Genomic DNA, 119492 nt, shown 5'->3' with positions numbered 1-119492 from the left:
TTCTGTTTCCTTCATCTTTCTTCTACAATGTCTGTGTTACCAATAATAACACCTCATATAGCTATTTCCTATAGGCTTACAGTGACATTTCAGTTTAATGGTTGATGACTTTTCTGGGGGCCCTGTCCACTTTCTATCCTTGCTAGAAAGTGCTTGCTCTGACCCAGTATCTTTAATTGAGGTGTCATTAAGTAAAGGTTCTTGAAAAGGTCAACATAACTCTGAAATAGATTCATGAACACAAAAGAGATATGGTTCTTTGTCCTGACTCACTGCAGTGCCATTTTATTCAGCACAGAGTTTTCCTTGGTGGTATTTCCGAAGCATCATCAGAAGGTGAGTTTGGAAGGGCTGGGCTCTCAGGGATCTCTCCGTGCACCATGAAAATACAAGTTTCCCCTGAGGCAGTTTCAGGACACAACTGACCACCCCGATTTGTGTCCTCGCAGAGCATCTCTCTCTCCTTTAACTTTCTAGTTGGATGAGGGAAAAGAAAGCACCCAAAACTTTTTTTAGCCATTGTGGATATACCCTTAAGGGCTGGCACAGAAACCCTTCCCCTGAAAGATGTTACGTCTTCTACGGATGGCAATGGGGGAGGGTGAGAACAAGGCCAAGCCGTGGGATGCCCCAGTTCCAACCTCACAGTCTGTGTGTCTGGCACTGTGCAGCTTCTACAATTTTTTCTTCTTATCTTCCTTCTTTAAAATGCAAGCTAGGTCACATGTAGCTTGTTCAATGCTGCTGCACAGAAATTTTAAAAACCCATATCATGTTACTTAGGTTAGAAAAAAAGCACAGTTTAGATTGAATGCATTCTTGTGTAGCTGGTTTGTCGCTGTGCAGCTCTAGTGCAATGAAGCATAGAGGGGTCTAGCATTTACCCTGGTACACTATGATTTGACCAAAACAAAAGTCCAGTACATACTCCCTCAAATGATCAGAAAGAAAATAATTTTGAGTCAGTTAGAAGCAGTTCAGGCACTACAGTGGACTTGGCAGCATGATGGAGCACTGGCTGTGGCCCTAATGGACTAAGTAGCTCTGATCTCAGCTGCAAAATTCAGTAGCAGTACTGGATTTACATTTTTTCAGGCATTTTGTTTTTATGAATAATAAGTAGGTTCATTTATATAAATTACTCGAAGGAGTTTGTGAAGGTCAGTGGAATCTAATCGCAGGTTCTCTTAAATATTTAGTTTATCATCTCTTTGTATTTTAAGTTTCAGAAGCTAAAACTTTAATGATGTTATGCAACTGTAAACAGATGAGTTCACCTGATATTGAGGAAGGGAAGGATATTAAATAACATACCTCTTATCCAGGAAAGGCCAAAAACTTGCTAGCTTCTTTTACAGAAGACGTTGCCATATTGTTGAGCATTTATCTACCTTGTTTCATGTTTCAAACAGATTCATAGAATCAAAGAATAATTTAGGTCAAAAGGGATCTCTGGAGTTCGTCAGATTCCCCAAGCCCAGTGTAGAGCCAGCATCAGTGAGATCCTTATGTTGCCCCAGGAACAGCTATGAAATACAGCCTACATAAGGAAAGGTAGTGCAACCATTTAATGTAAGTTTCTGGACACCATGTGCAAGGGATTCTGACCTAGAGCCTGGAATTTTTTGTTTGTTTGTATTAGCTTTGTCAATAATGCATTGTTATGTTGCCAGGTGGCGTGGAATTAGATATATGAAAATATTTTTATACACATTTCAGATGAGTAAAGAGGGCTTCTATTTGTACAATAAACCCACTGTAGTTCTCATCTCTAGCACATTTTCTGTGTTTGCAGGAATATCTCAGCAGTCCTAATACACACTATCCGGGTTCACCCTGCCATCTGGTCACAAGTTGTTCCTTGGGTGGAGAACCAGTCTATGTCATTCCCTGGTTCTGGAGTTACATCAGAACACGGCCGTGCCAATCTCGCCCCGCACGTGCCTTTCTAGAGGCCACAGCACTTCTTGGGCTTTGAAGTACGCCCAGGTTTTCTGGGAGGGAGAAAACCTTCAAATCCAGGGCCTGAGGGCAAGGGCTGCCTGATGTTGGACCTCTCTTACCCTGGTGCTGCAGGAAAACCTGCCAGTCCCGCACTAGCCTGTACAGGTGACTCGGGATCTTTAATGAGTTCTGAAGCTTTACTTCCTAATGGGATTTTCTGTTGTTTGTTCTTCAGAGCTCAATTTGATGAGGCACTGATCAGGGCAAGGACTGAGAAGTAGGTGAAAGCATATTGTATACATATCCTCAGGCTCTTGGGTGATACTCACTAATACCTCATTAAGCAGGGTGGTTAATTACACTCTCAGTACTGCATCTGTAAACAGTTTGCTACTCATCTGCTTAGCCCACATTTAAATTCAGTATTAAAAAGCAGTGACACAATACTATCGCTAACCTGTGCACCATATCTCAGCAATATATGGGGTTCAGTGGGAAAAGGCAATTAAGATTAGTATAAAAGTGGAAAACAAGTAACGCATGACTTGACTCTGGGGAGAGCTGTTAGCAGCACAGGCCAGTATCTTGTCTCAGTCACTCCAGATCATCTTCAACGTAGTGTCTTTAAACAAAATCGTTTCAAATGAATGAGCTTTGGTTTACAACAGCAGAGAAGACACGAGAGTCAGCTTCTTTCTGCTGCTGAAATGTGCCCTTTCCTTCCCTGTCCTTGTTCTTCTTCCTCTCTCACTGCTGCAAAAGAGGGGATACTATTTTGGACTGTGACCAAGAGCATTGCCAGAATGTTTCGTGCTAGTCTCAATGAACATCATACAAAAAGATGTGCAAGCACATAAACATCCCAATTCAAGTCCACTTCCATATTAGATATTTATTCCCCTTGTTCCATTATACACATTCCTAATTTAAAGGAAGACATGACTGATGCCTAGAGACCAAAGTAACCATTATGTCCTTTGGAGTTTTTGTGTTATAAATTATCTTGGCCATAAAGTACATTAAAGAAACGTACCTGGCTATTGAGAGTCACCATGCTCTGTGCACTGAAATGCCAGTTCTAACCCAGGGGAAGGAATCATTAATTGGGTAATGAAATTGAAAGTGTGATAATAGATTTATTACTTAAATTGTTGATTATGCCAATTGACCTTTTAGTTAGATCTTTAAGCCTTCATAAAGTCCTCTTGCTCCTTGACAGGAAAAAAACCAACAACCCTGTGCTAGCAATTATATTCATTTGACAACTGTGTTTGCGAAGCAGAAAACACAGCAAACGGAGCAAACTGAGTTCAATGAACTCTTACCTATGAGGTCTCCAGCATAACATCAACTCAGGCAGCGTGAGCTGAATACTCTGCACTGTGCACCTGCAGTAGGAAAACCAGTGTCATTACAGCCTAGCACTTACATGTAAATTGTTGCAATTACAGGCTATTCAGTTGATGTTTTGAATTAACTTGGTCAATGACCCACGAGTGTGTCTGAAGGCAGTGTTCCCCTGAAAGATAAACGCACAGAAAATGAGAGATGGCATGCATTGTCACTCACTTGCCCACTGTGAACTTTTGTCATTAAGCAGCTACAAAGGGGACAAAGGACATAGGTGTCTGCTAGGCAAACCTTTCCCGCAGCAAAATTAACAAATACAAGCAGAGGGGTGACTTAAGTAATGTAACATTGGTAACCATAGCTCATGGCTCTTCTTACAGTTTCCATTTCAGAGCACCATCAATGACTTCATAATCATCTGACATTAATTGTATCTACCTGTCAAAACGGATTAGCAGTTGAAGTTAAGGAAACTAAGGCTTTGTAACTTATTAGCTATGAAGATGCTGAGTGTAGCAATACAGCAAGAGAAGAAGGAAAACTTCCCTGATTTGGTGGATGATCTTCCCAATATACATTAGAAAGTCTTCATTAATTATTTCTGATTGGGTTCATTGCAATAATTGAATCGCATCTGCAATGCAGGGCAAAATTTGTCAGCAGTCTGGCCACTGAGGGTAAAGGGATATAGATTTCCTTCCTTATTATTTCTGCAGTGCCATGTGGCTGTTCGCAGAGCTTCATGGCCAGCTGAGAAGGTGAGAGGTGACAACAGACTGAGGGCAGAGGGGGAGAAAAGAAGCATCTGCAAAGAAGGAGGGGAAAAAACTTTTCTGGAAGGAAATAAAACATTATCTGCAGTAGCGCAGCTTGGGTACGCATAGTTGAGAGGTGACTTTGTCGCAGCTACTCAGCAGGAAAGCAATTGCACTGAAAGTTTGCTGGACACAGAAGCAATTTGCTTTAGGCACCTGCTTAGGGGCAGTACCACGGTGCGACAGCAGTGAGCGGCTCTGGCCTTCCTTTACTGATATGCACAGGTTGCTCAGTGAGCACAGGTGAATAAAGACAAATGGCTTGTCTCCCCCTTCCTTGTACGACCACTTGGTAGACTATTTGTGCTCCCATGTTATGTGGCAAAGTGAGCGGCTGCCCGGCTTCTCCGTTTGGGTAAAGGATGCCCGCACCTGTGTCCTGGGAGTGATGTTGGGCAGCAGCAGTGCTGTGGTGGTTGCCGAAAGAGCCCCCGCAGCAGGAGCGCCCGAGGGAGATGCTGTGCCTCACTGCCTCGTGGCAGGATTGCACTTAAATCTGGAAGTAACTCTGTTCCTAAATGGGTGGACAGGGGCTCCTTGTTGTAAGGTGCAACCAGCGGGAAGCTACAGAAGGTGTACTAGCCGCTTAGTTTGTGCTGTCTGTAAAAACAGCTTTTAAATCTGCCCTCCACACTATCTTTCTTACAACCTGAGGAAGCCCTACAGCTCTTTGGCCGGAGACTGAGAACTTGTAGGCAGCTCGGAACGGGGCTGGCAGCAGCACACGGCGTCAGGAGCAGCAGCGTGGGGCTGCCGGGGACACGGGGCAAGCAGGGGCCCGATCCTCGTGGCGAGGGCCACAGCCCCGTGAGGGAAAACGAGCAAGAGCAGCTCCAGGGGCCGTCACCAGGTCAGCCAAAAGCCCAGGTGACCGCACAGGTCCGTAGTGGCAGGCAGGTTCAAGGTCCAGGCAGCGAGTGAAGCCGGGGCAGGGCCAGCGAGGGGCAGGGGCTGGGTGACGGAGCTGCCAAGGCAGGGAGCGCGGGGTGCGTGGGCAGAGGCCGCGGATGAGGCTGCTCACTGCTCGTTCCGACAGCTTAGCTGTTTTCACCCAAGTGTGATGGAAGGTTGCGCAGCATCACCGTGTGAGAGCAGACCTCAAACGCAGGCAACTAAACCCGTGGATGGGTGGGGTGGAAGAGGCTGCAGCAGAGGACGACAGAGAGACGGCTACGGAGGCTGTTGGTGCACTCAGGGCCCTGACAAGCTTCTTACGAATGCTATCAAAATCGCATAGGAAAGCTAAGTCCTTTCATTAGATCTCCCAAGACCTCAGCTATTAAGTATCGGCTCAGAGCAGTGGAAATACATGTGTGCTACCACAGCCTCCTCCTCCTTTACCTTGCACTTTCCAGCCCTTGCACCTCCCAACGTTCCATCTTCTTCAGTACATGCATCTTGTAAACACATTTAATACACACAGCTAATCTTTGTATGTTGGGGGAAAAAAAAAGTAAAATATGGAAGCCTTGGAAGGAATATATTTATTTGTAACTCTGGACAGTCTTACCAAGTAAGAAAGGTCTTTTAATTTTAAAGTAGACTTACCCCACGGAAATCAGCAAAGATTTTGCATGAACAAAGGGAACAGAATCTTGGCTCGTGATTTGATACAAAGTTATACAATTTCCTCAACTTTGGTTGCACAATACAGTATAGAACATCACAATTATTTTTCAGGATCTTAAGGTGAAAGGTAGTCACTAATTAGGTCTTATGTTCATATTGCTGATATTTCAGTGGATTATACTCAGGTCATGTTTCCTCACCAAAACACTATGACACTGTGCCACAGGAGCACAGTGCCGTAGTAAAACCTTGCCTCATGCTTTAAAGCGTTGCACAATTCAGCTATAGCCCCAGTATGACAGAATCCATGATGTAAACATCTTATATAATTTTAGGGGAAAAGGATTAATTCCATTTTAACCTGTTTTGCAGTTACAGCTGTTCTTCAAAGTATATTGCTCCATCCACTCGGGGAGTGGCACACTGCCCCGCCACCATGTGTGAGGACTCCTGGTGATCAGCAGTCCCATCCTTGTCACTCTTCTGTGATTGTCCCCTGCTCTGGCAATGGATAAAAGCAGTAGGGGAAAGTAACTGTTCCTCTGCCAGCTTGGATGCCTCCACAATGAATTTTGATGGCTCGGCATAGACACTGCATCTCTCTGTCCTCTTTGAGTTGTTTATTTCACAAATGGAGACTATGAAGCAGTGATCAAATTTAAAGGCTTTTCTGAGCTCAGGCTGAGGTACTGCCTCCTCACCGGCAGCATCAAAGGGCTTGGCTGATAATGTAGATCTTAATGTAGATGTCTTTAGAGGGTCAGGGAGCAGCCTTGCAAATTTCCAAGACACAGATCGCCACAAAAATGGCTGCTAAATTTTCTTGTATTTTAATGAGTCTCTGTTTTGCGTGGTTTGAGTGTGTCTAACTGCTCTATACCAAAAAATAATGCAATCCAGAGTACATCAGGCTAACTTTCAAGCAGGAATTGCTGCCCCACCACTCTTTCGGTGTGGACCAGCAATCGTCATGAAGATTACTGGCTTCTGCATAGGTGCTGCAACATGCAAGAGAAGTGCTGAGACAAACCTAAACGGCATAGTGTTCTTTTTAACAAATTGTATGGCTCTGTAGTAAACCCAAATAAATGTATTGCCTCATCAAGGGGGATTCGTTGCCTGTCCTTTGGAAGGACAGTAGGGTAACATCTAAATGCAACTCTGTGTCTCTGAAGACAGACAAGCATCTGGCAGCTTGTAGCACCTTGTGAATCCTTACTCCGCTGGGAAAGGAAAATACAGTCTGCCACCATCTCTGAAAGACTGTCAGCCATGGGGCAGGAGGTCTGACCCACGGGTCTCCCTTTGTCCTTTCACAGCAGGTCTAAAAAGGGTGGTAGCTACACTGGTGTTTGCAGCAGAGAGACCCAGGGTGCATGAACACACGGTGCAAGTGAGACCACAGCATCAGTATCTGACTGGAAAGTCATTGGGACTAAGGGGATCAATAGCAGAGATGAGCCATTCCAAGGTCAGAGCAGCCCCTGGGCTTTTTGTGATGGGAAGCTAATGAGCTGGAAGCAGAGCTGAGATGGATCTGGTTGGCTTCTCTAATAAAAATATCTCAGTATTGTTTTCCCTGGATTTTGGCATTCTTTCCCCAAAACAAAAACAAACAGAGGGTTTTGCTGGAACATGATTTTTTTTTTTAAAAAAAAGCACTTAGTGTAAGCCTCATTTGAGGGAGTGATCATACCACAGTAGAAAATAAACAGTACAAATAACATCTGTGTGACGTGAGTTCTGCTATGAGAGCTAATGCCAAATGACACTGGAAGCTCCCAGACATTAATTCTCTGAGCTGAAAAGGAATAGCCTATTGCAATATTCCTCTGAGCCAGCAAATATCCATATTCATTTAAATAACTATCTGTTCTAATCTAGCATAAATAATCCATGATTTCTAGGATAATGTAAAGGAGTTGTTACCAACCTGCACCTCCCAAAGAACAGAGAGCAGTGCGGAACAGGTAAGAGAAAACTCAGTTCCCCAGGGCAGAAGGGCAGGAACCTCGTTCAGAGCTACAGACTGCAGCAGTGCAGAGCGCTCCTCTCAAATCCTACCTTCGCAACAACACGACTAACTTTTCTACTGGCTGAGGAGGTTTGGTGCAGACACGTTAGTGCGGACCAGGCTTGGCTTCTCTTTCTTTCTCCAGTTTTTCCCAACAGCAGTTCCGGAAGGTCAGTTGAGATTTGCATAGTGTCCTCCTGGAGTCCCAGTGGGTGGGATGATGGAAATACACAGCCATCAGCGTGTGTGCATAGGCTGGAGAAAGTTTCCAGGTAGAGGTAGTATGTTTTATTGGATCAGCTGGTATTGCTGGAAATATTAGGCAGACTTTCAGATATGCAAGCCCTTATTCAGGTCTGAAATAGAAGCAGCAATTTTCAGGGCTCGATACAAGCTGAGAACAAATGCTCAGATGTTAATTGGGTATGTATCAATTAGGCCTTTGTTTAAAGAAAAGGTATTTGGTAGCTGTGGAGAAGAAAGGATGGTAAAGAGAGAGGAAAGTGAGAGACAGAAAGTTAAAGTTAAATGAAGCTGCTTGTCACCTAGGGGGAAGAAGAGACAGGTAGTTTATAGCCTGGGGAACAAGAGCCGATCGTGGTGAGTAGGAGGAGAATCTAATCATAAAAGTCGCATCTACTGAGAATGTGCTCCTCCATATCAAGTGGCTTTATGAATTTCAATTCTCAACCTCATCTTTAGAAGGGTTTTTGGAGGTTGTTCGGAAAAAGAGTACTAAGATGACAAAGGTGTTTTGGGAGCAGTGTTCTCCTATTGGCAGCTAGGGGGTTATTTTTTATTATAGCTTGACCACATCAGACAATTTTGGTCTATACTGATTGCTTAATTTTACTTACACAGTTACCATGAGGCCACTGGATTAATTTTATTGTATTTCTGGGAATGTAGGTGTGAGATTTAGAGAAATTCAGGGAGGGAGAGTTGGGGGTGGGCCCCATTTTAGACAGGTAAGGTCTATTTGGGTGGAGAGGGAAGGGTAATAAGATGAGTTATCTGCAACACTTTGAGGGGACCATCCTCTGGTTTTCCAGGATCTTCTGCTGGAGAAGCTTGTAGGAAGCTGTGTCCTTCCTGCCTCATGCAGAATCCTTTTGAAGAAAGAGATAGTGAGGCCAGTAACCAAAGAGTTTCCATCTCTATCACTGGGAGGGCCAAATACTTGAGAATGGTGTATTTTAGGTTAGCAGCACCACATAATATATATTCTACCAAATAGATATTGAAAATAGAGGTTCTGTTCAATCAAATCAGTAAGAAATCAAATGTTTAGTCAATATTGTGAGTACCCTTCAGTAAGAGTTCACCGGTTGATTCTGCTCAGCCCACACAAACCTGAGGTGCTTTTTTATTGTAAAAAGAAACCTCCACATGAAGCCAGTGTTATTTTTAAGTGGCTATGTATTAAAGGTAACCTGAATTTTTCTGTGAAATAAAAAAAAAAAAACCAACTGGTGAGACAACTTTGGGAAACCTTACTGTAGAATGAAATACTGTTTATCTCCAATGCATTTTTGCCTGCACATACATGTATGGAATTAAAATCAGAATGTTTTGTAAAGAAACGTGGAAGGGTTTTATACTATCAGACTGTGCACAGTCTGGGAGTAGCAAGAAGCTAGATACTTCTAGATTACTAATATGTCCCTCAAGTCATAATTATAAATCAATATGGATGTGTACAAAAGATCGGTGTCTCCATAAAGGGCCTGAAATTCAGTATTTTTAGTATGCTGTGTCTTCTGAAAGTGCCTGCATATTTTATATTCCCTGTGTGCTAAAAATTGTCTCTGTATTTTATGTATCGTTGTTTGTGGAGCTCTATGTGCAAACATAAGTAACAGCTAGTACTGGAAATGATATACAGGCTGTATAACATACCTGAAGAAAACAAATCTGGAAGCTTAAAAATGCCCTTAACTATAAATTTCAAGGACACCATAAGAATTTTTAACCTTTTGCTAATGCTGTTAAGAGTATACCATAGCTGTGTGGGATGCATTCTTGTAGCTGGCAGGAAGGAAAATAGCTCCAGACTCTGGTTAATGTGCACGTTTCCATGGTTGTGGCACCTATTTTTGTGAAAAACCTTTGTTTGTTGGAGCCAGCAGGATGTGCAGTCAGTGGGGTGTAATTCCTATTGCTGCTGTGTGTTGTCCGCTGGCAATCGTCTGCCGGCAAGTGGTCCGCCAGGTAAGCGTGGCACGCTGGAGCACGTTCCAGCTCCCAGGCAAGAAGCACAGCTGGAGGGTGACCTGGCTGCACTCCCCTGATGTCTGACTGCAACAGCTTGGAGCTGCCAGCAGGTAAGGGGGGCTCCCACACCCTTCCCAGATTAGGGGTCTCGCATCTGCCCGTTCACTCAGGAGGAGCGCTGGGAGGTGCTCTTGTCAAGCCACAGCCTAAAAACCAATTTGTGAAGCACTGCTGGTGTCCTCTGAAGAGCCTCAAGCACCAGGTAGCATCATGTGGAAATCTCAGTGGGGACTCCCCAGCATGGAAGGCACCGGATTGCTGACACAGGAATCTGTCTTTTGGCTCAGGGCATGTGTCCTCTTGCCCATGGCCTCAACACAACAATGTTTTTGATTAATGTGGAAGGATATAGATTAATAGGAGAAAAGGTTTTCTTCAGTTCTAGGTTGTCTGCTTTAGTATGATACCAAATAATATCAAAACTAAGCTTGAAATCAAGGGCTTTGAGATAAACAACACAGTATAGTTTGATTCCTTTTCAAAATACATTCTAACAAATCAACTTTTTTTGCTGGGAAACTACTGCCTCCATGCAGTTTTCATTTTTGTACTGCAGGACTACTTTTCTGGCAACCAGAAGGCTTGCTAACCATGCACGTGCACAGAAAGCCAAAGGTCCGTGGTTTTTACACCCGACTCACAGGCTGGTGTTACCCTGGGCCTATCTTTCCCATGCAGTGGGCATTCCTCTAGTAAAGAGGTTTTTTGCTTGTGTTTAGGTTGCTTTGAGCTACAGTGGCAACCAGGAGAAGTCAGCAATAGCAATACTTGTATCAGAATAAGGTAGATATTTCTCTCAGCGCATGGTTATTTTGAGGAAAAACCCCAGCTATTCCACAATGTAAATTGCTTACCTTTTCTCTGTATAACACTATAGCTATTTATGTACCATGCTGTTGGTACAATTGCATTCGATGGGAATGCATTTCAAAGCTCCTCCTTAACCAAACAAGACAGAAAGATGGTCAGAATTTGAAACAGCTTTGTATACAATGGCACATAGCAGACCGTGAATTGGTCTCAGCACTTGTTCTGACAGACTGACTGAAAATACAACTAGCAGTGCAAAAATCTGTCACAATTTAATGAGATGCCATATGCTAAACATGCAAAACAACTTTTTCCTGAGATCAGGTTTCAAATTTCTTATTTTTGTTGCACAGATTATCACTGTAAGTAATTCTATGTGGTAGCTTCTTTCAGCACTTAAAGAGCACCTGCATTGGTTCATACAAAAGATTAACATGCAAAACACTGAATAATTCAGAATGCTTTGAGTGGGTAGAAAGATAAGTACACTGAAAATAACTTGTTTTTTCTGGATGAAGTTTGCCTTTTCGTAAAAAACTAATAAGCTTGAACTTTTTATTATGAAATACAAAACTTCAGACAAAACATTTCAGCTAGAAATCATAATTTTTAGATTAGGAATGTACACACAGGGTCCATATGCCAGATCCGCTCTACTGACAAGGTTGCCTACCTAAAGTGCATTTCCCATGGTCATTATCATCAACTCTATCCCTGATGAAATGACAGGGCCCAGCATGAATACCAGCAGCCACCCTGTGCTGTGACCCAAGTCATTTAGCTGCCAAACATGGCCCACAAGTAGAACAGAGACATAAAGCATTCAAGCAACAACTCTAAATGTCAGGAGTTTCAAATCCACATTTTTCAGCTTAAGATTTTTGCATTTCAATCAAAATAGGATTTTTTGGCACGCAGGTGATTGTTTTTTATTTAAAACTGGAACATCAGATTTAATACAAATAGCTTTAACAAAAAAAATGTATTGAAATGAAACAAATTAATTAATTAGTTTTTGTTAGAAATTTTGAAACAGCCCTCATGAAAACTTCCCTTAGTTTTATTACAGAGCAGAAATTAAAATATGTTGTTGATCTATAAACCCAAGATGATCAGCTGTACATAAAGTACATTAAAAAAGCAGTAGATATTGTATTAACCATTATTATTATTAACCAGTTCTTCTGAACTAATATATCTCTTGCAGTTCCAGTCCCTGATCTTGCTGTGGATAACCTAACATTTCTGCCTGATAGGAGTTCTGCTGATTCCCTTGGGATCCAAAGCATGGATTCTTGTTCTTGTAAAGTGACATCAGATTCATTGTCTCTCAAGTTAAGGCTGTCATTTATGTCCATTATTTTGCTGAGATATATGCTACACTATAAAGGTTGCAATTTTATTTCATTACAAGAGGAAAAAAAGAAAAATAACTTATAGCTTAAACTGAGAGAACTGGTGTTAACCTTTCTGTGTTGCAGGACGCCATCCAAATGTGCAAAATGCAACTGATAGAGAAATTTCCCGGAGAAGTACATCCTAAACAAGTGTCACGTTTCTAATTTTCTTTGGGCTGATCAGATAATCAGTACGTCTTTGAGGTCGCACCTATGGGAGAGTAAAAGCAGTTACAGAACTAAAAGAAATCCTAGAAAAGCAGTCCCACAAAGGTCCTCAGGAGTTTACCTGCCAAACCCTCACCCCAAAGCATCATACCAAAATTAAATCTATCATCAGCAACCCACTCAAAATCTAAATGCAGAGGAAAGGATGAACAGCAGAACAAAAAAAACTTCACATCCAACACACTGAGGGGAGTTCTGGGAATTCATTAACTGGTCTTATGCTACCTGAGAACTTCTTGTGGACTCTGCAGTCTGTATTCTTTTAAGCAAAACACGATGTTGGGCATTTCTCCTCTGGTTCTCTTAAAGAAACTACCTGTTAAGCTGTAAGAAAAACTTAACATCTGACACTGTTTTCCAAATACATTAGAAATTACTACAATAAGCATGCCAGTATTCCATGTATCTGAAAGACCACTCTCAACATGTCAGTGTTTACTCAAAGCAGGCTTTTTTTTAAAGTTCACATGACTGGCATGATTCCACTTCCACCGACTGCAGCCTGTTTTCAAACTGACCCCAGTGGGATCAGTGCAGGACAAATGCACAGCAGTTGTGAAAACTCTATCCTCATTTGAAATCAGTGCAGTGGATTTCCAGTCCTAATTACTTATGCACTTTTACAAAATATCATTGCAGAGGAAAAGACAAAGAAAAATTCATTCTCAAATGCATCCAAGAAACATACACTTTGGATATTTACATATGGTGGTGAGACCTCACATACATAATTACAAAGTAGCTCTAAGGAATGAAAATTTCTTCTGAAGTTATAAACATGCATCTTCACAGAGCTTCCTAAATGAAACACTACAGTTGAATGGTTTGCTGCAGCCAGTCCCTGTGTTAGTTTATCTACCTCCAGGTAGATGCTATCTGCTGGCTACTCTTCCTTGCAAATTCCCCGCCACAGGGTCTCAAGCCCTTGGAAATTAATGGAAATGTCACTGTTCTTCCCAGTGGAATTTTTTATCAAGCCAAAGCTGGTTCCTACTATGGACCAATCTTGTGGTTTGTTTCTGGAACATTAGTCATGTACAGTCTGTATTGCCTTGGTATTCTTCCAGTATTAAACATCTTAAATAATGCATTTGGTACATATACATTATTGAGTAAGCCATAGAAGAAAATGTTAGATAACAAATGTGGACAACATGTCTCTGGTATTTAATGAGTCCCAGCACCTCAAGGAAAACCATGGCATAAATATAACTATCCTAGAAACATTTCACAATACAGCTGCCTTCTGTTTTACACACAACTCTCTTCCTGTGCCTCCCCCCCCTTTTTTTTGTTGTTGCTAGAACATACCTCTGTTTTCTAAATTTACCCTTCTTTACTGTTTATTTCTGCAGAGAGGAGAAGTAACAGGATTGCCTGTCTCTGCTTAAGAGACTTTTCCAAGATCTCTCTGCTGCACTTAATTCCTTGCAGTTCAGCCCAAAGACCTTTACTGGTGCTCAACAGAGACATCACTCATTCATTTCTAGAGCACATCAGAAGTTTCCTCTGGTCTGTGTTAGCCTAGAGAGTAATATAGATGAGATTTGCTCCATTTATGGCAGAACAGTTATTAGGTATTTCCTGATTGATCAATCACAGGTCTGTTACGGCAGGCTTTCTCACTAGGACAGGAGTTTTGAGAAGCTCTCTACTACTGCTCCTCCCCCCCCCCAAAATAACAAATTTGCAAGTAGAATGGAAAAATAACCATCTGAAAAAAGCTGAAGGCAAATGTTATGTTTGTGGAAAGCAAGTATTCCCAGATACTGTGGACCATCCTTTGAATATAAAGTATACTGAACTAGTTAGCATACTGAATAACCAGAAAACTTCAGAGGGGGTCCAAAAGCACCTGATTGAACACTGTCTCTGAAACTTCCTGAAGTATGTCCTTATTTGAATGCCATGTTTAGCAAAATACTGGAGTGGGAATATTTCCCAGAATGTGTTGCACAAAAATACTGTATTACACCCAGATTTACTAAAGGAAAAAAGATATTAATCAGAAAGTTCATCAAGTAATGTTGTTTGAGAGAGGCAGTTTTTATGGCCATTACTTGGCAATAGTACAGAAGATTTGGGGTTGCATGTGATTTTGAATAGGAGGGAGTCAGAGGACTTGCATGAGCTGGATTCTTCCGTGACAGCACTGGGGAAAATGTAACCCAAGCATGCCTCTTTAGCTTTAAAAACCTCATCTGCGAGCATGAGCCATCCAGCCCCTGTCTTGTCATGCCATTTCTCCGCCCCATCAAAGGAGGAACTGAGCAGCAAGTTTGGTCCTGGGGTGGGGACTGTGCCCATGATGGCTCGCCTCTGCCCAGCTGCATCCTTCATAGTCATTTGCTTTAGAGCAAATGTCCTGGGTTACTTGTATTTTACTCTCACTGTGCTCTGATATCAATTAATGAATAATTTCATGAATTTCAATCAACTCATGCTGTGTACTGGCCCATTTTCTGTGGAGCTTTCTCTGAAGTAGCACAGCCTCACTAATGTTGCAGTTCCCTGGATATAACTTCACTGAAATGGAGGCTGCTGGCTGCTGGTCAGTGACCTAAAACTCATTTTCTGATTCTGTGGAAGATCTCATACAACACATTACAAATACAAAATGCAGAGGAGTAGGACCACAACAACCATTTCATATTTAGACCCTGATAGCCTACAGCTGCTAGAGCCTCTGCTTGGTTTGATTTCAGAGTTGTTTCTTCTTCAGATTAATTCAGTGCTCTACTAGTCCTGCCAGTCCTAGTCTGAAAAAAAAACGGTTTCATCATTCATTACATCCTACACATCGAAGGGAAAAAAGCTCTAGTGGTTCACTGCACAGCCCAGCATTACAGGAGTGAGTTTCTAAGTCCCCTCTATCAGTAAGGATGCAATATCGTCAGCATTTCTTTTACATAGTTTGAAATCTCTTTGTACTGTCAGCGTAGCATCCAGTTAACCATAGATATTTGACAGTCACATGTTTCAAAGCCTGCCTGTTGACTTATCTGCCCTGGATGCCTTTTTATAGGGATTACTATAAAGAGAACATTATACTGGGAAAAGCCTTGCATAGGTTGTTGGTTTGGTTGGGGAAAGAGGTGCCCAAACCTTTCCATCTCTCCCAGCTCTTCAGCCAGAGAAAAAGAGAGCTAGCAATACATGGATGAATCAGCAGGCAAAATGAGTGTGTATCAGCTGATTTCAGGGTTGAATCCTTCAGTGATGTTTTGAATACCAATCTTCAGTCAATGAAAGAAGGACTTTGCTATTACAAGCATGTTGTAGTCATTTCTGCAACCCATATGACATGAGTGATATGAATGATGAACACACATCTGGCATTATGAAACAGGGCTCTGATCTTTAAATGGATTTGACAGATGGCGGCTCCTCAGACACTGGTGCTGTGGAAATGTGTGATAAACTGAAGGCTTTGCCTGCTATTAGCCAGCCAAAAAAAATCCAAGTCTAACTGCATTAGAACAAATTGCTGAAATTAATGTGGTAGGAGTACTTCCAAATGTGTCTGTGTGCATCACACATTTGGCTAACTGTTAGAACAAAAAATCAGGGAAGCACAGCTTTCTGTTTCTAAAGGTTACTTTCCCCCCTGCCCTCAGTTTTTAATTCTTATTGCAAATTCACTTCATTTACAGGAAAACACCCATCCCAAAGTTCTGGATACCCTCAAAATAATTCAGATACACTATTGCTTCAAATAGCAAACCAGTTCCATCAACTTGTCGTGCACTCAGCACATTTCCCTGTCCATCAATAGACACACAGCCTGGAAATTCCTTCTCATTTCTTTGTGACTTAATCCCACCCACATAACTTCACTTCTCCCCTTCTTCCACAGACGCTTGGGGAAATTACACTATAAACTGCACCTGCCTTTTCTATATCTGTATCATCAATATTTATTACTCTTTTAATCAAGATATGCTGACCAATGAATATCATAACATGACATACTCTATAGCACATTTCATCAGTAGGGGTAAAATTATTTTCTGTCATTGGTTTATATTTCTATTTTATTGACCTTTTAATTTGATTTTGATAGCTTAATTTTTCTTTTCAAACAATCCTCAGTCAGAGCAGTTATATACAGTGCAATAAACGGAGCTACAATTCATCATTCATTTCCTTCCCAGTATAAAACCGCAACCACAACTAAATAATATTTCCAGTTTATAGAGTGTCATTTGGAGTAGTTAAGAAGAAAAATAGATCCTTCCCCATTAACGGAGCCATGACTCACTCTGGATTGGAGAGGAAGAGTGTGGCTGTGGTGGCAAGTACAAGCATACTGTAGCTGTGCTGAAGTCAGCTGAATTACACCAGAGAGGAATCTGGCCCACTATAAATGAGCACTTACTCCCTCTTATGAAATGGTCTTCTGATTTATCATAGAGACATTTATGGCATATTAAATGGACTAATTATGAGGCTTGTGTAGGAGACTGTCCAGTCCTGCAGGATGCTGAGTCCTTAGAGCTCCTTTTGTACCAGTGGGACTGGGAGGTGGCACTCAGGACCTGGTAGAACTGGCCCTATGGCCCTTGTTCAAGCCAAAATCTTCTGTGGGACTGCCCCAAAATCTGCTGGAGCCAAGGTAAGGACTGACTGCACTTGGGTTTTGGAAGAAGCTCTGTGCAATGGGTCAGGGCATGAGAAACAGCCCCTCAGATGGGACCTTGGTCCCTAACACCCCTTTGGCCTGCAGCTCAGCCCTTGTATTAGGAGCAAGAATGACTCTCCTCCCATCGCTGACAGTAACAAAATATGCAATTAAACAGAAGCCTGTAATTCTACTCTCCATTTGACCTTTTCTTGGCTAATGTAATCAGAATGAAGACCTTCCAGCACCCCTGACTGATGCTCCTGGCCTTCTCTACCAGTGGCTGGTAATTTTTTCCTCAGCTCAATAATTTAGTTCAATATTCATCATTTTTTAAATGTCTTGCACACCTTTTTTTTCCCCTTCTTCTTCGCTGTGGTATTACTTTTCCCTAAGATTATTTGCCAAATCTTTTGTTCATGCTGTGAATTGATCAGTGCAATTGCTGGGCAACATTTATCTTCTGTGAACATTTTGCATTACTTTCTGATTCTAAGAGTTTCAAGGGACAATAGCCGACCTCAGTGATTTTTCTGTTGTCACCTTTTACAATGAGACCCAACAGGTATTTCAGGCTTTGTATCTGGTTGGGTCCATGGGCGAGGACTTCTGAGGAAACAAAACCTGTGATACAAAGTCTCCCTTAATCTCTCAAATAATTTAAAATTGTAACTTTTTACATATGGACCAGGAGGGATCAAATTTGAAGCTGATACCCTCGGAGATGCAGGGAGACTACCTAATGCCTCTGACCTGTGCTGAAACTTTCCATCCAGTTTTCTCCTGGGAGTGGGAAGAATGGGCTGTGCAGCAGGTACAACCACCTCTGTCTAGTCACAATGCTAACTTGAAAAATCTTCATTTACTGCGATTGCCCTGCTTTTCATCTTGTCCCCACATCCATGAGCTTCTTTTAATTTTAAAACTCTCTGTTTAAACTTTGCCCATATGGACCTATTTTCTAGCCTTGTTGCTGTGATTAATCCTGATGCCATAAGGTGACAAGGAAGACAATCACAGAAATCTTAACTTCTTTCACCTTGCAGAGGTAGAGAGACAAGGCTTCAGGTCTTCAGTCTCTGTGACCCTTTCCATCAGCAGATGGGCTCCTCGTTCCTTCCCCACCTGGCTCCTGAGGGAGGACTTAGGTTCCTCACTCCTTCTTGACCTCCATAGAAGTACTGCAAGGACATTTGCTCATTTTTCTTGATTATCCAGGGACAGAGAGGCAATTTGCTGGAGTTCACCCCTTTATGACCTCCTTCACTATGGAAAAAATTCTCTGGATAACTTCTATTCCTCCTGGGTTTTTAGCCCCTATTTCTCATTAGAAAGTCCAGAAGAATAAAGATTAAAAACCTTTGGGAATGTTTCCAGTATCCAGGCAGGGAAAGCCAAATGAGAAATGCAACTTCTTGTGCTTAGAAAATGCAGTGGCAGGAAGGCAGGTGGTTTCTGAAGAAATGGTTTGATTCAGCACTAATCAGCAAACAGTTAAATGGCTTGCCATATGATTTCTCCTACTTGACAAGAAATACAATGAAAGAGCACTACAATGTTTATTATGCAATATATGGGCAACAGTGGTGACTGAACTTTATCAGAATGCATCCAGTAACACTTTTTGTCAGAAAACCTCTACTATGTAGTTAACAGGGAAGGTTACAGATGTAAAAGAAAAACCTTTTTTTTGTCTGGGAAATGTTTCACTATGTTTGTATGTAATGCCATAACTTTAAATCACAGAATGCAAATCCACAATTTAAGGTAAACCTTCATCAATCTTTATCAGCTCCTGCTTATACAAGATGGGACCATCACAATATACTGAGAAGACCTGTTCAAACTGAGAAAGAGTTTGTCCTCACAAACCATTTTTAGATTGCTAAATATTCCTCCAACATATGGAAAACAGTTATAAATAATTTCCACCTCTAGATTATCTCCTGATATTTTTCAAAAATGTGTGCGTGTTTACTGATGCAGCTGGAAGCCACCATAACAGACTTGTACCAAATACTGTCCAGGGACAACTGGTTTAACAGAAACAGTTCAACTTTATGCTGTGTACCTGTGAGGGATTTCAATGTTTCCTTAGCCGCTGGGCTGCAAGGGACCTCCTAGGCCATCTAATCTAGCATTTGACATGGAGGGCTGCACCCGCATTTGTGTTTGTTTGAATCGAGACCATGAATCCAACGCTTGTGAATCCAGTCTCCTGATGGTACCCACTCACAACACTATCATTCTCACTGTGGAGCTGTCTGAGAGCACCCAAACTGGATACCTTTCAGATGACAACAAATGGCTTAACGGCACCCCAGTGCACAACCAGTGCATATCAACCATTAATGAGCACCCAGTCACTAGGAAGTGGCTACAGCTAACTAAAGTTACTGCCTCCCCTTGAAATGTGAATAGGGTGGATACGAGGTTCTCAGGACAAGCTCCTTTGCTTCTCAGAGCAGACCGTAATGTGCCTCATGCTTTGTGCATGTAAACATAACCAGTGCCTTATAATCCTGTTCATAAGTGTACTGACCACTGTCTGAACCTGTTGCTCAGGGTTATAGATTCACACTGAACCCTCAGCTGTTTTGTACATGCTTTTCAACTTTTCTTTAATAGTATTTTGTTTGACAAGTAGTTAATGTCAAAAATAATAACTACCAGCCACAAATACCTCAGTATCATTGCTATTATTTTTACTGTTATTGTTTTGATCATTGTTTTAATCATTGATTGAGTACTTCCTAAATTACATTGTGTGCCAAAAGAACTAGACACACTCTGCTATGATTTATATGCAATGTCATCCCAAGACAGATTTCTGCATTGTACATGTTGAAACAGCTTTTCAAAAATAAATGAGTTATCACTGTGTTGAGGAGGGAACTTGGTACCACATCACTGCCACATTCCCAAGAGAATATTGGCAAAAACCATCATGGACGTGCTAAATGTATTTTACAAATATATGGCATAAATTAAGATCCATGTTGCTGTTGTGCTAAAAGCTAAGAGAGCCCAGCACCACCCTTCAGAACAGAGGTAGCAGAGAACAGAACAAGTAGAGCAATAAACACTGAGCTCTACTTCTTTACATGTTAGCCGCATGGAAAGAGGCAAAGCTCTAGGGTGGACTGGGCATTAGCTGCGTGCTTTCCCTTCTGTCATTTACTGTTGAGATACCAAAGGTCTCTAAGATAAGTGTAAAGTTCCTGACTGAAGCAACTTCTGCAATGTGCAAGTGTAATTGGAAAATACAATCAAGAAATGATCCAGAGAAAATGCACATTTATTTACTGTATCATCTGCACTGGATTTTGTTTGCAAAGGAACCCCGAACCTCACCTACAACAGTGCCTCCACCTTATATCCACATTTCCTCCAGCCTGGCAACTAGGAAGAACAACAAAATCATTGCAGACCTCCACTTTGGCAAAGGCACCTATATAACAGCTGTCCAGAATTATTACATGCCCAGAGCAAAGCAAACCTCCACATTATAATGGTTTAATGTACAATATATACAGAGGTGAATTCTCAAAAGCCAAGCCAGAGTTACTCCGGCTGGCAAGGCTGAAAGGATTAATTAATCGTAGTAACTGGGCTTGTGGAGAGAGATGATGAGACTTTTTAATCCCAGGGATGATGAAAAGACAATTGGCTTTACCTATGGGAAGTCTGTCCCAGCCAGGGCTATCCACCATGATGGCCAGCAGAAAGGCCTAGCTGACATTTGGAGGAGGAAAGATATCAAAAGCAATGGAAAGGAAAGAGCAGACACTGACAAATGCCTGTCAGAGTTCAAGGAGTGTCTGGATGATGTTCTTAGTCATATGGTTTAGTTTTAGGTAGTCCTGCAAGGAGCGGGGAGTTGAACTCGGTGATCCTTATGGGTCCCTTCCAAATTGAGATATTCTATGATTCTATGAGGGGAAATCTGTGACTTTGTAACTTTAGCCTGGGAGGTGGGGAGGAAGATGTAGCAGAGTGCTGGGGGGAACATATGTGACAAAAGCTTTATTAGACATTTCTTCCAAATATCAGGAGTGGTTGTTTCTCCCTCACCCCCACCACCCCCCACAACCCCCCCAAATCGATCTAAATCCAAGGCTAATACCCAGGGCACTTATCCTTATAAAGCAAACATTCAGGAATGCCGAAGGGACATTTCACTTACCCAGTTACAGCTGTAATTGACTTATAAATGTCTACCTCCACCCAAAATCTATGTTTGGATGTAGTATGATACACACTGTGTGAAAAAAAGGTCAAGATAACAGCATTACAATTACCTTTGGTACAGAACTGTTCTGTAAATCTGCATCAGGGACAGTGAACTTTGAAGACATTGGGGGAAGAGAGGAAATTCCTGTAACAAGAATATACAAGATTACCGTTATTCGGTGTCCACCATGGCGTGAACCACAAGCCATTCCGGCATACAGCTAAATATGGTTTAATATTGTGAGCCAAACTCTAGCTAACTTGTTGGGCTAACATGGCAAGTTTTTTTGTGGTGGTGGGGAAGCTTGCAGGGGTGACTTCTGTGAGAAGACACCAGGAGCTGCCCCCATGTTGGACAAAGCCAGCTCCAGGATGGTCCTACTGTTGGCCAAAGCTGAGCCCATCAGCGACACTGGTGGCACCTCTGTGATAACATATTTAAGAAAGGGGAATAAATGCTGCACAGCAGGAGCTGGGAAAGAGGAGTGAGAATACATAAGAGAAACAACCCTGCAGACATCAAGGTCAGTGAAGAAGGAGGGGAGGAGGTGCTCCAGGCTCTGGAGCAGAGATTCCCCTGCAGCCCGTGGGGAAGACCCTGGTGAGGCAGGCTGTCCCCCTGCAGCCCAGGGAGGTCCACAGTGGAGCAGATCTCCACCTGCAGCCCGGGGAGGACCCCACACTGGAGCAGGTGGATATGCCCTGAAGAAAAAGATACCGCCTGTGGAGAGCCCACACTGGAGCAGGTTCCTGGCAGGAGCTGTGGCTCCCTGGAGAGGACCCCATGCAGGAGCAGGTTTTCTGGCAGGAACTGTGGCCCCATGGGGGACCCATACTGGAGCAGTCCGTTCCTGAAGGACTGTACCATGGAAAGGACCCATGCTTAAGCAGTACTGGAAGAACTGCAGCCTGTGGGAAGGACCCATGCTTGAGCAAGGGAAGACCGTGAGGAGGAACGAGTGGCAGAGATGATGTGTTATGGACTGACCACAGCCCCCATTCCCTGTCCCCTGCGCTGCTTGTGGGGGGAGGGTGGATGTTTTTAGTTCTGTTTTTCTTTGTCACTATCCTACTCTGTTATTAATTGGCAATAAATTAAATTAATCTTCCCCAAGTGGAGTCTGCTTTGCCTGTGACTGTAATTGGTGAGTGATCTCCCCATCCTTATCTTGACCCACAAGCTTTCCCATTTTATTTTCTTCCCGTCCTGTTGAGAAGGGGGACTGATAGAGCGACTTGGTGAGCACTTGGTGGCCAGCCAAGGTCAAGCCAGCACACTAACAAATATGAAAGGTGCCCATCTAGGATCCAGTAGAATCAACTTGTCCAGGTTTTCCTTTTATTTTTTATAACTGCTACATTTTTTGATAACACATGCTCTTGAAATCCTTTCACTGCACTTATTTCTTCACAATTTGTTAGAGAGAAAAGGATGTATGCCTGGATTATAGACTCTGCACAATAATTTTATGTCATTAAGTGTTTGATTAAACGTTTTGATAATAATGTGCTTATAAATGCAAGTGGTGGGTAACGATTTGGTGGAGATTTACATTTGCTTTTGAAGAGTCTTTGTGCTTAAGGACTAGAATTTGTAATGCCTGAGTCATTTATCAGTAAAATCATAGTTCACTAACTGCCTTTTTTTCTTTCTTTCTTTCTTTCTTTTTGTTGTTCCTTTCTGTTGGTGGTGGTGGATTTTTTTGTTTTTACAGACCAACTGCAAAATATTGCTTAAATTGACTATTGTATGGGAATCCAGTACTCCCACCTCTGGCCCCAGAAAATATTTGGAAGAACAAAGCATTTAAAAAAAACAAACCCAGGACTAAAACTAAATTCAACTGCAAAGAACTTTGATGTTTTTCTCAATACTTTTGAAGGAGCATACTCTAGAAAATCCAAGATGTTCTGAAGAGGTTCAGGCCAAGCACAAGTCCTTCACAAAGTATTGTGAAATCTTGTAATGTAATTGCTTGACACGTTGTCCAAAACGCCTATGTTGAGAAGCAGTTTGACAATATTTGATTCACCAGCTTAGACTCACTTGGGATTTGTTCTGTGTTCCACAGTTCCTCTGGAATGTATCCTTGATTTTCGCTACCATGCCTTTGCCTGTTTTCCAAATCACCATCTTTTTTCTTCTCAGCTGAAACTTTTCTAGAACAAAAAGGCCTGTCATTAGAACTTCATTATGACATGCGAATTCTTGGGTAGTAGGCTACAGAGAAAAAATCATATGTCTTACTTCTGAAAAAATAGGTGCAAAACATATCTGCACCTTCCAAGTAATTAACTAGTACAAATCTTTTCCCATAGAGTATTTCCTGTGAAATTCTCTTTAGAAAGTTTCCATCAGCTGCATTATCCGAAAGCAGGAAAACAAAGTGAGCAATCTTCAAAGAGTGAAGATCATAGGTTTTGTAGGAAATTAATTTTTATCTCTAATTCTGAATTACAGGATATTCAGTGGCCCAATAATGAAAGACCAGCTAGGTCACTTATGGCAGCTCATAATTTTTGTGATTTGAGCCCCCCCCAGTTGTAAAAACAAAGCATGTTATCTCACATCACCACAATTAGCTCCCAAGTGATTTGTCTGCACACTCCAAAGTTAATCTTTCATTTTGAAATTTTCTTTACAAGTAAGCGTAGCCAGAGTGAAGTTGACAGAAATCCCTCGGTTAAAGTTACACATCTCTGAATTTGCAGAACGGTGACCTGCGTAGCTGCACAGCGAGAAAAGACTGCCTTTTTACTCAAAACTCTTATGCTAGAAGAGATGCTACTATTCATTTGTTCCTACCATGGACTCCTCTCCAGGATAGTCCCAGGTCCATCTTTGCCTAGGTTTCTGGTGTGGCAAGCACAAACTGATGGCAGGACTATGACAACCCAGGGATTTGTAGGGAAAGGGGGAAATATTCCTGTTTAGCAATATTTGTGGAAACTGCTGCATTTATTTTTATATGTTTAGGGGGAATTACTTTGCAGGCACATAGATCTTCAGATGAGCATTACTGATTCACACGTAAATCTGACAAGTCAGCTATGACTATATGGGGTTATTTTAGGAGGTAAACAAGTTAGATACCACTAAGAAACATGTCATGGTTCTAGAAGACAAGAGCAATTGTTTAGGAATACCACCTCAACGTGTTATATGATACTGTACTGTCTATTTTATCTGATCCTTAGATCTCAACAAACTCAGTGTAGTAGCCAAATCAAAAGCAGCTACAAAAGCGTGTGGGAAGTACAGCAAGATAGCCAGCCAAGTTAAAAATAAATGTGGGAAGCAAAGCAATATATCTTTGGTCTCACCACTTCATTGCTACTACTACAACACAGCTTCCAAAATCTGGACAATCATCATTCTTTTTACTGCAGGTAGGTTCCCCCTCCCCCCCCCCCCCCAAGAAAAAAAACACCTAACCTAAAAATCTGTAAGTGATTGTAAGTAATTCCTGTGATTTCAGTGTCATTGTTTAGACATGCTAAAACTTTACAGAACTGTCAACACTGAGTTTCTAAGTCCAAGCTGAGCCACAGAGCCTGGACTCATCCCAGTGCTTAAGTTTTTGCTTAAGCGTTTGCTTAACTTTCAAAGTGTAAGCAACATTTATGAAGTCAGTATGACAACTCATGTTTAAAGTTAATGGGAAAATAGGAACTTTACTACTCAGATCTAAAACCACACATTCTGTCATGAAGATAGAATTGTATTTGCCCAGACCAGATTCAAAGACATATGGGAAAGTAATGTTTTGCCCTATTCTGGACCTGTTCAGGCTGTCTGAAAGAAAGCACTGTGCAGACCCACGTAAGCAAGGTAGGGCCCTGGGAATGACATGGACCTGGCCATACCAGTCTTCACTGCTGGGCAGATGCCTCCCTGTGTGTTCAATTGATTTTGCTTTATAGGGTTGACACTTGCAGAAGGCTTTTGGCAGAACCAAGTCAGAATCCAAGCAAAAAGGCTTTGTAGGACTTTATTCGTAGCAAAACCTATATGCAAGTTGTACCTGCTTTTGGCCTCCTATTCCCTGCTGATTTACTCCTGCCCTATTAATATAGCTGCAGTTGGTAAAATGATCAATTTAGCATCATAAACTAAGAAATCACATGGAATTTTACTGGTATGGCATGGCATAATTAGCATCATTTCCTCAGGACACAATAGTGTTTACCTATTTCCTTATTTTGTTTTGTATCAATAAGGTGCTCTATAAATGGAAATCTGTCAACAGACCTTCACAAAACTTCCCCACAAGAGGCCGTTAATGAAGCTAGGTGTTACTGAAGTGCGAGGCAACGCGGCGTAACGTTTCATAAACTCATTAAGAGATGGGGAGTTAAAAGCCCCACAAGCGTAGGCAGAATATGAATTTACAATGCTCCCTAGAAGCTTAGAAAAAAATAACTCCAAATAACCTCACTGACGTTGCTGTCACAGCCGCACCGGCGCCGATAAACAGGATCTTAACGCTGATAACCATTAGCCCATGATTTCTAAGATGTTCCAACTCAACGCAGCAATGCACCAACAGCTTTGTACTCAAGTCCATCAGATAATCACTCGATTAAGTGTCGGCACCCATCACCGGGGCAGCTTTATTTATTCATTTAATTTTTATCAGTCGAACGCTAACGAGCCTTAAAAGCGCCGGGGAGGCCGTCTAATTTGCCTGCCAATCTATCCCAATTAGCTTGCGGCGAGGCTCCTCTCCGAAGGTCCGGGACGCCCCCCCCCCCCCCGCCCCGCCGCCGCGGCAGCCCCGGCAGCGCTGCCGGGCTCGCAGTGACCTCCTGTGGCGGAGCGGGCAATCGGCCGGCACGCTGCAGGCAGCCAGCCTGGTGCAGGCAGGTTCTGCGGGGGCTACAGCCAATTTTTAAGGGTTTGCTTTGCCCGTCAGCTTCAGCAGGAGTCTATCTGCAGTTTGTAATGCCTGTGCTGGTTGAATCAGAGAGGTAGCCTTGGCAGGGTTTTGATTCTTTTCACCTAGTTTATTGTGGGAATGGAGTTCACAACCTGCTGCGAGCTGCGGCCCTCGCTTTTCGCCCCTAAGGTCAGTCCCCTTCCCCTGAGCACTGCCTCCCCCTCCTCTGCTGTGTGCACGGAAATGGTCAAGGTCACACAGAAGGCAGCACCCAAGCGTCCTGGGAGTGCTGGACCGTGGGGCGTGGGAACGGGCACATCCCTCTCACCATCCTGCAGCAGCCCAAAAGTGTTTAGTTAAAAGGAAAAATTATCCCACCTCATCCAGCTTACCTTATTTCATTTTGATACGTAGATCCTGGGGGGGGGGGAGGAAGAGAGAGAGGAAAAAAAAAAGGAATGTGTTTAAAATGCAGGAAAGTAAAATGTGACCTACTAGAGAGCTCCTCTTGGAGCATACACCCTGTTCCAGCTACCACAGGGGCATCTCTCCTCTCCTCTCTTACAAAACTGTGCAATATCCCTGTAGAACAGCTTACACAGAAATTGGAAATTAGGCACACAGCACTGAAGGTATGCTTCAACAAAGAACCTCAACATAGGAACTAAACGTCATTTAAGTTAACATGCTCCTGAAAAACACTACCCCCTTGTAGTTAATGTGAATGGCAAAACTAATGGGTCACCGATTACTCTGGAACCAATTTATAGAGGAAACAGCAAGATGAAAATAAGGAGCATCTTAACCAGATCATGGTTAAGAGCAGGATCTGTCTGCTCACACTTCTGCTTGGAGGTCTTTGCTCTACACTAGAGCTGACATAACTAGGAGATTTATATCTAACTTAAGACATTTTTTAATGTATAGACCAGTTATGAAGGTCCACTTACCTTTATTCTTTAGGCAGCAGCAGCGTACAACAACCACAATAATAATGATCAGAAGAATAATACCAACAAGTGAAAGCACGACTGCAAGTACAATGACCCATGTGCTTCTGCTCTCTTCACTGTAATAATTTTCTGTTAAATTAAATGGAGAAACATTGTACTATCAGAGCCTCAAAACATCCTTTTTAGAATATTTACCTTTTCCGTGAGAAGTTATTAACCGCTCGTTGATTATTTAGCGAGGATCCTGTGTTTTCCAAGTGACAGACTCTGTATTTATGGATGGTGCCCTAGAATTTAAAATGTTTCCAAATGCAAGTTCTGTACTGCAATTGTAACTTCTCCCACTGCCACTTCTCTTCTGAAAAACACAGGGTTGCAATCTTCCAACCTAGACTTTATTTCATAGATATGCTGGGCCTTCCGGTACCCTTTGGAGACATTTGGGGTTGGGAGAGGGGTTAAGATTCAATTTAGATGTCTATATTGCACATATTAAGCATCTCGCCTAGCTGCTCTTGTCAGCGGAGAGAACATAGGTATTTTGGGTTACAATTCATTTGGCCAAATGTGTATGTGCCCCTTTCGATAAGATGAACAACTCTGAAGAATGTCCGTTTCTCCCCACAGACCACAGCAATAGTCTTAGGTGACTGCTACAGAAGGAGATCAAGCCTGTAGATATGATTTTCTGATTAACTCCATCTTGGGATGTCTTTCACTGATTTCAGCAGGTCTTTGATTTTGGGACATACTTGGTGGGGCATCTGTTATCCACTTAAAGAGCAGCAAAGAGCAAAACCTGTAAAGAGTAGCACCATTTTGGCATATGCAGCTACTAACCCATCTTCTCCACCAGCATTCTCACAACATTAACTTACTCCTTTGTCTTTGCTGTAATCTACAGAGTTAAACGAGGTGATTTAAAGATAATTCAGTGCCTTGCTGAAGTCGGTTGCTATGACCAGTTTTCCTATAAAGCTCCCACCTGCACAGAATTTTAAAAATACCTCATATTTCTTACATAGCTGGATGCACAAGGAAGATGTCAGTTCTGATTTTCACATCATCCTGCCCTTTGGTTTTGACCAAATATTTCAGAAGCACCTCTGATTTGGCTACCCTTTGAAAAGCAGCCCCCAAATAATTTTGAGAGTTCTTTAGAAACAAGATTCCAATCCAAATTACAGGTGTGAGACACACCCAAACTTGACAAAACACATTCTGTCGCACTGGGTTTATGATTGTCATTTCCTCATTAGTGGTCCCAGTTAACACCTGCATGGCCACATTAGCTGACAGCCTCTGGAAAAGGTACCGCAGCAATGTAGGTGATTGGTAGCTGCACAGTGTCAGGGCTATTCCCCTGATGTGTGAACTATCTGCTGGTTTACCTATGGCAGGGAATAAAGTAAATCCTTTCTATCTACAAATTTGCCTGGGTATATGTTTGGGGTTTGGAGGTTTCCGACTGCAAAGATACAAGACCAGAGCCTCCTACAAGGCTTGAACCTCTTTTAGGAGTCTGCATTCTCCAAAGCTCAGGTCATTATGATTAAGCAATTTGTTCCAGTCTTCTCTAATCCTAACGCTCAATTGGCATGTTTTGAATTTCTTCTGACTGTTAGAGAAAACAAGCACTCAGTAACCTGCAAACTAGTAGTTAATTCTGTAGGCTGTAATCAGTTGTGATTACAATTGATAATGAACTTGTTCGTAATATTTTTTATCTAAAAGTACTGCAACAAATATTTATATTTTCTCATATTTTTTTCTATAAAGCATGCCACAGGGATTTCAAGATGCCTAAAATATGAAGACAGCTATTTAGCTACAGGGGAAAGCTTAACCTTAGTGTGAAGGCAGGAGCTAAACACACCTGCACTGGCCCGTACCTCCAGGCTGGCTGCCACACCAAGGTATTTCTCTCCCTGTCAGGTTCAGGTTACATGCCCAAACAGAATCATCTATGGAGTTGAAGCAAGAACAGGATACAACAGAAACACTCCCAGCACTTCAGCATTGTAGTTTCGCCCCACTTTTGAAGGATCCAGAAAGAAACTGGAGCTGGGACCAGCAGGTATGAATGCAGGAGCTGCCAGCTCAACATGCAAGTAGGGTTGCAGAGGGGCACTAAGGCATGAGGGCATTAAACCCCTTTTAGCCCCATTAGTAAATCCACACCAAGTTACATGAGGTGCTTAGTGTGGACAAAGCCACTTCCTCATTCTCTAGGGCCCCATCCTCTGCTGCTGTCCAGACCTCTGGCTCCTCCCAAAGCTGCCCAAAAATTTACTTGGGCTAAGTATCTGCAGAAAAGGGGATTTTCACTGGCACATGCTGGTGACCAAGGAGAAATGAGAGACCAGAAAAAGCTGCACATTGCTTCTTGGACACCTTGGAGCTTTCTGGCTAACTTAAAAAGCAAAGGAGGATCAGGCTCATGGCAGATTCCCTGTCTTCGTCTTCTGCAAGTCAAAGATGACATGAAGTCAACACTGAAGCCAAAGAGAGCTTGGGCCCAGCTGAGGGACTCTGCCATGGACCCCATTTCCCAATAACAGCTCTGTGAATGCATCGGCTGGGATAACTCCATAGGAGTTCCCAAATGTGGTGCTCAGCCAAACACCACTGTAAGTGAGATAACTCTGGAGGAGGAGTGACTGACAGAAAAATGCATCACCCTGTATGAAAAGGTCCAAGATTAAGACTGATCTAGAGGTGCAGGAGGGTAAGACATTCATTGACCAGGGGATGGCTGGCTGAAAAGGGCTCAGATTTTTAGTTGCAGTTCTTGTGAATGGACAGGTATTGCTTGTGAGGAACATGGAGGAATTTGATTCCACAAGCTTTTAAGTGAAAGCTAAAATTGATATTACAGTAGTTTTGGGAAGGACTCCTTAGATGTTTGAAGCTAGTCGTATTCTTTCCTGAGACCAGCTAGCTAAGGCTGCATCTGTATAAGAAAAGTCAGACAAGCTCTGAGATTTCAAGTGTGATATATACATTATATATCTTCCTCTGTCACAAATGCCACGTCTTTATTTCATTCTAATAATTTAAAGACTTCATATTCTCGTATCCTGACAAATTTTTCCAAAGAGAAATGAATGATGGTCCTGTACAATCACTAATTATACACTAACTGTGCTTCATGACATCTGTTTTTCTCCTCTTCTGATTTACAATGAGTAGCTATGGAAACTGAGGGTGGATACCTCTGTACTTTACAAATGAGTAGGCAGGGGAATTTATTAATTTCCTCAGGATAGTTCTATTTTGCTTAGTCAGTAATTAGGATCAATGTGACTACAAAAAAGTCATATTAAGAATGGTGAAATGACCTTTTTCAACTGCATTACAAAGCAAGTACCTCTGAAAAAGGCTTGCTAATAATGACTCATACTTAAAATAAAAGGCACAGTTACTCACACCTCCTCAGTTGTTAATATGTCGAAGCTTCTATATCAAACCCCTCATCAATCCACTATAAGAATGTCTTTGTATGTTCTGTGTTCACCCATTACAGAAGAATCATTTCACCAAGAGAAGCTGTCAGCATGATTATAGAAGTTCACAATGCTCAGCACATCATAAAAAGAAACATAGATTCAAGGCCCTACTCTGTACGGAAAACAGCTAGGGATGCATAGTCCCACAGCAAAAAAATCCATATAATCTACGAATTTCCTGTACCGCAGGATAAGGCTAATAAAAGGGATGTCACTGTAGGGTGGGCTGTGTCACCATAGGAGACAGTGTGCCTATACCCAGTGTGCTGGTTTTGGCTGGGCTAGACTTAATTTTCTTCACAGCAGCTAGTATGGGGCTGCGTTTTGGATTTGTGCTGAAAACAATGTTGATCATTCAGGGATGTTTTAGTTATTGCTGAGCAGTGCTTACACAGAGTCAAGGCCTTTTCTGCTTCTCACCCCACCCTACCAGCGAGGAGGCTGGGGGTGCCCAAAAAATTGGGAGGGGACCCAGCTGGGACAGCTGACCCCAACTCACCCAAGGGATATTCCAAACCATATGACATCATGCTCAGCATATACAGCTGGGGGAAGAAGAAGGAAGGGGGGGACGTTTGGAGTGATGGCGTTTGTCTTCCCAAATAACCGGTACACATGATAGAGCCCTGCTTTCCTGGGGATGGCTGAACACCTGCCTGCCAATGGGAAGTAGTGAATGAATTCCTTGTTTTGCTTTCCTTGCATGCATGGCTTTTGGTTTACCTATTAACCTGTCTTTATCCCAACCCACAAGTTTTGTCACTTTTTCTCTTCCAATTGTCTCCCCCATCCCATTGCCAGGGGAGTGAGCAAGGAGCTGGGTGGTGCTTAGTTGCCAGATGGGGTTAAACCACGATGCCCAGTAATCTCAGCTCCCTGCCATGCAACTAGTGCTTCAAGTTTAGTTTGCCTTGAGACTCCTCTACCTGACAGTTGAGATATTTAGCTAGTCCCAACAGAGAAATGCTCCTAAAGATGGTTTGGTATTGTCTCCCTCGTCTGAATTAAACACTGCTAACCCACAGGGAGACACTTCTTCTTACTTGCTCTTATTCTGTTATGGTTTGGAAAAGAAAAACATTTTTCATAGCATTCTGTTAGATTGTGAGGCAGATCTGTAGTGATAGTCCCACTTGCTTTGTTCCACACTGGCAGCACGGACCAGATAAAGTCACCCTTTCCTGATGAGCATCCTAGTACTGTAAATGTGTTAAATGACAGAATTTTATTTTCATAGCATGTCAGTGAGGCCAAAGACCAGCAGTATTACAGAAAATGCCGATAACCTTAGCAAAGATATTTAAGGTTATCAAAGGTCTTGCTAACCGTTTTTGGGAGATTTGCCCAACATCCATGCTTGGATTAAAGTGACCTTGAATTTCCTTAAATAAAAGGCAATAAAAAGCAACTAAATGCACTATCCAAAGAACTCCATATATGTTGCTGCGGGACATTTTTTACCTTCCTCTAAGATGTGAAAGGCACCATGCCAGGAAGAGGAAAGCAGGCCCAATGGTCTGTGATCTAAGTAGACTTTGGGATAAGGCCCGTGAATATGTAGCTTCTCTTGATGACCTAATTCTTCTTCTGTAATGGGTGAATATATCACGTACAAAGACTTTCTTATAGCAGATTGGTGATAGGTATACACTATAGAAGTTCCTACATATGAATGCTACCATCTGTAATTAGGTGCCAGCCTCAGTGCAGCCCTGGGAATGTTACCACCATACTACAACAGCTGCATCACATCCCGTCACTGCTCATGTGGAGAACTTTCTATTTGCACCTGAAGTGCTAGTACAGAATCTATTTGGGCTTGTGTGCAGAAACTGGGAGTAAAATCCACGGGGTTTTTTCCAAGTCAGTGGTAAAACTGGTATTGAATATTATGGAGAACAATTTCACCTGAGGGTGTGGCTTTGAGTAAATGAGGTCTAACAAATTATGTTAATACGGCAGGCATGGTCTAATCAAGGTTATATAAGATCTAAATTCAATAGATGTTCACTCGGTCAAGGAGGAAAGGCTGGTTTTCTTAGCAGTGAATCCATAGTAGGAGTTAGTGGCAGATGTACTGCTTTTTTTTGTCTTGCTCAATCCTAAATTTGACTTTGTGGTTCATTTGTGCTACCAGTCCTCTCACAGATGTGAATTTAACCCTACCTATGTATCAGGTTGTAACTACTGGGTCTTAATTTTATTACCTTTGCACGTCTCATAGTATTCCATTTGCAAGTAAAAGACTTTTCAAAATAAAAGCAAAACAAAACAAAAATCACAGTTCTGAGTATAGGCAGTACAGTACAGGTACTACAGAATAGGCAAAGTACAACAAATATTCACTTACCTAGAGTAGAGTTGACAAAAATAACAGTTACAGTTGCATTCTGAGGGTTAGGGAGTGCTCCTATGTCAGCTAAACAAGTCAAAATCTCAGTGTCCGTCGGAGTCAAAGTTAGGATGCTCAGGGCATTGTGGAGGCCATTAGATCCTTGACTGTGCTGGGTAACATACCTTGACTTATCAATGAAAGAGTCATTTGTCATCCAGGTAATGTCTGGAGCTGGAGCCCATCCTAAGGCTTCACAAACAATTTCAATTGTTTTGTTCTCTTTTACTGTTAAGGTGCTATTTTTGATGAATAAAGATCCATTAACTGTAGGAGGGAAAAGATGTTTTGTTCCTTCAGAATATTTGGCTGCATTGCTTTCCTGCTGATAGTTTCAAATCTTATCTGCTACCGAGAAATAGCTACGCCTTGAGATATGAAGTCAAAACCAATCATTATTAACACAGATATACCATATGCATGATATAAACATGCAGATATTGCAACTTCATGGACACATTGTCCATTATGTCTAAAGCACAAGTCTCAGCTTTCGGTAACTTTCCAATAAAAAGCAGGAAATTATACTTTTTAGCCATCCTGATATATTTCCAGCTGAAGGACAACATAATGAATTAACAGTGTTTCTCTCTAAGTTTTAAGTATGCTCAGGTTTTATCAGGAAAGGTTTACGGGTAGATGATGAGATGTTCTCCTTGCATGAAGCACCTCTTTGACAAATGGCTAGTGTCTGGTGGTTAGATCTTGCTTTACTGGCTGCATTCTGTCACTACTGATGCTTCAGAGAGGAGGAAGAGGTCTCATATAGAGGGGCTTGAAATGCAGGAACTTTTTATTCCTTGGAAATGGTAGATTGCAGCAGCAATCATATGAAGAGTATCACCTTGTGTTTCAAGGGATTTACTTCTACATGCCATTAAATCAAACTTAAATAAGTTGGATAAGGACTGATTTCTGAGTCAGAAAGCAGGAGGGAGATCTTTCCTAAAGACAGCAGAAGGTTTGTGTACAAAGATGTGCATAGGGGTAATCCATACTGTTTCTAGCCAAAATATAATTTTAGACTGAATGCTGGTGGGCCTGATATAGCCTTCGGGCACTTTAATGCAATCCAATAAAGAATAAGAGAAGGAAAGGAAAAAACAAGGGCAGTTATAACCTTTGTTAATGGCACTCTGAATGTGACTCTGAAACCTGCTTTGACAGTAAAATTAAGACAAGGAGGACAGGAGGCAAAGGATGGTAAATGAGAGCATGTAGTCCTTCACAGGGATAATTTGAGCAATTCATCAGAGTATTCCTTTAAGTGCAGTGTAATAAAATAGCTTTCTATTGGTGGCTATACGCACCTTGAACAGAAAGAAACGCAAAGCTATTCTCACTATGTTGCTGAATGCTGCATTCAATTTTTCCAGAGTCACTCAGCTGGGTGTTGTGGATGATCAGCTCTGAGGTAAATGAATTGCTACTGGTATAATTCTGAGAGGTGAAGCGGTCTGATGTTTCAACAGCTCCTTGAGAATTGATGACAGTGAGGACAGGGTTTCCATTGGACAGCCAGATGAGAATTACCCATCCTACCGACACAGTGCAATTAAACCGGGCTTCTGAACCAGCAAGGACTGTTGCATTCGCAGGGCCATTTATAATAGAGTAACAAAAGCCAAGACCTGGAAGGAAGAAAAAAAAACAGTCTATAAATACGTATACAACACCACCACCAAAGGCCTTTGACTTAATTTTTACTGCCAGCAATTTAAGGCAAAAAAGCCAGGCACCCTGGTTCAAATAGTATTATTCACTAGGAGCACTGAAATATTAAGCACTTAGTCACGTGTCAGGAAAGGCTGTTGATTCAGCTGAGCTGGCACTTCACCTCTGAGGGTCATCAGAGTACCTGAGACTTTTAGGAAAAGATTCTTATCTCATTTTCTATAATGTCTGTCAGTAAGTTGCTAAAGATATATATGGTGAACTGAAATTTCAACTGAGTAATGTTAATCCCACAGCAGTCAGCAGTGGTAAAATGCTACGTTGTTATAATGGATCCCCAAGCCAATCATTACAAACGTAAGTACATACTTATATAGTTTAAAAGTTCTTAACCAGGTCAGAGATGGAGATGTACAATCTAATCTTTCAGCTCCAGCTTAGATTAAATGGTTTTCTTTAAAGATGCATTTGCTTTTTTTGTCTCTCCTCCTCCCACTCCAAAATCACCTGTCTCTATTCAGTGCTTCACTAAAAAGCTGACTTATCATTTTGCTGAAAGAAAGAAGTTCCACTTTTAAATAGGAAAGTACATGAGTTCTCTAGATTTTAAATAAATAAAGGTGTATGTAACTGGTCCCTTTTCCATACCTCGGATTGCCACTGATTTTTTGCAGCCCCAGCATATATCCTTCTATGCTCCTTCTCCTATTCATCTGCCTCTTCCCTTATTTCTCATGCATGCGTCACAAACATACTTACCCTCCTTCTCAGGCTTTCTGTAAACCAAAGCTGCTGTTATTCACGAGTTTTTCCTCCTTAACAGGTACTATGAATTTTGGCTACTATTTTCCAGAACTGAAAGCTCCCTTCTAAGGAAGCCATTTCGTTTTCCTTTCCTCCTCAACAGATCCAGGGTCTCCCATTGCCCTCAGAGGAATGAAGGTGCAGCTGTTGCCCAGGCAGATGGTGGATCCCCTGCGTGTGGGAAGGCAGAAGCACTTGTTTCTACCACGCAGAAAGTGAAGGAAGAACGAAGGCAGACACCCTCTTTTTCAAAGCAGCAGCTGTGACTTCAGTCCCTGAAATAGCCAGGGGAAATGGTGCCGTTTTGAAGGTGGGCAAATCTTAAAGCATTGCTCAGAGAGAGAACATCATATACCCTAGTCCTCATGAGGGTCAAACTTCACACTGTAAGAACACCCCAGATTATTTGGTTGGTGTCTTAGGGACTTGAGAGAGCAGCTCACCCATGTCCTTCCCATACTGGGGAGCCCAAAATGGTAGGCTTTCATAAGCCAGTCACTTTACTAAGTCACCGCCACCCACAGCCCTGCTGGCTGCAGGTGGAGTGGAGGAGGAGGAGAGGACTGCCACGGCAGGCTCTGCTGCCGCCGAGGTTCATTCATCCCAGGGGCCTGCCCGTGCTCTGCATGCATCCCACTGGGCACAGCTCTTCCTCATCCCCCGCGGCTGCTATCGTCTCTTCACCTGCCTCTAAGCTCAGATCCGTTCCCTTTTGGCCTAGTGCTCACCTGCACTGCACTGTGACAGAGTTGCTCTTTGATGGGGGCGTTGAAAGGTTTCGGTGGCAAGGGACCTCAGGCTACCTTCTAGCCCAAACCTCTGCTCCCAGCAGAGCTAACTTCACAGTTCGGCCATTTGCACAGGGCCTTGTCAAGTCAAATTTTGAGTATCTCCAAGGATGGAGATTTCACAAGGTCCCTGCAGACCAAGCAGTCCTGCCAGTGAGATCTACCTCACCAGTGAGTTCTTCATCACTTACTGGGAAACATTCATGCTGAGGAAGCACCAAGACTGCCAGTGCTACCCCTAACAATTCAGGCTGTAGTCTGCATACTTACAGCAATTAGATACTACAGTCCCTAGCAGTCTAATTAAAACCCCGTGTCTGCAAATTTGGCCTGAGAATAAGTGTTCAATTATTTTCCAGGAGAAAGAAAGCCTGAAATGGCCATTACTCTCTTGCTAAGAGTATTCAGGACAATGAAGTGATTTTTAACGGCTTCATTCAACACAGGTTTAGTACATTTTAGGTAGTTTATTCATTAATGGGATAATTATAAATTCTTGAAAAATTCATTTTTCATTCAATCAACAGCTGGCATGAGTAAGGGAGAATATGCTGTATTGTTTCACACAAAAGAGATGTTTGATAGTTGTACAAATGGAACCAGAGCCCAATCTCAGTTACGCTGTTGTAACCAGAGCCTCGGTGAACGCACCTAGGGCATAGGGTCTGTAATCTCATCGCTCCAATGTCAATATCATTTTCTAATTCCCAGTTCACATTTAATCTTAAGCAGTGTATATCTAAGCAGGTTTGTGCCAAGAATTGTTCTTTAATATAAATAGCTCCTCTCTTTCCTCCCACCAGCCTCATGTATTTACAGACAAGAGCTTTTTCATTCTTTGTTTTGCAGGATTATACAAACCTAGCTCTCCCCGGTTCTTTGTATGATTGACTCTGAGTTCTCTCATGTTTACAAAAACCTTTACAAAAACTTTCCACCCTCCTGGGTTATGTTACCTCTGCCATGCACCTCATTCTCCAAAGTATATCTGTGTGTGAGCAATAAAACATTAAATGAAAAGCAAACTTCACTACCACTGATAGTTAATAAAGCCAGATAAGATACATTAAAACATATTTCTGTTCAACTTAGATGGCTCATTTTTTCCTGTGGCATTTATTCAAAGCTGTCTTCAGACTTGTAAAGGTGAACTGAAATGCTTTAAAATGTGAAACAACTTGAAGACAAACTCAGCAATCAAATCTATGTGCATACCTTAGTAAGTGGCTTTACAGTTAACCCAATAAAATGCCTAAAAGCCATTTCCTCTCTTTTCTATTTGTCACTTTCTGAATGTTAGGGATTGGCCACATGTCTGTGGATGGCATCATTTACAGAGCTATGGGTTTTCTAATGAACGTGGACTGATGAAGTACATTCCAGTGAGTCCATTTGTCATGTAATATGGCCCTCTTCCCTGATATTCAACATCCAGTTGTCATGATTTCTATTCATAACTTATATTGCCAGGGTTGAGACACTGTCCTAAGCTCAAACGTGTCTTTGAATTATCTGTTCTTTCTTGACTCGTATTGTAGCCAGGCTTTACAATACTACTCCCTGTACACCTATGATGTCTATAACATGTTCATGTGCTGAGATTTTGGATTTTTATGCTTTATTTGAAGTCTTTCTGACTGGTTGAAGTGGACATAAACAGCTACCATGATGATAGACACAGCCACGAACAAACTTCTTTAGAGTTAACACCAAAATACATTTAGTTGCTCATGAAACAGGAGCTGCAGTACTTACCCACACTGCTCCTCTTAATGCAAACTGATCTCTGTGCATTTTTAATTTATTTCCATGCCTGTGCAAATGCTTTACTTTTTTAAGGAGTCGTGGTTTGCCATGGCTCTGAATAAATGATGCGACTTTCAGTACACTCCTAGCTGTTAATTAATCATTTGCTATGAGATCATGTCTGAGTTCCATTATAGTCTTCAAATTTATACCTAAATGTGAATAATCAGTGATCGTCAGCTTTAAAAATACATGGCTAATATTGCTTTTGTTTTCTTCAGACACTCAGGACAGTATAAGCAGATAGGAATGAGTTATTCTTTCATTTATCTAAGATAATATAATCATTTTTTATCAGTCCATAGGTATGGTAGGATCTACTTCTTCCACCAATCATATCTGCTGGAGCAATAGATGGTCTTTCACTGACTTCCGTGAGCTATGGAACAGGTCCATAAGCCCTGTATGGGGATACTATGGGTGGCAGAAGGACTGAGGAGTGGGACGTAGCTCAACCTTGCCTCCATTTAGATCTCAGTAAAACCCCACTGAAAAAGGAGCTTCATGAGCCTTCTCCACCTGCTGCCAAAACATTTTTGGTGGTTTTAACTTTGCCTCTTTATCTTTTAGCTTTTTTTTTTTTTTAATCCTGCAATAGCACGTGGAGTCCTGAACCAACAGGGTGTTCCATTGTCCAACTCATGTACAAACACTGATAAAGTAGCTTGTGTAAGGTCAAAGAGGACATTCATGACAGAAATGGGATCTAAACCCAGTTACCAGCGCTTTAAGCCAGTGTTATAAATCCTTTTGCTGGACCTTGCTTCTCGCACTAAGGAGAAAACTTTAGTGCTAGTTTCACTTACATACTGCTTTAAAAATATCTTGCATATGGTTGCTTTTAGACAAATTAAGGCCTCAGGCTAGATTGTCATTGCACTTTACAGGAATTTTGTGTTCAGCTCTTAACAGCTGGTTTAACATCTGCTTCCCCACACACAACCAATAAAAAATCCCACCCAGGCAAATATTATCTTTGCAATAGGGAAATGTTAGGCTGTCTTCATGGTATTGCATTATCCAACTTTTGAAGAACAAAGCTGAGTTAGGACACCTTCTTTGAGGCACATCACTAAATGTTTATAAAGCAGTCACCAATGGTGAAAGTTTGCTTAAACTGCTAAGTATTTATGGTATTTCAGTTGTTCAGTCCTTCCCAACAGCATGCAGAGTATACGCCAACTCCTTCATAAGCTGTTTATTTCCTCCTCTGTCACACAAAGCCACTGTCACATCACTTCAGGTTTTGAAGAAAAAAAAAAAAAGCATCTTATTCCCTGGATGATGCCTGCACTGAGGGAACATCATCTGCCAAAGAACCACCCTTGCCCTTTGTCACCAGTGTTTTTTCTTCCACGCTTGAACTAACTCTAGAGGACCACTTTTACATGCTGAAGGATTCAGCGACAAGGGCATTGAGATGTGGCTACCTTCTTTTCCTTCCCTCATCTCCTCTGCTGACTCTGTCTTTCCTCTTTTATAAGTGACCTATTTGGATGCATTGCAGTGAAGGATGGGCGTGCTGTAATGATTCCTTTTTTTTTCAGCCTCGTTATTGTATTTCAGAATAATCTCCCCCTCTATACCCATATTGCCCTTCCATAAACACAGCCTTTCATGCTTCAGCTTTTACATCTAGTCTCTGTCTTCCTCCCTTCCTTCTCTGCTATTTCTGTTTGAATGTCAACTTTTTTTTCCTTTCAGTCTGTTTTAATTTCTTTTTCTTTTCACTCTTTCTTTAGTCTCTTGCTCACTCCACCTTGTCTTCTGCCTTCCCTGCCTCATCGCTGGCTCACCACTCCAGCAACAGCTCTGCAATAAATTGTTTTGGATTTGGTAAGATTTTTCTTCAGCACATCTCAAGTTTATTTCAAAAGCTAACAACCCTGCATCTGAGCTTTTTGAAAACCAAAATAGATTAGAGCTTGTCAAAGCCTGCAGAGAAGGACTAGCTTGTTTGCTTATGTTAACAAGACTTTTTAAATGCTTATAGGAAGTTTCTGTCAAGTAATACTGGTCTACTCGTACTCAGCAACACATATTTCCACCCACCTGCACACAAACCTCTCCACAGCCCCCAAGTGTGCCTTCTCATCTCTTCTCTCACTCACCGTTTGACAGCTGTCCCTTGCAGCCTCTCCTGGCTCTGCTGCTGGACTACGCCTCTCCTCCTGCGCTGTCTCCTGTCTCCAGTGATGAGGGTCCCCAGGCTGGGACCACCACAGCACCACCACCAATATGCTGGCAGCAGGCTGGGACTGCATGGAGGTCCTGTGGTCTGCAATGCTATCGCTGCCAGAGGGCATGCCGTGCTCACCCAGGGGGATGCTCAAACCAGCTGTGCCATGCAGCCATCTCGGCAGCCTAGCCACACTGCCCAGCCTTGCAACTCCCGACACCCCAAGACCAGCAATATTTCTTTCAAGAGCAACACTTGCCTTTCTGCAATACAATTTTCTCTATGCTTTGGGGTGCGCTCCTGCGGCTGCACCGCACAGTGTGGGCGATGCCTGCTACCCCAGTACAGCTTCCAGGTGGGGCAATAAAACACCCATTGAAGGCATGCTTGAACTAAAAGCACTAGTGAAGGGTAATAGCAATCCTCTAAAACACGTAGTACTCTGCTCTGGATGCTTAGGAAGACAGTGCAAGAAGCAGAACAAATAAAAATTGAGGCTTTCTTGTTATAACATCTGTGTCCATAAATAGGAGACCTAGGGATTTCCTGAGCCAATGATTGCATCTGCACCTATGGATCTACCCTCCACGATATTTGTTTCTAGCTTTTTTCAGCCTATTTATAATTTGGTATTCCCCATATCCAGTGACCATGAGCTTTACTATTCAATTACGTACTGTGAGGAAAAGTACGTTCTTTGGTTTGCCTTAAATCCTCTTTCTGATAGTTCTGCTGGTTGCCACTAGCTCTTTTTGTTATTAGAAATTGTGAATAACCATTTCACTATTCACCTCCATATAATTAATTGTTTTAATAAATGTTTGCTATTTCTTCATTTTCACAAGCAGTAAAATATCCCAATCTAATGAAGACCTCCTCATACCTTTGATCACTTCTGTCACACTTTACACCTTTCTCAGATATACGATGTCATTTTTGAAATGGAAAGGCTAACAAAACATCCATTATTTAAGATATAAGCTGTCTGCGGACTTATATAATGCCAGGTTTCATTTTATTTCCCTCGCTGAAGACACTAAGCAGTGAAACTTTCTCTCTTTTTCAGCAATTTACTCTTTTTCCAAGTTATCTACTCTCTTACTCCACTAGACATCTTCAGTTAAGTGATTCTTTGCATCAAAAGTTTTCTGCTCCTTTATTACTTACTCACTTGGCATCATGACATTTTCTGGCAAATCTTCCTAGTCTCTTTTTGGATTTGGCTGCCCTAAGTAATTCTGCACCACCTGCAAAGTCTGCCACCTCACAGTGCTTCCTGAATACCACATATCCCTGTGCAACTCCACCGGGAACACCACTCTGCTCAGAAAACTCAACATTTATTCCTGCATTGTGTTTCCTTTCACCTGTTATTAAGCCATGACAATACCTTCCCTCTCATCCTGCTGCAGCTCCCTCCTTTCAGAGCCTGTTAAAACCCCAGCTAGACTATAATGAAAAAAAAAACCAGCCTTGTCTCCATTAACCAACTAGTCACTTTATATTCACATTTTCTTTAAAGCTCTGCCACCAAGATATCTTTTATCTGAATTCACTTTGAAACTCAGGCATGTGAAATATAAATTGGAGGCAAACTAGCAAAATGATAATTTGCACATATTTCTGGGAGCAAAATCAGCTGCTGATATTGAGCTCTCTACAGATGTCCCCTCAAAAGCAGTCCCAAACAGACAGGAGGAGGATGAATGAGAGGAGAGGGAGAAATAAGTGGGACATCCCTGCTCACTGGAAGTGAGAGAGGGCAGCCTCCCCATCTCCCCCCAACCCCATCCATGCTCACTTCTGCATACTGAAGCCCACTCTAAGCCATCAGACCATTCAGGCTTGAAATGCAAACTTAACCACTTCAAACAGTTTAAATAATCCCCCTCCGCGACCAACTGTTCGATCTGATATCACCAGTAACTGTCATTTACACAGCTTTAAAATTAGTTCACACTTTAAAATTAGTTCATTTTGTCCACACTGGCTCATTTCACGGGTTATGAATGTGTCCTACCTGGTAGGGAGAGAGTTAAGATGAGAGGAATTAAAATGAGCTTCTGGAACCTCTCCATTGGAGCATTCTCCCCGGGTCCCTAAGGCAGAAAGCCACCAGCGGTCACTGCATACTTGAGCAGAAGCTGAAGGACAGAACTTATCGAGAAACTCGGTAGTGAGCTGCTGCTTTGCGTCTTGTGATAAAATGTGACTTTTTGTGACCTGTATTACCAACAAGGAGAGAAGATTAAATGAGAGAGGGTTTGGAAGGAAAGGAGTACCTTTTTTCAAAACAACTGTTTCAAAAGAAGTAGAGGAGCTTTCTTCGGCAGAGAAACCTCCCCCTACGGACCTTGCATCTCTTGCTCCCTTAGTCCCTCCTGGCTATTACAACACTACTGCTTCAGGATTGACTGTGTCAGGGGAGCTCCATCTGCATCATTAAAGTTAATTGTGAGCAGCTGGGAAAAATAATTCTCTAAGCTTCTTGCAATTGCATGTGTATTTTGGGAGCGCTGTCCATGCCGCCGGCAGCGTCCTGGCAGACTAATGAACCCTGTGCTCCATCACTTACTGTCATGCAGGGCAACTGTGCAGGGCGCCAGCTGCTTCCCTGGGGTTGGAGGGGCACAGACCTCCATTCGGAGGGTTTGTTCCCCCCACAACCCCCTTGGGAAACTGATGCCTCCTGCACCAGGCAGCCTTCGGGAGAGGAAGTGGGAATATATCCCAATGTGCCGCTACATCCAAAAAGTTTGGTTTCATGTTTTTCTGTGTGCTTTACTCCAAAACTAGGATTCCTATTCATACATTTCCAGTGAAAGCCTGGTACCATCATTTCTGTGGCAGTCCCGTCAGGCCCTTGCCACGCAGGGGCCACCCCAGCCAGGAGCAACAGCTCCTGCCACCCTGGGCTCTCCATTGCACCTGCCTTGGGGCAAGGATGAGAAACACCAAGTCTCTTCCCAGCTCCCCAGACTGAGCGTTCAGAAAGGCTGCTAGTGTAAAGTGGGTCCCCAGAATTATTTCTCTGAACTTAAGAGTGTCTCTTACACCTTGAAATAAAACACCACCAGCTCTCCACCATGGTCAGAGCTAAAATACAGAGCTTGGGTGGGAGCCATCACCTTCTGCATTTTCTGCTTTTCCAGTGTTTGTGATTCACTTGTGTGATATTATTCTCCTCCCCCTCAAAATATGTGGGAGAGAGCTTGACTGTGCTGCTTGGTTTACTAACTTATCAGCTGGGAAATTGAAGCTTGCCTTAATGAAAGGGACACGGGCCAGAGGATGTGGTTCTGTGGCCAGCCCAAATTTGTTGTCAGGAAAGTGGTTTTGTTTTCAGGGGTGTTCATTGTGGCAGCTCTGTGCAATGCATAAATATTAGTATCACCACAGAGACACCTTGAGTTTCCTGTAACAACCATACTTTTTTAACCACACTTTTGCTAAAACCAAAACCACTCCAAGGCACAAAACATAAAAGCCCTGGCCCAGCTGTTCATTTTGCAGTTTTGTGCGAAGACCCTGCATTAATTCCCAGCAAGGCTTTTGTGAAAACAGCAGTGGCGGGATGGCACAGGAGTGGGTGGCAGGGCCTCTCATGGAGTGCCCGTGTAGCAGGAATGTCCCATGTCCAGACCTTCCCTGATCGCCGCACCACTGCAACCAACAAAAAACATTTTTGCTGTCTTTCCAAACATGGTCACCTGCAGCATCAAGCTATACCAGAGCTCTGTTCACTGCTCGGCACATTAAGCAGGGGGTCTCACTGAGTTTACTGCACCAGTTGTGACCTAACCAGCTGAGTGGGCAGTTTGCTCCGCATTTTCCCATTTTGCACGTTTTCAGTTTACCTTGCAAACTTAAGGGACAGCCCTGTCAACTAATCATCATTTTAGCCAAACCTGTGGGCTGATTTCTTCACCTGCGTGTTGGGAGGAGGACTAGTTTGTAGGCTGGTTTGGGTTTGCCCAGTGCATTTTCAAAGGTTTTGCTCTTTTCTCACTTCCATGTTTCATATGTGGAGGAGTCCCCAGCGGGAAGCTGCGACAGGAGGGTCACCATGGATGGCTTGGAGGGATTTCTCTTTGCTCTGTCACTCAGCATGTACACAAACCCATCAGTATTTTTTAAGAGTTAGTATTATCTGTCATATGAAGTGAAATGGCCCAAGTAAAGCACCACGAAACAAATCCAAAAGTCGGTGCTGTGTCTTTTTTCAGGAAGCTATGATCCCACGCAGGATCTATAGGTCTGGAGAGCACCCTGCCAGCCTGGGCAGCAGCCTTCATACCTCCACTTACAAATCCGTCTGCGCCAACACAAGCTGAGCTGAGCAAAGTTTCATGGAGAAGAATAAACTTGCTAGAATCTTATGCCTAAATTCAGGCCAAAATCAGTAAACAACTTGGGGTGAAGTAAAGTGAGAAGGGAAATGAAGGGATCTATAAAGTTTTGTTTTGCTTTGTTTCAAATCGGACTTTCAAAGGGGAAAGGAAAGCAAATATTACCCGATCCCCAGATGAAACAGGATATTTGGGCTGACGATTAATTAAATACCTGGGGTTTGGCCTAAACTGCTTTTTACCTTCTCCGCAGGTGACCAGGGTGACTCGCATTGTCAGCGCTGCTGTGCATGGCTCTGAGCCTATTCCCTCCCATATCCACGCCGGAGGCAAGGGGATTATATCCATAATATCACCGTAAAGGAGTGGCAGCCGGATCCGGCCTGGCACAGAGCGAGCCTCGGATGCTTTGTGCACCCTGTGATGCGTGGCACACCCGCCCTGAAGACCGGGGAGCACAGCACAAGATGGGTGTTGCCGAACGCCCCTCCTCACCCCACTGCCACAGGCCCAGGGCTGGCTTCCCTGCTGTGGCAGGAGCAGGGGAGAAGGTTAAATTATCTTTCAGTGAATAATGGCTCCGGAGGGGTTACCTGGATTGCTTCCCCGGGCGCCGAGAGGGTGTCTCTGACCGCTTTCCCTTTGACGACGAGCCGCGCTCGCACCCTGCACCTGGGGAACGCAGGATGAGGCCAGCGGCGTTCCAAGCGAGGGGCCCCGGGCCAGCCCTCACCTCCTCGCCCGGGGGGAAACCTCCCTTAGGCGGCAGGGCGGCCGCCCGAGGCGCCGCGGGGAAGGAGCACCGACCTCTGCCGCCTCTCAGCTGCCGGGCCCCAGGGCAGGCGCCCTCCCTGACACTGTCCCTGCGATACGGTGAGGTAAGGATTGCCTCTCCCCTTCCCCCCCGCCCAAATACGTGTATCGCTGTGTTAATATTTAACCGGTCCTGCAGGAGGAAGTAAGGCACAGCCGATGGCGCGCACACACACACACACACACACAGGAGCAAACTTTAGGCCGTCCCAACCCGCCAAGCTGGATGGGCGCTGCCGCCTGACATCTCGGCGGAGGACGGCCACGCCGCCTTGCTGGGACGGTACACGGGGCACAGTGGGAAGCGTGGGGTTTATTTTCCCCGGTTTATAACTGCGCAGGTGAGTGTGCTGGTGCCCTGCATTGAGGCTGGAGCTCGTCCCGCCATTACAGAGCTGCTGGTGACATGGCAGAGAGCAGAAGCGCCCGCCTGTGGGCTCTGCACCTGCTGTGCCCTCACCAGCGGGTGCTGTCACCCACAGCCGGGAGTGTCGGGGTCCGTCGGCAGCCCCTGACAGGGTGAGGGGGTGAGCCAGAGCCAGGCTACATCCAGGAGGTTCAGTCAGGAACTGAAGGAGATGGGGCCGGGGCCAGGGCCAGGGCTGGAGACAAGGCCACAACATGGCGCCAAAGGGCCCACCCGGGGAACGGGGCCAGACGTAGGCATGGTGCAGGCTGCAGTGTTCACTGGGGCAGGGAGTGATGGCCCTGGGGGGCTGACGTGCTGCCCTGGGCCATGGGCAGGGTCGGAGAGCCCCGGGGGGACTGCCAAGGGAGGGTCAGGCCGGCTGGTGCCCTCGGGGCCCCAGCAAAATGGGCTCTTGCTGTGAAGTGCAAAGTTACAAGCAGCTGGTGAGAAAACTGAGTTGGGTTTCCATTTTTCAATGGAAAATACAGGCTCCAAGAGATTTTTTTTTTTTCCTTTTTTATTTTCATGTCCCTTTCAGTTTTTATTTTGGGGAATTTTTTGTGCTATGTCAAAAAAAACGTTCGTTAAAACATTTCATTTAATTCTGAAATATTTTGTGTTTGTTTGCTCAGTTAAATCACACCTTTTCCTGCTTCTTTGACAGTTGCGTGTGTTCACCAAAGCTGCCATGCTGCCTCATGAGAGATGCTCTTTCGATGGCTGCAGCCTTCGTTTTCCTCTTAGAGCTGAACAGCATCCTTTGCATCACACCATCATTGGTCAGTGACTTGAACTGATGTGACACATCAGGAGATTTTTATGATGAGTCCATCTCCTGGGAAGCTTAAATCATAAAGAAGGGACATACAACTTTCCTGAACTGTATTTCCTACTAAGCATGGTAACAGTTCTAGCAAGTAGAAATTAATGCCACACTGACTCAAAATGAAAAGGTTCAGTTCAGCAAAGGGAAGAGAAACAGTTGGTTTTGAGAATTTGGATCAATTTCCAAAATTAAATTTCAAAAACTGTGCTTTATTAGGAAAAATATCACCCTTACTTGTTAAAAAAAAAAAAAAAAAAAAAAAAGCTATGGAACCTGCAGGAAGTTTTTTGACTAGTTATAATTTTTTCTTTTTGCTTCCTTGCTTTTCCAAACACCTCTTTTTTTTTAAGTCTAAAATCTCACTCTTGTTCAACCAACAGCCCTAATTTTGTAACAGTATTCTTGAAATACCTACTATGTGTAGTTTGATTTCCATCCAAATAAAGCTAGGGGAAGAAAAGGGAAAACATCTAATGAGCAGATTCCATCTCTAGTTGCCTAAGTAGGAAAAGTGCAGAAAGTTAAAATGGATTGACTGGATTTCCACCTTGATTTAATAAAGATAACGCTTTGTAAAAGTGCTTTGGAAAGGATAATAGCTGGTTTTAAAACTCTTAAAAAAACTATCATTTGGCACTACTGAGAAGAGATTGGCTCTGTCATCTTTGTAATTGCTCTTCAGGTAGATTTAAGCTGGTATTAGATCACCCCTTAACCTCTTCTCTGCCTGACTAAAGCCTTGCTCCCTCAGCATCTCCTCACCAGTGCTGTGCTCTTAGACCCTTGTCCACTTCATGTCTTGCCACTAGACCCTCTTTAGCTTCTTTACATGCTACTTGAACTGAGGGGCACAAAACTGCACAGAGATTTCCAGATGTGTGTAGTAGAGGAGAATAATAGTTTCTCTGAATTTGCTGGCAACGCTTCTCTGAATGTGGCCTAGTACATGGTTTGCCATATTTATGGTGAGAGGGCATTGTTGGTTTGTGTTTACCCTGGTGTTCATTTCACCCAGCTCTCTTCATCAAATTTTCTATCCACTGTCACTTAGGTGGTACCACTGCAGGCTATACCTCAAGGCTGTTGCACCTGATGTGCAGAACTTTGTGCTTCTCCACGCTGGATTTCATGATGTTTCTGTTGGCCCAGTCCTCAAGCTTATCAAGGTCCATTTGGATGTCATGTTGCTGCACCTGTGCCACAGCTGTCATTATAACACTAGTAAATCACAGGCTGATCAGCTCTCTCTTTACCACACTGAGGTCTGTCATGGTCTGGAGATTAGCCATGTCCTTAAATGTGTACTCACATAAAGATGCATACACCACTCTGCTGGCCCCCATTGCAGGCATTTCTTTCCCATCTCCTCAATGTAGAGAGGACTGGTTGGGAGCTGGGTGCATTGTAGCCTAGAGCATCCACTGTGTTTATGTCCTGCTCTGGATCTGACCCCAGTAGCAGTCATCAGGAGAGCACCTGTCACCTCCTCCCACATACTTGCTGGCTTGGCCTCATCAGGCTGAAATCCTTCTGGGTGAATCTGGTGCACAGTGACTGGATTCAAATGTCCTTTGTTTTCCCTGAGGCTGCTTAGGCAACAAACACATGTATTAATATTTTATTAAGTATTTCTCACTGCCCTTGTTAGTTCCTTCCGTACTTTGACTTTCCTAATGAACTGTGATATCGTGATGAATACAACCATTGGCACTGGTTAGGATGTGCGTGGGATAAGACATTACACAGCATGGTAAAGTGTCCGAATCCGCAACTGCTGAGAACATCGTGCACATACAAGACTATCCATGCTCATGAGTGAAAGACCAGGTCCTAAGTTTGCCAGTCTGATGCAAATGGAAAATCATTTTGTGAATCATCAGCCTGCATACCAGGCAGATTCCTAACTCCCACTCCAGTTTCTCTAGACACTTCTTTCCAATTCTTCCTTTTTCTTCTGCCTGTGAGTAGGAGGATTTTTGCCTGGGTTTTTTTCCCCCAACCCTTCCAAACTCTTTTTTGTGCACCATACTATTTCTTCTGTATGGTGTGTGGACTGTGTAAACTGCTGGAGCAACCCTCAACATTTTTTGTTCCAGGGTGTGTTAGTCTGAAACATGTGTCTATACAGCTTGCTGTGCAAACCCACGCAAGAAGCTCTAAGTGAAATGGACTTTCTGAGAGTCACTTCGAGAAGCCTTCTGTCATTGTCATTGGGGCCATAAGTGTAATTTTTTTTCTCACAGGAAAACTGGACAAATTGTCATGATGGAAAATGAAGAGCATTTCAACACCTTCATTTGTAAATTACTTCTAATGAGCAAGAACACAGCAGGGGAAATCACCAGTCCCTACACTTCCATGCTGCATCTTAGCTTATTTAGCTGAGTCAAAGAAAATATAATCAGAGGATGTGAGCATTAAAATAACATGGAAGAGGCACTTACAAATACAACATTAAAGCTGATTTGAGGTTATTGCTAGAAACAGGAATAAAATTCTTCATTTTCCCATTGAAACTGGCTTGAAAAGGGTTTTGAACATTACAAAGGCTTTGAGAAATGGCTCCCTCTTAAAAAATAAATGTTATTTTCTCTAGTGAAGAACAGGAGAATTGAAACATCTAGAAAAGACTAAGGTAGGAGACAAGCTGCCCTAGTGACTGAATTAGCTGTGTCTATCTTGAGGCCTACAGGACACTTCTCTCTAGTAGCAAATCAGGCCAAAGAGATGCTAAGCCATAACTTCTCCAACTCTGCCTCCTTTTTTTTCCTCTTTCTGTGCTCTTACACCTTTCCTCTACTGTTTGCCAAAATATTTGGTGCTCTGAAAAGCATGTTTCTCATTCAAAACAGATTTTATTAGTGCTAGCCATAGAAGTCAAGTAAGATACACAGATCCCTCTCTCACAAGCTTTAGTTTTAAAATCTTTTCATTAACCTGTTAATATATTGAAGACTCATCACAGTTTTAAGCTTTGATTCACATTTCTCCTTAATCAGGACCCAAATGCACTAGAGGAAAAGCTCTAGAAATAACAAGATTGTGCCATTTCCTCTTTCTATTACCTATGTGACTGTTGAGATGCATTTTCCCCCATCTTATTTCCACTTTGTAGGGTATGAGAACTCCAGAGACCCATTTCTGCTTTCAACATCAAGCACAGTGAAGACTCAGTGCAAGCTGGGATCTTTGCTGTCTACTACATATATATTTAGGTGAAAAATTAGGATACCCCACATGTCCCTCTGTTGCACAAACTATAGTGTAATGTTTGTCTCCATATTTTAAAAGAAACCTCAGTTTGTAAAAAATTTTTTGCTGAGTGAACAAAAAAGAATTACTTGGCAGATACATTAATTATGTGAAAGATACGGATGGTATCCTGTGACATCCCCATTGAATAGCTGACAAAGTGGGGCTCTGGGGGCACTTCCAGAGGAGCTGCAATCCTTATGAATACAAGTGACCATACACAGCATTCAGGACCTCCTCCTCAGTTACTGCTAGCCAGCTAAGGCACAGGCATCTATCCTAAACTATTTATCAAGCATTTTTTCTGTAGTCATTAAAGATATAAAAGCACTACCAGATGATGCATCACCTATCCTTATACAAGGGTCTAAGGCAGACGAGATATGTCACCCTTTGGTTAGGCCTGCCTCATTATTTTGACTACAGAGTAGTCTGAAAGACTGGGTTGGACTGGACATGCTGGTTTAGGCTGCAAAAGTTAGCTGAGACCAGTCCCACCAACAGATATTTCATGGTGACCTGAGGAATCCTGTTTTATCTCCTTCCTAGGAATGTAGGTCATCTTTGCCTTGACCTAAAGATTCATGAAGTGATGCTATAGTGAATTGAGGCCTGGGTAAATCCTCAAAAACCTCATAACACCAATATAGCTCATCTGATTTTTTTTTGTTCAGATTTTTTTCTTCAGTGTCCTCTTGCTGGTTATTATAAAGCTGTAACCCAGTGAAGAATTGCTGTGGGCCCTTAACGAGGAAAGCTTTGGATATAATCTTCCAGACTTTCATACACAGGAGGCCACAGGATTAAACACTTTATTTGTGTGAATATCCTTGCAGCTTTTATTTGGCATTAACAAATCTGCACAACTAGAATGTAGTTCTCCAGTACTTTCCTGCTAGCACTCCTGAACTGCATTCCATGTTTCCCCTTTGGCAGGTGCATCCTTCCTCTCCAGCACTGAAATCAGTGATGAGTTGTAGCTGGTAAAATAAAAATGTCATAATTCAGGGAATGCAGATGAAGGCATTCATCATGGAGTCCAGGCAACAACAACAAGTAAGAAAGTTTATCACAGAATGAAAGGAGATGTAGCTTTGGTGCTGTTAGAAGTGTACTTCTAAGAAGGAAATTTTTAGTGCTCTCTCATATATCAGTTCCCTTGGCAACATTTTCTTTAGCTTTAGAAATGTTTTGTCACTGGTCCAAACAGTTGGCTTAATTGCTCTGGTTATCGTTCAGTTTATTCTAAGGAACTTTTCAATGTACAATAGTGTGCCAAGAAAATGCAAACATCATTCTCTACGCTCATTATAGTCACTATTACATTTTTCATTGTTGCTTAGGGTCATGATTTTAGACTCCCTCCTGAGCTTTATATGTACAGCCGGATTCTTCAAGGAGTTCAGACAAAGTGCAAATCTATCTAGAGTTCCTTTAAAACTGGTGCGCTCAACACCTATTTGTCAGTGCACGCTAAGTCCAGCTCTGGACATGTCAGATGAACAGTGCACAGGCCTTTTCAGTGATATGCACACACAAGCACTATGCCCAGGGCTCCAAATCCCACAGGACTTCCCTGACAATATCAGGAAAACTACCATGGGACTATGAAACTATACCCCTTTTCTTTCTTTCCTGATGATTTTGCAAGGCTGCCAGTTATGAGAAATGTTAATACCTCTGAAAATAGAATATTAATGAGTATTCCCTAAGTGACCTGCAGGCGTGATCCAAACTGACACTGCAATGATGAGAGTGCAGATTATCACCATAAAAGTAGGCATTATATTGGAAGAGCTGTGTCTTTTTTGCATTTTCATGAAATACATCCTTATGACTGACATGTTACTGCTCCCTTTGGGCATTCATTTAAGATCACCAAGTAGAAATGGCAGGATTTTTTTCTTAGAAATAAATGTCTCCTGTGCACTGTACCTGTGATGCCGAGTCTGTGACTGAAAGCTGCCCTTTTGCAGTAAGAGAACATAAGTCCCTGGCAGAGAAGGTTTCAGATACTCAATTTCTCTTTATGTGGTGGAGTAATGGAAGTGCTTGTGATCACCACTGTATTTTGGCTTTCTCTTATAGAGGAGCAGTCAACTTTACTTTGATATTCGGCTATTTCCTTTGCAACATTTGTATATAAAATAAGATTCCCTAAAAGCTTAGGGAACTGGTAGTGTTCCGAGTACTGAAAGAGATCAAGAATGTAGTAAAGACTGACCTGTTAATAGGGTAAAGTTTCTAGTCCCCTTTCCTCCCCTATCCCATGCAGCACCTTTTTCAGCAAAGTTGGAGAAGGCAGTACCTCTCAGTTACAGTGTCCTCCGGCAGCAAACCTCCTGCCACTTGAGTTATACCTGCAAGGCATGCAGGGTTTGGCCTCAGCATAAGGGGATGGGATCCCCAAAATGGACTGGGGAGGTGAGTGAGTACAGAGGTGCATTGCACACCCTTGCCCTCAGCAGCAAGCTCTCCCCGCCAGCAACAAGTGCTGCTATTCTGCTGCCTCCTCATCGCCAGCAGGAGCAAGCTGCGTTACTCACACTGCAGCTCACTCCCACTACTGCCTCACAGCTCAGCTCCCTCTTCTTTTTCGTTCCCTCATTGAACCTTTACTAGCAGAAGCACATGTAAAAGCTGCAGGTTCCTTCATGTACTGGAGTCAAACATTTACTTACAACTGCTGTTCCAGCAATAACAATTAAATTAAACATGAAGGGAAAAGAGCTGCCTGGAAGATCTACAAGCTGGAGGTGTAAATCACACCACATAACTAATTTATGACATTCTGTGCCTACAGCTGTATGCTGACGGTTTGTAAGTGTAAGGGCGTCTGTGATTTCTAAGAGCTTTTGGTGACAAAAGAATAGGAAACTGATTACACAGGCCTCTATCCCGGCACCCAAAGTCATAAATTGAATGAGGTCAGGTTAGGTCAGTAGCAGAACGCAAGGGATGTTGTGTACATGGTTCAGTTGCAGAGATTTTAAGAAGGTACTTGGATTTTTTTTCCCCACAAAAATAATGCATTTTTCAATATGTGAAACATAAGGCAACAACAAGGTTATTTCTCAACCATTGAAATTGTCCAATTACATTTTTCAGTGAAAATGTACTTGAGTGAACTTTTTAGGATAGCCTTAAAACCACTATATTACGGGGCTTTGAAAAAATCTCTATGTGCTCAGCCAGAACATGTGCAAATTCAAGTTTGTTTTTTCAGGCTGGATCTTCTATGTACTGCATATATCTAAGTCCTGTGACTCAGATGGTTTCCTCTATCCAGTGTGATAATATTTATAGATACTTCTGGAATTATATTGATGGAATGAACTAATGAATTTAAGTCCAGCTACAAACAAACAAGCAAAATACAGCAGAAAGTTAAGCAAGGAAAAACGGTAAAATATAAAGGTAGTAAGGGAGACCTTTTCTAGTTACAGTTTTTAGTTCATAACTGCTTGTATCTGGCAAACAATCTGACGGCCTTCAGTTATTTGACATTTCGCTTTTCAGTGATAGGGCAACAGCACTGTGCTTCCAGGTCCCAAGGAGCATGCCAGTCAGCCACAGTCAAATCGTGCTGGCTATGGTGACACAGGCAAAACCATTTCAGGTTGGATCTTGATCTTCCAAAAGGTATCAACTGTGGTTAAAAATTGTCTTTTATCAATTCCCTTGTTATGGTTTTAGCAATCTTGCACTTGACACTGTTGTCATTTGGAAAAAGAGATCTGAATTCAGATCACAGCCTGTTTATAAGGTTTTGTTGTAAGGTGCCTTTGACTTAAAGGTGTACCATGTGTAGACCGTTAATGGCAAGAGTGACTAATGTGTCAAGATCGCATGCTTAATACTTGGGAAAGCACTCCCATTCCTAATCCCTTTCTTTTATATGGGAATTAATATTTGCTTTAGGAAGAGGAACCAACCAGTCATTTTAGGATGCACATACTAAGGCATTTTAGAGAAGGGGAGAAAATTCAACTGGTTCAGATTCAGATTCAACAAGGCTAAGTCCCAGGTCCTGCATTTGAGTCACAACAACCCCATGCAATGCTACAAGTTTGGGGAAGAGTGGCTGGAAAGCTGCCTGGCAGAAAAGGACCTGGGGGTGTTGGTCAACAGCCTGCTGCATATGGGCCGGCAGTGTGCCCAGGTGGCCAAGAAGGCGAACGGCATCCTGGCTTTTATCAGAAATAGTGTGGCCAGGAGGACTAGGAAAGTGATTGTCCCTCTGTACTCAGCACTGGTGAGGCTGCATCTTGAATACTGTGTTCAGTTTCAGGCCCCTCGCTACAAGAAAGACACTGAGGTGCTGGAGTGTGTCCAAAGAAGAGTAACAAAGCTGGTGAAGGGTCTAGAGAACAAGTGTTATGAGGAGCGGCTGAGGGAACAGGGGTTGTTTAGCCTGGAGAAAAGGAGGCTGAGGGGAGACCTTATCGCTCTCTACAACTACCTGAAAGGAGGTTGTAGCAAGGTAGGTATCGGTCTCTTTTCCCAAGTAATGAGTGATAGGATGAGAAGAAATGGCCTCAAGTTGCACCAGGGGAGGTTTAGGTTGGATATTAGGAAAAATTTCTTCACCAAAAGTGTTGTCAAGCACTGAAACAGGTTGTCCAGGGAAGTGGCTGAGTCACCATCCCTGGACATATTTAAAAGATGTGCACACATGGCACTTAGGGACATGGTTTAGTGGTGGACTTGACAGTGTTAGGTTTGAGGTTGCACTCAATAATCTTAAAGATCTTTTCCAGCCTAAATGATTCTATGATTCTATTCATTTTAACTGGAAAAAGAGCAAGCCTCCTAACTTGCCTACATCCCATAATGTTAACACCTTCACAACCAAAAAGATAAGTGAGCACACAAAACTGTGGTAACAAAATACTTTACTAAAATATCATACATTGAATAGCTAGCTCAACATTCTCATGTTCTATGCAAATAATGCAAATATTGTCACGCATTTTATATTTACATTATATAGTAACCCGCAAAAATCCAAGAAGAGCAGCATTCCTGACAGATCCATTGCAGACAGTTAGCCCTTGTGTTCCATTCAGCTTTTACATAAGGCAAATGTTTCGTTACAAAAATCTATATTCTTGAAAGTGCCTAGAAGGGTTATACCTCCTCAGTAATACCGAACCAGATGAGATGTGTGACCAAATCCTTCATGGACATTTTTGAAAATCCTAACCTAAACTAAGAATGTATTAGTTGATGAGTTAGAGTTGTGAAAAATGCATTCATTTTTCTATACTCAAAAACTGACCTTGTGTTGGAAGAAGGAGTATGCTGAAACGCACAACTCTAACCAGCTCTAAGACACTATCAGCTCTGCTGATTTTTACACTCCTTCCTACTAAATGAGAAGCAATGGAGTAACTTTTCAGAGTAACTTTTCAAAGCTATTCATAAAAAACTGATATAATGATCATCTGACCTAGAAAGCATAAAAATGTAGGATAGTGCACTACTTTTACAGATAAACTGCCCCAAAATGACCTAAATTCTTTTATTAGCCTATACAAAATTTTAAAAATAAGTATATGTACACTGCAGTATTGTGTTTACAGTTGTAGTTATATTTCCAATCTTTTTGTGATGGTCTTTTGTACAAAAATACATGTAATTTGGCAAAAGGCCACTAATATCTTTTGATTGTGTTAAAAGTCATGATCTGAGGCCTAAGCTGCAAAAGCTAATTTCATTTAGCTGATACATATGAACTGATTAGCACAGTGTCTTTGTTTAAATAAATGAATTTGCCTTACATGCAATCATCTACTTCTCTTAAATCACCTTTTCCAGCAGGATAACTTTATATTTTAAGTAATTAATTATTCATTTACTATATTCTTATTCAAAGCAGCCTACTGAATGGAGAGAATTATGAAATCAATTTCTAATTCATGTGAGCACAAAGAAAATCATATGTTGAGGAAAATAATGTGCAGCAAGCTAAAGCATTCACTTGGGAAGCTAATTTGCAAAAAGGAGAGGAACAGTCTATCTGAATCCATAACATTTCAAGCTGTACTTATTTCCTCCTCATCAGAGATTTAGCAGTGATAAGCCAAATGCTTCAGATGATAGGCAGGCCATTAGACGCTTAACAACAGATATTCAGTGGGGACAAAATATTTCAAATACAGTAATAAAGAGAGGCATCTTGCATGAGCTACTTGAAGTTACAAGTAGACTCCCTGGAAACAGTATCCAGAATGGGATGGTTTCTTAAAACATGCCTGAAGAACTTATTCCCAATTCCATGGTAGCTGTGAATTTAGCCCCAAAAATATAGTAGTAGCATCTACAAATGTGATTAAGAAAGAATAGCACCACCTTCCCAGTCAGTAGGTGTATTCAAGTAATTAGGAACACTCTTGACCTAAAATAAAAGCCACAGTCAGGAAGTCTAGCAGAACTTGCCCCTCAAGGGTAACTTTTTTTATAATGATACAAAGCTACAAACTGCTCAGGTAAGACATATTTTAGTGCCACTCACAAGCAGCCACTGTTCAGGGAAGCAACCCAAAATACTGTTTCCTAATGGGAGACTTTACCGTTTGGCCACGAAGCCTGACAGAAGACCAGCAGCTGCACCATCCCAGGAGCCACGTGCCACAATACTTCTTGGATTTCAACACCTAGTGGAGGTGAACAAGTCAACACATCTGTACGTAAAAGAATAGCTATTCTGCTGAGACACAGGATCCTTGGTACTGCACAGCTGGACTGGTCCTGCCAGCTGAGATAAGGTTGGCATCAGGCACAGAGGTGGAAGTGAGACCCACAAGGGACTGCAGGATTATTTCTCTCAGAACAAGAAGAAGTGAGGATGAACATTGCACTGCATTATGCTGTCCCAGCTCAGAGACCCTCTACCCCACAAAAAAGGGAGCTAGAAGAGGCCAGGAGGCATTCCTTTATGCTCAACATCTTTCCATCAATTAAAGCAATAGCCAGCTTGCACCTTGGGTACAATAGCAATGAATGGCAAAAAGACATTTCTGCAGGTTACATGGAAAGAATAGCGATTAAAATGCTGTTGCTAGGCTTTATCAGTCTGACCTGTTGCACCTACCGAAAGCAGCGGCAAAAGCAGATGTGCTACAGCAGGGCTTTGAGTCCGAGGGCAGATACACCTGCATGGGAGGCAGAAAGATGCTGTTCAACCCAGAGCTGGGCTGCCCACCCCCTGGCACAGGGTATGCGCTAGGGAAAGGCAAACACATCCTTGGTTACCCACCCGACCACCTGGACAGCCGTATCCCTGCAAACACCACATATGCAGCTATTTTCTGAATGGGAAACTTATTCTACCAAGTAAACAAACATTTCTTTCATCATCAGTTGTTCAAAAATAAGTGCATGAGCTCAGGTTACTCTACATCAGAAGAAAATAAATAATATATTATTACCATTATTAAACACTTTTCAGGATAAGGCGTATTCCTGCTGAAAATATTTATCCTGCTCTTCAGACACAGGCAAGTAAAAAGAGACCGTTGGACAGTCCTCACAAACTTCAATAAAAAGAAAAGAAATCATAAAAAAACAAATAACCCCAAAGTAATAAAATATCTTTCCCTGTCTTTCCTCCATGGTTTTTACCACATTCAGTATACATCCCCATCCCCAAAGCCCTGCCCTGCTATCTCAGTGCAGTGTCTGGCCCTGGGTCCCCTCACTGGGCCTGATCCTGACCCCCACCTGTCATCACCAGGGCCCGGCCATCGCTGGCTTGACCTCAAACCTACCTCATCACCATGATACTGCCTTATGATCGGGACTCTTGGTTGGACATGGCCACTATCTGTCCGTCTGAACTGCTCCCTTGCATGAGTGTCTGGGGCTGAGCCCTCCCAGCCGTTGGATCCCCTCAGCTCCTGGCTTGTCTTCCCCTAGGGAGCAGCCCCACTTTTGCTGCTCTCTGAAAAATAGATTTCACACGTAGTATAGGCATTCAATACTTCTTGGCTGATAAAACTGGCCTTTTCTTTGTGTGAAAGTAAATGAAATAGGAGTATTGCATAAGGCATGGTTTTATGAACTCCTTTCTCCCCCCCCCCATAGCCCAAATGTATTTTTAACAGCATCTACTCTAAAGACTCAATTCCTTATCTCTGAAACCTACAAACATCCTAGTGATTTCATGAGTCTTTCCTTGGTAATGAAATAAGAAAGGAGGCTCCGAGCTTGAATGATTACTTGGGTATATTTTCCCACTAGGTCTTGTTTAAAAGAGAAAAATCCTCCTGCCTTCTCCCTTACACACCCAGTTCCTCATAGGGAAAAATGTCTAAATCAGATGTACTGTTTAGCTCACTGTAAGTGACTCTCGTTTAGCCTTGGCAAACCATTTACAGCAGCTTGCAAACAATCAAAGTGAGGCACAAATGTAAAAGATGTCTCTGGAGTCTATTTCAGAAGAAAGACCAGGACACTCTCCACTGAGCATGGATCTGGCTCTACCACATATCATTTTCAGCAGGAGACACATATAGGGAAACAGTCTCAGCAGCCTCACACACTCACCAGGTGACCTGCAGTACCAAAGGTTGTCCCAAGAGTGCTGCACGGGCAAATTCTTCCATCTCTGCAAAAAAATTTGTGTAGACTGATGGAGGGATCTGTGCCAGTACGCAGTTCTGCCCACACAGAGCTGGCTGCAAGGGCAGGGCTGCAGTTCCCTATGCCAGCAGGGGAACATCCTGACAGCTACCTGTTCTCAAATGCCTGCACAGATGGGTGCAAATTCAGTAATCTACCAAAGGGGACCAGGAAGATGGTGCAAATTTTCTTCTCTGAACAAAAGTACTTTCACTTTTAGGTTGGCACTGCAGAAATGTTCCCAGTCCTGTAACAGCAAGATCTGGAGGGCAGGTTTGCAGGCCTGCAACTTTCAGGTAAAAATAATAGTTGCAACATGTAGAGAAGGGATGCAAAGAGGTGGGAGTGAATGGGAGCAAAAGAGGTTTGCACGTTCTTGGGCAGAAATAGAGTTTAAAGTAACCATTAAAAATGTCTTTAACGTGATGGATCTACAGTTAATTGGGAGTTTTGCTGGAGTCAAGGGCAGCTCTGTAAATGCAGAGCATTTCATTTTTTTAATTCAAGCAGGGAAGGTGCTAGAGCCTTCCTCTGTGATTTTCTGTCACTAAGTGATTCCAGTAGCTCAGCTGCTCAGATGGTTCTACTTCATGGCACATCACAATTTTCTTAAAGCGAGAAACAGAGAACCTAATCTTTTCTGGAAAAAATGTCTGCTCTGAATGAAGCTCCTCCAGACGAATTTTTAATTTGGCAAGGCACAGTCCTATGAATACATCCTCCAGTTTAATGAACGAAACAGTCTCTGAAACATTATAGATCTGACTAGCAACATCGGTGGATAAAACATAGCCAGTCCCGGAACAAAACGGTGGGTAGGTCTTTTCTGGATACTCTTCTCTACTCACATACCACTTACTCCCTCTTGTCCGTATGGGGTATTCATGCAGTTTTAAAAAGCCTGTGAAGAACCTAGTGGTCCTTTTTTTCCTTAGAAGAAGCTCAGTGAGGTAAAAAACATTGACAAACACATCTGTGTCGGTCTTCATCACAAAGCTGGACTGGTAACAAAATCTGTGAATCCATTCCATTCCCATCATGGTCTTCAAAGTCAAATTGTAATACGTGTCAGTAAAATTCTTTTGAATAATGTCTTTAAACTGCCGGCTTTCAGCAGCAATATCAGCCTGCTGGCTGAGATTCACAGTGCTTCCCAGGAGGAAGTATGTCACCAGGCGCTTGCCAGCGACTGTTCTCTCCTTCCCCCAGGTTTGCCGGATGGCCATCCTTGCGTTGAGGTTGTGGTACGAGGATGTCACAAGCAGGACGAGGAAAGGAGGGTTCTTATGGCAGTCTGTATCTGGGAGCTGCAAGAAGTTTCCTCCGATTCTCCTAAAAGTCTCTGTGGGGAATATGTAACCCTGACTGTTTTCACAGAATATGCAGAATTCAGTCAAATTGTTGTAAAAAACCCAGAAGCTAGCACAGCTGAGTCCTATGAGGCAAACAAACAGCCTGAATTTTGTGAAATCCATCTGAAAGAAACAAGAAGGAACAGCACATTAAAAAAAAAAATCTCGTTCCTTTCAGTGCCTTATACCAAACTCCCAGCGTAGGGATTTAAAGGCAGGTCATCTCTAATTGAAAGCTACCTATTTCAGGGCACTCGCCCACACGCATTTCTTTTGGTATCATTCCCACAAGATGTTCTGCTGGCAATCAAATCCACACTCATGCTTGCTTGAATCTGCCCCCCAAGCCAGCATATCCTCAAAAATCCACACAAGCATGTCCACTGATACCAGGTTCCCCTGGCTGATGCCTCAGACCTCCTCCCCATTTTCAGCATCTTACAAACCATGACTTAGACCCACCAGGGCTCTCACAAGCCAGAATGGAGAAGAAGTAGGTATGTGCCCACATCAGATGAGAGAGAATAACAGCAAGAGGGTTTTTTTAAATACCATGTTTCTCCATTTGTTTGAAAAGTGCCTCTTTCCCAGAGCCAGCAAGTGCTGTCCAGCTGGCAGACGCAGCCAGGTTCCTCCCATCTTCATCTTCTTTGCGTCCTGTGGGGCTCTTGCAGCAACCCAGAAACTTCTCCCGATCTTTTTGCTGGAGGGGCCATGAGTCACATATTTGTCCTTGGGTTAGCTGCTCAGAAAAAAAAAAAAAAAAAACAAAAAAAAAACAGTGGGCCAGATTATTTGTATGTTTCACCTTTTTCAGACTTTAGGTGACTCACTAGGGTATGCTGAGGTGAGAAGGGTGTTGTCTGTACCCTCCTCTCCTTTCTAGGTGAAAGAAATCCAAACAATAACAACAATGTTCATTCATTCATCCTTGTAACAGATTATATGTGCTGCGTATCTGGTTACAAATCTAGTATAAATTTTGAGAGAGAAAAATTATCAAAGCAAACCCAAAAAGATCACAGTGCCAAAAAAAATTACACATCACCATAAATTAACCTGGTGGGAAGACTATAAATCTTCAGTTACTCATTCCATTAACCCACAGGCCCACCAACTACTCTTTTAGAGCACTAGGATGGGGGAAATTTTACCAGAGGGAAGGGCATTCCCTCTTTCTTAATGAAGAACTGGATCTGGCTTCCCATCTAAAAATACAGCAAACCAAGTTTACAATCCCCAGAGCTGTAGATTTCATGGAAATTTGATCTCTGCCTTCTGACCAGGAACGTTCTGCCTAGACTCCCCAAAACCATGTTAGTGCCCTCCTTTTGCTCAAATTCCCCTTTCCAAGCAATGTAAAGGTTCTGCATTGCAGGCTTAAGTTCATTTTAAAGTCCAGCCAGGTGTTCCTGGGACCAAATCCAGCTCATTTTACCCATAAGAATAGTCCCATTAACTTCAGTCGCTATTCTCAAAAGCACGAAACAAACAGAACTGGAGTCCTGGTTTACTGAAATTCCTCCCACAGTGTAATGCATTTTTGCAATGATTCACTAATTATTTTTGAAAATATTTCAAAAGTTCACCTTTCTTCTGCCATTTATATTTAAATTAACTTTGTCTTTAAATAGAGTGTTCCTCAGATCTGTTTTTTCTTGTATGTATAGCTCACAGTAGTCTTGCAATTAACTCAAAAATTGCTTTAATTAAATACCTATGTAAAATTGTGCGAGAATATACATATGCATACATATATATATACACACACACACGCAAAAGATTATACAAAAATCTGCTCTGCATCTGTTCTCATGTTCTTCAGTGGCCTAGGAGGAAGAACATGAATATCCTGAAAATAGTGTTTTCAGGAAAAGTTGATGTTCTGAGGTTGACAACAGAGCTGCAGAAGAGGGTTGCTCCTGTCACCAGCTCTCACAAGACTGTCTGAGGGTCTGACATTTCTCTGTCACAGGAATTCCAGAACATGTACAAACAGAAATCCTTCAAATACTGAAGTCACAAAGTAATTGAGAGCAATTTTGTATTAAAACCTTTTCAGAAATACTTAAGAACAAGAAACTATAACATAATATGCTCATTTTACCAGATTTCAGTAGAATCAGACTGATGTGACTTGACCCTATTTACTTCTTTCTTGTTTCTGGGTTTGTGTACTGGGAACAGATCTAGAAAAAAAATTTAAAATGTCCCTGTTTTGGATGGCTGGGAGAAAACCTCCCAATGTTCTGGCATGTGTTTACCATTCTGCCTATCCAGAGCCAGAATGTCTTCCTTTTTCACTCCGTGTATGAAGGAGCATACTTTATACAGATATATAAACACACACACAATTTATGTAAATTGTAAAACATATTTTATAAATTTTGCAAATCACACATATGTACATGTATCATTTCACAGCAGGTCCCTGCCTACCACCAGCGGGTAGGCAGTGGCCTTAATGAAAAACACACACTTGCCAGAGCAAAGTCTCACTTGGTTTTGACAGCATGAAGGCTGGAAAATAGTAGCTTTTGTCATCGGTTTGATCACCAAAAGCACATTCGGGCTTATCTGGAACTGGTAGGAACGGTGTTCTTTTTTTCTCAAATGAAACATTTGCAATTACCCACGAGGGGGGGGACACTTGCAAGGACCCAGATCACACCAGTAGCACCTTGGGCGTTCCCAGTTACGAGGGAGCCATCCAGATAACATGCCGCACCCTGCTCCAGGGACTTACACTGACCCCTTGTCCCGTCCCTCCCCTCACCTGCAAACAGCAGGATCAGATTCCTGGGTGAAGAGAATTCTCTACCTGCCCATATTGCCTGAGAGAACGGCTCTATATGAAGTACATATGGAAAACAATGGCTTCTGTTATATTTCAACAAGACAACATGGCTGTGACTGCATTTAGCAAAACCGTCACCATCCAACCTAAAGTATCTTCCTCTACAGCAGAGATATGAACATAGGTTAGGTGTGACAAAAAGCCTGTGGTTTCTAAATTATCTGTCACTGTACCTTTCCTCCTTTGCCTGCATCTGACAAACAATCTTGTGATTCAAGATTTCCAGTCTGCATGCAAGTATCTCCATGGAACAGTCCTGGAGATGTTAATACAGAGGGAACAGTAAGTCTACAGGAGGTGGTCCAGAAAGCAGTGGAGAATTACCAGCAACCAATTGCTTTTCTAGAGGTCATTTTGAACAGCATCCTGTATTTTTGCATCAAAACAAATCTTTCTGGTTTTATAGAAAATCCTTTTGCATGATGGCATACTTGATTTTTCTCCCTGATCTGAGTCATAAATTGCAGTTTGTAATTATCTCAAAGCTTTTTCTATCTCCTATTGTTCCAACTGCAAAATATTTTATGTAGGGCATTGCCAAAAAATTACCTGCTTCGTGTCCTAGAGAGTGGTTTGTTTAACCTGACTGGCACGGTGACTCATGGCTCTGCACAGATCCAAACGAGGTTCACACAAAAGCCTGGGACCCAAGCAACGTGGGCTACAGGAGCCTGCAGCCTGGCGCTCCTCTCACACATGCCTGAAATGAGCACATGAAGAAAAGAAGGTAGTCAAGGTCTGTGATCCAAATCAGTTGAACTGCAGCCCTCTACTTTGCAACTATCTGTTTCCACCAGTGGCATGACCTTCCTCCTGTGTTCTGCCATGGTAAGCAGATTGGCTCTAGTGTCTCTGTTCACACCACTGACCCTTGTGTAACTCCTTCATATCGCACTGTGGTAGGGCCATGGTAACTCCTGTGACAAGGCCCACTTATTACATCAAAATTCATCCGACACCTCCTTTAGGTCTGTTAATAATTATCTAAACAGCAACAAGAGATCAAGACTATAAAGCCACATAGATCAGGAAAAGCAATCTGGCCTGAGGCGGAGAGAGGTAAGTAGGTCTAGAGTCCCCCTGAGAAACAGATTCAAAATATCAATTTAAAGAAATAAAGTTTTCTTAATTTTTCTGGGGCAAAGCTACAGTCATGCCACTGAGTTCAGTGGATGATTGGCATTGGCTTTGCATTGAGGTCACACACATCAGCCAGGGAAGGACGTGAACTGCCAATGACCAAAGTTCTTCTGACCATCTGCAAGAGTTGCCGCTTTGTCAACAGAGACACAAGCAGCTGCGACAAGGCAGACCAAAAGCAGAGGCGTGACCTAAGCGCGTAAACAGGAGTTACGTCCTCAAATACTGCACAGTTAAGGTCAGCAGCGATATTCCCATTTTCCTTTCCTAATAATCAAAGGTAACATGTGACCTGGTATAAGTACTAATTATACCTGCTAACTTTTGATTTTCCTTGGAATAAAGCCTCTAAATTGCTTTCTCAGAAGCTCAGCAGGACACAAAGAGGGATTAAACATGCATAGATAATAAGAAAATGTCAAGTACAGCAGGAAACATTTATTTTTTCCTAAATACAAGCATTTCAGAGGAGCAGCGGCCAGCTTGGAGCTCTCAAAGATGACATCGTCGTGTCCCAAGGTTAGAGTGACTCAGGTTCATGGCTTTTCTTTGTCAGAATTACGGTGAAATGACACCAGGGGAGTTTAAACAACAATCAACATTCATTCAGCCTAGCTGACCTTGTCCAAGTACAAGTGAACTTATCAATATGAACCTTGCATCTTGTCATTAAGCCGTTGTTTGAAAAGAGAAGGGAGGCGTAGAAAAAGAAGCAGAAAAAGGAAAATGAAACTGTGTCAGAAGGAGAGCCCTCCCATTGAGGCAGGAGGTTCAGAGTGGACCCCTTTGCTTTCTGGACTCCTTCTCAAAGAGGAGCCCGGGGCGGCTAGATCCACTCCTAGTCTCAGACTTGGTCATCGGTTTATGTTTAAAAGGATGAGGTGTAGGAACTGTGGAAGAGAGAGAGAGAGAAAGGAAGAAAGATAGGAAGAAAGGAAGAAAGAGAAAGGAAGGAAGGGAGAGAAAGAAAGGAAGGAAGGAAGGAAGAAAGAGAAAGGAAGGAAGGAAGGGAGAGGAAGGAAGGAAGACCGAGAAAGAAAGAGAGAGGAAAAGGGTTTCACCAGTCCTGGGTCCAGTGTTGAGATCCAGCCTAGAGATCCAATTCCAGAGGGAGTGCACTGAGAACTCATTCTCCCTTCTTTTATAGTCGGTGGTCTCGACATGCACAGTTCACGTTTCCAGGGTTCTCTGGAATCGGTCTGGAGCTTGGGGGGGTCATTGGGGAGTTGCCTCTCTCTCCCTGCTGGCATGACTGCTTAAGACGGAAGCGCAGTCCCATCCTCTGTGGGGTCTACTCCTCCAGGCGCATATGCTGTGCTGCTTCTCATGGTCGCTTAAGATAAGGAATTGCGTCTTTGGAGAAGCGTGGTCCCACCCTCCGTGGGACCCTCTCCTCCAGCCACATTTTCCTGTTCACACAACTCCAGCACTTTTACAGAGGCCGTCTTCTCCACCAAAGCTCTTCAACGAATGTTTGAGACATTGACTGGAATTTGTCAGACTGTCACAGACGTCTCTGCCAAGGCGGTGGGTTCAGCTGTGGCTGGGCCACTGTTTTTACAGGGAGACACGTGGGTAGCTGGGTTTCCCCCTTAGCCCAAGCTCGGAAGTCAAGGAGGGATGACCAGGTGCCTCTGGCCCAGCAGCTTTCTCCTGTCCCCACACTCCTAGAGCACGACGCTGCCCAGCGCCTGCCAGACCTTGTCAGGAACAGCAGCACCCACTCAGGTCCCACACAGCACTACCGAAAACAGTGGTGGTCAACCTCTACTCGAAATAAGGGGTCGCACGAGGACGGACCCTGCCTCATCCTCTGGGAGCACTGGCTGGCTCCTCCTGTCCCATGCGCTCGGTGGCAGCATCCTGCGGAGCCTTGCGAGCCGGTGGTGCCATTTCCAACCGCAAGAACTGCATGCCAACAGCTACTGAGGTGATGAGGCTAATGTCCTTGCCCGAACCGAATCCCAAGACGTGCAAGCAAGAAGGATGGAAACCTGAAAAGGGGAGAGGACAAGGGAAAAAACTTTTTCTGCCGCCCTTACTGTCAGACCATGGAAAACCTTTTTCCCTCTGCTACCTCCCACCAGTCTCTGCTATCAGGATTGTCTCTCCTTGTCAGTCTGTCAGTGAGTCAAAGCAAGTCATTGCTCCTCTGCTTCATACATGCCAGTTTCTATCATTTAATCACTGAGTTGCTATGCACTTTATTTACAGCCAAATCCTCTCCCTTTTTTTTCTTTCTTTTTTTCCTTTTTCTTCTTTCTTTTTTTTTTTTCCTTTTTTTGGGGGGTGGGGGTGGGGGGGTGTTGTTTTTTGTCTCTTTGGGGTTTTTGTCACTTTTTTTTGCAATGCTGCTTGGGGAGTTAGCTTTCCCAGCTCCTTCCCAGGCACCTCTGCGCTACCCTCAGCCTGCCATGATGGGGCGTGCATGGGGAGAGGTGCTCTGGGAGGTGGGTGGTTTTGATGCTTAAAATAAGCCTCTGGCTCTCCAGAAAGGCCACAATATTTTACAGACGGGGAGTTGACTCTGGGGAGCGGGTGAGCCATTTGCCCACGGTCACAGACCCACAGCAGGAGTCCCCATCTCCAAACCCTAAGTGATCAGTTAGACAACAGATAGAAAAGGAGTATTATTGTTACTGATTAGCAAATCCTACTATGTTGCCTGGCTTGTGCTCTGTCATTATGTTACTAATACCCATTTCGCTGATTGACCCTGTAACTTTAACAGCAGATTGAATCTCTTTTGTAGAAGGTTGGGCTGGTTTTATTTACTACTTTAGATTTTAATAGGAAAAGAAAAGAAAATAAATAATTTTTTAAAAAAGATGAAGAGTAGAAACATGTCAAGCTGTGAATTTAATAGTTCTAGGGGAAAAACCATAGTAGAGTGATAATTTAAATTTTAGATTAATATTAATCCCAATGAAATGTCATGCATATATACATAATACAGTTCTATACAGATATATGCATACAACTGTATTGGTTTTAGCAGTGTGACCAACACAGCCTAACACTGGTATACTTATAACAAGCAAAGAATCTTTTTTCCCAGCAATCAAAGAAAAAACATGCCCCCCCAAAAAGAGACTTTAAAATATAAACTGGTTAAAATTCAGTAACTGAGTAAAGGTCCCTGAAAGGTTCACCTGCATGCCCCAGATCTCCTCCCATCATGCTATGACAGAGGCAGTTTCAGAAGAGCCACCTGACACGCTGTGACTCCTTAACCTTATCGCTTCAAAGAAAAGTTTCCACCATTTCCTTCTCTGAATCACATTTTCTGTACTACAGAGGGTAATGTACTGTGGTTAACCACAGTGCCAGCACATGCACCTTAACACTGCAGCTCTCTCAGAGGCAACACAGAGGTGTAGAAACGGTTTTGCATCCAGCATTCACCCATTAAAGGGTGCACCCTTACTATTACAAGGGAAAGAACAAACATTTGCGTGTCTCATCCACTGGAAAACACAGTCTTTCCAGTTCAGATACAGAAGTGTCACCTCGGGTGTGGATGTTTCCATTACTAAAATGGCTTCAATGGCCCAGACCAGACGTCCACATGGCCTCTGGGTTCTGCCAGAGACTGTCCGGGCCACTGATGCCTAAAGGAGAATAAAGATCATGGTGAGCGTATTCTCACAGAGGGAAGACATTTATGGCACAGGGATCTTCTGAATCAGAGGCTGCATCTTCCTCTTTATTAAAAAAGAGCTCTCGATGCACCTTGATCTCATCCACCCAACCATGACCACTTGCTCATGACATTCATTTGAAAAAGCCAAACAACACCCTCAGACCAAAATGTAGTTTTTCCCTGAAAACCAGCAAAACGTTTGGCAGGAGGTGAAGTTGCTCCCATAATGTCACAGGAAAGAAGTGCTGCATCTGAAGAGTCAAAAAGAAATGTATTTCCAGGGACTTTAGCCAAGTCAAGAAAGCTTACTTCTATTTTAAAATATAATTTTGCTTTTCCAAGCTGCCTGCAAAATTCTCTTGATGAATCCTGGCCCTAGAAAGCCCACCAAAATGTCAGCTTGGATATGTAGTAGGGCCAGATCCCTTTTCCAGGAAGGAGAAAGATGAGAAAGATGTTGCAGTGGAGGTTGCCATATGGGTTGTTAGGCACCCTGTTGCAAAGTTCAGACTATCAACGCAGAGAAACTGTACAAGACAGCCGTTAGCGTCCAGCCCCTGATGCAGGTGCTTTTTTTCCTTTTTAGAAGCATATTTGGACAGTTTTGACTTAATCCGCTTCTACAGGCGATCCAAACACAGCTGGCAGGCAACCAGCAAAGAGGCACCCTCTCTTGTAGGCAGAGAAAACAGCAGTGCCTCTGGGGCACTCCCTCCTTGTTCTCCCAGAAGGACCTTTCCTTGTCTTTGTAGTCATTTTTTCCAAACATTCAGCCTAAAAGTCTTCTCTTTCTGTCTCTGCCTTCCTTTCGCCCCCTGTGTACCAAACGTCCTCTTTCTGGGTTTCTCTTCAGTGCTAATAGACTCACTTCTTCTAATGCTGCCTCTATTCCTACAATAAAAATCTTCCCCCTGTTTATCACTGATGCTAATGAGCATATTTAACTTTTATAAGAATTGCCTCATGAATCAGCAATTTTACTAGTTACTGTTTTACTTGCTATATTCCAAACTCCAGATCTCACCAAAGATGAGCAATTGTCCACGATGGGATGAATCAGAGCAACTTTACCCTATATAAACCCATGGCTCATTGTGCTGAATAGGAAGAAAAATCCGAGTCACAGCCACACTCTTATCTTCATAAACAAATAAAGCAATGAGAAAGAATCTGCTTTAAGCTCTTGCTGTCAATGCTAGGACTCCAAAAGCCTGATTCTCTGAGCTATAGAAGCACTGTTCTTCAGAAATTGTATGTCTCTGTCCCCCCCCCCCAAATTTATTTATTGCACCCTCATTTACAAGTAGTGTTACTCATTGGATTTTTTTATCTTAATGAGAAAGAAAAATCAACCTTAAAATAGTATTTCAGACAGGATGAGGGTCTTGCTCTTCTCCCTTGGAAGCAAACTCAAGACACATGGAGTAAGAAGTAAAAGAGCACTGCAGAGACAAGATAGCTATGCAGATTGTACAAAAAGTGTTCAAAACAGGAAAAATTACCAATAAAGTCATTCCAACGTCACTCATAAATCTTTCATAAAGACAGTGCTGATCAGCCCTGCCAATACCATTGTAGGATAAGGACTTGTCAGGTTACTACCTTTCAGATGGTTTTTTCCCTATTTTAAGCTGGGGCAACACTTGCACGGAGTAGGTAAGCCTGGTGCTCGTGCCGTTCCGTGCCCTTTTGTTTCATGCTGCCACTTGGCACACTGATTTTTTAGTGTTTGCAGCTTTATTCTTCCCCTGTCAATACAAGTTGAACTATGTCTTTGCATTTAGATGTCTATTAAAGCAGCAGTCTGGTGCTTTAGGAGGATAACGTTCCTGGCCATCATCTAGTTTGCACTCAGGGCAGAGACAGCCCAGGGACAGCCGCTCGGACTCCCCTCACCGCCCCGGCCCTGTGCCAAATGCTAACCAGGAGGGATGGTGTCCAGCTTCTCTTTTGATTAGCAGGACTAAGGCAGAAAGCAGAGGAACAGAAATCCCACTGTGGGGCCCTCATGCTGGCAAATACTTTGTAAAAAAACTACTTGGCTTTAAAAGTGCTGATTATAGACGGTAATGTTTGCAGGATCAGGCCCAACGGCTGGTTTTTTAATTCCTTACTCGTACCTCATAGATCTTCTTCTTTTTAAGTATTTTATCCAAGGTCTCAGCAAACACGCAGGACAGCGAGGAAAACACTGCCCTGTGTTTGTCCTAACAAATCCTGGTCTTTATCTGGGGACAGGTTCACAGGCTGCCAAAACGTTTCCCCGTGATAAAGCACACGCTAAATCCTCTGGCAAACGCGATTCCTTATTAGTACCTTCTTACCATCAAATCAGTCTACCCCTCATGCCCATTAGCGCGATGCACCTCCTCGCCCGTTTTGCCAGCGGACGGGCGTTGCGGTGCGGAGCCCTCAGCCGAACCCGACGCGCCGTGGGGCCGCACGCCGCTCGGCTCGGGCGAGCGACGTCCCTGGGCAGGGAGGTCTGGACCTCCATCCCGGTTATCCCACCTGCCGCCCCCTCTTAGCTTATTCTCCTAACCCAGCCGCGGCGGTCAGCGAGTTTCGGCAAGTCGGCGACGGGGCTCCAAGGGCGCCTCCGTGGGCAAACGGAGTCCCCTGCCCACGGTCATACCTGCAGTTGGAGTTACAGAAAGAAACGGGCACCTCCTCACCTCCGACGCCGCAATGCTTCCTCCGGCGGCTCTGGCCATGTTGCACGGGAGCTGCAGCGAGCGGGCGGGCTGCCCTTCCTACCGGGGGGCACCGGCTACACTTTGGGAAGTGTCCCCTGATCCCTCTGCAGCCCGGCCATCCCGAGCAAAGCGGTGCATGATCGCCTGTGTCTCCTGAGCGAGGAGCGAGGGAAAGCAGCGATGCCGCAGCGGTAACCGGAGCTCAGCTCGCCGCCTGTCTCTTCCCTCTCTCCCGCCTCCCTCCCTCTCTCCCTCCCTCTCTCTGCCTCCCTCCCTCTCTCCCGTAGGTAACAGACCAACTGTACGGCCGCAGCTCCATCGGCAGGGAAGGGAAAGTTAGGAGCTGTCTGCAAATGTTTTTCTTTTGAATATTTTGGATGGGAGGGGGGGAGACAATGGCCTCCCAGCCGCGTGAGCGGTGCTCACGGAGCTGGAAATCGTGTCAGAGCAGAGCCGGCCCTTCCCAGCGCTGGGAAAGTTCAGCTCCGTGCTCCCAATTACAAGCAACGCTGCCTTGATTTGCACAGTGGGAGAGAAATCTCCCTCTACTAAAAAGGCTGCATTGAGGCACCCTTGGAGTCACGGGATTTTCCCTGGTGAGGAATGGCAATCCGGTGAAAAGGGCAAAGGGGAGCAAACACCACCCTGCACGTGCCCCCAGGCAGCAGCGTCGGTGGGGTGGCAGCACCCATTTCCCAGTCCTCGGTCTCCACTCTCTGCCCGGCCACTTCATCGCCCCTCTCCTCGGATCCCTGTTTTTGCTTGACCCCTGACACTTTGCTGTTTGGGCACCAGGTCAGGTTCAGCACGGGGCTCGGCCCCGGGCGTAGTCAAGCCTTTGCTTTAGGGCTGGTCCGAGTCCAGGCGAGACGTCCGATCCCTTTCCAGGGCCACTTTCAATACTCCTTGGTGCAAGTGGAGAAGTGCAGCATTTTTACCTTTGTATATATGCAAACTGTCCCCCAGTAATAGCAATCACTGGCAGTTTCACATGACAACAAGTATTAGAGGAAATGGCTTCAGGGAAAAACATTTCTCTCCTAAGGGCTGCAAGCTCAAGCAGAGAAGGATATTTCCAAATAAATGTTATGGATAAAGCAGCCCATTTAATAGCAAAATACCCACTAACAATTCAGGGATTTTGAATTTCTAGCAAGAAATATTCGCTTTGATTTGTCATTGTCATTTTGAAACAGGTTGTTCTAGCGCAGCATAAAAAACAAGAGACGAATCAATCACCACGGGCTGCTGGCGGCTCCCTTTCTCCTCCCCCTCCACTCCAAGGCTAGAGATGGATAGATGTAGTGAAGGAGACATAAAAAATGCTGTTTGCTTGTACTACTTTGCAGGAGAAATACAAGTTAAGAAGGCAGGTTCAGATCCACTTCCAAATTTACTGCAGAGAGAACTGCTCCAAAAAAGCATGGGGGTTTGCCTTTATTTTCTTTTTTTTTTAAGGCAAAAAACCAAACCCAGGTAGCTTTAGTTTCTTCTAAAGAGGAAGCATTAGCTAAAGCACCTAGAATGCCCGTGCCTCCATCTGCATGCATGACTATCTACCTCCAGTGCTCCAAGTTCCCAAAAACCCCTTTCCTTTAGTTTTGGGAAACTGCTAACTTTTGTCACAGTCTGACCTACAAAGTCCGAGAGATACTGGACACACAAAAGCTTCTGCAACCAAATTTCCTGCCCTCCAGCTGGACATGGGACATTTTCCCATAAGAAATGGGAAACCAGCAGAGGGCTGGAGTTCACACCTCTACCCGCACAGCTGCTGCCCATCACATCACTCACCGGCAGCCCTCGGGGCAGTCCTAGCCAAAGAGCGTACTGAAATGGGAATGCGTTGCCGTTTCATATAAAACCTGTTTCAGCTCCCTTCGGCCGTGCCAGTGACAGGTTACCGCTCCCAGCTTGCTTTGTGAGTTTTAGCAGTTTGCTTCTCTGCAGCTCTTAGCCTGCCCAGCTGTCGGTAAAGCCAGGGAGAGTTGAGGGCATTCGGTCTCTGGCAGGACTGCATGCTGAAAAGCACACATTGCGCTTGGAGATTACACAGGCTAAGGTCTGGGAGGGGCAGAAGAGGAGGAAAAATAAACTCTGAAATATCTAGCCTTTGTGCTGGAAAAAAAACCAACGTGCAAAATCAACTTCTCTATACCTCTGATTCAGGATTGCGCTTGCTGTGTAAGCCTGTCCCTACACCAGCAAAGCGTTTAAGCAGAGTAATGTAAACATATGCTTATATTTCATTAGCAGTAAATCTAAGTCAACATATGTCTACATGAAGTCAGGCCTCAAAGAGTGAGTCAGGGCCTAAATCAGTGTTGTAATTGAACTAAAACAATCTAAGCCTTCTCTAAATGCACATAGCTTTAACCTGTCACATCAAATGAAAATTATATACTTAAACTATAATCTTCCTCTTCCCTTAGACATCAAAAGAGGCTAGAGCAAATTAGAAAAAAGGGGCATGCGTGACGTTCAGCTGACTGAGGAGGAGGTGGGGCTCACGGAGCAGGATGTTCAGCTTAAACCAAGGGGCATTTCTGCCTTCCAAACCAGAGTCACCCCCAAACTCGGCTCCCCCAGCACCCCCATTCACGTCGTTCAAGCAGGAAACTGGCAGCTTGAAACACCAATTGCATTGGTGGCTCTATATGGTCACCTTCCCTGACAAGTAACGTTGGTTGGACGCGGTCTCGCTAAGTGACAGTTAATATTTCCACACACAAGCTTGTTCAAGCATAAGGCAGGCAGAGGTAAGGTCAGACTGCAAACACCCATCAAAAGATGCCGTTGTTTAGTTTGGGTTTAGGTTTGTTGCATTTTGTTTTGTAGCACTGTGAAAAATGTGAATAGGAGCTCTGTCCTTGGGTGTTTCTGAATGCATGTGCTGGTAAGACAGCCGTGGGGGAAGGCAGAGAAGCACTTGCAGTTGAAGAGGGTAAGTGATTTACAGGTCGCGTACTTGGTGTAGCTGTGCGATGTTTTAATGGCTTTAACCTGACCGCACGGGAAGTTTCAAGGCTATTCACTTTAATGCAAAATGAAATCCAATTTTTATACAGAAGTTTTCAAGACTTTTCTACAGTGAATCTACACAGATTTATTTCAGTCAGGAGGAGGACTTTTTCTGAAATAACTGCATCATCTCTTCAATGAGCAGTTTATGGTATAAAGGCATTAATAGCAGTGCAGATTAATCTGAGGAAAATCATTACCAATAAAACCTACTTGTATAGTAGCAAAATGGTTTCTACCCCCAGATTTACAGCATTGTAATTCTACTGATGCAAACCCATATCTTTGGCAGACAGTGCAACCTCTGTTGATAAACTAGGCACACCAGATACCTCACTACGTATGAAGCTTTATCCATATAACAGCACCCCTGCTAGGGGGAAAGGTGGGAATAGTGCCCAGTTAATTATATCAAAATATGTAAAGTTCTACAATAACTTGTGCAAACAAGGCTTAAATACCTCTCAGCTTCAGCAGCTAACAAAGTGGGTAGCCAGTGTTGTGTACTATTCCCCACAGGTGACTCCTGTACCGGTCAATGCTCCTGGGGCTACGGCTCACCCTGCTTTAATCCCTTGGAGCACCGAAGGGTTTCTCCTGCTGACCTGCATTTACCCTGTGTCCTGTGTTTCCTCCTTCCCTTCCCTTCCCTTCCCTTCCCTCACCCACTTCTCTGTTGTACTTAAATGAATCAGCAGGTGGGGTTTTGAGCTGTGTGTAGGTAAACTTACTAAAGTTTTTTAAATCTAGATATGTTTGTCTAGCCACTGCCTGAAGAGCAAAGGAAGCTGAATTTGTCCATCTTCATATCCCGTTTCCACAAACTTTTGCAGCGCGCTGATGGGTGCAGCCTCTCCCGGGTGCAGTTGTGTGCGGTGGCACATGTGGAGCGTTGGGACAGGGAGGAAATTGTTTCCTTCCTTGGCAGGGTTGGGTTCAGTGCTACAGCAGCAACAGCACTACCAGTCTACTGCACACCACTGAAAAAAAAAAGTACTAAGTGCATTTTAAAGGAAGTTTATGGAAAGCAATGCTCCCATTCAAAAAAAACATGCTCACTGTTAATATGACTCTAAGCGTTACACTCATTCAGTTGCTTTGAATTCTTCTTCACAGCAGATTGCACCTGGTTGGTCTCAGTTGTAGCATACTACATCCCAACAAGAAGCCACTTATGAAAATGCTGGAGACCAAACAGTCAGGCAAAAAACTCTTTGACAAATAGTTTCCCATAAGAATTTCACACGGAGGGAAAAATCTTAAGCTGCGCGTAGCTGTTCACACCCTAACTTTGCACACATGAATAAAGCTAATCAGGAAAAAGAGGTTAAAAAGTCAGTTAATGGAACTGCTTAAATACACTGCTTGGGCTTTAAAAGCTTCTTTCATTGATCTTCACAAAGGATATGGTGTTCTTAACACTAGTTTTGTTTATGCATGCCTAATACCAGCTTCTACCCTTTCTTTGTAAGAAAGCATGCTAGTAATATGTGAATAAAGTTTTGTTCAGAGGTACAAAATAAAGCGTTCTGATTTTCTTTAACATTTATTGCTAATGATTTTTTGCTAGCTAAGCCAAACTCTTACAGTCTATTTATTTCTGTATGGGACCACGAATAGGCCTTGAAAACTGAGAAGAACTTCAGTGAGTCCAGGAGTGTCTCCACCTCCTGCTGAAGCTGTGAATTTATTCCTTAATCAATTACAGCAACACTAACTCAGTGCAAGACCTGAGACGTATAGACTGCCACTTTTCATTTCATCCTGTCTAAAACCTCCAATCTATTGTCAGCCTTTCGTCATTCTGGTCGTTATTCCCAGTGCCAGTTGTTAGTGGAGCCTGGAGCAATCCATCTGCTGAGAAGAGCCAAGGCTGCACTTTACGGTGCGGTCTCCTAAGGATGGGAGCAGAAATGTGCTCATAGCAACAGGCTCCTGGTTTGCTTTTTCCTCAGATAGTTGTCACTGCGGGCTGGTTGGATGCTGGCTGTGCCCGGTGGAGGGCAGGGCTGGTATGAACCCACGGCCCCAGTCGTGGCTGGCACCTGAGGGAAGCAAGGCAGCCGTGCCCGGGTTAGGGGCACCCCTCCGCAGCACGGGTTTTGTTGGGGGAACACAGACCCACAGCCGGCAGGGCTGACAAGCTGCCAGCTCCGGCCGTCAAACATCTCCTGGCCAGCACGTGCCCGTGGGTACCATCCTGCAGCTCTCGCCTGCACTCGGTAGGGTTTGGCTCAACAACAGACTGTCTGTCAGAAAGGAAACCCAGATTGACTTAGGGCCTGTGCGCAACAGAAAAATCTTTTGCTTCTACTGATACGCTGCCTGAATGGGTAACCGTCCGAACTGTAGGGGTGTTTTGCCTTATTTCTTGCTATGCTTTTGTTGGATGGGGTTTGCATCCTGCCCAGGGGAGTTGCCTTGTCCCTCTGCCAGCAGACACAGACTGCCACTGAGCTGCCTTTTGAGTTTCTTCTGAATAAGCTGCCCCAAAATTTCCCTGCAGTCATCTTAAATTGTGAGCAGGTGAAGACAAGGACCTCAGGTCTTCTGCGTCGGCGCAGCACACGAGGCTGCCTGATGCTGACCACGGTGGGGGTGGGGGCTTTGGCCGCTGGAGGTTTCCTTGCCACTGTGCCGAGAGGACTCATTAGCTGTAACCTCCATTAACACAGTGCTGCATTTCTCTCCCGGGCTCTTTCCAACTCGCCCAGGTTTCTTCCAGAAGACACTGATGCCATCTCACCACCGCGAGCATGAGGAGAACCCTGGCTCCGCGTGGCTCTCAGCCCTCCCTGCCCTCCGAGGAAGGACCCGGCGTTGCCAGCCACGGGGCTGTGGGTTTTGGCCACTGGTCGTCCTCATCCCTGCTGGCCTCGCAGCTGGCCAGGACTCAAAGGTTTGGCCTACAAAGGTGACCTACATAGAGCAGCCAGCTTGTTCCTCGGTCCCCGCCTCGCTAGGCTGAGCGATCTGAGCTGATTACATCCCCTGATGGCTGGGCTGTTTTCCAGGGTCTGGGTCCCATTAACTCTTCCCATCACTTCCACATCCCTCCTCAAGCATGAGACCAGCGTCCGACAGAGTACCCTGAACAAAAGCGTACCGCTGGTGCTCTCAGATGCCACCAGACGTTCCCACATGCCTCCTGGTACAGCATCTGGAGGTTGGACTTTCAGCTGTTTAGGCTTTAACTAAGACATGTGGCTTATTTAAATAAATAGTGCAGGTTACAAAACACCAGAGCTGTCAGAAAGGTACAGCACAGCCTCCCCCTTGTTGCCTGTGGCATTTTGGATCTCTCCTGGAACCAGCCTTTGGCACATCTCCATGGGGAGGAGTCTGGAGGGGCAGGGGCTGGACACAACCAGGGGTCACCACGTCTGCTCTGGGACCCAGGGACCCCCTAAGCCCCCCAGAAATGTTGTCTCTTGCAGCAGGTGCTGAACACTGCCTTACAATAATGATGATAATCAAATCACATACTCCAGGGCTTCAGCCTGCAGGAATAAGGAAAGCAGGTTTTTTTGGTCCCTGCCCACTGTACAATTAACTGGAAGTACATGGAGGCTTTTCATTTGTTTGTGTCTCTCTGCCTTGCCCCCCATTTTGAAGGAAAAAAAAGCATGTGGCCCACTCGTATGCCCTCATTTCCCCTCAGGAAAGGATTCCTGCCCCCGCAACCCGATGGCCTGACCTGGGGGCAGGGAACGGATGGAGCAGACACAAAGGGTTTGCTTTCATCCTGCACCAGGGGTTATAGCTCAGCCACCTGCCTTCTGGCCCCATCCTCCGTGGTCCCATCCTGAGCCCCTCTTGCATGAGAAACCAAACGATGGCTTGCAGGGCACATCCACTCTGCGGGAAAATGTGGAGCCTTGCAGAAAAGCTCGTACATGGGCTAGATGCCAAACATCAGTCTTTCTTCTTCTCCCTTCCCAGCACCACATCGTTTTCTACCTGTCACTAGTGAGGCAGTCATGAAAAGCCCAGGAGATGGGCAGGAGTCACCACGGAGCTGCGCAGGTCAGGGGGATGGAGCCCGGCCCTTGGGATGCCGGTTGTAGGCTCAGCACAGGGCAGCCAGTGCCTGGGACCCCTCCGTGGATGGAGAGAATCTGCAGCCTCGCCACGGGGACGTGCTACGGACGGGGGGGAGCCAGGACACAGCTCCTGCCTCCTTGCCTCCTGAAGGAACGGTGCCACCCAGACAAAGATGTGATCCCCAGGAAATAATGATTGAAAAACACGTTTCATGTAACTCCCACTCCTTCCCTTCCAGACTTATCTGCCTGCAAATGTTTTCTCAGCGCTAACTGATCTGAGTGCCGTTATCTGGTACGTAGCTTGAGATGAAGGTTTTGATGGAGTTTGACTGGAGTGCCAGAAAACCGTACACTCAGTTATGGCTCTGACAAATGGATCCCTCTGAGCTGCTGAGTTTAATGTGTTGTGGGGTTTTTTTTAATTTATTATCAGCATGTTCCTATTCTGGGCCAGTGAGAGAGCAAAAGCCAAGGGGAAGGTATCCAAACAGCGTATTTTTGATCTGGCTCAAAACAAGGGCTGTTAACAGGAAAGTTTCGGGTCATTCATGTTAAAACCAAGTACACCAACGCTTCCACATTTAAAAAACAAAAAGTACTGCATTCTCCTCTTTTTGCCTCTTCTCTGCATTTTAAAGAAACACCAGTATTCCTCAGAGGGAAAACAGTTCCCAAAACACTTCCAGCATGTTCCTAGAAAGCTTGCAGGATGTTTTTCCCCAACGCATCAGCAAAGGAGACATCCAGAGCCACCTACCCAAATTTTCCAGTGAGTGCTCAGCCCAGGGACCACCTCCGCATGACCAGTGAGGACCAGGGCAAGGGGCGGCGACGCGACGCCCTGCGTGGCACCACGTGCCTGCAGCAGGGCTGCACCCCACCTCGGCGGGACCCGGGCTGGCAGACGCACCGTCGGGAGCAATGGCAGGTCCGTCTTGCAAACGTCAGCAGGCTGGGAGGTGAGATGAGCCTACCTCGTGGGCAATTGCCCATTCTGTCTTGCACATGTCCTGCAGAGTCCTGTATAGAGCCAGCAAAGGCATACAATGTTGTTAGACAAGTTTAAAGTTCACTGATACATCAGGCGTGCTGTTAAACGATCGTCCTGATGGGTAAAGCGTGCCTTAGCGGACAGCTTTGACTCAAGCCTGGGGTTGCTGGTTGCCGTTACGATGAACAGCTTGATTTCACCAGCCTATGTGAGATCGCACCTGCCAGCAGAACTGCGCCAACGCAATGGAAATGAAAACCAAGCCCAGGTTAAGTCTTTGAACTTTTCACCTGATTTTCAGCTGGTGCTGAAGGCAACAGATCTGTATCACTACAAGCGTATCATGACTGATACAGGCTGCGACACTAGCCCGTACCCATCATTTTTAAAGAAGCATTTGGGGCAATACGACACCTGCAGGAGTGGCTCCTACCCCTTTTTTTCATGGAGAAGAAAGCTCCAAATGCAGCTGAACACAACAAGCTAATCTGCTCTTGGGCACGGTGTTGGTATAAAATGGGATGCAAGGGAAATCTGATGCAATATTACCTTCAAAGAGATTGAAAATTCAAAAAAAGTTTTCCTAAAAGCTCAACAGAAATGAAATAATTTTTTACATCATTCCTCTTTGAAATATTTCTGCTTGGTTTCAAGATGAATTCCAAGAACTGAAATATGTTTTTCACAAAAGAAATACAGGCCATTCAGTGAACATTTCTTTCTTTAAAAACCTGGAACCGATCTATAATGTATTGCCATGTCAGCATCTGAAATAAAATTATAATTATCTTACCTTTTTTTTTTTCAGGGTGACCTCATTTATCAGTACAGTCCTCCATCCACCTACCTTCAACCCTGCTCTAATACACTACTTTCTGTTACCTAAGAGTATTATTTGCAGTGATTTAGTAAACTGAGCAAAACCACTGTGTCCACAAATATTTATAAATGCCTTTTAAATATTTATACTTTAAAAAATGTACAGTTTATTGTTCCATATTCGGTTGGGGGGGGGATTTTCTTTCAGGTGAATGACTGAATATTGGTATCCAGATGTCCGTCTTCCCTGTGATTTCCTGGGTATCTAATTCACACTTGACATCTCCTATATGGACAGCTTGCAACTTTTTTTTTCTTGTTGCTTGAGGGCTTCTCCAGCACATGAGGCAGGGAACTTGCGGATGAGGACCCAGCCTGCAGAGCAGGGGCTGCAGGTCCCTGCTCCCTTCTGGTGGGAGGCAGCTCCCCCGGGACCGCCGGGATCTGCAGCACTGAAGCCCCCCATGCCAACGGGTGCCCTTGGCCTGTCCTTCACCTGCTGCTAAAACACTCCTTTCTCTAAAGGCGTGCCTGGTCGGGGTAGGGATCTCCCTAATTTTGGTATGCTAGGCTGGTGCTCACAGCGCTCGCCTTTGATAAGGGGCCCCCTGAGCGTATTTAAGAGTCACTAAATAAGATAAGTAGCCGGTGGGACAGGGAGCAGACCCTGCTGAAACGCCAAGCTGAAAAGCCCTGATCTTTGTGCTCTGCCCCATCGGCAGCCGCGGCTCAGCTCTGCCCGACGGCAGCCACGGAGCTCGGGTCTCTCCACAGTCAGGATTGTCATGACTTGCATGTTTAGCCTTAGCCCTCTTCCACTCTGCCCCAGTAAAGACAAGCTTGAAGTTGCAGACATCGTGGCAGTGTACACGGTGTCCTGCTGAGCATTTATATATTTATTTCTGATTGCTTGCTTGCCAGATGACCTTTTAGGAATGGCATTTTTTAATCATTAAAAGGATGTTTAAAAAAAAAAATTGCAGATATATTCAACTTGCTCTGCTTATAAGCATTTTATCTTCTCTCTAGTTTATTTTCTCCCTCTCAACCCTCCTTTTTCCAAGAGAACGAAACCACAATCTGCCCTGGATCAGGGTGTATTGTGCACACCCAGACACAGGGGTGTCAGCATGCCCATAAACTCCTCTTTTGCTATAAGTCAGGCCAGGAAAACTGGCTGCCCACAAGTTCAAAGCTTATTAATCTTTCACACAGCACAGTAAAACGTAGATGAGTAGTAAATGTACCTGTCCTTGTTTCCTCTTGCCCGTTAAACCAAGTCCCTGGTTTTGGGGATTCAGGAAATGGAATTGTAATTAAGAAAGGAAAAATTCTTTCTACCTGGAAGCAGTCCTCGCACTAACCACTGCAAAACATATCCCATAGTATTTTACTGAACAAATGAAAGTTGCCCAGTTGGTTCAGCCCACAGCTTCACAAAGCATTACACTGCCCAGGAAGGGCATTTGCCTGCATGCAGCCGCTAAGGACACAGACCTCTTCTGCCAGTATTATTTAAAAGTCTCCACATTAATTAAGTATGTCCAACTCATGTTTTCCTATTCTGCCCACTGGAGCATGGAAAAGCTGTGGTTGGGCGGATGAACCCACACTTCTGCCGTGGGTTACCCACAGCAGCCTCGCTGCCTCCATGCCCTGGGGTCTGCACAGTCATTACAGGGAAATTAGAAACTAATAAAATACAACAAAAATCTATGGCAGAATAGCAGTGTGTGATGAATGCCTCAGAGAAATGGGTACATCTGAATCATCAGTATTTGGTTTCAAATATTAAACCATCAAATCTTTAAGCAATCGGAGACTGCCATATCTCTAGCTCAGTTAGCATAAGGTTTCCACTTAAAGTGTTAAACTGGGATGCCTGCATTTTCATCCTTCCCCAAATTTCTAAGTACATAGAGCTGCACTTCTTGTGTTCCTGGAGGTAATCATGAAACCATGCTACTTGTTAATATAGAAGAAGATACCCGGTGTAAAAAGCTGATGCAGTTTCTTAGGTGTCTAAGAAGATTTTTAATGACTGAACATTTCAAAAATAGATAGCTCAGCAGCTTTAAATAGGTACATACTGCACTTTTCTGGTATATTTTGAATGTTAAACCATACCCTCTGCAATGTACTTAGGACACAGCACATTAATATGAAGTGACTTTTTAGGACCATCTATCACTTTCCACCCCACTCTGCAAGTCAGCTGTTTCACCGTCCACGCCTACTGTATACGAAAATACAGCCATCCATCTACTTTCTTATTTTCCTCGCCCTCCCCCAAAATTTCACACGTTAGGCAGCAAGCTTTCATAGTGTTATGGTCACCCACAAAATCAAGACAGACAAAACAAGGCCTTAGGGCACCCCCAGAGAGTTATGGGATCAGGGTACAGCAACAGGTACCAGACCGACAGCTTCAGAGATAATTTATCTCTAAATAATGGTACCATGACAAATACAGACCCGTAGCACTATCTTCCAGGCTGAAACAACAGCAAAACCAGTAATTCACCAATGCTGGGCTAAACTTTGCATCCAGGAGCACAAAGACTTATGTGGGGGTGGTGGGCAGGCAGCAAGGCAGGGCAGGGCAGGGCAGCTTCTCCGGACAGGTGGCTCCGAGCAGCTGACAGGCTCAGGGAATCCCAAATTCCCTGTCGGATGATCCTCTTCCACTGCTGAGCTGCAGAAGTGCCATGGGGCTGTGTTTGGTAGCTCTCATGCCCCAGATCTGCTTCCCCAGCTGTCCCAGCTGTACAGGGACCCCAAATACCCCACAAGGCAAAACCCGATCTACACTTTTTTGAGGGTTAGACGTTCCCTTTTTGGCAGCATCCTGCCACGGAGGGTGTCTCCGGGCCCATGCACACAAAGGAAAGAGAGGAAACAGTTCCTTTTAACAAAATTTCAGGCAAAATTTGAGGACGTCATTGAGCTTTGTTTTTGTGAAACTTTTTTTTAATCAAACTTCTTTAGAGAAAATGACTCGTACAAAAAAATTCATCCAACTCATAGAAAAGAATTTCTAGAGTCATTATTTTTGCCCGAAAGGCAGATGGGTTTTCTTTTTTCTGCGAGCAAGCCATGTCACCGAGGCACAAAACCTTCCCCTGCTCCCTTGGGTACAGCATTTGGAGACAACTTCTTCTGCCAGGCTCTTGCCCTCCAGTGCCCTGCCATCTTCAATCACAACCTAACGGGCATGCTGGTGGGGTGGTTTTTTAATATGTCAACAAGTACAGCATCTTATTGAACTTTTATCTTTACTAGTCTCACTGAGGTTAGGGAGAGTTTACCAGGCGACACACAGTTTACGAGTGATTTTTCATTAGCCCGGTCTGAGGAATTAGCATCCAACCACCCTCAAGGGTGGTGTCTGATGAGGGTTTGGCAAGAGTAACCCTCCCCTGCTGCCTTTGGGGTCAGGCAGCATCGCCCGAAAGCAAGCGGTCACGAGCCCCCGGCCCCATCCTGCAAAGGCTGTTTGCTTTGCAAAGGCTTAACCAAACAGAAGGGACAAGTCAGTGTTTGAGATAAGTCATCTCCTAATGCTGCATTGCACCAGTATTTCCAAGGCTGCTTCTCTCCATGCACACACCTGCAACAGCGCCTAATTTCAACACGGGTGACGAACAAGCTGGCTTCCTTCCCATTACACCCCATGATCCCTCAGTGGGTAAAACATAGAAAAATAAGCACAAACCCTTGGTTTATAGAAATTACCATTGACTTCTTGCCAGTGAGCGGAAGAAGGCTTTACACTTGCAGAGGCACTCCCTGTTTTGGCGCAGGAGACTGAGAAAGGGACGCGGCAGCTATTGCCCCTGGAGCTGCTTCTCCCCCTCCTGGGGCAGGACCTGCTGCCCAGGTGCCACCCCACTGGGTGACAGCATCAACTGAGGAAGAAGCACTTGCTGAGCTTCTGCCGTCAGCTTCACATCTAATTTGGAAATGAAAAATACAGCCTGACAGGCCACCCTTTAGAAGTCTCTGACCTTCATCTATGGCACGTCAAAAAGCCCTGCTGCCAGCTTTTGGGACTTGGATGCACCCCGTGGGTTACTATCGGGTGGGCCTGTCTGTAACCCAAAGTGGCTTCGTCACCTCCCAGGGGATTATCTCCGCGCACATTTCTGAGTCCTGCCTGCTGACGCCGATGGGGATCAAATGTCTGCCAGGCTCTCGTGATGTTTGAATAGTAGCAGACAAGACTTCAACATGCACCCTTAAGACACCATGCACCAAAACACCTGTGTTTTTAGCATGAGTCACTTGAGAGAAGGTGTTGATCTGACATTAGGAATAGTAACAGTCAGGCAAAGATGATTACAGGTTAAAAATGTACTGCTAAGAACAGGACTGCAGAATACTGTGCTAAGGATATATAGCACTGGTTGAATTAACTTTCTTCAGCTACCTCTAATATACTACAGGCATCCCTAGGTAGCAGATCTCCACCAGTGAAACCCTGGTTGCCAGTTTCTCAAGGGAAGTTCCCAGCTTCCTTGCAAAGTCCTGCAAAGTCTCGGCTGTGTCACCACAGGGAAAAGCCACGCAGCAGTGTGAAGGGGACCTGCCATTCCCTGGCTCACCAACTGCTTCCTCTCTTCAGGTGAGAGACATTTCCAGATCCTAGAAATATTCCTGCTGCGATCCTGTTTCTCAGTGTGCCAGGCAGCCTGTCCTGTACGTTCAGTCTATGCTGTCGTACAGTCATAATCTCTCCTTGCTTTATTTTTCACGCAGCTCCTCATGCCACATAATGTATGATGTGCAGTGGGCATCTGCTGAAGAGACATTATTTCCCCTTCCTCCAGAGTAAGATTCTTCTCCAGCTTTATGTTTTCTCTCTTCCTGAGTACAGAACGACTTTCAATATCCACCATTTGTGGGAATTCCAAATTTGGAAATTTGGAAATTTGGAAATTTTGCTTGACTACACCAACCAACCAAGGTCCTGTTGCCTCCTCTCGTAAGTTGGACAGGGCAAGATTTTGATACCTGGAACAGCTTTTCCCCGATCTCTGTGTGAATTTATCCTTTTTGACCAGGGCTTCAAACATTACACAGTACCTACCCCAGAGAAGGTGCCACTGCAGGGCTTTGCAATGCTACTCGGTATTCCCTTCACTTCTGAAAATAGCTCCTTAGCACATCTAATCATCACATTTCTCTTTGCCACCAGTGCATCACATTACAGCTCCCCATGGCTTGGAGATGAACCTGTGCACACAAGCCTTTCTCCTCCTGTGCCAGTCCTAGGAGGACAGGCTCCCAGTTCGTAGCAGAAATGCTTATTTGCCCCCAAAGCACATGATGCTGGTACTCCATACCATCAAATTTTATCTCACTTCTATACTTCAGTGTCTTCTGCTTCTTTCTGGGCCACCACCCTGTTCTCCTCCACACTGGCAACACTCTCCAACTCCTCACCAGTGCCAAACTTCATCAGCGCACGCAACCTATGCTGGGGCTGCTGGTTAAACATGGTTTCCCGGACTCATCCTTGGAGGTCTTCGCTGCCTTGGGCACATCCCAGCCAGCCCACGGGGGGCTGCCCTGCCACTTCTTCCCCACAGCCTTCTCCTCTCCCAGTGCTGGGCATCAGGCAGAGGCGTCCTTGCCACCTCCAGCAACAGCCGGGCAATACATTACCCACCCTGCCACGGTCGGCATGGCTGGGTGACTCCTCATCCAGATTTTGGCCACCCAGGTCCCCGAGCTCCTGCCAGAGCTGCTTCCTCCGGCTCCTGCATTTGTCTGCGATGGGCCACACTGGCAGCTGCCCTGAAACCAGCCTGAGGCTGGCCAGAAGCTGAATATAATTTTCTTTTGCTGTCTCTAGCTTTTATCAAAATCTGATTAGGAGCACATGGACGCCAGTATCAGACCCATTTAAGTTGGATGTGGCCAATATTAATGCAGCACGCCACATCATTAAAATCCAGCAATGCTATAACCCTTATGGAAAAGTACTGGATGGAGCACATAGAAAGCCAAAACTTCTCTAACACACCATGCTCCATCACTGACTGCTGGGAATCACTCACATGCAATGACCAGAAGATGCTTCCTAGCCCAAAGGGGATTTCTCCCCCCATTTTCTTTCTCGCTTTTCTTGCTTTTCCTTCCCTCCACCCCAGACCAGGTAAGAAACATCACTGAGTTAGTGCCAAGCTTTCACACCCAAGGTGCTGCTGCTAAGTTAGCTGTAAGGGCTGGAAGAGCCCCCCTTTTCTGGGAGCCCAGGAGAAGCACCCACGAGCAGCCTGGCCCTTTCCAGCTGCCCCCCGCACAGCCCCCCGCACAGCCCTGCTACCTGCTATTTGCCGTGCCCAGCACATCAGCTGGGACTGCTGCTGCAGGGATTATTGTCTCCCCAGCCAGAGGGATGCTGGAAGAGGAGGTATCTGCTTTATTTATTTCTTTGGAGGTTATTGTGAAGGTGATTGACTTTTGTTAAAATAAAATATTAGAAAGAAAGAAAGAAGGAAGGAAAGGAAGAAAGGAAGAAAGAAAGGAAGAAAGAAAAAGAAAGAAAGAAAGAAAGAAAGAAAGAAAGAAAGAAAGAAAGAAAGAAAGAAAGAAAGGAAGAAAGAAAGGAAGAAAGGAAGGAAGAAAGGAAGAAAGGAAGGAAGAAAGGAAGAAAGGAAGGAAGAAAGGAAGAAAGGAAGAAAGGAAGAAAGGAAGAAAGGGAGAAAGAAAGAAAGAAAGAAAGAATAGAAAGAAAAGAAAGAAAAATCCCTGGGGGGGAGGGGGGCAGGGAGGGAAATACAGGCTGGACAGCAAGAATGGAGGTAGCTTGCGTGCTTTGTGCTGCCTGGCAAGCCCTGGGACTGCTAACTTTATCAGGGTAATGTGATTTTAAAGGCTAAGGCCATCAATAGCATTGCTCAGAATGCTGCTCTGGCTCTGTGCTCACCTGCAGCCTCTGATCTGCCCCACCAGGAGCTGGTGGGTGCTGAGCCACGGATTTTGTCACACACTTGCACACAAAAGCTCCTCTGGCACAGTAAGTCACTCTTAAGAAAAACTATATATAGTCTCTTCTAGCCTTACTGCTTAAACATTGTAAAGCTTGAAGGTTAAAAAAAAAAATTTCACCAGAAAGCTGGAAACTGGAACTGAGAGAAAAATGGCATCCATCCAGGATCCCGTCCTTAAAGTCAGCAGAGCGGAAAGCGCCGTGATTTGCTACCAGCTCCACAGCCGTCGCTCCACATGAGCAGTCAGCGGGGAGTCGGGTGCTCTGGCTCTGACAGCCGCCCTCACCCCTACCTTGGTGCACTCCCGGTATCTTGAAGTCATCTCCTGCGCTCGCCGGGACCCCCTCTCACAAAGACCCCTCCAAGGCTGCTCCTGCAGGACAGGCAGCACGTGATTGCAGTGGGAGAGATGAAGTCCTCCCAGCCCAAAGAGGGGAATGGGCCTTGAGTGCCCAGCTTGGACCACCATCAAGTCAGCTTAAACTACCAAGCGTTGCTGCCCAGAGCTGTTTGCAGCAGCGACAGGACGGTTTTTATTCTAACTCTGAAAGCAGCGTGCTTACCAGCTGCCAGTACATGGTGTCCACGATGGGAGGAAGGCTTCCTCGGGCTCCTCTCCAGCCACCGGTACCTCCCAGCCATCTGACAGCGTCGAGGAGGTTGACCCTGGGACAACTACTGAACAGTTTAATTTCTCTCCAATGAATTTCCCTTAGAGTTTTCTTAGGAGAGAATCTCTTGCGCAGTTTGTTGGCTCGGAAGCGCTCTCATGCAAGAGAAAGCATGGCAGAGGTTGCCTTCTGGAGCTGTTATTCAAAACCATTTATTACAAGCAACAGAATGAAGGTCCTAATATTTATTTTCCTAGAAAACAAACCATTGACTAGCCCTATCTACTTAGTTACTTCATGATGACACTTGTAGTTGCTTCTTTTACACTTCAGCAGTCTGTTAAACTTGACAATCAATTGTTTAAAAGTGCAAACAGCCACCATCCCATGACATATATGGATCTGTAGGAAGCGTAGCTTGAAGCCTTTCTAATTTTACCTTGTTTCAGTATACTAGAGGTTTCTGGCATCAATCACCCAAGGAAAATGCTTTACATACCAAAGTGTCACAAAAAGCAGCATGCTGTTTTGTGTTTAGCTGGGGTGCACCAGAATAGTTTTGCATCCACAGTTTCCCGAAGCATGTGAAACACAGTGTACCGGGCGCACCCTGTTAACCAACTGCAGTTGCTTTCTCCCAGTAAAATATAAATGATATAAAAATCCAGACAGTATGTTTTCAAATGCATTTAAGTCAATATCTCACATATTTGTGCTACTGATTTTCATTCAGCTGTAGTTAGAAAAGACTTAATTCTTTGCCTAGTCGCACTAAATTACTGCAGAAAGTATTAAGCTTAGGTAAGCAGAATTAGCGTTACGGCTAAAATCAGCAAGCAGCAGTCCGCTTTCAGTTTATCCTCTGCATACTCACAACCTCCTTTCCGTCTGGCAGAAAAGATGATCAGCACATGCTAAAGAGCATTGTCCCAAGGAACGCACCAAAGAGCTGTGTTGTGAGTACGACCATCCGCTACCCCGTTTGCTTTTTCACTACACATTAAGCATAACCTCAGTCACCAGCTGAAGACCAGGGGAGTGCGTCACTCTTGTATGGGAGGCTTAGCATTCCTCACATTCCCTAACGGGCTTTCCAGATTATACCCTCTTGAGAAGATGGTTGCCATATTTCTGCCTTAACAAGTAATACCTGAATATGCAAGGTGTGGTGGTTTCGTTTCAAGCCCAAAGCCTGTGGCCCTGCCTGATGTACTGAGTACGCTCAGGCTCTTTGGTCTGCACATCAGTGGGGGGAAAAGAGGAGCCCGAGGTTCATCGGCCGTGCAAAGCTCAGGCAGCCGGGGGATATGTCAAGGCTACCACGAACACACCGGCTGTTGCACAACACACGCTCACTGCACTGGATTTACCACATTTCCAGAATGATTAACAGTTCTGTTTTCATTTTGTCTACCATACTCGCAAAAGTCCAGCCTTTTGCTCGAAACTGCTGCAGCGATGACTGGCACCCCAATTCAGCTGCCAGGGGGATGCAGAACATTTTTCCCAGGAAGAGTAATCACCTGCAGGAACATAAGAAATGGTCAGCGCAGTGGCTCACCTAACCTGGTGGTACTCAGTCTTTGAAAGTGGAAATGGGCAATGCTATTTAGGGACAGCAAGTCTGCTGCATTCAATTTCTTCTGCCCCCAGTCCCCAGCACCCATGTTTCATTGGATTAGGGATATTGGTGGACACATCCAAGGCTATAGTATCTACTTACGAGCCTCCTGTTCCTGACATTGTCCAATACCTTCGTGGGCCTGTTGACATTGTCAGTCTCCATAACATCCTGTGACAACAAATTCCAGAAGTTCCCAACCCACCGTATAAAAAAGTACTCTTCTTTATCTCTTTTAAGCCGATCTACTGATTTCATTGTGTATACTAACTGTGTATACTAATTTTCATTATTGTATTGCAGGATTTTTTGACTAACAGTTCTGCATTCATCTTATTCACCGCCTTTATGATTTTTGTAAATGCCTTGGCTTCCTCTCCAAATTGAAGAGTCTTTGCAGTCTCCTGATGGAGCAGCTGTTTCATCCTCTGTAATTGTTGTTTTCTCTGTACCTCTTCTTATGCCACTACGTCTTTGCTGAGATGCAGAGAACAGACTGCACAAAGTGCTCAAGATGTCATCTCAGCAAGGCTTTACATGGCAGCAGAGTCAATACCGTCTTCCTGATGGTGCCCAGCATTTTCCTGGGGCTTAGCTGCTGCTGCATGTTGAGCTGATGATTTTGGTTAGCTGTAAGTGAGGACCCCAAAGTCCTTCCCTCAGCTGGACCTGCCAGCTCTGAGCTCAGCATCACCTACAAGTGTAAGAACAGCACAGACAGAGCACACTGCTTCCCTATCCATCCCTTCCCAACAATTGCAACTTCAGATGTATCCTGAACAAAAAAATGTACCCACTCAGGACATTCAGGAAACCTCCACAAATTTTTCGTCCACTTTATTTGCTCAGTCATTGTTCAAGCACTCACAGTATAGGAGATCTCAGCCTGAAAAGCCAGCCTCTTCTCGATCAGAGTTAAACATAAACTTGTGGTTCCTTTGGAGATTGTTTTGTCTATGAAGCTATGGGCTACTTTGGCAATAAGAATTTCTCATCCCCTCCCTTCCTCTATAAGCAGTTTTTATAAATCTCATAAAAAGTAATTGAAAAAGGGACTGAAATCCAAGTTCCTTCCTCCTCAGTGAACTTCTAACCAACAGTTACAGTGTGAACATGGATTAATTTTCTCTGCCTCCCTGACCCAGTGAATATGAGTGTATCCATGAAGACTGACAAGGCATCAGTAGAAGGGACTGGGACAGCTCTTTCATTCAATGAAGGTTGTGTATCCTCATGGCTGGGTTCTTATACACAATACCAGAAACGTCAGCAGGAGCCTAAGGCAAGGTGAAGGGCTTTGCATAGCCTACAACTGTAACGATGAAGAAAATTTAACTTTACAGATCTTAGCACAGCTTGCTAGGGTTAAATTAATGCTTTTGCAGACAAAGAACAGATATGACAGAAAATGCATTTATTTAAACTGCCGTACAATGGAAATCTGAATCATTTTCAAAAGCCAGCTGAGGGAGAAGTGACTCACATAGCTTGTATACAGGAAGCTTCTTTGCAGTTTTCAGTGCTGAATTTCTTTTCCTCTGAATACATCACTTGTGTGAGTGCAGTTATCTGCTGAGTGGCAGCAATGTTTGGCAGCATATAAACATGGAGAAAGACATGGTTCCTGCCCTGAGGAGCTTACAATCTAAAATGTGACATGGACAATACTATTCCAACATATAACAATCAACTGAAATATCATCAGTCAGATATAAGAAGACCCATTTTAACAAGTAATTGGAATACCAAATATATATATAAAGGCCACAGGTAGTACAGAGTGGTGTCTTTGTTCTGTTATGTATTTATATATAAGTCTACAGGCATGAAAGTTAGTGATGGTTTGCTTGAGAGCGAGTTTATTTTCTTTGGCGGGGCTGCTCCAGCTTGTGCTTCCTGAACAAAAATAAGGAAAATTAGATTAAAACTTAGCACTCCTTCTTTGATTTTACATGTCTGAACACTGGACAACACTGGGATGAATTAATTCCCATGCAACAGAGGAACCCAGTTCGGGGAGATGTAGCATGAAAGAAGTGACAGATTTTCTGCCCTGTTGAGGCACTGGGTGTCCACATCAGCATATGGTTGGTGAAACCTATGGCAACCACCTCAGAGGCAGAATTAGCTGGGAAACCCGCTAGTTCTAGAAAAAGCGTATCACACCCTGTGTCTGCAATCAGGACAGAGTCCTGCCACCCAAGGGCAAAATCTGCTGGAAAGTCCAACATTCTTGTAGGTTGACAGTTTTTCCCTACTAAGTGATTGTCCGATCTTTATTTCTGTGCAGAGGAGAAGAGACAGTAGGAGGAAGAAGAAAACCCGAAAATTAAATTTGAAACCACATGCTGACAAACCTTGAGCAATGCTGGATGCTCATACAGCCATCCAGGCACAAATTGTGCCTCGCAGATGCTTCCTTTTTTGAGGTTTTAAAGTCACATTTGGCCTGGTTTTTAAGGCAATCAGAGTAATTTTATAGTGTGCTGTATTTCTGGTCAGGTTCTTCTCTCTTCCCAAGTCACTTTTTTTTAACATTTCAAATAAATTTGAGAGATATCTTAATCTGAGACACAAAGCTCCTAAAAGTTTCACTGAAATCAGTGGCTGAGTAAGAGAGGAGAGTGACGAATTTTTATCCCAGATGAAAGAGAAGCTGCAATGAGTCTAACAGTTAAGTGTACTTTTGGCCCATCAGTTTGGCACTTGTGCATATATACTGATCACTCAAGTAGTACACACCTAAGCATGCTGCAATTTGCATTGCTCATACTTAGAGGACACAGCAGAGAGCTACGGGGTACCGTAAGAAGATGTTAAGGAATATGCCCAAAGCAGACATCAGAAACCTGGCAGGGAGGTGAAGGTTGTAAGAGTGATGGGGAATGAATCAAAGGGCCTGCAGTATTTGGCAGATATTAGGGATCACAGAGACAGCTGTGTAGGAAAGTCAGATTCATTGGTGCCACAGAAATGACGAAAACTAACAGACTCATTAAGGACAATAGTTCTGACTAATGGTTACGTGTCAAATGCATAATACCCTTTTTTTTTTATTTTGGTATGTTCTTTCCATTCTTGTCATTGCATATAAGAACAATATATACAAAATTTTCAAGTTTATGTTACTTGAAGAACATTTTGATACTGTGCTGCGTATCTTAATAGTTACCTGAAAACCTGTTCAAGAAAGAATGTGTCATAAGGAAGTGTACTAAGACTCTTCTTGCTCCTCCACCTCTTTCTTTTCTTCTCCCTCTTCCTGCTTTTCTTCTTCCTCCTTTTTTATAAAAAAGTTGTAGTTATCATGTACGAATTGAAGGAAAATAAACAGTCTTGAAATGCAGAGCTCTGCTTTTGCAACTGTTCTGTTTCTAGTAAATGCAATATTATTTGAGCTTAAAAAATAGAACAGAGAAGAAATGCACAGAGCTTTTAATCTTAACATGCCAAGGCTCTAGCTTTGTGGAGTTAATAGGCAAGTGCTGGAATATAAAAACCCTCTTCTTAGAGAAGTTAGAACATGATACCTGGTTAGGCTGCAAAGAGATGTTCAAGATCAAAATGAGAATATGAAATATATGTAAATATGACAAAAAGTTTGATATTTTTAATTATATGCTTTCTTGGAGCAGTAAACAAGTCAAGATTCATGGCACAGGAACTAGACTCCTGAATAATCTAAAAATCATTCAGAGTCAGATAATACAGCCCCGTTAATGTTTCAAAAGCTATTCTTTCTCTCTTTTATATAGGAGAAATGGTACAATTTAAAGGCAATAGACCTTTGCTTCAGTCAGCCAAATGAACAGTTATCTGAAAGCTAGCATTTATGTAACACAGACAGCAATCCGTGTTTATTGTCTTTTAAGATCTAGTAAATGAAGCTTTAAAGTGTAGTCCTACTCTGGAAAACAACTGAAAATTGCATTGTAGGCTTCTCTGCTCCTTCTCTTCCAGCAAACTCTGTTCAAAGGCACTCCTGTGTGTATAAACAAGCTTTATCTCAAAATGTCCTACCTTTGTACACTACCTAAACTACAAAAATTACACCAGGAATTTCTTCCTGGCTTAACCAACCAATCAAAGAATACATAATTAGTTTTCAGTCAGGACTGCAGGTAGTATATAAGCGGCACAGACCCTGGGTTTTCCTCTCAGACACATACTGTCTGTAGAAGAGTTACACCCAAGTCACTGAAGTAAAATGCTGTTTAACCATGTGCTTGGGAATGGACCTGTTGTAATCAGATTCCTGGTTTGAATAGTTGTTTTTCAGGGAAAACCACTGCACTAAGGCATCGTCCCTGCAAAATCAGAAATGTAATACAAACTTCCGCACAGGTCAGCTGGATTAGAAGTTCTTGTGCAAAGGAATATTGCCTCTTTTGGCATTTTCCCCCAGCACTCTTTGAAACAGGGCCAAGCAAGCCCACAGAAAAGCAACATCTTTCAGGTATTAAAAACTTCAGTTCAAAATTCAAGTCCATTACCTTTTACAGAAAAAAAATGGGTATTTTTCTTGCTTGAAGCATCAGTTAGTGGTGCCAGGGTGCACTAACTAACCTTAACAGCCCTCATCAGCCTCACCAGGAGCCCCCACAATTTGCCATGGACCCATGAGCTTCATTTTAGCTGCCAGATCCACAATGCACAACTTTGACAGCGGGCACGTGTATGTATACACATGTATAGATACATGCATTGCAGTTTGGAAGTGGGAAGATGTGAATGTGTCCTCTTATTTATTGCAGGTTTGTAGTTGAAAGCAGCCTAAAGTAATCATTAGTTTTACTGGGAGCACTGAAGAAAAAGTTCAAGGCATAAACTTGCGATGCTGGGCAAAACAGAAAAGTGTATAAGGAATTGCACCTGGGTCTTACAAATTCTGGCAAGGAAAATATTTCCTTTATAGGCAGAACTGCCTAAATTGTCAGAATGACTCTTTCATGCTCACAACACTAAAAATGTAATCAGCGTGTTGTCAGTTAGCATTTGGCAAAGATATAGTTGTCTTGGGAGTCCTTGGAAAATTTTATTAAAGAATCTGTGAAAGACAATTTCTCTTCCATTTACAGTTTTTAATGATTAAAGGCCTATCTTTGTTCCCAAACAGTAAGACTATGACATGACAAATAATTATCTCTAGCAGAATATAATACTAGTATGTTTAGTTTCATGAATAAGAATTTACTAACTTTTGAGTTAAGCAATAAGACTGAAAAGGAATTAAATGCACACAAACAAAAGATGAAAGGAAAGTGTACAAATATACTATACCCCTGTTGCTGCTTGTTCTTCCTGGCTTTCCTACACAAGAGATTCAAAAGAATATGTTTAAAAGATAGATCAAATAAAGAATATCAGAGGTCATATAAGGCAAAACACAGCAGAAATTAAACATTGAATTTAGGAAAATTATGTGGAATTCAGTTAATTTATTTTGAGATAATGTCCTCCAGATTAACTCACAAAGTACATTTAAGCTAAGCATTTACTTTGAAAAAGAGCTATAAAATCACTATATACAGCTCCCTTTTTCTCAGTTACTTACAATCAAATTTGCTTCACTGACAGGCAAAGATTAGAGCTGGGGTTTTGTTTACTTTTTCAGGTGTTTTGGGTTTTTTTTTTGTAATTAGCTGGTCTGCAAAATGAAAGTTAAATCAAAATTCTCCAGACTCCTATCTATGTTATATATATTATCACTCAGAATCTGGCTTGCAATTCTGTTAACTGTTGTAGGCTGGAACAGATGCCTTGGCTCAACAGTACTGGGGAATAAGAAATAAAACAAGCCGGTTTTAGACTGTAGATTGAGCAAATGTGATGAAGACTAGAGAAAGAAAAATTCCAGTGAATGGAATTTAATGTTAGATACCACGCTGGTTATTGGAGAGAAGAGCTAATCTTACACAAAATCATATCACAGAATCAGAGAATGGTTTGGGTCAGAAGGGACCTTAAAGGTCATCTCGTTCCAACCCTCCTGCCATGGGCAGGGACACCTTCCACTAGACCAGGTTGCTCAAAGCCCCATCCAACCTGGCCCTGAACACTGCCAGGGATGGGGCATCCACAACTTCTCTGGGCAACCTCTTCCAGTGCCTCACTACCCTCATAGTAAAGAATTTCTTCCTTATATCTAATCTAAACCTACCCTCTTTCAGTTTAAAGCCATTACCCCTTGTCCTATCGCTACCCTCCCTGTTAAAGAGTCCCTCCCCATCTTTCCTGTAAGCCCCCTTTACATACTGGAAGGCCACTATAAAATCTCCCTGGAGCCTTCTCTTCTCCAGACTAAACAACCTCACCTCCCACAGCCTATCTCTACCCCTCTCCCAAAGAGAAAGAGCAAATGGAATAGTACCATGCAGAAGGCATGAGCGGTTGATAGGAGTTTGCATAGAATGAGTTGAGATAAGGAAGTGAGCTGCAGTGCCAGGGTTTATATATGGCCTGGGGAATTGCTAAGATGGGATACAGACTCGCATTATAATATGATTTTTGAACATGGTTCTAAAATAATTCTGCCCTGAAGTAAGCCTAATCTGTACTGCAAACTGATTTAACTGGGAGACCACTTAAAAAATATTCTAACCCCCAAGCTAAAATCTAAAGTTAAAATCAGATAGTAAAAATAAAGAAAAATTATTACCATCACATCTACTGACCAGCAGAACCCTTGCTGTTCATAGGAGGTCACAGTTTTTCCTCAAAAAACTCAAAAACAAAGGGACAGACAAAGCAAGAAGGGACACTATATCCAAACAAAATGGTTCCCCAACCTTCTCCATCAGAGGATGGGGATTAGAAATAAAATAAAACAAAAAGATTAGGAGGAAATCAAGGATAAGCTTGATGAAGTGATTAGGGAAGGAAAGTATGCAACAGGTTTAAGGTGAAAAAAAAATTTCATAATCTAAGGAAATCCTAGTGCAGCTGTCCTTTGTTGACGCAGGCTGAAAGCTGTTCCTGTTACTTACTACCAGATCTGTGTAAGAGACTCTTGTGGATTAACCCCAGCCAGCAACTAAGCACCACACAGCCATTAGTTCGCTCAGTCCCCTGCAGTGGGATGGGGGAGAGAACCAGAAAAAAAGGTAAAACTCGTGGGCTGAGATAAAGACAGTTTAATAGGACAGAAAAGAAAGGGGAAAAAATAATGATGATAAAAGAATATACAAATCAAGTGATGCACAGTCCAATTGCTCACCACCTGCTGACCAAGGGCCAGCCAGTGATCTGCCCCCCCAGCCAAATCCTCCCAGTTTTGTTCGGCATGACATCATATGGCACGTTGGGGTCAGCTGCCCTGGCTGTGTCCCCTCCCAAATTCCTGTGCCCCTCCAGCCTCCTCGCTGGCAGGGCAGTACAAGAAGCTGAAAAGTCCTTGACTTAGTGTAAGCACTGCTCAGAAACATCTAAAACATCAGTGTGTTATCAACATTATTCTCACCCTAAATCCAAAACACAGCACTGTATCAGCTACTAGTAAGAAAATTAACTCTATCCCAGCTGGAACCAGGACAGGGACTTTCTATTTCAACATCTGCTCCGGGCTTTCCCAGATGCTTGCCTGAATGCAGGGCTGGAGCTGCTGAAGCCTGAGCACTCCAATATGAGTGTGCGAACAACAACCCATCGCTGTGTGCACTTAAGAGTTTTGTTTCTCAGAGGGCTGGGGTCTCTTGCTGGTTTTCTCAGGGTCATACCAGGCTGAGACTGAAAGCTGGAGCTTCTGGACTCCTTCATCTCTCAGCAAGGGCAGCAGAAGCAACAAGCTTCTGCTGAAGCTGCAGCCTCCACACGTACCCACGTTGACCACTGGCTGCCATTCCTGCTACTGAGGCATTGGAGGAGCCTTCTGAAACCATCTGGGAGCTTCCGTGTAGCTCCACGGTTGAGACAGTAACAGTTTATTTTGTTATCTGTCTTATGCTCATTGGCAAAGACTAAGATACCTTTACCTCACCAAGACACTTTTAGAATTTCTAGAATTTTTCCATAGCACTGGCATTTCTCCTGCAAAGTCACTAGAGAAAAGCTGGCTGGGTTACACCCCACATGAAAGAGTCGTTTTTAAGGTGGTTTGAAACTGAGTGCTAAATAATGCCAAAATGCCAATACTAGATTCCCGCTGGTACATTAATTCAGAAGCAGAACATAAAACTGCAATGTTTAAATTATGGCATTTTGATCTGAGGGTTTGTGAAAAGGGTAAGTTGACACTCCAAAAGAGTCCTGACTACTGTTCAAAAGATGCAACTGTTTGCTACAAAACACAGTGGGCCACTGATAAAAAGGTCACCCTTTCAGGACTCAGTATGCAAAGACCAGCTCTTAATAAGCTAGAATAAAAAAAGACATGGGTGGGGAAAGTACACAGAAAACATCTATTCAGTGTGGTCAAGCAGTCAAACAAGCTGTGCTGGGCTGCAGAATGAAAGAGAGGGAAATACTGAAAATCCTGTGTTGAGACTACATGTATCCTTTAGGACCTAACATCCAGTGAAGATGCTCTAACAGCAATCAAACAGTCTTTAAATGTATTTAACTTCATGAAACCCTGGCCAGGTAAGGAAATGTTATTCCAGCTTTCTGTTACAAAGGTAAAATGAGATACAAAGACAAAAGATGGAATTCATCTCACTGTAGCTGCCTCAAAGTTATTCTTCTCATCTAAACTCATCCTTTGTGTGCTGTCTGTAGTGAATGAGAATACCAGAATTTCTACAGAATGATTCATGCCATCCCAACAGAAGTGATAATTGGGATAAACTGTGGCAAGGTGGGCAGATGCCACGTCACTGAAGTGATTTGTCCTAGGTGTCATGGAAAGTGGGTGGTGGAACAGAGTGAAAAATGGGATTTGTGCATCCCTGGCAGAAGCCCCTCGTACCTTGCTGCCTGCAGTGGTGAGTATCCTCTCTAAAAAATGAGTGAGACAGGAATAGAAACAGTGCTTTTTTTCTTCCCCCAGCAGCTAACATACACCCAGCATGATGAAGGTGGGTATCAGAGTTGGACAATTTCAGGAAGACTTTCCTCCTTCTTATGTAAGACCATGTAAGAACATTTTGACACTGCCAAGACTATGCAGGTGAAAGGGGAGGATTTGTAAGACTAACTATATTTTATGCCCTCACAAGCACAGAAAAATCTGTTCAAACACACTGTCTTGCCTGGTGCTGTCTCCTCTGCCACTCCCCTCCCTGTAAAACTAAAGAATAATGTATTTTCCACTTACAGCTCCAATCCATTCTGTGAAAAATGGAGCAAGGTGCTTGTTGTATAGGAGTGGTATTGCATTATGTCATTACAAAACCTCTCATACACAGCTGCTTGACACATTTGCAGACATGTTCCAGCATTCTGTTCTCATTTGAGAAATATTAGACTGCCAGCCAGAATGGCAAGTAACCTAACCCAGTCAGGGGATGCACTGCAGTTTTATGCTGGGCTTCTCTTAAGGGCTGAGTAAAAAGGTATTTGATGGCATTCATGTGTTGGGTGAAATTCATAGAGACATGAAAAGTTCTTGGATACAATTTAAGGAGAAATTTCAGTTCCCACTGAGGACTGCCTCTCCTCACCTCCATTTTGAAATTTTAAATGGGACTTCCCAGTGCCTGCGACTTGCATGAGGCTGTGTGAAAGGTGCTTTTCCAGCCTAACAATGACCAATTCTGTCATTGTTATAAAGGACAATGGGGAAAGGCTTACAGAGAGGTGCTTCCTCTGGAAAAACATAGCAGATAGATGGAAAAAAAGCAATACACATTTGTTTTGCTCCTTAGTGAAAGAGATGATCCATTTATGACAGATATTCCACTGGGACCATCTGATCTCCAAACCACAAAAAAAAAAATCCAACAAGTGTAAGTGCTTGATGCAGCAGTAGGCCTGCATCTTTGGGAAGAGAGTCACCTGACACTGCAACATCAAAATAAACCCATCCTTAAATGTCAAATTGTCAGAGCAGCAGGAAGAATAAAAGCAGCTGGATCCCTATCTCCAGACCCAAGATCTATTTCTGCCTAGTCTTTACTGGGTCTAGAACTTGGCCAGTAACATAAGCACCCCACTGAGGAAGACACCGGAACACAACAGAATGGTCTCTTTTTGCGGGATGCACCTACATTTCAACAAGTACTTTATTGATGTTAGCTAACTGCAGGATATTATACTAGGGAATTGAAGGAACTCATATGTTTGCTTCCAAGAACATTTAGCACTGCAGTTTGAGATCTGTCCATGTGACTGTAATACCAGACCATGATGCAGGCAGAAAGGATAACAATGGTCTCCATTTCTGCATGGCCCACGGGTTTCTTCACGGCCTGGAGAAGACACTGTCAGATCTGGCTCGCTGCAACAGCAGTCAATGCTGGTACATGACAACAAACATTAACAACTAGATTTACGAGCAGTGCAGATGCTGGCCATTGATAGCCGCAAATTTTTCCACACAGATAGGACTCAAATGTCTAGTCCTAAATTATTCTTCATAACTAGAATCTGGTTTCAAACGAGCATTAAAAAAGAAAGCTTATGGTAACAAGTGGTAAAAGGAAACTGTTGAAGACAACTGCTGTTATTCAAGATTCAGAGCAAAGTTCCCTGGAGTTTTATCTAGGTGTCATATCACCATGATGTCAAAGAAAATGCATCCAAAAGACAAGCAGGACCATGCTGCAGTCAGCCTTCCCACCATGAAGCACACTAGGAGGGCCTGTATGTTTATGTTCCATGTGCTTAGTACGTAAAATCCTCCTATCATGAAGGGAAAAAGGAAAAATTACCTGTTGATCTTCTGAAGGTGGCTGAGCAGACTGAGACTCTTCATGAGCCCCTTCATCTGCCTTGTCTTCTGTGTGTGCCTCCGTTTCGTCCGTGGCATCAGACTTTTCAGTCTCCTGGCAGCAAAGGAGAAGTCATTGTTAGTTTCAGGGCACATAACCAACACTTCATTTCTATAAAACTCTTGACTTTACAGTTTGGGGAAGTGTTTTTCTAATTTGCTTCAGTACTCAAATGAAAATACACCCTTTTGGACATTTTCCTGTGAAAGGAACACTTGTTGGCGTGTTGATCTGTTGGTAAAGGCATGGAGTTTGTGTAGGGAAAACGTTAATTCAGGCACTTATTCCTCTTCAGAGCATAGTAGATTCTCTAGCTTTTCTATGGAAAGTTTAATGGAAACCGATGCTCATCCTGATAGCACATTCTAGTTTCAGAAAAAAAAGCTTTTTTCACCAGCATGCATCCCAATTGAACTTCATCAAGAGGCTACAGAAAAACAGAAGTAATAAAGGATTTCATATACAATCTCTTAATTTTCTTGTTTAAAATCATCAGGAAACTGTTCCGCATTTCACACACCCATCTATCAAATCTATTCTAGCACCATGAACAAGCACCTTCTATAAGGCTCTTAGTTTAAGTCCTATTGTACTTTCAGCTAGGTAGCTGTGAAAGGTCACAGTGAATCACGCACTGTGTCAGATAAAAGGAGACCTGAATGGCCTCAAGTGGAACAACAGAAAATAGGATGAAATGCAATAGCATGAAGTGCAAAGTCGTATCACTTGGGACAGGTAGCTCTGGGAGAGAGATTAGAAACAGATGTTTCTACTGCACTTTGGGAGCTCGTTAGTTGTTGATCATCAAAGAAGAAAAAGATGGATGTATTTAAATAATCACAGAATAACTGAGCCATGAATGTGATGCGACAGTGAAAGAGGTAATAAATGTGATCCTCAGATGTATGAGGTGGAGCTGAAAGCAAATATTAATGTCATTGGGTAAGGCCAAGGCAAAACCTTCTCTGGATCGCTCTGTACTGTTCCAGTCACTCAGGCTCAAGAAAGAGAAATTCAGACTGGAACAGGTGCAGAGCAGGGCTACAGGAATATTTGAGGGAGTGGAGAGCCTGTCTTATGAAAGGGTGACAAAAAAAGCTTCATTACTTTAATCTGTTGAAAGTAATGCTGTGAGGGAATACGACGGGTCTCTAAAAATAGATCAGAGTAAACACCAGGGAGGGATAGGATAAGGAGAGCACTGAAGTAGATGCAAAATGAGAACAAAACAGCTGTGAATAAAAATTTTAATCATCAGCAGTGTGAAATTTTAGAAGGGCTTTCTAAGGGAGAAGCGGAGGCAAAGTATCTAATTCATTAAAAGGGAATTTGACCACTTTTGAGAGGTGTTATCTGGCGTGGTTGCCTCCAGCAACAGAGAATTGGGCTCAGGGGTGTTCCTGTCCTGTGTCATCCTAAGTCCTACATGCTTTTGGCAGAGCAGCATGTCCCTGACAGAAGACGAGCTTCTTTCTCACCCCTGTGACCAAGCCCTTACAACTCATCCATGTGGTCCGTTTGGATTTTTCTGCTTTTCCATAATTTCATTTGTCTCTACAGTTAAGCAAAAGCCCCCACTCAAGATCCCCTGTCCTTTAAGCTTCACAAGTCTTCCTCCAGTGTCCTCATTATGTATGATTTCTTCAGCCAGTGTACTTAGCCTGCAGAAGCGTGACACTAGCATAGCTATCTGGTTTTTAGCCCCAGAGCAGACCTGGGTGAGCGCTGACTTAGGGATCTTTGTCCCGTCCTGTGGTGTGCAATATAAGATATGTCCTCCTGCTGAGATGCTCTGCTGGATGGGGACAAAAAGTATAGAAAGAAGGTTAGGAATGTTTGGAAGCAGATACCATGACAGAGTGGAGAGGGACAAAATACTTCTTCAGTTTTATCCTTTTCCTGAAACTTCACCGTCTGTAAGATTTGGTGCCCTTCTGGCAATTTCCACCTGAATCGTGGAAAATATGTTTTATGTGTAAGGAGCTTGCAATGAAAAGAGAGTAGGCACATAGGCTCATAGTTCCCCTTCCTCTCTGCAGAGCAAAACAGCAGCAGCAAAACGCCCTGTCAATCAGCAGCAAGCGTTGCCCTCCCTGCAGTCCTTCCCAGCACTGCGCTGCCCCTGCCCTCCTGGCAGAAAAAGCCTTTCCAGGGCTGCACGGTGAACTGGAGCAGGAGGCTGATCAAGATTAAAGCTTTAAAAAGAAAAACATTTCTATCATCTCACACGATTTACACACTCCATTACGCAGCTGCATGAATGTTTCTGCCAGCGTGTGGGGGATGCCTGGGGAGAGGAATGAGCAGCTGGGAGTAAGCAGGAGGAGCCAGAGGAAGGAGGAAGGAGAAAAGACTACTTCTTTTTCTGGCAATTTTGTCTCATTTCAAGTACACATAAAACTCCGGGCTCACTGCATTCTGATCCTGGTGGCATTGTTATTAAAAACAGATCTACAGAGTCATTTGTTTGGCTTGATTTATCTTTTACTTTTCCCCCACAAGCTAAGGAAATATTTGAAGATTAAAATACGTAGTAACACAGACGTATATTGAAATTCTCTTGTGTAACATTGTGTTAATACATTGTTTTCTTAAGCAAATCATAACTTCCTTACAGATACTTTCTTTGTAGCAGTTCCTAAAATGAAAAGGATAGTGTTAATGAAAACTAAATTGGTTAGATATTTATTTTCAGCATGCATATTAACATTTCATTTTAAAATCTATGTACTCAATATTTTTGGCAGATACATAAAATACATAAAAACTGAAGATGGCATTCTAATTAAAGTGAACTTATTGTATAGAACTATCTCAGATGAATCATATACTTACTCAGAGCACGAGGCAATAAAAAGTTGTAGTTGAAAGAACTAAGAACTCTAGAAGCAGCGTGTTATCAGCCAGAACACACACGCACGCACACACACATACAGAGTTCTTTTTAATTATACGGAGAACTGTGTTGTTTGGAATATCATCATTATACTAGCTCTCCATAAAAACACGAAATTTAATTTTTAACTAATTTAAAATGAAATACCATTTACAAAGATTGGCTGACAGGTCATTTTCTCTTTAAATAAAATGTACATACTGTAAATTTGTAATTCAAAACAGTCTTAGTAGAAGTCTTCTTCAACTAAAAGACTAAAGCTCAAGCATCTATGGATTTTGGGATATCAAGATTATGGATATTAAGACCAAGAATACTAAGATTAAGGATTTAAGTATATACAAGATTTAAAAACAGACCCTCAGCTCAAGTAAATCAGCTTCACTGAGTTCACAGAGCAATTGCAAACCTAAATGATCTTGCTACAATCTACTGCCTCTCTGGACTTCTGGGAAGCAGAAGCAGTATTCCAGAGCAGTTAACAAATTTCTCTAAAATTCTGATTGTCCTTGAAAATAAAAAGCAATTAATTACCTGCATTCAAACCTTGCTAAAATACTCAGAAGGTGTAGTAATACAGCATACTGTTCGTCATCTTAGTTTAAGTAATAAGAAACTCATTGAGAAAACAATTCACCTGTGCCAGTTTAGAAACCAAGCAGTGCAACTGGAGCTTGTAATGGGCTGTTCACACATAACCAATATTTCAGAGCATTTTCAAGAATATTGAGAACTGTCTCAGACTAAGCATAAAAGTGATGGGGCCTTTGAAAAGAAACATACCCAACTTTGGGGGCAGTTGAGACTGACACACCCGACCCTAGACATACAAACTACATTGATTATAGCTCAAATGTACACACACATACTATTGGCACATCAGTGTTCATGCCACTAATCCAAGATTAAATGGGATCATTCAGAAATCCATCACTAACTTGAGTGATCTTTGGGTCAGGCATAAAGCACAGCTGTCCGCTAAATCCCAGCCTGCCATCAAACATGTTTAGAAGCTAGAAGTATTCTAGACCAGGTATTCCTTCAAGTGAGAAGGTATTTCATATTAACAGACTAGAGAACTTATTAACACAAACACTTTGCCTGCTTCTTCTCTTAGGCACATAAAACTGTGCTACTCATCCCTGTTAAATGATGCTTTAGAAAACAGTGTCATGGGGAGGCAACAAGAAGAGAGGATGATGTGAGCTAATTGACCCTTTCTGAAGTACCAAAAATATTTATTGGTTTCCTGCAATGTCACTGAGTTTTATGACCACATAGCACCCTTTAAGGATAAAAAAATGTACTTGGTATAGAGGGAAAAAAGTGTGAAGATCTTTGCCTGACTCTCACAGTGGTCTAAGCAAACCATTAGCATTTAGAGCTTCAGCCTTTCCACCAAGATCTGCAGAAGTTTACACATGCCATCCAGGCATCTAAATAATTCATTGTATTGGATCTGGAAACACGGTGATGGACACAGCAACTGGCCATTTGTACAGTGGTACCTGACCAGAACCCTTAGCAGAAATCTGAACAGGGCTGGCTGCAGAGAGGGGTAGGCGTCTACTCAGGGAGCTGCCCCGCAGCCTGTTCTCCAGCCAGTCTGGTTGACTTTGATGTTGATTTGCTATTTCCTACTGAAATAATTACAGCTTTTTTGTAAGTAAGAGGATACTTAAATAAATGTGTAAAGACTACGTTGCTTGTGCGCTGCAGGTCTGAGAAGGGTTGTCTTTGTATCTGTGTGTATTCAGAGCTTCTTCACATGTGTCTCAGAGTCAATCTGCACCTTGCTGACAACTTTGATTTGTCCTAGACATATCAGACTCACCCTGTAAATGTAGATCAGCTTGCACATTAGGGTCTGGCACCACCAGAGCTCCAATACCTAGCAGTAACAGTTCAATGTAAACACTCAACGAGTAGGTCTGGTGACAAGTTGTAGCCACCTGACCCAGAGAGAAGTCAGGGCTGCAAAAATGAGAAATTGCAGAACTGAAACATGTATTTTGCACTCAGCAGGCTGACGTGGCAATGCATTTAACTACAAGTGTTTTGTTGGGAAGTTATAATTTGTTGAGGGAGTAGCAAAAAGTTCCCTGCTTGCTCTAGACAATAGACTCAAAACAGTCCTGGGTCAGGATCCTAGTGGACAGTGCTGTGAAACAGCATCATGGTCATTAAAGAGCTTCTCTACTGCTGATGCAATATGAGACAAAAGATGGATGCAAAAGGAAAGAGACTCTTCTGAGGCATGAGTATAAAACATGTATCAGCTTCATATTAACATTTTAATGTCTCAGTGGGGTAAAAAACCCCAGAAAGCAAATACTTACTGACTGTTTTGTGGTGTTTCTGTGCTTTATAGTTTGCTTCTTTTATAAATTATCACCATATTCCAGAAAAAAAAAAAAAAAATTATTTAAGAAGGGATTAGTAGGAAACCCTGTCATATGTGTCATCATCACCATCTCTTCCACACCTGACTTATTATTCCAGATTCAGGCTGCGGGAAATCAGTGTCACGATCCATTCATTGTACTTCATGCTAAGGTTGAATTGACAGCCTAATGAAAGGAAAGCAGAAGCAGTGCAGCAAGGTTATTTGTATGACAAAGCACAGCCAGACTGTCATGCAGTGAAGCTGCTGAGAAACACTTCTGCAATAAATGGTAAACCACTTGTATATGTCTCTCTCAAATTCAGGAACAGATTCTAAAAGGGAGACAATGTAAATATACTTCCACTCTTTACATGGATTTTTTTAAAAACACTCTCACTTATTTCCACTTTCTGAACTGAAACAATTGCCACCACCACCAATGCAGCAGTTAATCAGCATAAACCATAATTGGTTCCTACCAATAGCACTAACATTAATCTGCCCAGCAGAATGTACTGAACATGTTATTTTCAACATTTACAAAGTTGTCACAAAGTAGAAACTGTAATAGCCTCTGCTGACAGCTGGGAGTGAATGAATTCTAAAAAATTGTTACTTTCCTTCATAGACAAGCTATCTAACAGAAGCTTGCATGAAGGAGCAGATAATATATGAAGTGGGAAGATGGAAAAATGCAATTTTCTTTATCTCAATGATTCTCCACATATCTTTTATAATAATTATAATATGTAATACCTGCAGTCCTTTAAGCCTTTCATGGCTTTGTGGATGTTAATTAAATGAATTCTCACAAGACCCTTGTGAGGTAGGCAAGTAATTTTTATATCCCTTGGTGGGAGATGGCGCAGCTAAAGCAGAAAGTTTAAATCACTTGCTCCTTATCACTCAGGGACTCAGCGTCAAAGACATTTATAGCAACTGTGGCTCTCCCCTGGGTATCTCTTCATCTGTAGCTGTCAAAGCACTTAGCAGAGGCTCCTTTTTCTCTCTGCTTTTACAGAGGAGGAAAACCAGGGACATTTACAACAGCGTTTCACTCAGAGTTGCTACACAGTTGGCAGCAGAGTTGGACCAGAAGGCAGATCTCATGCGCCAGGGCAGTTCTTCAGCCAGGTCACCACAATGCAGCAGAGTCCTCCTATCACTCTGGCTCATCACTCTCTCGATTCATTTCTTTTGTTGAATCACCCATGTTAAAGATGGCAACATTAGATTGTCATCTAACATGATCTCAGGGTAAGAAAGCTGTAATGCTCTCAGTTATAAAACTTCTAATTAGAAGAAGACTCTGTTAAAGATAAAACACATTGTTTTCTGTAAAATGAAGAAAAAGAAAAAAAGAAAAAAATAATAATAAAAAAATCTTTTTCTTTTGCCATATATATATTAGAACATTGTCAAAATACAGTGGACGGAGGACAATGGGTAGACTTGCCAAAGGGATTTTGTGAAGTCCTGAGTGAGACTTTAAGTTACTTCCTCAAGGCAGAGGGTGCAAACCCCATAGTGCCAGTCTTCATGTACACACAGAGGATGGAACAGATTCATACCCCAGCTCCTCTGCTGGTGGCCAGTACAAACCCTGTTTCCCTAAGGTTTGATGCAGTCAGATGGAAGGTTTCTTGTAAATAACACAACCTATAAATTGCATTAGGAAATTCTGCATTGTTTAAAAATGGAACATGATAAAATCCTGCCTTGTGACAACAATAACAACAAAAAAATCATCAGCTGGAGGCATGGTAACAAGCCTGCAGTAAAAGAAGGGGAGAAGTATTTTCTAATATTTACTGAAGCAGCCACTTTTTTCTCCCTTAAGAACACTTTGCTGCACCAGCACCTAATGTAATGCTTGTCACTGCCCCTTATTTGATATGCTGAGTCACTGTCTATCTTCAACCTTTATTAAAATCAAATAAATGTCCCCCACAGAAGTAGAGCAGTGCATACCTTTGTGCCTGGAGGAGGAGCAAGACCCAGGAACGAATAAATAATATTTTCTTCTTTAGCAGAGAAAAAGGATTCAAAATCCTAAAAAAAGGAACAAACAACAGAGAATTGGTAACAAAAATCAAACAAAAAGCACAGGAGGAAGACACTAGCCCAAGCAAATCTTTCTTATATTGATAAGAATGACTATGCATTTGTACAAGTGCCTACATTATATAAACCCCAGGAAGAAAACTCAGATAAAGGAAGTTTCATACTGGCTGGCAAAATGATCAAATGGGCAAATCTCTTCAGAGATTTACACTTTAATTATATCACATCTATGTCAGAATCAGATAAAATTAAGCATCTCATTTTAATGTGCCTCAGCTGTATACACCAAAGCAAAGTTATTCCCCTTTAAATGTTAAAAAATAAAATTTGCTGTGAATAAGAACACAAAATAGGCCTTCAAAACCCTGGACAGCTTTATGGCAAATAAAAGGCAACAGTCAACATAACAGCACAAGTGAAATGATAATAATGAAACTGTTTATTTTAAAGAAAAGCATTCTGGTTAGAAAATGCAGTTACTTTTCAGCCAAACTTGCCAAAGGACTGTGTTGTTCCCTCTGACATATATGGACCAGCCAAAATGTCTTGTCCACTTGTGAATTGAAGTTATAAATCATTATGTTAAATGCCTGTTTTCTCTTCAGTGCTAATATAACTGAAAAGACTTGAGGGATGGCTCCTATCCTACCATCTAGAACTTCCATGGCCTTTACTATATTCACCTGTACAACTTTCCTATCAATTAAGGAAGGTCTGCTATCGCTGGTTTGTTACTGGGGAGTTCATGGCTCACATCTTACACAGGTAAAAATCAACATGTATTTAACATCGCAGCAGAAACTCTGGTCATAAGTGACTGGCCCACAATTACATGGCAGCTCTGTGTAGGACAGGGGACTGAACGCATGTCTGCCGAGTCCTAGACTACTGCCTTGACTACGTTATCATCCTCCTTCTCATCCCAAATAACTCCAAAACTAGAAACCTGTAAATAATAAGGTGCTGAGTCATCCTTGAGACTTGTTTGTAAAGATGGGTTAGGACCTGAGTTGTTTTATTGGACTGTTTTAGCATTTCTAGAGAATGAATTATTGGCCAAGGGTAATGCTAGGGAAAGGCTGGAGTGGATGGTTTAGAAGACACCTTAATATCAACAAGAATGGAACCAATGACATTTCAGTCCAGTTTGAAAGAGGTAACATAGCTTAACAGACAGGATAAACGACTGCCTCTTTCACTGATTTACCTAAGAGACAGATTGGCTTTCACACAGACCTAGCTACAGGCAATGGGAACTGTCCAGTCTGGGAGAAGCCCCAGAGCACATTTTGCCCTGACCAGGCAGAATACCTGCTGCTGTTCCAGGCCACCCATTTCTCAAACCATGTCTTTGTTGTTTTCATGTTGCTGTGGGGTTCTCCTTCTTATCTAACCCAGGTCCACCCTAAGTATTTAAAAAAGCCAGTGTCTGAAGTCTAACCTATAAACTTAGGAGCAATACAGCAAACAAGAACACAAGGATTTTCTGCAATTCAAAGGGCTGGAATTTGACATGGGCCTTTGTCAGGCCATACAAACACAGGAAACTTGTGTCCTCCTGCATACCAAATACTCATAAAACAGCCTAAGCAAACTATGGCACAACATGTCAATAGCTGGGAAACAAAGAGAAGACTATGACAAGGAATGGCCATGAAGTGGCCTTGGTATTTTATACGTCTTGTTGTTAGTTTCTCCCCAGAGAACCACGACAGAAAAGCAGCAGATTGTAAGTGTACTAAAAATCTCCGGAGACACACAGCCTTGTAGATAACCAGACCTGAGAGCACAGGCAGGTAGTGTGAATGACCAGATTAACCCCTTATCAGAAGAGGATACAACCTTCTATCATATCAGGTACTCCTTGGCAACTGGTAGTGTACAATGACATCCCACAGTAAATGCGGTATCTCACAGTAAATGGAAGGTCACTTACCTTGCTTACACTGAGAAGCAAGCTATAATGTATTTAGCATGGGGTAAAAGCATGACTACAGTGACCATGGAATAGTTTTTCTATTGTATATTTGCACTCTTACTTTCTTAATGGTGACTTGTTCACATCTCCATTCACTGAAGGACCAAAGATAACTGTTCCCAAGGCAGGCAGTAAGAAAAATGAGCAGTAACAATTTATTTCAGGTATGCAAAAATATTATACCTGTATGAGAAGACGTAAATGGTCTAGGCAGAGGCTAATGGTGTCATTTGTCTTTGGAACTAGTCTTTGAAAAATACAGTGAAACATATTTTTAAAAAAATCAATGGGTTTTTCTTTATGATATGAGTGAAAATGCACATATACACTCTATGCTATCATCCTTTGTATGACCACCGTGGAAATGCCAGACAGCAAAACAGCAAACTCCAATTCGACATCAGTGGAAAGTTCTTCCCCACATGAGTGGTACGGCACCACGTCAGAGCACACAGAGAGGGCATGGAAACACCATCCTTGGAGACTTTTGAAACTCAGATGTCCAAAGCCCAAAGCTATATAAGCTAACTTTAAAGCTATCCTCACTTTGAGCTGCAGGCTGGACTGCAGACCTCCAGAGGTCCCTACGATTTCTGTATATTTGACTGTAGCAGCTATATGAAGCATGAAGTAAAAGTCTTACCTAATAATTCAGAGATTCTTTAAAAAAATATGTACATGGGTAGTTTATTCTGTGGATTTCAGTTTACAAAGGAAAGCATAGATTTCAGTTTACAGAGAAAACCAGAAGTTTATATTCCATTTCTTTGCTAGTTTTCTAGGGCTTTTTGTTAAGAAAAACAAAGACAAGAGCAACAGAGTGCTCAATATATTTAGAAAGTGACACAGATGCAGATGTCTGTCTAGACATGAGCAAAGAAGCAGCTTAAGAAAAAGATCAAATAAGATCATAATTGCCAACACTGACGGATTAGAATGGATACTTGAAATTGGTGCTATAGCCAGGCATACAAAATGAATCAATTTCTAATCTGTTTCTTTAAGTGGCAATACCAAAGATCTGAAAGAAAAATAAGATTCAAGCTATTTATAAGTAAGTCTTAAGCTTCTCTAACCTCATGGAAAAGCTGGTCACAGTGTATTTCCATAAAGGCATTCACAAGAAACCTCCATTTTACTGTACAATTTAGGAAGTGAAGCAGCTCTTCAGCATCAGCCAGAAGATGCAGATACTTTTACGAATCAGCAGAAAAGGAGATTAGCAACAGGACTGCATTTACTTGCTCATTATGTGAGTCTGTTAGAGCATGAAAAGGAAGCTGCCTCACCAGTCCCCAGAATCCCCTCTTCCCTTACCTCCACGCCCAAAATTTCACTGAACTGCAGACGAAGGGATTGGAGAAGATCTCAGAGGACCATTTCTCCAAGGTAGGAACCACTACGCTATTCCTGATAGGTGTTTCTCCCATCCATTGGTAATGACCTTTAATTAGATAATGAGACTATCTCCTGAAAACTACATATTTTTTTCTAATGTCTGACTTAAAGTTTCTTTGCTGCATTTTTTGCTCATTATATCTTGTCCCACCTCCAAGTGGGTGTGGAGCAGTCATATTTTACAAAATCCTGGAACCACAGGATGGTTGGTGGTGAGAGGTGGAAAGACACCTCAGTGGACCATCTAGTCCAACCTCCTGCTCAAAGCAGGGTCAATACTGAATTCAGACCAATAATTAATTCCTTTTTGCTGCAGCCCTTAAAATATTTGAAGGTTGTCATGTCTCTCTCCAAATCCCTCTTTCTCAGGGTGAGGAAGGAAATCTTTTCTCCTGAATTTTCATCTCCCAAGGCCAGTGGTCCCAGGCAAGCATGCTGCTAAAGCATATACACATGCACATGTGTGAATGGGACCAAAACATACAGGACAACCAATAGGAAGAGAAGTGAGGGAAAAGAGTGATCTCAGAAAGGAGAATGATGAGTAATGAAGTGTAACAAGTTTGACCTAAAACCAAAGGACTATCTGGGAATGAAGAAAGGAAAAAATCAGTAGGAAGGAGAAAGATAAAATGTCTTACAAAAAAATAGGTGTAAAGAGCTTGACTTGTTTAGCATAGCAAAATGAAGATTAACAGAGGATATGATTCCCATTTAAAAATACATTGAGCTAGAGCTGTTTAAGCTAAAGGGTGATTTTGGCATACCAGGAAATGGGTATAAAGTAGCTTCATTTACCCAGGCTACAAATTTGAAGGTTTCTAGATGCCACAAGTTTGAGGCCCTTGAAGACTGTACTAATAAGAGCAACATATTTTAAAGGCATTTTCATGAATTCAGGACACTGGATTGGAGTCCATGACTCAGACAGAACTTTGCAATTTGCAGCCCTATTTTTAATAAAGCAGCTGAGGGCAAAGGAAGTGGTACACAGGGGAAGAGTTAAGATATACCATGTAAACTTTAAACAGCATAAAACAGTTCTGGATTTCAGAATGATGGGTCTGTTGGACCTGCACAGATTATGCAGGGAAGTAGAATGCAAATCCCCAGCTTTATACTGTAGACATGTTGCAGAAGACATCATGTCACTTGGAGGGATTTTGCACCAGTCTGCCAGTCTCTGGCCATGTTCTCAACTAGCCCACATAATCCCACTTCACACTCACTGTGCAGTTCCCTTAAGGCACCTTCCCCTGAGGAGAAGGATAAGGCTCATGTACTGATATGGATCTCCTTAACTTATTTATTTTGAAATAATGATGCTATAAATTAATCTTTGTTATGCACCTACTGGGATCGTTAGCTATGAGCTCTGAGAGCTGGGTACATTAGAACTCCGGAGACTTTTAGACTAATTGTAAATTTGATTTACTTTTTAAATCAGTAGCTGCAACCCCTTTCCACATGGAGATGCCTTTGCAAAGGACTCTGTCTTAACTTAAATTTATTTCAAGATGTAGATTATCTGGCTTCCTGAAATAGCTTCAGACATGGAGTTAAAACAGTATATTTATCATTTACTGGCAAGGCTGACCAGCTGAAACATTTTGTAAGGCAATTACTCTTTAATTCACCATATAACCTCTCCAGGGAATATCAGAAATATTTATTGCAACATTGGCTGCCACAAAATCCAGAGTAAGATATATCAAATTATACCTTTTATTTGTGCAGACTGGATGTTGAAATGCACATGAACTCTAACCTACCAAGTTCTCTTTTAAGATTCCTGTGAGAAAATGAGGAAACAATTGCACTCCATTATTCATACTAGCAATTTTTGTTCTGAGAGCACTGAAGTTAATTCTGAAAACTTAGTGGCATGTAAATCCCTTCTGTCTCAAAACAACCTTTGCAGTAGTTCACACTGGATTTGTGGAGTAACTTAAAACTGGGCTCACTATGTGATCTGCGTTTCAGAGTACTTTGCAAGTTCATTTCAGCGATCATATCAGCGTACTTTCCAGACTGTATTTCCATCCAGACTATAAGAAAAAAACTGTCTCAGATATCTCTTTTGATTCATGATTCTAATATTCATGCTGATACAGTATGAGCTATCACTGATTTGAACAAACTCTCTCAAGAGAAATAACCTTTTACAAGCATATATGAAAATGTGAAAGCATCTGATGAGTGTTACAATTTCTGTTATGAAGAGTTGGATATTTATTGAATAACCAATATAATTTCAATAATTCAAACCACATACTAGAAATATTCCAGTCAACTATAATTCCTATTTATTTGTATAATATAATGGAAAAGAAAGATTCCTGTCCACAACCCCTGGTGCCTCAGACATCTGCTTGACTTCCTAGCAACCCAGATGAGTCTGTGTCAAACAAACAGAATACCAACACTCACCACGCAAAATTAACTGAAAGTTCAAGAAGCAAAGGGCAATACAGCTAGAGACAGCAGATCAGCCTTGCTATGAACGCCACTAGTCTTGAGTAGCTCGGTATTGTCAAACTACATAAATGGGCATTTACTACTCCAGGGGCAGCTGAGCTGTCCTCATAATCTACGTTTGGTTATCCGGAGGTATTGTGTGAAGAAGCCATAGTATCACCTAGACAGTACTGCCTTTGGTTTTCAGGAGCTGACGTGAGAGTGTGGGCAGAGAGCCAAAAGCAGGACAACTTGTGAGTGAGCTACACAGCAGGAGGGAGGAGAGTGTGAGAGGAAAACACAGAGCTCCTCGCAGGTGGGAAACTCCATGCCTTGCAGTGAGCTCTGGGTCCTGCATAGGCTCTGGGTCTGCGGGGGATAATCCATACAGTCTGTTAAGCAGAGTTTCTCTAGTCAGTTTTCCTTCCGTGTGTATTTTTCTGTTAAAAAGGAGTAATCTTTTGTTTCATTGCTTTTCTGTGCCTAAAAAAATGCTTTCTAAGAATTGTTCTTTCAACGTGAATCTCAAATTTTCTTAAGGAGTTTGTTTGATGCTTCCTACTAATGGAAAAGAGTCACCTTCTCTGAAAGAAGACTCTCTGAAGGTATTTAAATTTCCAAACGGTTTCTTACCCCACAGTACCGCTCCTCGTTGAAGATCTGTGGAGGGAGAGGAATTCCATTCTGAGGCTTTTTTTCACCTGGGACATTCTCTCTCATCCATTTCCTGTTGTCCTCATCACCTGCTATGTCCATTTGCTGAAAGTCAATCTTGTTGGCCTCTAAAAAGCCAACTACTTCTTGCTGTTTCTTTTTGATCTGGTTAGGAAAGAGGAAAACAAAATTCCTTCTTTAAAAAGAAAATCGTTTTCTAAAAGCAATTGCTATTACAAGCAGAACTAATGCAAGTTATGTCAAGTTGGAGCCACTGCTCCAGTAGCCCCCAAACTTTTTGGAGCTGAGATTCAACACTGCTTCTCAGCACCCAGAGCACTGCCATTACTTCCCCCTGCCTCCCCCCAGCTTCTTTCTTTCCTCCCTGGAAGCAGTCATACCTCCATCTAAGAAATGAGGCTCAGCAGGGAGCCTCCTACTCTGTTCCCAGATCTATGAGTGTGGTCTACAAATACCTAAACTAATCCTGCCTAAAGTCAGCACAGGTCTGAGAATGTACATATTCTCCTCAACATGTAACAGTCTCCTTTTTCCTACTCATTACATATGACATTTAGCTTTCCGTGAGCCACATGTTTTTCTCTGTCCCTGTTCTTTAATGCTGGGCATAATTAAATACGAGTGAAAGCTCAATGAAAATCCAGTACAGCTTAACTCCTGTGCTTGAATATTTCCCACATTACAGAATGATGTTCCAGTTGGACCATGAAGAATATATTACATACAAATAAAGCATGTCATACACAGCTTCTGTGCCACCTAAAATTCAGTCACGGCCCTTATTGCCCTTGATACTAGTTCTGTACAGACCTAGGATGCAAGCGTCAACCTTATAACCTATCCATTTACTTTGAAGTTGTAATACTCACTATACTTCTCTACTAAAGGAATGCTACTCATAAGCAACATTTAAAGAAATATATGTCTAACTTGTCTAAGAGCTGCAAGGTCAAACTTTAGCCCTACAAATACTGCAGCATTTGAAGTAAGCACTGTTTGGACTGATCTATACAAATTCTCTCAAGCTGCTCTTTGGTCACAGACAGCTGAATTACTATCTAGCACAATCACGTTCCAGACATGACTCTCTTCTCCCAGTCAAGCTACTCCATGCAGCAAGTTAGTGTCTTATATAGACAGTAGCTAGAACGATGTATCAAGGTAATTTTTACAAATGAGCCATCATATGATTTGAAACCATGTCTTTCACAAGTCAGACATCTGAACAACTGAATTTAAAGTGACACCAAACTAGTGTAAATCAGTCTGAGACAGACAATGAGATGAGAAATAATTAATGATTATGTATTTCTATAATCTAATAAACCTGAAAAGCTGAAGTGGAGTGATAGCCTATTATATTGGAAGAATGAATTTTCATGATTGAGGATAAAATTTCTTTTTTCTTGTTTAAATAAGGAAGTACCTATCTATACAGCTATGCTTGCTTATAAAAAATAACAAACATAAAATGCTGTACATTTTTATGACAACAACAGAAGTTTATGGTGAGCTAAAAAAAGTATATCACTTTGAATGGAAACACTAATCCAAAGCGTTCAAAAGCCATGCAGTTGGCAGATCTCAAAAGTGCTTATTTACATTCTTATTTTCCCTTTTTAAACAGAGGCCATGTTCGTAATGGCTATTTAGCTGCACAGTTATTTGCAGAACACGTTCAGGTGACAGAAAGGATTACTTGAAGGACACTTCACTGGAGGAAGTGGCAGGATAATATTTGCATAAATGGTTAATAAAATCTGCATGAGCCAGTACTAAGAGTTTCACCACATGCTCTGAAAGCCAGTGCACTGAAGTGCTGTCAGCTGCAATTTCAGCGTCAGCTTGTCTCTTTGGACACAGGCACTGAAGCAGATATGGCTTCGGGAATAGCTAGTGTCCTGGACAGATAGTGCCTGTGAGGAGATAATGGAAACTGAGCTATAGATTCTGTGCTCCCTTGCTTTTAGAATTAAACCTGGATAAACAATTTTTCTTCAGCTTGAGTTTCATAATACACAGGACGCTCAGCCAGCACCAGCACAGAAAGCAAAAATTAGGAGAGGGTTGCGTGAAAAATGAAAGTTGAGGAAAAATAAAAAGTTACATGCAATTCTGCCTGCATAAGGAAAAGGGAAGATGTTTCTCATTATGATAACAACAATAAACTATGCAGAAGATGTACTATGTCTTAAGGCTTACAATTACTAGGGTTTAGGCAGAGCAGAAGACTTGGGAGATGCTATGTATGAAACCATAAAGCAAGCCTCTGCTGTGGCTGGCACTAGGTAGCTGGGCAACCGAAAGAATCTCTCCAGCAAACAGCACTCAAGAGAGGGAATCTTCCAGGACGTAACAACACAGAGGACATGGAACGTTTTTCCCAGAATGGATGAGCTTGCAGGAGCCTGTTTGTGCCCTCACTTGTGTCTGGTGGCATGGGAAGAATTCGGATTACTTGGGCATAGATTCCTTGGGAAGTGGTGGTGAGCAGGATATTATTTCATCAGTGTCATTTTCCCTTTCAACAAAGCTTAAGTTCCACCATCCCTAGCTGCTGGTCCCTTAAAAGATGAAAAAACCTGTTTCAAATAAACATTATCTAGTTAGAGTGTAAGAGCTACACGTAATATTAGTTTCACCTGATGCATAATTAAATATTATCATCTATATCCTCACAATCCAGAGCATTCGGGTTGACCAACTGCCTATAGCAGAAGCACACAGTACATAGTCAACAACTTATAGTAAGAGGAACATTAATGTTGGTAGGCAGAGTTGCTGTAGCTTCTGGTTTTAACACCACATGGACAACATATTCCTGATAATTATTCTTATTTATCACACTCTAACTTCTGATTTGACTTGAAAGTGATTTGAAATTTGAGCTCAGGTTTATATATGGCTAAAATCAGTCACGGATGACAAACCCCTACCCTGTATTTTAGAGGACATAATTCAAATAGCCTGCATTTTCCTCAGTCTTTCTGAGACCTACAGATCTGAAGGTGGGCAAGTTCATAAAATGTCACCAGAAATGCTGGGAATAAAAGGATTTTGGAGGTGCCCTAACCGTGAGCAGCAGTAAGCAAGAATTTGGAAGACATCCTCTCTGTAAGACACAATCCCCCTTTCTCCCGTGATTCATGGTACTTTAGAACCTTGCAGGATATTACCCATTTCTAAAAACCTCTGTGGCTAGTAACAAAATTATTTTATTTTTTTATCGCTTGCTTCAAGCCAAGCATTTAGTACTGTTTAGCGCTATAAATAAGTGTCTCCACTTCTGCTTGCCTTAATGAATAGTTCAATATCAGCTAAGTGTGGAGAAGAAAGATAATAAAGCTAAAGTTATTTAAAATAAATTTCTGAATCATTGAGGGGAAAAACATGGACTGCAGATTTGCTCTAGGGCCACAGTGAATTATACCATCCAAGCAGCTGATCCAGAGCACCAGAATGTTACTGGGTTTATGGCATTCACTTTTAGGAAGTATTTATTAACATGATAACCCATTGCAATTAGTAGTAGTGTGACTGTGTAGTACATAGAGTAGAAACATTTTTCATTCTTTACCAATGATCCTCTGCTGATTTACACCATAGGACGTTTGGCCCATCTTATTTTGAAATTCAGAATGAACAGCATGCATTTGATCAGGATCAGACACATTGAAGAGAGCACAGTGCTACTAGGACAACTTAGACTTCCTATTTAAGCTCTTCAGGGATTAAATTCATTCTTCTGAGGAAAAGCTGTACAAGGCTGATACAAAATTTGTTTTTAATAGGATTTTAGTGATATATTGGGGTTTGTGCTGGCTTCTTGCACAAGCGAGTTTTATTTTACATATACCAAAACTCATTAAAGGTTCGTTGAAAGGATACCTTCCATCATTTTAATCAGCAAATGTGGAAAACTACTCCTGCTGAACATTGTGTTTACTTGGCATTGCAATTATGTATCAGTAATCTGAACACATGCTGCCTTCTGAGATTGCTACAGCTACACATATACCCAACACACCAGAAAAGAGGAAATACAGAGGCATATTGCAGTGTAAAGATGCCATACCCTTCCTTCCAGTATATGTCTGGGATCTCACTAACAGCTTTTGTGGGCTGCTAACATACAGTGAAGATGGCATTAATAAGCTTAAAACCTATTGCAGTTCACTGGCATTAGCTATCTTTCTTAGCAGTAATAAACCACAGTAGCAATGCTAAACAGCTCAAAATGGCTGGATAAAGCTTGCATGTTGCTCAGTGTTCCATGTAGCATAAACATCCCTTCACTGCAGTCCAAGAGGAAGGGAGTTAGTTATAGCTGCTAGCTGGGAGGAGATAAAAGGAATGTGTATAGCAGAGGAAAGATCTTGGTTCAGATAGTGTTAAATATACAATACACTTAGTTTTAATTGTGTAAGTGATCTCTGAATACCAGTGTTTATTCAAAGCTCTCATACGACTGCCTTGCTGAACTACAGCCCCAATCCTATAGGTGGAGTGGCAACAGTTTATGCCACGAGCAATACCTCAAGGCACATGAGGTGGTGATGTCCCCACCACACATACTGAATGTCCACACTGGGATTTCCGTCACGGTCACAAATTCCCACAGAAAATGGGTAAGTGGCAAAGGAGGTAGGGACAAGTCTTCTCTGGCCAACCAAAGGAGACCAAAAGAGGAGACCAAGCAGGAGTGGAAAGACTGCCAGTCCACAGCATATGGCAATTCATAAAGCCACTTGAGCAGTAACTGCTAGATTACAAATTACCAAACCTGCAGTTTCCAACCCTTTCTTCTTTTTTTCCCTTGCATCTGACATTTCTTATAAAAAAAGGAATGCTAAAATGTCAATAGTAAATTTAGTGTCAGGGTTAGCAATAGGCTGGTGAGACAAGCTGATAAAAGAACTGCAAACTTCATCAGCCGTATTCCAATTTGAATTTTTGTGAATGACCGCCAGTTCATTTTCTAAAGATGATGGCTCCATGAACAGGGGGTGCTTTTTAGAGCTTTTCAACTCTGGAAACTTCTTAAAGACACGGAGCTGGTGTCAGAGAGACAGAGACGTAGTTACAGCTATGTGCAAGCACCAGCCAGTTTGTTTAGCCATGTCACTGGGAATGAGTGACTGCCAAAGGAAAACTGCAATCTGAGCTCATCTGGGAACTGGATATAAAAGGAAACAGTCCTTTCCCGGTTCCCACCTCCCATGGACTTCCAGCCTCCCTACTATTCACATGCCCTTCCCTTCAGCTGATACACTATGCTGACAGCTACAGCAGTAGATCTCAATACCAAAAATCATCAGTATAGCATTTCAGGAGATAATCCCCCCCCTCCCCCCCCCCCCCCCCCCCCCCAAAAAAAAACCCAAACAAACCCAAGGAAAAACAAAACCAACAACAACAACAAACAGGGAAAGGGAGGGAGGTGGGAAAGAATTTTTTTCTGCATAACTTTATTCAGCTTATTTTGGCTCCAGGCTCTTCCTTAGACAGAGCTCCCATTTTGCAGGAGCAGTGTCCTAAAGTAAATTTTAAAAACAAATACATTAATTTCTAGTGTAAAAAATCTACCTTAGCTTTTGTGCAAATACAATATCCACTTTTTCCTTCTTCAGTGACTATATATTGCATGTACTTTTTCAAACAGAAGTAAATCTATTAAATGACAGATAATTTATATGTAAATGTTATAACTGTAGTAAAGCCTCACACGCAAGCAAGCTACATTACCAGGAATTCTCTACATCTTGAGCAGCTTTCAAGAATAAGGTGGTCAGTGCAGACTAGCAGAAATCCAGTGTTTTTTTCTCACATGCAAACTCAGGCTGTCCTGGCATCTTCCAGGCTAATTTACCAACCTGATCCCAGCAGAAAGAGGAGTATGTCAAATGAGACACCTACCGCTGTAGACCCCGAAGATGTGGCTACAAAGACTTTGATCACCATGTTGACAGTGATGAAAATGAATCAGCAGAGCACGCCTGCTATCCACAAGTCACTACAGTCCCAAGAGGAATCCAAGTGTTCGGCAGCTCCTGGGCTAACCCACGTCCTAAATGAATGCCCCCCTCCAGCAATCCAGCAGCTTTGGCCTCTCCCTCTCCCCGCGGTCCCAGGTTTTCCCACTCAATTGGCTCTTAGGTATTTTGGGACGAGGGGCCAGCAGAGGATTGGTTAGTAAGAAGAGCCAAAGCAAGGGTTTGCACCTGCCCCTGGCCTTATTGCATTAGATTGACAGGGTGGCAGTCCAAAAAAGGCAAAGGAGAGTAGTGCACCAATGAGACAGGGCTGGAGAAATATTTGGGAGAGGGGGAAGGGACAAGTGAGAAGGGACAAGAGACAGGGAGCTGGCAACTTAGCCCTGGGGGCGACCACAAAGCTGTGGGTAACGTTTAGTGTTGCATGGGCACTGCCACAGCTACCTCCTGCATAAAAGGGCTTGCACCCTC

The 119492-nt window shown here is 43.0% G+C and overlaps 3 protein-coding genes across 5 annotated transcripts; all 3 read right to left on the bottom strand.

The window, feature by feature from the left end:
- Window positions 1-11779: 11779 nt before the first annotated feature.
- IGSF5 (immunoglobulin superfamily member 5) lies at window positions 11780-45198 on the bottom strand. The gene is made up of 9 exons (XM_049834948.1): window positions 45183-45198; window positions 42261-42463; window positions 34300-34620; window positions 32948-33256; window positions 27086-27217; window positions 26528-26552; window positions 23303-23415; window positions 21324-21400; window positions 11780-12384 (listed from the first exon to the last, which is right to left on the bottom strand). Exons 2-9 carry the CDS (start codon window positions 42316-42318, stop codon window positions 12316-12318), a joined length of 1104 nt encoding a protein of 367 aa, XP_049690905.1. The 5' UTR covers window positions 42319-42463; window positions 45183-45198; the 3' UTR covers window positions 11780-12315.
- A 9620-nt stretch (window positions 45199-54818) lies between these two features.
- B3GALT5 (beta-1,3-galactosyltransferase 5) lies at window positions 54819-87575 on the bottom strand. Of its 2 annotated transcripts, XM_049835271.1 has the most exons (5): window positions 87563-87575; window positions 86641-86752; window positions 63273-63423; window positions 60419-60608; window positions 54819-59989 (listed from the first exon to the last, which is right to left on the bottom strand). In XM_049835271.1, the coding sequence occupies exons 4-5, from the start codon at window positions 60509-60511 to the stop codon at window positions 59033-59035; spliced, it is 1050 nt and encodes a 349-aa protein (XP_049691228.1). In that variant the 5' UTR covers window positions 60512-60608; window positions 63273-63423; window positions 86641-86752; window positions 87563-87575; the 3' UTR covers window positions 54819-59032. The 2 variants fall into 2 exon arrangements, with proteins under 2 accessions (XP_049691228.1, XP_049691227.1); XM_049835270.1 differs by lacking the exons at window positions 86641-86752; window positions 87563-87575 and adding an exon at window positions 70182-70430.
- A 2165-nt stretch (window positions 87576-89740) lies between these two features.
- SH3BGR (SH3 domain binding glutamate rich protein) lies at window positions 89741-119142 on the bottom strand. 2 transcript variants are annotated; one of them, XM_049835041.1, is made up of 7 exons: window positions 118945-119142; window positions 112987-113172; window positions 106428-106508; window positions 99115-99228; window positions 93590-93619; window positions 91482-91589; window positions 89741-90205 (listed from the first exon to the last, which is right to left on the bottom strand). In XM_049835041.1, the coding sequence occupies exons 1-6, from the start codon at window positions 118987-118989 to the stop codon at window positions 91524-91526; spliced, it is 522 nt and encodes a 173-aa protein (XP_049690998.1). In that variant the 5' UTR covers window positions 118990-119142; the 3' UTR covers window positions 89741-90205; window positions 91482-91523. The 2 variants fall into 2 exon arrangements, with proteins under 2 accessions (XP_049690998.1, XP_049690999.1); XM_049835042.1 differs by lacking the exon at window positions 93590-93619.
- Between the last annotated feature and the right edge of the window lie 350 nt (window positions 119143-119492).

This window comes from Accipiter gentilis, chromosome 32 (assembly GCF_929443795.1).
Source record: "Accipiter gentilis chromosome 32, bAccGen1.1, whole genome shotgun sequence".
Classification (NCBI taxonomy): domain Eukaryota; kingdom Metazoa; phylum Chordata; class Aves; order Accipitriformes; family Accipitridae; genus Astur; species Astur gentilis.
This window is presented reverse-complemented; position numbering and strand designations above follow the sequence as displayed.

What these genes read in the sequence shown, in the direction of transcription:
- IGSF5 (XM_049834948.1), bottom strand. Translation starts at nt 42,318, where the DNA reads ATGGAGAGGTTCCAGAAGCTCATTTTAATTCCTCTCATCTTAACTCTC. An exon ending in CTGCTGCCTAAAGAATAAAG is followed by an intron (nt 26,553 to 27,085) that starts GTAAGTGGACCT and finishes CCCCCCCCCCAG; the next exon opens with GATCTACGTATCAAAATGAA. An exon ending in ACGTATCAAAATGAAATAAG is followed by an intron (nt 23,416 to 26,527) that starts GTAAGCTGGATG and finishes TTTTTGTTCTAG; the next exon opens with AAAAGTTTCAGCTGAGAAGA.
- B3GALT5 (XM_049835271.1), bottom strand. Translation starts at nt 60,511, where the DNA reads ATGAAGATGGGAGGAACCTGGCTGCGTCTGCCAGCTGGACAGCACTTG. An exon ending in CAAACAAATGGAGAAACATG is followed by an intron (nt 59,990 to 60,418) that starts GTATTTAAAAAA and finishes TGTTTCTTTCAG; the next exon opens with ATGGATTTCACAAAATTCAG.
- SH3BGR (XM_049835041.1), bottom strand. Translation starts at nt 118,989, where the DNA reads ATGGTGATCAAAGTCTTTGTAGCCACATCTTCGGGGTCTACAGCG. An exon ending in ACGAGGAGCGGTACTGTGGG is followed by an intron (nt 106,509 to 112,986) that starts GTAAGAAACCGT and finishes TCCTTTTTTTAG; the next exon opens with GATTTTGAATCCTTTTTCTC. An exon ending in AAGAACAAGCAGCAACAGGG is followed by an intron (nt 91,590 to 93,589) that starts GTATAGTATATT and finishes TTTATAAAAAAG; the next exon opens with GAGGAAGAAGAAAAGCAGGA.